The sequence below is a fragment of the Denticeps clupeoides genome, chromosome 18, assembly GCF_900700375.1.
Source record: "Denticeps clupeoides chromosome 18, fDenClu1.1, whole genome shotgun sequence".
Lineage (NCBI taxonomy): Eukaryota > Metazoa > Chordata > Actinopteri > Clupeiformes > Denticipitidae > Denticeps > Denticeps clupeoides.
Window position 1 is genome coordinate 8,861,769 of NC_041724.1, and position 118,701 is coordinate 8,980,469.

The 118,701-nt window shown below is 43.5% G+C and overlaps 6 protein-coding genes across 12 annotated transcripts; 3 read left to right on the forward strand and 3 right to left on the reverse strand.

Annotated features, from left to right (window-relative positions):
- Positions 1-12,377: 12,377 nt before the first annotated feature.
- Positions 12,378-16,993, reverse strand: thoc3 (THO complex 3). The gene is made up of 6 exons (XM_028960400.1): positions 16,778-16,993; positions 15,714-15,870; positions 15,391-15,595; positions 13,708-13,869; positions 13,376-13,476; positions 12,378-13,001 (listed from the first exon to the last, which is right to left on the reverse strand). The coding sequence occupies exons 1-6, from the start codon at positions 16,955-16,957 to the stop codon at positions 12,838-12,840; spliced, it is 969 nt and encodes a 322-aa protein (XP_028816233.1). The 5' UTR covers positions 16,958-16,993; the 3' UTR covers positions 12,378-12,837.
- A 4,446-nt stretch (positions 16,994-21,439) lies between these two features.
- Positions 21,440-27,882, reverse strand: npy7r (neuropeptide Y receptor Y7). Of its 4 annotated transcripts, none has more exons than XM_028960326.1 (2): positions 27,770-27,882; positions 21,440-23,173 (listed from the first exon to the last, which is right to left on the reverse strand). In XM_028960326.1, the coding sequence occupies exon 2, from the start codon at positions 23,159-23,161 to the stop codon at positions 22,031-22,033; it is 1,131 nt and encodes a 376-aa protein (XP_028816159.1). In that variant the 5' UTR covers positions 23,162-23,173; positions 27,770-27,882; the 3' UTR covers positions 21,440-22,030. The 4 variants fall into 4 exon arrangements, 3 of the variants coding, with proteins under 3 accessions (XP_028816159.1, XP_028816160.1, XP_028816161.1); XM_028960327.1 differs by having other exon boundaries at positions 27,716-27,864; XM_028960328.1 differs by having other exon boundaries at positions 26,256-27,864.
- Positions 27,883-29,232: 1,350 nt separating this feature from the next.
- On the forward strand, positions 29,233-35,984 carry trim105 (tripartite motif containing 105). 2 transcript variants are annotated; one of them, XM_028960188.1, is made up of 6 exons: positions 29,233-29,656; positions 31,858-31,947; positions 32,127-32,360; positions 33,143-33,165; positions 34,841-34,956; positions 35,085-35,984. In XM_028960188.1, the coding sequence occupies exons 1-6, from the start codon at positions 29,384-29,386 to the stop codon at positions 35,624-35,626; spliced, it is 1,278 nt and encodes a 425-aa protein (XP_028816021.1). In that variant the 5' UTR covers positions 29,233-29,383; the 3' UTR covers positions 35,627-35,984. The 2 variants fall into 2 exon arrangements, with proteins under 2 accessions (XP_028816021.1, XP_028816020.1); XM_028960187.1 differs by having other exon boundaries at positions 29,235-29,656; positions 31,852-31,947.
- Positions 35,985-39,847: 3,863 nt separating this feature from the next.
- On the forward strand, positions 39,848-74,208 carry flt4 (fms related receptor tyrosine kinase 4). 3 transcript variants are annotated; one of them, XM_028959915.1, is made up of 30 exons: positions 39,848-40,026; positions 53,346-53,442; positions 54,229-54,503; positions 57,290-57,417; positions 57,541-57,718; positions 59,055-59,194; positions 59,307-59,478; positions 59,856-59,973; positions 60,209-60,384; positions 62,816-62,984; positions 64,760-64,883; positions 65,337-65,445; positions 65,986-66,327; positions 67,495-67,641; positions 68,421-68,552; positions 68,794-68,897; positions 68,989-69,124; positions 69,209-69,313; positions 69,401-69,514; positions 69,713-69,801; positions 69,894-70,029; positions 70,249-70,343; positions 70,447-70,569; positions 70,656-70,767; positions 70,960-71,059; positions 71,150-71,255; positions 71,792-71,895; positions 72,670-72,790; positions 72,879-72,967; positions 73,724-74,208. In XM_028959915.1, exons 1-30 carry the CDS (start codon positions 39,969-39,971, stop codon positions 73,935-73,937), a joined length of 4,113 nt encoding a protein of 1,370 aa, XP_028815748.1. In that variant the 5' UTR covers positions 39,848-39,968; the 3' UTR covers positions 73,938-74,208. The 3 variants fall into 3 exon arrangements, with proteins under 3 accessions (XP_028815748.1, XP_028815749.1, XP_028815750.1); XM_028959916.1 differs by having other exon boundaries at positions 73,727-74,208; XM_028959917.1 differs by lacking the exon at positions 68,421-68,552.
- Positions 74,209-76,681: 2,473 nt separating this feature from the next.
- On the reverse strand, positions 76,682-94,192 carry ergic1 (endoplasmic reticulum-golgi intermediate compartment 1). Its single transcript, XM_028960677.1, has 10 exons — positions 94,039-94,192; positions 87,849-87,910; positions 85,516-85,588; positions 85,030-85,124; positions 82,742-82,866; positions 81,991-82,095; positions 81,820-81,880; positions 81,582-81,682; positions 80,216-80,338; positions 76,682-77,700 (listed from the first exon to the last, which is right to left on the reverse strand). Exons 1-10 carry the CDS (start codon positions 94,056-94,058, stop codon positions 77,593-77,595), a joined length of 873 nt encoding a protein of 290 aa, XP_028816510.1. The 5' UTR covers positions 94,059-94,192; the 3' UTR covers positions 76,682-77,592.
- A 2,887-nt stretch (positions 94,193-97,079) lies between these two features.
- On the forward strand, positions 97,080-100,044 carry dusp1 (dual specificity phosphatase 1). The gene is made up of 4 exons (XM_028960226.1): positions 97,080-97,689; positions 97,775-97,920; positions 98,008-98,227; positions 98,933-100,044. The coding sequence occupies exons 1-4, from the start codon at positions 97,281-97,283 to the stop codon at positions 99,286-99,288; spliced, it is 1,131 nt and encodes a 376-aa protein (XP_028816059.1). The 5' UTR covers positions 97,080-97,280; the 3' UTR covers positions 99,289-100,044.
- The last annotated feature ends 18,657 nt before the right edge of the window (positions 100,045-118,701 follow it).

The following is a 118,701-nucleotide window of genomic DNA, read 5'->3' on the forward strand; positions in this document are numbered from 1 at the left end:
TAGTTGTATGAATATTTTCTATATTTGGAACTATTTGATGGAAATGTCATGGAATGAATGTATTTTTAAGGCCCAAAAATGTGGTACCATAATACATAAAAAAGCACAAAAGAAAAGCTTTAACAAATAGAAAGATCCTGACATGGTCTACATCCACTTGTGTGTGGTACAAAGCACCACCATCATCAAACTCTAATTATGGAACATATTATGGAAGAGTAGTGTCCATTCCTTTAGTAGCAAAAGGAACATGGAGGTGCTAAATAACCTAATACTGCTGCAATGCTGGGTTCAGACCATGCAGTTTCAGTCTGAGCTGGACTCAGTGTTGTCATGCCCAAAATGTGAACCATGAGTGGGTCTTGTAGGACAGCTGGGATGCTCCATGAAGTGCCCAACAGAAATGTGCAACAATGCAATTGATAATCAATGTAATAATTTCTGGCATTGTGACATGCCAACTAACGTTAAAGGAGCTTTCAATGAACTCTCCTTCCACCCTTTACCTTGGAGGTGTCCTCCTGTCTTATGCACACATGAAACCATCATCACCTCAGTTTTTTCACATTGGACACATCCCTCTCTCCTCATTTGGACTTCTCATCTCTGAACAATCGCCTCGCAGCGCATGTCTGTAATTAGACAGTCCTGCTCTATAATTTAATATTTAGCTCCCTGTGTTCCTAAAGCACTGTTTAAGCCCCTTTAATAAAAAGCATGGAGACTAAGACACTTGAACACTCACAAATCCAATAAACAAGGCGCGTTGCATTCTTCACCCTTTGAAATCGGACATGAGGGAATGGGGCTAGAAACGCTGTGTCAGGCTTCAAACAGTTCCAGTTTAAAATAACATGTTTGTTGTGACTGCAGGGCAAAACCAAAAAAAAAATCTTAAATAATACAGAAACCCATATGATGTTTGACTAAAGACATAAAAGACATTGCCTTTTGAAATAATTTAAGCTAAACATCAAAACTCAGGAGAAAAACACATAAACACTCCTCACTATCCTGAAGCTTAGTTGGAAAGAAAATGTACACGTCACAAATGCGAAAATGTGTTCTGATATATTACTGCATATAATGCATAAATTGCTGAAGTGTGTCAGACAATAGGTACCTTTCATAAAAAAAAAAAGGACTGTGGAAATCACATCAAAAGCAAAAATGGTCCCTGAATTCAATCAACTGCGGATTATGATTGGGCGATGGCTCTAACTGGAAGAAAATGCAAAATCCTCTCGGAGTCTCCACTCATGTGGAGCTACAGGCCAGATAATCCTGGTGGGCCAGAGAAACACTTTGCACTTGTCATCCGCAGCGTCGGGTGAATGACGGGCGGATGTAAGTGGCTTAACAACTGCCTGCCAGCTAATAGAGGTGCATTTGCATAGCGATTGTCGTGCACCTCGCTTCCACGCACCTCACAGCATGGCAGGTGCTCTGCAGCAAGCAGTGCCAGGCAAACGCCTTTCATTTCACCCAGCCACGCGGGATGTGTCCTGAGAACGTTTCGTCCAGTGAGGCTGTAAAAAAAATAATGCACGGATTTCAAAAGCTGTGCCTGTATGGCCGCCGCACTGCCAGCTCATGAGCATCTAATTAAAATGCACATATAATATGTTGTCACGGCGACAGCAGGACAGGAGAAAAGGACGCATTGGCACATCTTTACATTTACATTTACAGCATTTATCAGACAACTTTATCTAGAAGGACTTACAATCAGTAGTTACAGGGACAGCCCCCCCCTGGAGACACTTAGGGTTAAGTGTCTTTCTCAGGGACACAATGGTAGTAAGTGGAGTTTGAACCTGGGTCTTCTGGTTCATAGAATACTGAGAATCTTTACAGAGTTATAGAATACACTCTGTGTATTCATGAAAATTTACTAGAAAAAAAACACATCATAACTGTATTTGTACATGGAATATTAGGTGCAGTAAATCAGGAAACTTGGTGAGCAGTGGGCAGCCATGAGTCGCGTGGCGAGACGGTACTTCGCTCAGTGGCAAGTTGGCGGATCGAGATTCAACCTGACAACCGTCTGATTAGCGGGTCACTTCCTTAACCGCTAAGCCACCACTGCCCCTGAATACAGGGAGTGCAGAATTATTAGGCAAGTTGTATTTTTGAGGAATAATTTTATTATTGAACAACAACCATGTTCTCAATGAACCCAAAAAACTCATTTTTGGAAGTAGTTTTTAGTTTGTTTTTATTTTTAGCTATTTTAGGGGGATATCTGTGTGTGCAGGTGACTATTACTGTGCATAATTATTAGGCAACTTAACAAAAAACAAATATATACCATTTCAATTATTTATTTTTACCAGTGAAACCAATATAACATCTCCACATTCACAAATATACATTTCTGACATTCGAAAACAAAACAAAAACAAATCAGCGACCAATATAGCCACCTTTCTTTGCAGGACACTCAAAAGCCTGCCATCCATGGATTCTGTCAGTGTTTTGATCTGTTCACCATCAACATTGTGTGCAGCAGCAACCACAGCCTCCCAGACACTGTTCAGAGAGGTGTACTGTTTTCCCTCCTTGTAAATCTCACATTTGATGATGGACCATCAAATGGGTTCAGATCAGGTGAACAAGGAGGCCATGTCATTAGTTTTTCTTCTTTTATACCTTTTCTTGCCAGCCACGCTGTGGAGTACTTGGACGCGTGTGATGGAGCATTGTCCATCACACTTCCTGTACCACTGCTTGAAGAAGGTGTCTTCCAGAAACTGGCAGTAGGACTGGGAGTTGAGCTTGACTCCATCCTCAACCCGAAAAGGCCCCACAAGCTCATCTTTGATGATACCAGCCCAAACCAGTACTCCACCTCCACCTTGCTGGCGTCTGAGTCGGACTGGAGCTCTCTGCCCTTTACCAATCCAGCCACGGGCCCATCCATCTGGCCCATCAAGACTCACTCTCATTTCATCAGTCCATAAAACCTTAGAAAAATCAGTCTTGAGATATTTCTTGGCCCAGTCTTGACGTTTCAGCTTGTGTGTCTTGTTCAGTGGTGGTCGTCTTTCAGCCTTTCTTACCTTAGCCATGTCTCTGAGTATTGCACACCTTGTGCTTTTGGGCACTCCAGTGATGTTGCAGCTGTGAAATATGGCCAAACTGGTGGCAAGTGGCATCTTGGCAGCTGCACGCTTGACTTTTCTCAGTTCATGGGCAGTTATTTTGCGCCTTGGTTTTTCCACACGCTTCTTGCGACCCTGTTGACTATTTTGAATCAAACGCTTGATTGTTCGATGATCACGCTTCAGAAGCTTTGCAATTTTAAGAGTGCTGCATCCCTCTGCAAGATATCTCACTATATTTGACTTTTCTGAGCCTGTCAAGTCCTTCTTTTGACCCATTTTGCCAAAGGAAAGGAAGTTGCCTAATAATTATGCACACCTGATATAGGGTGTTGATGTCATTAGACCACACCCCTTCTCATTACAGAGATGCACATCACCTAATATGCTTAATTGGTAGTAGGCTTTCGAGCCTATACAGCTTGGAGTAAGACAACATGCATGAAGAGGAGGATGTGGGCAAAATACTAATTTGCCTAATAATTCTGCACTCCCTGTATAAATATGCACACTATGTGCACATCTGTAGATGTTGTGTGAATTCTGCAAAACCTTGTGAATCGTTGGTTATGACCATTGTAAGGATGCATTCTGGAACCAGAACGCAGGGTTGCTGACGTCTCTGCCAATTTTGTGCACCGGGATTGTAGCAATTTCACACTTGCGTCACCTCCTCAGCAGGGCTCAAACTTTACTCCAGCTTGAAGCTTTTAGAAGGTTTTCTCCAGGATTGGGGTCAAGGCCCTGAATGAAGCCCTTCCTGCCTCCTTTTCTTAAGCTGCTTCTTGGGTGAGCTGGCGCTGCATTTGTGTTAGAAGGTGCTAATGCTTCCTGCAGCAGAGGGCAGCAGGTTTCCAGCCAGTTATACATCACATGGCTTCAGCTTGTAGGCGATATATACTATACAGTGCATGCACCGAAGACACACTATAAACACACAAACAACCAATATCTTCTGAACATATTTATCCAGGTCAGGGGGAGGCGGGACGTGGAGTCGATCCCAGCAAACCTCCGGTGCAAGGCAGCGACAGCTCCTGCTCAAGGCACCGGTCCAATCAACATTCCCAGCACATCATTCATTCTCTCTTTGCCATTCTCCTCATCATCACCGTCACAAAAAAACAAACAGTTTCTTTACATTCCAGGATCTATTATCCCCATAAAGAGTTCGTGAGCCAATCCCCTTTTCTCACAGTGTCCAGATACGAAATTCACCTTGAAAAATGCACGAGGGAAATGTGGGGCAATTAGCCAACACCATCTTTCCTCTGGTTCTTGCCAGCTGAGGGAAGGCAGCGCTACAACATTACTCACGGTGATGCTTCTCATTTATCACCTCTCACTCTTCCCTCTGCTGGGGCGCCACAATGCCCATATCTCTTCATTTATTTAAGCTGTCGCGGTGCAGTGGCTTGTCGGACTGTCTGAGGGCCACTGGGAAGCTGAGGTCTGGACAGACAAACAATTACAGGTCGCATATATAGAGAATAAATACCAAAAAAAATGTAATAGTGTACTGGTGTGAATTTGGCCAGTTTTCAGTGAAGCTGTTTTTAGCTGGACTAAGAAAAGATTTTTTCAATAATGAATGTTTAAAGTGACAGACCTGGGTTAAGAAATACTGCATGTTGTTGCTGATGAAGTTCCTCTCTGCATGCAGATATTCGATTTCCAGCTATCAGAGTAATTTACATCATGAACGATATCTGGACTGGAGTTGTGACCCATTTGATGTCTTTATAATGCACCAAGCATTAATGAGGACATTTTTGTTCTCTGTGTGTCCAGATACAGATGCATTGCGGACACACTGCAAAGTGCCTTATTCCCGTCTTTCTCATCTGTGTGTCTCCATTTGAAAGATGCATCATCAGAATTGCTCCTGAAAGTCCTTTACTGTCCATCCCCATATTTATGTGCCGATTGTCTTTGTGTTGCGTTCATTTATTGTAACACATTAAATATTTAAAATTAAAACATTACTAGTTAATATTACTGTATAATAAATGTTATATTAAGTATTGTATATTGTAATATAGTACATATTCATAAAACTACAAAAATCAGTGTTAATGTTGCAAGAAATGCATGATCAATATTTTAAGTAATTCATTTCTGAGTTTGAACAAATGGTGTCTGATGATGTAATGAACGTAATTACACTGATGTATTACCCATCATCGTCCACAGCTCTTTGTTTAATGATGACATTTTTCAAGTAACTACAGGTTGGAAAGGGAACACATGGGCTGCCGTCAGAAAGAGAACAGACATCCATAATGCATGCTACAGTGGCTGCTGCAGGACAAAGCAGGAGACGTCATCCCATGAATCAGCGTCATGTCTTGCCAGACACTTGAAAGCAATAGAGGTCATCAGATGGGATTATTAATAAATTGTATGTCTGAAGTGTTTTGTCTCAAACGGGAGAAAATCAGGGAGGGAACACCAACACAAGCTGTAGGGGCTGTAGAATGCCTGCACCGCCAATTGAGCACGGGTGGATGCAGAAAGACCTGTGGGACCTGTTGCAAAAGACAGTGGAAAACATTAACCCTTCGGTGATGAGGGCTTCGTAATGACATGGGGAATGGAAGTGGGCTGTTTCAAATCGGGGAAAAAAATGAGACGGAGGATGGATAGGAAATGGCACCTTGCATTCAGATCATGTCTGCCGATTCATAGCAGCCTTCCTCATTGAAATGCAGTTGCGATGCAGACTGGATGCATGACAGCAGAAAAATAATAGGAGGGGCCGGACCCGGAGTGACCACTCAGTGCCTGAAAGTGGTGCAAACAAATTTCTCTAACATCCACCCTGATAGGAGGCCTGCAGCTGACATGGCTTAGATGTGGCCCTGATGCAGGTTCACTGGTTTTTCTTCCTTGGCCATTTAGCCATCACAGTGTGGTCCTTGTTCAAGGACTTTGCCTGTTTGCGAGCTGCCTTTTATAACACACATGCTGTCATGTGCTACTACAGCAAGATAATCCATGTTACTCCAGATTGGTGTATATATTTTGCATAAAGATCAATCAAAAAAAGTATTTTGCAGCCACCAATTGTGCAAGTTGTCTTAAAAAGATGAGAGAGGTCTGTTATTTTCATCATAAGTTCACTTTAACTGTGAGTGGCAAAAAATACAGGAAATCACATTGCATGGTTTTTAAAATAATTTAATTGTATATACTGCAGACAATTTAGCACCTACAAACAAGCAAGAACTCTGGCCCTCACACTTCTCTAAGAAGCTCTTCTATCCTTTACTTGTTACCTGTATTAATGGTGCCTGTTTGAACTGGTTATCTGTATAAAAGACGCCTGTTCACACCTTTAAACAGTCAGACTTCAACCTCCATGATGGCCAAGACCAGAAAGCTGTCTAAGGACACCAGAGACAAGATTGTACTCCTGCACGAGATTGGGATCAGCCAATCTACAATAGGCAAGCAGCTTGGTGAGAAGAGATCAATTATTAGAAAATGGAATCCCTGACCATCTCCCTCGACCATCTCCCTCGACCATGCAAGTTCTCACCTCGTGGGGCACAAATGATCTTGAGACCGTTGAGGAAACAGCCCAGAAACTGGTCAATGACCTGAAGAGAGCACAGCAACAAAGGTTACTATTAGTAATCTACATCATCATGTATTAAAATACTGCAGCGTTGGTAAGGTCCCCCTGCTTAAGCCAGCACATGTCCTGGCCCATCTAAAGTTTGCCAGAGACCATCTAGATGATGCAGAGGAGGATTGGGATGAATGTCAGATGAGAGCAAAATCGAACTCTTTGGTATAATTGCCACTTGCCGTGTTTGGAGTTGGAAGAACAATATCACCATAACCACTGTGTAGCATGGGGTGGATAATTATTCTCTTTTTTTTGTGTTATACTTTATTAATCCTGAAGGAAATTGTTTCTCTGCCTTTAACTCATCATTCTTGGGAAGCAGTGTGTGGGGACGGTGCTTTGCTCAGTGGCACCTCAGCAGCACCTTCTGATTACGGGGCCACTTTCTTAACTGCTAGACCTCTGTCATCATTATACAAATACATTCAAATACATTTCCCGGATTTTTTTTTTTACATTCTGTCCCTCACAGTTGAAATGCAACTATGATGAAAATTACAGACCTCTCTCATCTTTTTAAGTGGGACAACTTGCATCGATGGCTGCCAGATACTTTTTTGCCCCACTGTACATTTTCAAAATGTGATTTGGTTACAGACTTGGTCATGCCACAATTTGTTCATCTTTTCAAATCCAATCAGCTCTGCAACTGCAAATATTACAATCAGCTGTCATAAGGGCTCAAGCATAATGACAGCAGCAGTGGTGAAATTACAAGATGTTAATTGGCTTGGCTGGAGAAACGTAATAAACATGTAGTCAAATACGCCACATGATGTGAACAAACTCTTCCAGACATTCTATGACCTCTCAGATGTTCACAGCATCACCTTCAGCGTCATCATAATGAGCTGTGTCGCTCCATGGGCTGGTTTTATTCAATCCACCCTCACAAAATGGATATTAAGCTAGTGGGACTCATAAACACCCTAATGGCTCATTACAGGTTCACTAAATGTGAGGAAAACAAATAATCGGGGTTATCTGTGGTTGCAAAGGAGTCGGAGGGAAAAAAATATTTCTGTTGCACCAATGGATTTCAAAGACCACCAAATTTTACTTTCATATGGGTTTCAGAGTAAAAAGACATAAAATAAAGTTGAATAAAGCATAATACAACAACATAGCAAATGAAACTAAGAACAGAGTGAACTAAAGGCTAATGAGATGACATAAAAAATGCTTAATCATTTTAGTTCATATTGATTACATGCTCTGATGAGATGCTGAACCAAAATGTTCACCCACTTCTGGAGAATAGGCCCCAGCATAAAGATAATGGAACACAACACACGGGCCAATCAGAGCAGCACACACCAAAACTGGCCAGTACGTCACGTTACAATGATTCTGTTGTGCCGAGTTCAATGACGGCGCATCCCGCTATTGACGTATCGAGCACAGCGGAACCCTAAACACAATCAAGATCTCCTCCAGCTCACTGAGCCTCCTGGTCTAGAATGCACAAGCACCCAGAGAACGACAACAGAATCACAATAAAGCCATAAACCTGCAATTAACTGTGTGCACGGCGGAGCAGTTCATTTCTTTTTACAAAACGCCCCCTCCCCACAATATCCCCAAAACCGCCTCCGTCAGCGGGAGTGTGAGTGTGTGTGATTTGTGCTTCGTCTCACGAGGCTCCAGTCTGGAGAATAGACATTGTGTGTGGATTTGCATCCCTGCCTGTTGTAAATTCGACCGTCCCCAGCAGGATCAGGGTTTGGAAAGCACGACAACGTCTCAAGACAAATCGTTGGCTTCTCCACCCGAGCCTCAGATTCCATTTAGATTATCTCTATTATCCCACACTGCTCACCAGAACCAGATTACTGGATCTTATTATGAGGATATTAAACCAGCATGCACTGGTTTGCCAATGGCACTGATGAAAATCAAAGCCTGGGCATATCATTAAAAAAAATGAATAAATACAGCATATATGCATGAAACCCAATTTAACTAATGGAACATATTATCCATAATAATTAATTATGTGACGAAAGGCCAACTAACTAACTAAGCTGAGTGCGGTCAAACTATCTGTATGCAACAATAAGAACAGCTCACACATTATCGTACCATCAAGCACACGATATCACTGGCCACAGGAGCCGAGGTGGAGGTGGAGGATCTCTATTAGATCTCGGCTGGTCCTCACGTCCTCCCAGAGCGCTGAGACGAGGTGAACAGCCAGAATTGGAGCAGAATTACATCTCCGCTCACAGCACTCTGCAGATGACTAAGGACCTATTTTCAGCAAAAGAGGAGAAAAGAACGGAGTTTTTGCAAATTGCACGTCTTAATCTGTTCACTTAATAACAGTGTGGCATGCATGCATTCTCACACAAACACACACACACACACAGTTAAAAAAAAACGATCTATTTTTAAAGCATCTTAACAGCTAATACGGCATTCCGGGAACTGCTTATTTTCCTTCACTCCCTGAATCGCAAATCAAACACAGCTTGGGATGTAAAGGTCCCTTGAAGACGTCTTCCCGCAGCGAGGAGGTTGATAATGAGTGGCAGGTATTTTTGGCTTCCCTCGAAGTCTCACATTTTTCTTTTAAACACACCACGGTGCTCAGAAGCGCCTTTTTTTTTTCCTTTACTTTTGAATAAACAAAGAAGATAAAGTCAATAATATATTTGCTAAGAGACCCTGAGCGCGGCAGATAGGGCTGATTAAATTGGTCGTAGCGTCAGAAAAACTCATTTCACACTTGAACCTTTTGTGATTGTTTGGTTGCAGGTATAAAATTGCTTTGTTACAGATATAACCTTGTGCTCTCCCTAGGAGAGCAGGAGCTGAAGAACTGAAAAAAACGACAAGAGAGGGAGATAAGAAATAAATACAAAAAAAAACACGCACAGCCAAAAGAGTGAACAAAGGAGCAACGAAGAGATTATCCAGCAGGATCAACAATAACGACAATCTGACATAATCTCCGAAATTTCTAAATCTAATGTCTCTGCAGAGATGCGATTTGTATAGTGAAAGTGTCATTGTGAAACACCTCAGCACAGCACATGGTGACACGACAAAATGTGTCCTCTGCTTTTAACCATCGCCCTTAGTGAGCAGTGGGCAGCCATGAGTGTGTGGGGACGGTGCTTTGCTCAGTGGTACCTTGGCAGATCAGGATTCGAACCGGCAACCTTCTGATTTACGGGGTCGCTTCCTTAACCGCTAGGCCACCACCGCCCCTAAATGTTTAGCCAATAGTTAAAGTTTGGTATTCCCAGGCAGCCTCCCATCCAAGTACTAACCAGGCCCAAGCCTCCTTAGCTTACGAGATCAGACGAGATCGGGCGTTCTTCGTAATTCTCCGTATTAGAGCACTTTACGATTTACCACATTCTTATCTTTATTAGAAAGGAAAAACTATAAACACAGTTTATAGCTATGCTGCAGCATCTCAAAATTATCATTTTTAAAAAGGCAAACACTCCACAGCTAAAGTGAAGAAAATCTAAAATAGGATTCACAACTTCTGAAAAGGAACATTAATTTACAGTAACGGCCTGGCGGTGAACTCACGACAGAATCATTAGCTATTCCTCAAACCGATCCGTCACTGCAGCCAGAAGGAGCTTTAAGGTCACGGCAGTTTGTTTTGTCCCCGGCTGGGAAAACACGGTGGCGTCGCCTCAGTGACACCGGCGGCTTGGGGACCGGCCGTAATTGTCTGCCGGCGGCCTTTCGCAGGCTCGCGGCCTAATGCGTCTTGGCTGCGGAAAATGGAAAGGGACGAGGGCCCTAACGACCTTTCACCTGTAACCCCCCACCGCTTCCCCCGGCTGGCTCGGTGAGAAGAGGGGAGGCGGGGTGGAGTGGGGGTTTGTTGCAGTGCTTCTCTGACCTTGACAGAACAAACATTTGGCGCGCAGCAGCCGGCGAGAACCGTATATGCAAATGGTTCCACCAGGCGCTAAAGAGCGCAGCGTTTCTTGCGAAAGCTGACAGCCGACAGCCGTAAAATGGAAGTCTGTGCGTCGATATTTTTTTTTTTTTCCATGAAAGAGGGACAGGTTTATTCTGACGCCACCCTGTCCCTCCAGCAGGGCGCCATCACAAGGAAATGCTGTGAACCTCAGTGAACGCGGTGAATCGTGGTTGCTGGGCACCACCCACGAGGTTTACTGAGTGAATAACATGCATGATGGTGATCTGCACAAACCGCATCGATTCCGAATATAAGGAGGGGGGTTTATCCAGGTCATCATCTTTCATCATCTTTCCTAAAATGAAACCTTTATTCATTCATATTCATGTTTATGATTACGGCTGACAGCTCATGAAAATCATAAATCCAGCATCTCAAATTGTTGGAATGTTACATAAAAGCATGAAGACACAATTTAACTGTTGGAACCAGCGCTCACTCTCTCTCTCTCTCTCTCTCTCTATATATATATATATATATACACACATACACACAGTTTCACATTTTTTTTTGTAGTTATGAAATGTACTTTATTTATGGTCAATATGTTTTTACAAAACCTTTATTTTTTTTTTTTATTAAATAGTATGTATTACAACCCTTCTGCATGAATATGATGCCACAAAAGCAGGACCTCCATGCCTAAACCTGTATTACCTACATTCTCTGATGGTTATTACTTAATGTATATTGTCTGTAAAGTAAGATCATAATTGTGTAATGTGTTTTTTTTTTTCCCAAGACACCTACAACCCAAATCCTAACATCCTATGTGTGGACACACACACGGTGCTGATTGTGACCTACGCAGGAGTGGCACAAAGGAACAGATTTGCCACCCTGCCGTCACTTGGCCCACGGTGGAGGAACAGGCTTTACTAAATTAAATGAAACTAAGGGCGAATCTGGGGGAACGTGTAGCCCCCCTGCTGGATTGGAGGAAGTTATGTGGAGAGCCATCCTGCAGCCCACGGTGCCAGAGTGGCAGGGAGAGAGGCGAGGACAGCTGCCACCAGCCAGGCCCGCGCCTCTCGGCTCGGGGCCGCAGGTACGCTCACGCTGCGCCAAGATTATCGGCACCGGCCAAGGAGGACCTCGGCCAGGCCCAAATCAGCTCTCCATCAGGGCCCACTGCTGTTTTTTTCTGACTTCGTCCCTTCGTGGCCCCCCCGCCACGGACCACGCCACCTCCGTTTTACACCAGCGTTTAGCACAAGGCGCACTTCAATCCGACCACTGTTGACACCGGCATGTGCCCTGCAGACAAGGGTGGCAATACCACTTCACCACAAGTGCTTTCCTCTGCCAGGGAACACGGCTGAGTTCTCCTCCAGAGAGAAGCCACAACGATGCGGCCTATGAGAGAGCAGCTTTGTCGGAGTCCCCCGAGGACGGAGAGGAGCAGGGAGGGGAGGAGAGGAGAGGAGGCTGTGCTCGGCTGTGACACCGGAACAGATAAAACATGACAAGAAAGGTGGCGAGGGAGCGGCGGCGTGAGAGAAGCCATTTGCAGCGACCTTCCCGGGTTAAATAAATAAATAAAGTCACTTTACGTGAAGAGACAGTAGACAAATCAGCATGAACATCTTTAATGACAAAAGCTCGACTTTGGTAAGCCTGGCATCGTGCAGAAGAACCAGACTTTGAAATCTTGTTTAAAAAAAATGTCAATACTTCAAAGAAATCAACACAAATAAGAATTTATTGTCTTCTTATTTTAATATAAAAAAAATTGGTCAAGATACTGTACAATTCAAACCTACTCAAAAAGAGAGCAACAGCGCCCCCTGGTGCGTAGCAAAATATGCACTTTATTTTCTGATGTAATTTTAACAAAATAACCATGGTGATAATAAAAACCGTCAGACACAGAAGAAAAAACACAAAGCAGAGACATGGAGCTGCCTCGTACACTTGTGCTTTTTCATCAGCACTTTTTTATTCCCCCGTCCAGCTTTTCCGCTCATTTATAGAACCTCAAATGTGTTCTTCTTGGTCCCACTTGATGTAATGTATAAATTTTCTGGAAGCTCCCTTTTGCTTTTCTGTACCAACTTCTTTCAGCAGGAAATGAGCAGCGGGACACCACACAAGCTGCCGAAATGACACTGAGGCTGTGTCTGCGCGTTTTCTCCCCGCTTCGTTCAAGAGTCATTAGGCAGGCCGAAGAGCTTGACGGTGCCAGCCTCCCGGTTGCTGTCATACTTGCCCTCTTTGTCGTCGCAGGCGTACGCCAGCAGCGGCCGCTTGGGGTGCCAGGCCACAGTGAATGTGGGCGATTCGCACTGCACCTCCCACAGTTTCTCCCCTGTGTGTGGCAGAGGGCAATTAAAGACTCATTAACCATTTTTAGATCTCCTGTTTTGAGCAAAATGCCTATTCAGAACATTCATTTGAATAAACACATACACTAAATCGTTTATGGATTCCATGCATACACGTACAATCAAAATTCTCACATCAGTATCTGGATCACATGTCATTTTACAGTGTGTCTGTAAATGGTAAGTAGAACATATTGTAAATATGTATGTAAAATAATGGTATATTACAAACGTTATAAATAAAAGGCGTATTTTAGTTGTGTTCCTGTTCCCAGCATGCAAACTGGCAGCAAATTGCAATAAGGACATTGCATATAATGCAATAATAAGGATAAAATGTAATCCATCGTCCTCTTACCTGTCTCCACCTCAGCGATATCGATGAAATGATCCTCAGACGCTGACGCCAGCATTTTCCCATCGTGACTGAAACTCAGTGTGCGTACAGGCCAGTCCAACCTTAAGGGGAAATAAATTAAATAATAGTACCACAACATTAGCAGCGTCTTGTTATGGTTATATTTGTAACAGAATGTGAATAATGCGCTTCACAACATGGTTGATTTGGAGCAAGCAGACGCATTAGACGTTGCAGCATTTTCATTTTGGGTAATAATAATAATTATATATTGTGATTCCATCTCTAGGCTATTCTAAGCCCAGCGCAGAACTGAGACAGGCTGTACTTACCGAGAGAAGCAGCGGACACACACCAACTCCTCCACGTCCCACAGGCTCACCAGAGCGTCTGCGCTGCCTGTGGCAAAATATTTCCCCGTGGGGTCGAACTTAATGCAGATGCAATTGGATGGGTGGGCATTGATGGACTGGATGGGCTTCAGCTCTGGATAACTGGAGATAAAAGTTCAACACAACAATTCAGCACTTCAAAAAAAATTAAAATAAATTAATAATGACAGGGCCAAAAACGGGGCAAAGCACCGTCCCCACACACTGCTCCTCGGGCACCTGTCATGGCTGCCCACCGCTCACTAAGAGTGGTGGGTTAAAAGCAGAGGACACATTTCGTTGTGTCACTTGTGCTGTGCTGCAGTGTTTCACAGTAACAATCACTTCACTTTCACTTGACTTCGAATGATCTTTTATGCTTTCTGTACAGTCCGTTGCAGTCTGTTCCGGTCCTTTTTGGTGGCTGCGCCATACCAGACTGCAGTGCAGAACTGGATCAGTAGCTCCTGTGGTGGACTTTCATTCCTCAGTTGCCACAAGAAGCACATCCTCTGCTGGGTCGCCTTGAAGATGGAGGAGATGTTGGTCTTCCACTTTAGGTTCAAGACACTAGGCCTTCTGATATGGCGAGTGTTGAGGGACGTCTCCTAAAGTCCAAAATCAACTTCTTCAGCTCCAGGTTCTGGTGATGCAAGAGGGTACTAGTCGCTCGACTTCCTGTCTGTATCCAGATTTATCACCATCCTGAACAAGTCCAACAATGATGGTGTCATCTGCAAACTTCGGTTTAACATCAGAGTTCCTGGAAGTGCTGTGGAGGTCGCAGAGCAGTGGTGACAGGACACATCCTTGATGGACACTGTGTTCCAGAAGGGGTCTCCCCCAGCCTTACTTGCTGCTTCCTGTCTGCCACTGAGAAGCAGCAGGTGACACGTTGAGCTGGGAGAGTTGTGGTAAGCACACGTAATGCTTTATAAGCATATAAAACATCTAAAAGTCCTGGAATTTTTTAACCAAACAGGAACCGATTGACTGTGTTTTCATTGCTGTATGACCGATGTTTGATATAGAGTAAAATCCAGAGCAGCTCTGCTTTTAAAGCCTCTAGCTTCCGCCAGAACTCACTTAACATGCATGTAAAAATGAACTAAAAGTACCTCGGAACAACGGAAGTGGCGTTAAATAAAACACTGACATTGAGGACCTGGTACATCATAAGGCTTTAAACTCTGATCTAAGACTTTGAAACTTTGAAATTACTACCTGTACTTTTTGCACCACTGAACCAACTAACTGTGCGCTTGTCTTTATGGTGAGGAGGGGTCACGCACTGCAATGCTACCATAATTACTGTGTAATTGTTTACGGGCTGTTTGTGCAGACAGCCTGATGGCGTCCTGTATTTTTAGTCACCTGAGGAAGAGCGGCTCCAGCGCGCTCCACTGGTGCAAGAGAGCCGCGTTTAACCACGTCCCGACCTCACATGTAGACATTTAAACACATTAAACTGTAATGGAGGGTCTTTGTGACTGTCGCACCTGCCATTCGTTCCTCTTGACACCGTTTAATTACCAGGCAACCGAGCAGCACCGGGCGTTAACAGATTAACTGTGTCGTGCATTAAAGCTTTATATAACCGCGCTTTCAGACGTTCAACGTGCCACATCTGAAATGAGGATATACCTCAGGATGTTGATGCAGCCGTGGCCGTTGGTCAAGAAGAACATGTCATTGTCATTGTTCCAGGAGATCTCGTTAACCTCAAACTTGAACTGCTCCTCTGCTTTGGACCGGTGTGTCTTAGCATCAATGAAAGTGACAACGTCGTCCTTGTTGCCAACGGCTATCGTCTGTCCATCCGGGCTCCAACAAATATTGATGTTTTCACCTTAAAAAAAAAAAAAAAAAAAAGTACACTGAAAATATAAATACCAATACTTTTATAAAAAACAAAAAAAAAGAAAGAAACTTCATGGAATTCATGTAGGAATGGATATGAATGGCACCTTTTGTGCTGACTGTCGCTATACACTTTGTGGTTCTAACATCCCAAATGCGGATGGTCTTGTCTCCGGAGGCCGTGACAAATAGATCTGGGTTAGTTGGGTGCCAGCATAACTGGTCCACACTGTCCCCGTGACCTCGATAATTATTTTCCTTCACCTGCAAGCAAAAAAAACCACACACACACACACACACACACACACAGCAACAGGATTACTTATATTGTTAATGCAGAGAACTAGAGGAAGTGTTCAAATTACAGACGACAGTCCACCAATCTGTTCACCGCTCACGTTTGCTGTTGATCGCTGGACCAGATGAGAGAATATTAGTTCTTAAGGAACAGGATAAAAAAATTATTAAATAAAAAAAAAAAAAAAAAAAAAAACGCTGTGAGCATGTACGCATATGCAACCCATAATGACGAGATGTCGCAATTTGAAAACCTCATTCCAGCCATGGCAACCCTAATCAAGCATCTTGATGGGGGCAATGGTGGCCTGCCTGGTAAGGAAACAGACCCCTAATCATAAGGTTGCTGGTTGGGATCCCGAGATTCCACATACTGCTCGCCGGGTGCCTTTCATGGGTGTTCACTGTTCACCAAGGGTAATGGGTTAAGATGCAGTCACCTTCTAGATCTTCTAGCTCTTGATTTTCAAGCCAAGAGTGGCTGCACATAAATGTGTCATTTTAAAATATATACGGCAATGACTTTAATCATATATTTATCTATCTCTAGTCTGTTCTTTTGAAGGCAAAAAGCTCCAAAGTGAAGATCCCGCTTCTTTACAAATACGGTGCACTACTTTGCTTGACGGATGAAATTCTGATATTTGCGATGAGGGCTAATGACAAAAAAAAAGAAAGCAGCAATGCTATTATTTATTAATTCCGTGAATCCGTACACGGCGCTTCTTCCTAAGTACAGTTTTTAGGCTGGCGAGCCCGTGTGTTTATGTGGTTTTATCCCTCCTTCCTAAGGTGTGCGACGGCGCGCCGTATCGCCACGATCGTATCACTGCGCCGAGTTGTCGGCTCTACTTCGGAACTCGGACAGACTCACCAGGCGGTCTTTCTCCAGGACGAACACACTCGCCGTCTTGTCGAATGAGCCCGACGCAAGTCTCTTGCCGTCGCAACTCCACGCCACAGAATGCACTTTGGCGCTGTGCGCCGGGAACTCGCGGCTCTTGTTGTTGTTTTTGAAATTGTCTTGCATCGCCTGGTAGTACTGCGACGCCATGCTGCTGCTGCTGCTGCTGTCGCCGCTTCTGTGGTCCTTTTTCGGTCTGCGTGACTCTGATAAAGGTTTATGCTGACACCTACTGTCACGGAGCGGTACTGCTCATCTACTCCCAAGCGGTTAAGGTTTAAAAAGTTCAAACAAACGACTTCAGTATGAAAGATTTTAGTTCTGTAATATAGACTTTAGGTCAGGTAATCATGGTAGGATCCTTTAAATTAGACCAAGTGACTATTCCAGGATCTAGGATCTTGAAAGTGAAGCGATTGTCATTGTGAAACACTGCAGCACAGCACACGGTGACACAACGAAATGTGTCCTCCGCTTTTAACCCTTGGTGAGCAGTGGGCAGGCATGACAGGCACCCGGGCAGCAGTGTGTGGGGACGGTGCTTTGCTCAGTGGCACCTTTGGCGGACCGGGATTCGAACCGGCAACCTTCTGATAACTGCTAGGCCACCACTGCCCCTAATCCTAACATGAACTACATACTTTTTATTGTCTGTGTGCATGTATGAGGGCAGGACCTCCCTCCTGCACACTTCCCCGACGGAGGCTTGCCCCTGAAGGGCTGGAAAAAAAACAAGTGATTGTTGCAATCACAGATCAGTGTTTTTTTATTTTAAATATTGTATGAACAATAGTGAGTCATTCATGGGTAAATAGCACATTTATATTGTTAAAGATCATTTCCAAATAATCAACCCTGCTGATTGTGACCTAGGTGTTCTACACTGTGTAACAGTTGTAGGCAGTAGTGAAACTAAATTAAAGCCAATTCAAGCACTCCTCCAGGCTTGGTCTGATGGGGCAGCCCCGCCCATCAGGTCCCTCAACCTTCACCTCTTCACTCGCAGGGTTCTTCTGAGCCCATGTGAGTACCCATGTGCATGAGTTTGGAGCTTCGACTTAACGGTCCACAAACGTGAGCCGAACGCATCTAGACTGGACAGGAGATCTTTCCTGATTGCATGGAGGATCTCATCAGATTCTGTAGCAGGCCACGCACAGCGCACAACCCCAGTCTACGCTTTCATGTCAATGGACTTCAAGGAAGTGGAAGTGAATGGACTACAAACACCACTTACTACCAGCGTGTCCCTTAACCCTAAATTGCTTAACCCTAAATTGCTCCAGGGGGGAAGCGGTTAAGGAAGCGGCCCCGTAATCAGAAGGTTGCCGGTTCAAATCCCAGTCCACCAAGGTACCACTGAGGTGCCACTGAGCAAAGCACCGTCCCCACATACTTCTCCCTGGGCACCTGTCATGTCAGCCCACTGCTCACCAAGGGTGATGGTTAAAAGCAGAAGACACATTTCACAGTGTCACCATGTTCTACATAAACAATCACTTCACTTTCAGAAGACCCAGGTGCAAATCCCACTTACTTCCATTGTGTCCGGGAGCAAGGGACTTAACCCTGAGTATCTCCGGGGGGGGGGGGGGTCGCTCTGGATAAGGGCGTCTGGTAAATGCCGTAAATGTAAATGTCCTGGGCACACGTCTCACCAGAATGCCCCACTTGCATTCCATGAGGAAGAGCTGTTTATTGGAATGATGGATCAGATGGGCGCGGCGGGGCGGGATCCCGACACTCGATCCGGCAAGACCTGAAGCTGTGATTGAATTGAGCTTCAGTGAATAGCCACACAAGCGCCGTGAGAAGTCTTTCTCATGTCCCTTAGATAACTGGGGTTACACCCGTAACTTTTCATTTTTTATTTTACCAACAGTAAGTTCGAAAAGGGTAAAAACACAAAAATAATAATGCAAAAAAAAAAACCTGTTGATATCTAGAGATGTACAACGAGACCTGGGGATTGGTTTCTCCCAATTTAATAATCTCCTACAAGCAAAAGTCTACAGGCAGAGAACAATGTTGTATTGGTGCTTGGAGAACAATAGGACAACAGAGTCTCTTTCTCTACATACGTAATGTCATTGTTTCATGAAAATGTGGAAATTCTTCAATAAAGAATACAATAAGGTAAATCAATATTTTATCAACGCTCGCAGTTTGCCACAGTAGCCAAAAGATGGCGCTAGATGTCCCCTCTTGAACGTGGAACAGTAGCCATATCCATATTTTAAGCAGTCCTCCTTCAAAATAATGCCCAGAATGAATAATAAAAAAAACAATAATTAGTATTAATAATTAGTAATAATAATTTTATTTCAGAATGTAAAAAATGTTAACTTGGGGAATGAGCTTCAGGTCAGCGTACTGTAAATGCATTGTGGGCATGTACTGTAATCCTCAGCAATGAAGACTGTTGTAACATGGTTGTACAGTAGACTTGGCTGTTCAAACGACGTGTTGTCATCTTTTTATCATAAACTGGAAAGGACTTGTAATGCAGTTGGATGCATTATAATGAAGGAATTGCACTGTTTCCAATCAACATCTCTAAAGGACCTTCCTGATGAGAATGTCGAATGTTCAACATTCTCATGAATTCCACTGGTGATCACAGTTGATATAAACCTGGCATTCTATTTCCTGGGAGTCATCATAGTAATAATATCTCAGGACCCTCATCTCATCACCTCAATACCATTCCTCTTCGCGTTGCAACATCATGCGGCAAGCAGCTGATGATTGATGACGGATCAGATATTTATTTTTTTTAATCCTGTTTAATCTGACCAGGCTGCATTGGTCCCATGCTGCGTTCAGATGTGAAACATCCCAGAATACATCCCGCTACACCACCAGATGACAGCCGGCTGAAAGTTCCAAAGGTTAAGATGACACCGAGGAGACAGCCTTCTGCTGTTATGCACCCAATCTGTCCCAGAGTACTTCAGCACCCAGAATGAGAAACACAGTTTATTTCTGTTTAAGTTTTTTTGTTTTTCATTATTAAACCTTGTTTTAATTCCTCTTGACATGCAAAAGTACTTAATATATCTAAAAACAAAAAATTCTCAACTTGTATACTTCTGATTTCAGTATATTTACCCAGCTTTAATATTAATGTTTAAAAAAAGAGATTAAAATGACTTGTTTCTTAGAACCAAGGGACATCAATGGTAGAGTTCCAGCCTCATATCCTGTCAGCCAACCAGTGATGGAGACTTAGCTCAAGGACCAGACACCTCAGAAATTCCTTTGGGTAAGATTGCTTCCTTAATCATTAGTAGGACTGGGACTGGGCACTTCCCCGGCAAAGGCTCATTGCACAAGGCCATTAAGCGGGCAAACAGTGTGAGTTGTGAGGGCCGTCTCTAACGCTCCACGCTTTTACCATGCTCCACGCAGAGGGTGTTATATTTCTTTGACACCCCCCAGACCCCCTTAATAAAGAAGGGAAGAGACAGGAAAGACACCCGAGGTAAGGCGGAGATGTGCTTTTACTGCTTTCCTTGGTGTACCTACCCAAGCGCATGGGACAAAAGTGCAGACGCTTTGAAAGCGAGTGGCTGGACTGCTTAGACGCGTGCGTGTATATTCATTGTGATGAGTCACATTTCTAAGAAATCCTGAGTACAAAAGCAGCAGTTCTGCGTCGGTGCGTCAAAAGCAAAACAAAAAAATCATAATCCATCCAAATATGCACATTTTTAGGGCTTTTAGGGCCGAGCATAAACATTTGTCCCTAATTTATACAAATAATGCATTCTGTCAGTCCTGAAAGGCTGGACAAGCCTCTGATCACACACACACACACACACACACACACACACACAATAAAGTTTGCCCGTGGGGCAGTGGTGGCCTAAGGAAGCGGACCCATAATCGGAAGGTTGCCGGATCTAATCCCCGAACCCGCACACCGTTTCATGTCTGCCCCCTGCTCACCAAGTGTGCTGTGCTCGCCGCGCATCGCAACGCCAATCGCTTCACTTTAAACCGTGGAAGCGACAGGGAGTGTTCAGCGCTCCTATTCCCGCAGCACTCGGCAAAGCCATCGTGCTCGTGGAAACTGGCCGGTGCGCGCGTTCTGGAAAAGGCCCCGACGAGCAGAATTGTGGCTCATGACTTATTCAGAGCACGTGAACGAGCCGTCGCTGCAACAATGCCCGTGAGAGCGCTTTGCATGCGACCAACTAAACTGCCGAATCCTGGTGCGGCCAACGTGTCGTACGTTCCACCGAGTGTCGTGCAATATGCTGCACAGCTCATTATTTGGCAAAGCACTTAGGAGCTGCTGCTTCTTATTCATACTGTGCACTTCAGCCAAGCGTGGGCCGACAAAAATAGCCGCATGCATAATATTGTTATTGTGATTTGTGCACTCGCATTTTGAAGACACGAGCGAAACGCGGCGGAAGGAGAAACCTGCGGTAGACATGAGGGTAAAGGTCCTTCATTTCCTTGACTTTATTATGACCACGTTCACAAATGGAATAAACATGAAGAGCGAGTTCTGCTCCACGGGCAGAGGCACTAAGCACGAGCATTGCTGTTTGGCCGTGAGCCCTGCGATCACTAAGCACTTGATGACATTCAAAATGAATAAATATCAATTTTTGTACATTCGCTGCAGTAATGAGAACCACAAGGAGCGAAACATGACGAAACAACACGTGCAGACTTAGGACAGCCGTTTTTTTTTGAAAAGCAATTACGAAGAAGGGCTCATCGCCGAACGCTTCGTTTCAGGTCGAGCTGCAGATTTTCAGTTCCAGGGATTAAGCACCCCCATCCCCCCCAATCACCTTTTTAAATACACCCCGGGAGCCTCGAGTTCAACTTCAAGCCGAAACAACCTGCTTCGCATTTGCCATTCATGACTTGATGGCGGCTCGGGGCGAACTCGCCACTTCCCTTTAGCCGTAATGGCTGAAATTAGGACAAGGGGACGGTGAAATCTGTCACCCGTCACCGCACTTGGGGCCGGAATGTGATTGCACGCTTTTCTCTTTCTCCAGCCTCGTCCATGGGTCTTTAAACAGACATTGGTACGACATTCAGTGTTTCCATATTTAAATAAACGCCATCGCGCAAGAAGTCACACATTCACCTGTTGTCGGTGTACAGCAAGCGATGAACGCGTGGAAGCCTCCCCGCAGCAGAGTAGAGAACATCATGCGCTAAAAGTGATATGAAGGACAGGTAAACACCGAGTGGTCACACAGGGGTGGGCTGCTGGCCGGTGTTGTGCCCGTTCGCGATCAGGCCTCGCAGGGAGCGCGTCCTGAAGGACCCTTCGGGGTGGATGGTGTCCGGTTTGTGCTCGCACCGGAAGAACATGAGGAACCCGTTCCTGTAGTTCTGGTTCATCCATCCGTACAGCAGGGGGTTGGTGAACGTGGAGCACATGGCGACGATGTGGAAAACGGTGTAGAGCAGCTTGTACTCTTTGAAGTTGAGCACCAGGTCCAGGTCGCTGGCCAGCTGGAACATATGGAAGGGCAGCCAGCAGACCGCAAAGACCAGCACCACCAAAGCCAGCATTTTGGTGGTGTTCCTGCGCCGGTAGACACTGTCGCTGCGGCTGGAAGGGCTCACGTGGTTCTTGAGTTTCATCCAGATGCACACGTAGGCGTAGGTGATGATGCTCAGCGGCAGAACGTATTGGAGCAACAGCATGGACAGGCTGTAAATGATGGCGTCGCGGTTGGTGCCGTGGGGCCATTTCTCGGAGCACACAGCGATGCGCAGGTTGATGTAGGCGATGTCCTCGTACCTGTACTCCCGGAAAATAGCCAAGGGCACCGCCAAGATGGCCCCAGACGCCCACGTCAACCCAATGACTGTGAAACTGGCGCAGGTCGTGAGCCGCTGTCCCAGATGGAACACTATGCACCTGTAACGTTCGAGGGCGATCACCGTCAGGGTCAGGATGGAGACATGGACACTGAGGGCCTGGGCGTATGGCAGCATGTGGCACAGAACGGCACCAAACTTCCACTCGTCCAGCAGCGTGTATGCCAGGGTGAAGGGCAGGCACATGGTGTCCACCATCAAGTCCGCCAGAGCGAGGTTGGCGATGAAATAGTTGGTGACGGTGCGCATGTTCCTATAGAGAACAATCATGTAAATCACCAACGCGTTGCCCAACAGACCCAGCAAGATAATGAGCGAGTAGGCGGTGATCAACATGATCTGGACAGTTCGATGTTTCGTAATGTCCTCCCCGAAAGTGGGCCTTGAAGAGGCGGTACTGTTGACGGCCTCTTGGTGCCTGGAGGTGTAATTCCACGACCCAGGGGGCATTTCGGTTGCATTTGACAGACCTGAGGGGCTCATGTTGAACATTCAGTCAGGTACCTGTTTGAAAGACAATAGAAAGACAAAAAAGACATGGGGACATTACTGACATACTCTTCTTATTCATTTAATTGAATTAATATATCCAATTGTAACTCGTTCTCCAGAACAAATTTAATTTAACCAGACTCCATTTAGGATATTGGATCTTTGACTGTGCTCACAGCCAACATTGACAAACCAGACGCTGATGATGGTAGACAGGTCTGCTTGAACTTAGAATGTGTTATTGCTTTATTGATTGTTTTTTTTTTTTTTTTGGGAGCAAAACAGAATGCAATTAGATACGGGTTGAAATTGGGGAAAAAAAAGATGCCCGTCATTGGACAATTAACAGGAGAAGTGGGAACAGATGGAGCAGTATGTAGGGAGTGTAGATGATTGGTGAGTTACTCGTTTAGAAGATGGATGGCTCCAGGAAAGTAGCTGTACGGCCTAGGAGATGATGGACCGGAAATGTCTCTGTGATGAGCATATGGTTGCTTGGGCGTGCGGCGACGGCTACGGTGCCTACCACGTCTGTGTTTCTTTAACTCTGGCTGTTGTTATTCACCGCAGCCTGGTGGCGAGTTTGGAACCAGTTAGTAGAACAACAGTATCATTAGCATTAATGCTCAATATGTTGACCAACATATGTTGTGAACAAAATGAAATTGAACACCAATAAATAACCGCGTGGACATGATTACTGATACACATTCGGCCATGACACATAATAATCATATGTAGATGACCCTTCCTGGTCTTTTCACGGCTTAGAAAACATCATACAGAGCACTATTGCAATTCAGCGGTGATGGTTGTCCTTTCGCTGATTATTTTCACACCATTTAGTATAGATGGATGGAGCGATGAATAAGGATGTATAATATTCATCCTTTTTTCAACCTAATTCTCTTTGTTCCAACACAAAACTTGGTATAACCATTAAGAACATTGGTAAATTCCTAAGATATGTTCAGTGCATGTGTAACAAGAGCTACCATAGCTACCACTGTGTATAGAACAGAAATATTTATACACCTTCCATATCCATAATTCCCTTTTTAGACCAGAACATTGTGGTTTATACAAAGTGAAATTACATCCATTTGTTTTGGGCTCCACGTTGTCTTCAGTGTCACAATTGTCTGATTAACTCATGTTTAGTTCAGTTCCACGTCTGGACGTTTGCTGCCTGCTGTTTTGTCCAGAGGCATCATCTATTGTGAGTGAGGCCACGTCTGCCTTTGGATTTTTGCAAATGACCGTCTTGCGCTCGCAACAGATTACACGTGACGAGACATGATTTAAATTCACAAAAGACCTCTTCAGTGTGGGATTGTGTTGGACTGAACGTTGCAAGAGAAGGTTAATGAGCTCATTCAACAACCAAGAAAGACCCTGAATCAATTCAAATCTGATTCAATAGCAGGTCCAAGGAACAGCATTTACTGATGCATTTGTTGAAGAGAGGCTGGTCACAACAAAAGCTATGAGTTCAATGCTATTTAAGTTGATTATATGACATGAAATACGAGGATTGCACCCCTCAGAGTCACCAGCTGCCTAGGGAGAGTGCAGTTTCCAATAATGCTTGATGTCCTCAAGACACTCATCAACAGGCACAAAGAACCTCTACGCTCTTATGTAAGATCTATTTCTACACATAATAGTCCTAATCTGGGCAATGAGACATGGTCTTTCTTTTTATCTCCTACATTTCACATTACAGTTTATTGAAATTACCTGAATTAAATACAATTAATTTCAAACGACTGCATTCAGTACTCAACAAAAAGCTTGAACTGAAGCTGAATATCATTTGCAAAAGAAAAAAATAGAGGAAATAAGGAAAGAACAGCAACTTGACCTCTACAGTGTACATTGTGGTTTGTTATTGAAGGACCAGGAGCGTGGAGCTGATAATGACCAAAGGTGGGAGCCAGCAGATGACTATCTGTAGGACGGGAGTCTTGACATTCATTAGTTTATAGAAAAGGAACCGATAAGGGTCACAATCCTGAATCCGAGTCTCCCCGAGCTGCCTGCTGAGCATCAGTGTTGGGTTAATAATGATGCACTGATGCAAAAAAATAAAATAATAATATTTCATTTTGAATTATGAAATTATTGGAAATAAATGGATTTGTCATTTCATTTTCCCACAAAAATAAAATCAAAGCACACTTAGTTTTTGGCTGGAACCATTTCGATCAACACTGAGAAATTGTACCCCACTGACCTGTGAGAATGCTCAATATTCAAAAACGCCTAATGTTCACCACATCTTCATGATGTCTTCATGACATCTCCATGGTCACATCAGAAGGCTGAGCCACACCAGTCGGGATCTTGTCCCCGATTAAACTGGAACTGCCAGTGGTTTGTATAATTGATAGCGTCCAGTTCAGTCAAGCCCTTCCCTCAAGGTTGATGAGGGCTTTCCTCAACCCTCCTCCCACCATTTTATGGGTGAAAGTGTCAACATCGCCTTTATAGCCAACAAGGGATCACCTGCTGTACCCGTCCTTCCCCCCACATTCCTCATTTTGAGATCAGGGGCACATTTGACAGCAGTGACAACAGATCATCTTGCAGTAAAACCTGCATCCCATCACACGGCAGTTGAGTGAGGACCAGCCTATTCCATCAGCCAAGCAAAAACCAGGAAGGCTTGGTTCTATTCACCCCTATTCATGCTGAAATACCTGTTTGAACTCAACACTTGATAAAAACAATTAATAAAGGCATAATTATTAAAGTTCAATAAGATGAGAACAAATCCCCCGACCTCAGCACAAACGTATATGCAAACAAGGAGACTCTATAGTACAATTTGCTCATTTGTCTTCTCAAATGAGAACAAAAAGAGCAAAAAGAACAAAAATGAGAAAAAAGAACAAAAATCACTGCCCTTCCTCGTAAAAACAAAAGTAAAAAGATGCGGCACAATGCACCTTTATGGCACATAATGGCGGTGATTACGCTGCCAGAACCTCCTGGTTGATTCATTTGCTTTGGAGCGAGCGCTGCCTCCAGAACGCTTTGAAAGACAGGAGAAACTGCCCTGTCAAATTACAAATACTATTTTTAGGCTTACCAGAAGTAGTCCCATCCCCGTCCATCCACGCAGACAGGTGGCGAAAGATGCAGGACGGTCCGCAGCGGCGCGTCAAAATGGGCTCAGGTTCTGCCTCCAGACAGGACAATTCCATTATCTGAGAGTTTTAGTTTTAATTTCCGAGCTTGTTTCACAACATAACAGTGGCAGGAGCTGCTTCATGGGAGAGAAGCCCTCCTCACAAGGCTTAAGGGGGTGGGGGTTGCTATAATATGCTTTATATTGCTTGCTGGGGGCAAACTGTGTACGTGTGTGGGGGTTGTAATGTCATGTTTATATAAAAAAAAAATCACTTTTTCAAAATTTTCTGCTCAGAGGCAGCATTTCCCGAAAGGTCATCTCCCCGGTGACAAAAATCATTTAAACTAAGTGACCTTCTATCCTGAGATCTTTCTGATAAATACCGTGAAATACTAATTAATAAAAAAAAGTTTGAAATTTGATTTTCACCCCCATCAGCCATCTTGTAAGAATTGGTGCCTGCTCAGAATCTTTTGGTCGCGGAATAAATAATAGATCAAAGCCACTCTGGGGTCACCATTTTGCATGACCCCGCCCCCTCATTGCGATTACAGCTAGATTACATTAGCAGCAGTCTGTATGTTTCCATGCACGGGTTAGTTCCGCTAGCTTTTCTTGGCCGTTCTTCTCGGAATGCCGTCATTGTCACAATATTGACTTATTGACTGAGGTCCGACTCGCTGCGATAGGTGGTGATTTCGGCCTGTTAGTATTTCCAGGTGACCGGTTACATCGGACAGCCAGTGGAGCTGTTAGCTAGACAGCTTGCTGTACGCCATACTTCATTAACAAATGCATGCCATACCCTGTGGTTACGGTGTAATCAGATGGCAGAGGGAATTGAGGGACAATTTCAGTCGGACTTGTTAACATGTTTACGTGGCCAAAACAGTAGTTACAATTTGTGACAATTTACGCCATGTACAAGTTCTTCATTTTTTTTTTCTGGTCCTGGGGGTCCATAACCTGTATAGCTGTACCTGTCCAACGAAGCTTCTGGAAGGAGAATTCCTTTATCAGGCTTACAGATGCAGTGAAAAGTGATGAGAGGCGTGGTCTTCCCCAGACACGCCCCCAGAGCAGAGAATACTGCTTTTTTTAATGATTTGCAGATCATTACTTCATGCAAATACTTTTTTTTTTTAATACAATACAATTTGGCTGAAAGAGAGTGTAATGGCCAGCTGTGACTCGATTTAATATTTGATGTGCCCCTTTGCAGGGACTTCAATCACACCTCTACGTGCATCGCATCCGTACATTTAACTCTTTATAAGGACCGAATCCCGGAGTCGGATATAAAATATATATCTTATACAATAAAATTAAAAGCAGCGACGTCGGTTCTGCACAAAACTTTCACAAATCCTCACCAGCGCTCAAGTCCGCTCATTTTACCCCTAAAGACGTTTACTGACCGTCTACACTTGCATTAGGAGCAAAACGACGGCAGCCAGTCCGACTTCACCCACCTCGCCTTCTCCGCTACTCTGCAGCCGAGGACGGTGGAGACGCTCGGAGACGCGGGGGACGCGCGCACACAGCTCCTCCGGTACCGGCGCGCGCGGAGCCGGGTTCGCGCGTCTCCGCAGCTAGAAGGAGCGGGCGCGTGAAGCTCGTGGGCGTGGCGTGGCGTGGCGGGGCGGGGCCGGGCGGTGGCGTCGGCGGTGAAGCGGACCTGGCATCCCTGCGGAAATAATTGCTGGGGCCTGAGAGAAAAAAAAATTAAATTTACATTTGGGGAGAGACACAGTGGACATAAAAAGTTTGCAACGCCATTTAAAAAAAGGCAGGTTTTTGCAATGTAAATCATTGTATCGTATCGTATTGCAGAAGTGTGCACACCTTGAGAGATTTTACAGAAAACAAGTCTGATCCGTGATGACGCCACCTTGCCACCTCCATTCCTTCAGAGAACTAGTGGAAAGTTAGCAAAAAAATTATGAATGCTGCCTGTACATGTAAGAGGAGTGTCTGAAGACACAGTAGCCACAGTGGACCGTCCTGCTCCTAATGCCTGACATGCTCCTACAGAACAGATGGATGGCTGGGCGACCATGCCTCGTTCTACCAGGGGGAGAGGTGGCAAGACGATTCAACATGGAGCCAGTGTTGTTGCATTTGAAATAATGATTAGCTGATGCACCATATACTGCACTGGTGTGAATGTGACCTGTTTTGTTGCTTCTTGTCTGTGCAACTGTTTTTCAACTGAATTAAGATCGCTGCAATGTTTTTAAAGGTTCCTCTCTATGTGTACATGATAAGTTGGGGAGAGTATGTGTGTCATTAATTGATACAATGCTCTTTGCATTTTTTAATTACATGGAGACACAAGTAATGTTTAAAATGAATGTAACTGACTCGTTGTAGTAGAAGTGTAATGCATCATATACTTATATCTTTGCAGCATAATAATTAAGGACATAAAATATTTAAAATAAAGAATTTGTAAGTATACTAAGAAAAGTAAAGTATGTGGAAATGTCAGACACATATGTTGGTTTTATACAAAAGAGACTGAACGATTAGATATACAATAATATACTATTGTAAGTGCACAGTAATGTGAATGAATCTGGCTGGAACTGCTTTCTAGTCTTTTGCTCTTTGCCCTGAGTGTCCTGTAGCGTCTTCCAGAGAGCGCCAATACTGCGTCTCCTCGATTACTCTCTTTTCTCAGTATTACTTATTTTTGTATCGTATTTACTTATTCACATAAAATTGTTTCGTGTGGTCTTGTCTGTTTTTTTTTTTTTTTTTGCCTTTTGACGTCAAAAAAAAGAGGAGTTCGGAAGCTTCGCCGTCGGCCGCGTCTGTCACGCGCCGCTGTTACGCAACGCGCAGCCAATCAGAGGCCGAGTTTCATATTTTTTTATTTACTAACTTGCCCCGCCCACCCGCGGAAGAAGACGCGACACGTGAGCGAGACGCGGCCCTTTTTTACGGTTTTGTAGGGCGGAGTAAACAAGCGCAGCTCGTTCGTGTTACATTAGCCTAGAAAGCTAAAAAAAAAAAAAAAAGGGACGCTCTCTCGTGACTCTTTCGACAGACTCCTTGCGGGACGAGGGAAGTGAAAGTGAAGCATGGCGTCCGGCGGCCGCCCCGCCAGCCTCCGCGAGGACCTGACCTGCGCCATCTGCTGCGACCTGTTCAGGGACCCCGTCATGCTGGCCTGCATGCACCACTTCTGCAGAGCCTGCATCGACACGTACTGGCGCAGCATCCGGGGCCCCGTGCCCTGTCCCCAGTGTCGCCAAGAGTTCCCCTCCAGACACTTCCAGGCCAACTACCTGGTGGCCGGCCTGGTGGAGAAGGTGCGGGCCAACTCTTCTGACGGATACGTGAAGAACGTTGAGGTCAGTGTGTGAGGGATGTTACTACTACTGGTCACCACAACTTCAGCCATGTGGTGAACGTTGGCGTGAGGTCGTAGTACTAGTGGTTAACACTCGTGGCGAATGTTGGCCTGAGGTCGTAGTACTAGTGGTTAACACTCGTGGCGAACGTTGGCGTGAGGTCGTAGTACTAGTGGTTAACACTCATGAACGTTGGCCTGAGGTCGTAGTACTAGTGGTTAACACTCGTGGCGAATGTTGGCCTGAGGTCGTAGTACTAGTGGTTAACACTCATGAACGTTGGCCTGAGGTCGTAGTACTAGTGGTTAACACTCGTGGCGAATGTTGGCCTGAGGTCGTAGTACTAGTGGTTAATACTCATGAACGTTGGCGTGAGGTCGTAGTACTAGTGGTTAACACTCATGAACGTTGGCGTGAGGTCGTAGTACTAGTGGTTAATACTCATGAACGTTGGCGTGAGGTCGTAGTACTAGTGGTTAACACTCATGAACGTTGGCGTGAGGTCGTAGTACTAGTGGTTAACACTCGTGGCGAACGTTGGCGTGAGGTCGTAGTACTAGTGGTTAACACTCATGAACGTTGGCCTGAGGTCGTAGTACTAGTGGTTAACACTCGTGGCGAACGTTGGCGTGAGGTCGTAGTACTAGTGGTTAACACTCGTGGCGAACGTTGGCGTGAGGTCGTAGTACTAATGGTTAACACTCATGAACGTTGGCGTGAGGTCGTAGTACTAGTGGTTAACCCTCATGAACGTTGGCGTGAGGTCGTAGTACTAGTGGTTAACACTCATGAACGTTGGCGTGAGGTCGTAGTACTAGTGGTTAACCCTCATGAACGTTGGCGTGAGGTCGTAGTACTAGTGGTTAACACTCGTGGCGAACGTTGGCCTGAGGTCGTAGTACTAGTGGTTAACACTCGTGGCGAACGTTGGCGTGAGGTCGTAGTACTAGTGGTTAACACTCATGAACGTTGGCGTGAGGTCGTAGTACTAGTGGTTAACCCTCATGAACGTTGGCGTGAGGTCGTAGTACTAGTGGTTAACACTCATGAACGTTGGCGTGAGGTCGTAGTACTAGTGGTTAACCCTCATGAACGTTGGCGTGAGGTCGTAGTACTAGTGGTTAACACTCGTGGCGAACGTTGGCGTGAGGTCGTAGTACTAGTGGTTAACACTCATGAACGTTGGCGTGAGGTCGTAGTACTAGTGGTTAACACTCATGAACGTTGGCCTCAAAACCACAAAGTCCCAGGTTCAAACTCCGCTTACTGCCATTCCGTTCCCTGTCACTACTGACTGTAAGTGGCTCTGGATAAGGGCCATAATTGTAAATGTGTATCACCAGGCAGGCACCACTCCATTTTAAATGATCCCTGGCCCAGTGAAAACGCCTGAGCTTGTGGATCATGCTTAGAAATGGCTTCTTCTTGGCACTGTAGAGTTTCAGATGGCAACGGCGGATGGCACAGGGTTCACTGACAATGGTTTCTGGAAGTATTCCTGAGCCCATTCTGTGATTTCCTTTACAGTACCATTCCTGGTTGTGCTCAAATGTACTTTTTCCAGCCTCTTATTGCTACTTGTCCCAATTTTTTCGGGATTTGTTAACACCGTGAAATTTTGAACATATTGAACATATTTTCAACATATTTTTCCTTTAAAATGATACATTTACTCAGATTAAACTTTTGATCTGTCATCTACATTCTATTACAAATTAAATATTGACATTTGCCATCTCCACATCGTTGCATTAAGTTTTTATTCACAATTTGTTTAGTGTCCCAACTTTTTTGGAATCCGGTTTGTATCAACATGGATATAATCTGTCTTCTGCATCTGATGGATTATCTCATTCTTTTTAAAGAATTAACTGTTTTCTAAATACTTTCCTGTTAAATGTAACCAGGAGCGAATGCAGATACTTTGTTGTTGTATTTTGAAGTATTACCATTAAGTCCCTACATTCATTATCTCACATCGTCAATCCCACTTATAGTGCAGAAATACACCCATCCAGCAGGGGGTGACATCACCTTCCTGAAGGTCACAAAAAAAAGAGCTGGACAATCTACTGGGTGTTTAGTCAGAGCCAACCACAACATGTGTCTCTTTTAACTCCTCCAAAATATCTAATGTTAACTAAAGCCAGTATTATTAGGTAAATGTGAGCAGACTGATTGTTCTTTTGCTCCAGAAACAGGTGAAAGATTCCTTGGAGTCTCACCGTTCAAAGGTCATGGATTACGTCCAGATGATCCATAGGGACAAAGAGCAGGTTGAAAGTTTGAAGGTAATTTCATGGATTCATGATCTCTCACAGCGTCAGAATGTCTTTTGTGAAAATGTTTGTTTCCTTTCACAAATCACTTCTTTTGAACGTCAGTGGAAGATTTAATTAGGCTTTCACTGTGCTTGGCTGCATTGTTTGACTATTGGATTATAATTAAGGTCTCATTAATTCCTATTCAGAGGGTAGGGGCAGAGCTACAGGAACGTATCCACGGCGACTTCCAGGCTCTGCACAGCTTTCTGCAAGATGAGGAAGAGTCCATACTGGAGGAGCTGAGGAGGGAGCAGGAGGAAAACGTGGAGGAGTTCCAGCTACATGTGGTGACACTTGAGAATGCTGTCAAGCAGCTGGAGCAGGACATGCATGTCCTGCAGCAGCAAGTCAACATCATGGACAGCAGCGTCTTAGCTGAGGTAGCATTTTCTTTATTAATCTGGGATCCTCAATAACTACTGAATCTGGAGGACACTACACTGCACAGATGGTTAGAATCTTTAGAACCTCTAAAGTACAATAACCAGTGATATCAGTTATTGCTAATTTAACAATACTAATGTTAATACAAAAATAAAATAAGTAATCACACTACTTCAGATAAATGAATGCAGAAACACAAGCATTGATCTATGGTGCCATGCATACCTGAACAGAAGATGATTGTTACAATTTTATTTTTTTAAGGGGAACAGGAACACTGTGCACCCCAAAACATTTAAGTTCTTAGGCAATGTCTACCAAGGTTACAGATCTTATTCAGCTATGGCAAACTCACAGTAATCATTAGCAAAGCTCCGCAAAAATCAGCTTAGGGAAGAGGTTGCCTAATCAAATGCATGCAAATAATCGAATCCAGTACCTTTCCTGAATGGCGTTTCACAACTTGATCGTTGTCTTTTCTGTTGTTTTCTGGGTTTCCTGCAGCTGCAAACTTGCTGATAGATACAGTTTCTATCCTCTTTGTTCTTAGTTTGCTAGAAGATGTAAGAATTTGGGGGTTAATTGTCGGTAAGAAGGACTGCTTCATTTAAAAACATGAAGGTCAGCTGAATTAATTTCATATTGCATTAATACATGGCTTCATGAACCACAGACTGCCCTGACAGATGGAGAGGGGCAATCAATTATCTTAATATGCACTAATTTAACTTTTATCTCAATAACATCCTGTCTCTGTCTCTCTCTGTTTATTATTTAGCTTCCAGAAGTGATTTCCAGAAGGTGAGTGTTTCAGTGTAAAAAACCAAACAAACATTAAAATAAAATCATTTCAGTAAAAAATATAAAACCAGTTTGGGTTTGTAATATTTAAAAGTAACGTAGATAAATGGCTGTTATTTAAAAATGCACTGCTCAAATAAGACATCCTAGATCTGAATGAATGAAATATTTTTATTAAATATTTTGTTCTTTACATAATTGGTTGTGCTGACAACAAAATCACACAAAAAGTATCGATGGAAATTTATCAACCCATGGAGGTCTGGATTTGGAGTCACTTATACATCACTTGTAATGATGTAATGTCCTTAAAACAAGTTAAAATGAGGCTCAGTAGTGGGTGTGGCCTGTATGACCTCCCTATAACGCCTGGGCATGCTCTTGATGAGGTGGCGGATGGTCTCCTGAGGGATCTCCTCCCAGACCTGGAATAAAGCATCAGCCAACACCTGGACAGTCTGTGGTGCAACGTGGCGTTGGTGGATGGAGCGAGACATGATGTCCCAGATGTGCTCAATTGGATTCAGGTCTGGGGAATGATCGGGCCAGTCTATAGCATCAATGCCTTCGTCTTGCAGGAACTGCTGACACACTCCAGCCACATGAGGTCTAGCATTAGGAGGAACCCAGGGCCAACCACACCAGCATATGGTCTTACAAGGGGTTTGAGGATCTCATCTCTGTACCTAATGGCAGTCAGACCATCCCTTGTAAGCACATGGAGGGCTGTGCAGCCCCTTCCCTGTCTCCAGACGTCTTCAGATGTCTGTCACGTGTGCTCAGTGTGAACTGAGTCTTTTTCTGAGCATTTTAGCAGACGCATGCACATTTGTGGCCTGGTGGAGGTCCTTTTGCAGGGCTTTAGCCTGTCTCCTGGTAGCGCCTACATGCTCTGGACACAACACTGACAGACTCAGCAATCCTTCTTGCCACAGTGATGTTCCATTCTGGATGAGCTGCACTACCTGAGCCACTCTGTCTCATGCTAACACTAGAGTTAAAGCACTGCCAGTATTCAGTAGTGACCAAAACATCAGCCAGAAGGCATAGGAACTGAGAAGTGGTCTGTGGTCACCACCAGCAGAACCACGCCTTTATTGGGGATGTTGTGCTAATTCCCTATAATTTCCACCACTTGTCTATTCCATTTAAACAACAGCACGTGGAATTGATTGTCAATCAGTGTTGCTTCCTAAGTGGACCGTTTGATTTCACAGAAGTGAGATTGACTTGTGCTGTATTTTTTTTTTGAGAAGTGTATATATATTTTGTGTTATTTCAGTTAATCTGGCAACAATGGTGACCAGCTCACTTCAAACCCTTGTTATTAAATACCGTGTTTGATTCCAGGACAAAACTTGCTCACTAGTTTACTCAGAAGAAATTCTTTGATGTGGTTACACCCCCTGAAAAGTTTACCTCCCCTGCTTTCGCCTTCTGGGTGATTTTGACCATATATCATGCATCTCCTCTATCTGTTTCTGTTATTTATCAGCCCACTATCACATTACATATTTAATGGAAAAACTGCACATGATGTATTACAGTAGTGCATATGTTTATCAATCATGGGCACCAAACTTCCCCAGCTTTCCACAAAATATAGTTTTATTTTGCTAGGAGCCAGAGAGCTTTCACAGAAAACCATTTACTTATGTCTTTCCTCTCCATACAGACCATCTCTTCAAGTCAGCAAAGGGCCGCAGTTTGACATGAAGGATTTCTGCAGTAAATATATTTCTCCACTGCAGTACACCACCTGGAGAAAAATGTTTTTCGTTTTGAAACCAGGTAACATTTCTTTTTACTGCTGAGCAGAATTATTTGATTCAGAATATTATCAGAACGTAGGAATTTAGGAGTCCTGTGTTTTTTTTGAGACATTGAGAAACACTAATCACTCGATGGTGCCTCTGCAGGCCCTGCTTCATTCACTTTGGATGAGGACACAGCCCACCCGAGCCTGAGCCTTTCCCAGGACAAGACCACAGTCACCGAACACCCCAAGAGGTTCCCTTACCCACCGAACCCCAGACGTTTCATCCAGTGCGTCAACGTGTTGGGGGCTCAGGGCTTCCAGTCAGGCCGGCACTACTGGGAGGTGGAGGTGGGCAGCAAGCTCAAGTGGGACGTGAGCGTAGCTTTGGAGACGGTGGACCGCCGGGCCCGGGTTAAGCTCTGCCCGGAGAACGGCTACTGGACCCTCCGCCTACGGAACGGAAGCCAGTGTTCGGCTGGGACCCAGCCCTGGACGCCTCTTCGAACGGTGTCCGTCCCACGCAGGATTGGAGTCTTTGTAGACTTTGAGGACAGGAGGGTGTCCTTCTACAATGCAGACAGCATGTCTCTGCTCTGGTCCTTTTCTAACGGGCCAAGAGGGAAGACGTTCCCCTTCATTAGCACCTGCATCAGTGCACTGGGTGAGAAACCCCAGCCTATACGCTTCCTGCACCACAGTTGAATAGTTGGAGAATAGCATTAGGTTGCTATGGTTACAGAGGATGCTCTGCTCTGTTCTATTCTGTCTACACTTTAAATCAACTTGATTAGAGTTACCTGTGCATTAGATAGATTAACGGGTATATAGTGTATATACATCCCTAATCATTCAGTAGAGCAAAAAAAAAAAAGGAAAGCATTTTGTGTACCGTTTTATTATTGGTACTTGGCCTCTTTTATATATATTCTGTTTCTTTTTCTTCCATTTTACTTCAATCTTGTGCTTTATTAAATATTTTCCTGACGGTTCATTTATATCTGGGAAAAAGTATGATGTTCACATCAAATCAATACAATAAACCAAAGACATTCATTAATGAGTTTGTGTGATTGTGCAAGGTTTTATTAGTTGTGTACATTGACATCCGGCCCTGACAAGTGTGGCGCACCCATCACTCAGGAACTGGACTCTTCAGATCACAGGACCCTTTTCCAGTTTTTTTTTTAAGCCTCACTAACAAGCAGTTTATTCACTACCCATTTTCTACAGCCATTCATTTTTTTATAATGTAAATAATATTATTAATAATAAGTTTTGTCATTTTTAACTACTAATAATTTCAGTGAGTTGTTTTATTTGCTTGATTCAAGCTCACAGGGTTGTTTGAGGCATGCACTGCATCAGTTAAGATTAATTAACTTGTTGCCCGCTGCAGAAATTAACTTAATTCATCAAAGGCACTTGCCTATTTGATTATTTATAACCAAGTGGAGCATTTTTTGGCAGAGCAGCGTGTGTTTGTAGTCTTTTGTAACATTCTGAAATGACAACTTTATATTTAAATGGACTGCGTCAGTTAAACACATCCTGCCTTTTCAGCCACTAAAGGCCCTCATTCACCGGAAAATTATCGGACTCGCAACTGAATTGCCAACCACAATTTTGGGCTGTGTCACAAGAAAAATGTTCTTGTTGACATGTAACACGTCACTCATCCACGCACAGAACACGCTTTCACATCGCTGCTAACATTTGTCCTACGCCACATCAGACTAAACCGCGTCCTCCGAAAGCCACCAAGGTGGGCTAGCGAGCGAAGACGAACCCCATCTTATCTATAAAGCCCAGTACAGCAGCAGCATCCTACTTCCCCTGTCCCCTGCGTGAGGTCAAACAAACACTGTGACAGCTCCGGCGGCCCCAGACGGCTTTAGCGTCCTCGGAGGGGCCTGCTGGACAGGATGCCCTCTAACCCCACAGCTTGGCCAGTCTGACCACCGCTGAAACAGGAACCTGCGCTCCTCTCCCCAGGGTCACGTTATGAACCTTTTTCAAAAATTCGGCAAAAAATAAAAGCAATTATTCAAATCACTACAGATGCAGCCTGAGAGAGACGTGGAAAACAGACACCAACATCTACGGTGACAACAACAGTCCGAGCCGTGGAGGAGAGGAGGCGCGTCTCCACGCCCCTGCCAGGCATGGCTGTGTGGGGGAATCGGCGATCCTGCAGCGAGGAGCGAATCGGGGGAGGAAAAAAAAAAAACTCCTGGCTGACCCCACGGCGACGGTTCGACATGTCACACATCCTTCCGATCACAGCCAGTGAAGGCAGGATGTGGCAGATGGAGCCACTACTCTTCAAGGCCTGGGCCTTGAGCCCCCCCCCATCCCAAGGGGGGAGGACTGGGAAATCACGCCTTTTTTAATGAGCGATAACAAAACACAACACCAACAGCAACAACGACAATTACACTGGAAAAAAAAGAAGGTCTTCTGCAATTCTCATGGTGAGGACATATACAAGCAAAAAGTAATATACTTCCCCGTTTTTCATCCTGCTGTTTCCTGAAGATGTTGGTTGGCTCGGGTTTTTGTTGCCCTCTCATCAGGGGCATCTTTGAACAAGAGGATCAAAGTGTGTGTGGAACGTAGGGGCACTAGTGAAATCATGAAAAACACTGACGCATACAAATCCATGTTTCATACGGCCTTCATTTCATGTACAAGTAGAGCAATTAATAGCGCGATAATTATTAGTTAGATTAGATCTTCATTTCAGGATCTAATTTCTGTCTGAGTGGCTTTCGGGGGATTCTTTGAAACTAAAAGATCAAGACAGGGCAAATAGTGGATGGTGATGCATTTTACTACTGCGGCAAATTCGTCTCATCTCACAAAATATTTCCATATGCAAAACTGAGAAGGACAATGGAAGTCCTCCTAATAAAATTACATTACGTATTTAGCAATCTAACATTGTGTGGGGAAGATATGCTGTCTGTAATCAATAATACACAGTGTTTATCAAGTTATTGAATTTTAGCATCTGTTTTTATTTGACACAGGCAGGGATTAATGCTCATTAAAAAAATTATAATATTCATATCCACTTACGAGCATCCTACATGATGTTGTCCAGTTATGTCCTGTCCATTGTACAGAAAAGTTTTACTTTTACTTTTACTAGAGATCTGTATAATATGTAAGTTTTAGTTTTAGTTAGTACAGTTTAGTGTGTCTATGCATATATTCTTTTATGATTGCACTATGGGGGGGGGGGGTCTGTGTGAAACATAATTTCAATACACGGTATACTCTGTACACTGTTGTACTGACAATAAACCTATCTTGAATCTAATATTCTTACATTCCCCAATATTTCATGTTTTTTTTTTTTTTTCATTTCTTTCTGTGTGCAAGAGATGTGTTTTGATTCAGATTCTGAAGCTGCTGTCTGGGGGTCAGGCGGGGCCGATGGAGAAACACTTATCACAACATTGAAAGATGCTTCACATGTTATTCCTCACAGCTTTGGTCCAGATAATAATTTTAGAGAAGATCGCGGACAAACACTGCAAGCGTGGGGAAAGGCTTGGCCCTTACACAAAATCAATAGTTATGGCAGCAGAAACCAGCTTTGTCCACTGGATCTGATTTCTTTTGGTCTACTCTGCTATTTCACGTTCATGCGTTTTCGACCATCCACCAAATGCAACTATTAAAGCTTCTTACATGTAGACAGGTTTTAGATGCACCCATCACAGCTTATTGAGGCTTTCAGGTATGTCTGGGTATAGTAGAAGCCTCGCAGGTTACACACTTGCCTATCAACCAGAAGATCACAAAGTCATAGGTTCAAACCCTGGAGCAAGATGAACACATGTGGAATTATATACTTAACAAAAAGTGGAGACCTGACCTCCACAGTCACCGGACCTGAACCCAATCGAGATCGTTTGGGGTGAGCTGGACCTCAGAGTGTAGGCAAAGGGGCCAACAAGTGCTAAACACCTCTGGGAACTCCTTCAAGACTGTTGGAAAACCATTTCAGGTGACGACCTCTTGAAGCTCATCGAGAGAATGCCAAGAGTGAGCAAAGCGGTAATCAGAGCAAAGAAACTAGAATATAAAACATGTTTTCAGTTATTTTATACATTATTTTGTAAAGTACATAACTCCACATGTGTTCATTCATAGTTTTGATGCCTTCAGTGAGAATCTACCATAGTAAATGGTCATGAAAATAAAGAAAACACATTGATTGAGAAGGTGTGTCCAAACTTTTGGCCTGTACTGTATACACATGTTATTATATTATACTATACCAACTATACTACTATACTTATACTATACTAATTATACTATACTAACTAAACTATTGCATGGGTGTTGGAGCTATAACCCTATGCCTTTTAGACCCCTGCAACAATTTACAGTACTGCAGAGGAAACAAAGAAGGGGAAAATTAGGGTCTCAACAAGTGTGTTGTCAGGGTGGAAGATCGCGTCCATCCTGACGTCTGGATCACGCTGTTCATTGTGAAACACTTCAGCGCAGCACACGGTGACACAACGAAATGTGTCCTCTGCGTTTAACCATCACCCTTGGTGAGCAGTGGGCAGCCATGAGAGGCGGCCAGGGAGCAGTGTGGGAGGTTCGAACCTGCAACCTTCCGATTACAGGTCCACCACTGCCTTTATCCATCCGATATTCTTCCAAAGAATGAGTATTTCTGGATAAAGCTGATCCGAGACGTAAATTGCGCATCACCGTGCAAATGACACGCAATATGTTTCGTAAAGTAAAAAAAAGTTCTCTGGTGTAATTAAACACCGTCACGCGTGTAGTAAAGTAGAAGGAACTCGGAGGAGGAACTCGGACCTCGGGCACGGAGACCATCGCACCCCGCCGCGCCCCGCCCCGCCCCGCCCCGGGCAGGAAAAGCGCGGACGAGCGAGCGGCGGCGCGCAGAGCTGCTGGTCCCACCTGAGCGTACGAGAACCCGGCACCGGCACCGGCGGCGGCGGCAGCAGCAGCCCACTGACCTGATCTGAAGCCCCCGAGGACCGGAGCTCTGGAAATGAAGAGAGATCTCACGCTGCTCGGCCACATTTGGATTGGGATCGCGTGCGCCTCAGGTGAGTCAATTAGTTTCTAAGCCGGCTCAGATTTTTTTTTTTTTTAAATTAATCATTTTAGACGTGCCAAACGTCACCGCAGTCACACGACGCCAAAAGAAACAGAACTTTTCCAATGCGATTAAGACAACTACATCACTGAGTAAAATATTATATACAGTATTAAAGTGATCCATACAATTATAGTTACAATAAAACTCTTACATACGATTCGATCATTTAATTTATGTCTAAGGAAGCGTAATAGTAACAGTTATGAAGTGTTTGTAATGATTTGACATTTGCTGTAAAGATATTGGTTTAATATTGATGCTCCTGTCCTGTCCTCCAACGATAAATATATTATTGGAACTTATAATGTTCCTCCTGCACACCTTTGGCCATGGTTTTGGCAAAACCATGTAAAATCTTTGAAGCCAAGTGCCAATCACTGTAACGTATTTCCTGCTCTGCGGTGGACAGAATATGGAGCTCATAAACATTTATGATTGCCGTTCAGCATGTTTGGTTTTGATGGCAAAGCTGTGTTTTTTTGGTGCCCGGAACTGGTTATACTGTGATGCAGTGTGTTAAGCTTGGCTCTAAGCGGTTCTTTTGTACTACATCGTTGTTGCTTTTGTTAAAATACACAATGGTGCTTGTGGTTGCGAATTTGCCGAATTGTGTCCAGATTCCATTTAGAAATTTGAAATGGGCCAAGAGCTGTTCTGACGACCACATGGACAGGCTGTAATTTGACAGAATTCTATTTCATGGCTTTTGTGCGCTTGCTTGGTTGCATCTGAAACCGGATTCGCAGCTGGGAGAGTGACGTAGACCGCAGGCTGCTGAAACCGAGAGTGTTCAACTGAGGCCAGCAAAGGCCCCCACTGTCGCTGCGGACCTGCAGACCTGACCGCAGCTCAGCCAACGGGCATCTGAATCTCCGGAGAAGTTGTGAAATCCAACGTCCATTTGGGATCATGGCCGCATCCAAGGCCCAAGCAGAGGACACTAGGAAGTGCAAACCCTTGTTTTTACTGTAGAGGCTAGTTTGTAAGGATGAGAGATTTTTTTCTTCGTGCAGGGAGGGTACACAGGGGTGGGCTCCTTCAACACAGACATATCTGCAGCCGCAAAACACTGAAATATGCGTCTGCATGAGATTTCTGTCCTAATGAGAACCATATGGCACACCAATGACCTAATGCTTCTCGCCTACTTGGTCATAACCTATAGGAATAAAGAGGTTTTGTTACAGATATGATAAGATGTTGGAAATCTGTGTGGCAACGTGCATTTTGACTTGTGACTTGTTGGACACATCGAACGCTCCTCATATATTCGTCTTTGGGTCAAGCATGGCAGTATTTTGCCTTGTGATTATCATTTTAAAGAGAAGAATTCGCACATCAGATGTTTCTCGGTGTGAAAGATAAGATCCCAGACGCTTTCACTGATGTGCTTCCTGCTGCAATAATCCCATTGGGGGGAGTGTGGGTAGGTAAGGTATATCTCAGATGGGAAGTGCAGATAGGACCAAAATCCAAATCCTAAAAAAAAAAACCCTATCGATCCCTCACCCAGTGAGGGCCGCTGAAACGGATTCCGTGGCTTGTTGTGAATGTTGTACTCTTCGTCTGTTATCAGGAGCGAGAGTGTGTGTGGTGCGGTTAGATCCCTCCTGTCTGAGGCTCAGGTGCTCTCCCTCAGTCAGTTGGATGGGCGGCACCTGACCTTGTAGTTTATTAAAACACACCGAGTGAAATATTATTACAAGTGGTCTGTTAAGAATGTATTTCGTTAAAGCTTGATAGGTGGAATCATGTGATTTGCGGACTAGGATATAAGTGGCTCTAGTGGAGCATGTAATCTATGAAATGTTGGTACTGTTTTGTTGTTTTCAGCTTTTTGAAGTTGTAGTCTGGGGGTCAGGCGGATACTTGTGGGGGAGATGATGGAGAAACGCTTATCACAATATTGAAAGATATGCTTCACGTGTTATTCCTCACAGCTTTGGTCCAGGGAAACATTTTAGAGAAGAACACACACAAACACAGCAAGCGTGGGGAAAGGCTTGGCCCTTACACAAAGTCAAAACACACACACACACATATACACATTTCTTTTACAATTGATCAATTATGACAGCATCAACAAACATCTTCCATCATATCTGATTTCTAATGGACTATTCTGCTCTTTCACATGGAGCAGTTTTCTATTTCCCATCCACCAAAACGGGACATTTTAAGCTTTTCATTCATTCATTCAATCATTTTTGTGTTGGTGTGTTGTGTGTAAGATGTCAAAAGCATCTGGATGTCCTTTAAATAAGTTTGATAGGTTTGTTCCTCAGTTGATATAATTTATGATTCCATATAAGAGGGACCCATACCTTGTGTCTTACGTTAAGCTGGTTTCAAAATGCAGCCATTTGTGTTTTTACATTTACAGCATTTATCAGACGCCCTTATCCAGAGCAACTTACAATCAGTAGTTACAGGGACAGTCTCCCTGGAGCAACTTAGGGTTAAGTGTCTTGCTCAGGGACAAAATGGTAGTAAGTGGGATTTGAACCTGGGTCTTCTGGTTCATAGGCGAGTGTGTTACCCACTAGGCTGATTAGGGTTGAACTTTAACCTGCAGGATGGTGGATCAGGAGGCACGAAGATCACATCCATCCTGATGCTGTTAAACAGTGTTTACTTATAGTCTTAAACATTTAAAGTGTGATGATTTGTGGATGGATTTTGACTAAGACGAGGGGGGTGGGTGGGTAATGTTAGTTTTCTTATTATTATTAGTATTCTTATTATTATTATTAAGAAGTATTGTTATATGTTTCAAAGTAATTAAAAGTAAAGTCAAACAAAATGTTAAGGTTTCTGTTAAATTATACAAATGATATAATTAAGCAGAGTCCCAGAGCAGGGAATATCTTCAGCCATAAAACACTGAAATATGTTTCTGTATTAGATTTTTGTACTAATGAGAACCATATGACACACCAATGTCCTAATGCTTCTTGCCTACTTGGCCATGACCTATAGGAATATAGAGACCCTCGCATATTCCACAAAGTTACATTACTTAATCATACAAAAAATACGATGTTGGAAGGCTGAGCAACAACTTCTCTTTGCGTCCAGTAAGGCAATATTTTGCATAGTGATTAGCATTTTGAAAGGGATATCTGAAAAATCATCCTTTATGCAATTCTGAATATTAAGAATTTTATTGAACTTTTCTACAACAACTTTTCACACACAAAACAGACATTAATCTGCTGTTTTGTAGTTCACATACTGTAAATTCAGTGTCTTTATACAGTCCTTCCTCCTGCATAGATTCATTGGGATGAGTGTGGGTAGGTGTTAAAATCTATTCCTCTTCACTAAGGACCTTTGGAAAATCTGAAGAATTCATAAGCCAGACCCTCTTGTACACTTACCAGCAGTTAAGCTATAGCAGGAGCAATCCTTCGCCCAGACAGCACTGTTGCCATGAAGCACCTCATAGGATTTCATGACTTGTTGTGAATGTTGCAGTGGGGGCCGCTGAAGGTACAGAAAAAAAAAAAAAAAAAAAAAAAAAAAAAAAAAAAAAAAAAAATATATATATATATATATATATATATATATATATATATATATATATATATATATGTGTGTGTGTGTATATATATATATATATATATAAATAAATTTCATTCTATTTTAATTTCATTCATTAACACATATTTAAATTAAGCACTGTGCATTGAGTTATGTAGTGCAAATAAGTGTGTAAGAACTGGGCAAAGTGTGTAAAGTGTGGGCACTAGTGTGGTTTAGACGGTGTTAGATTTCTATAGTCAGTGTGCCCTGTCACCCAAGGTCAGGGTGAGTTCATGGGAAAGAGTGTGCTGGCACGGTCAGGGGTATTGTCGTTTTTCATTAACCCCCCCATGACCTTATCTGACCATTCCCTTGACCAGCCTCACCCCAACTTTGCTTTAGTGCTGGGCCATATATCATTATATATTTCAAGGCAATAAAATATAAGCTACATTTTATAATTTATTTATATGAACAAAGAAACCAAAAAAATAAAGCAATTAAACTATAAACAACCAAGCCAGTCAATCCATCAATTGAATCCATTGGACAGGAGAAAGGAAAGATTAGCAACACCCTTGTGCTAATGAAATTGTCATTAGCATCCCGCTCACGTTAATAAATGTAATGCTAGTAACCCGCTCGCGCCTTTGAAAGTATCAATAGCAACACCCTTGCGCCAAGGGTAAATTGTCAAGGAAATTGTCATTAGCAACCCGCTCACTTTAATAAACGTATCGATAGAAACCCATTTGCACAAATGAAAGTATTGCTAGCAACCTGCTCGCACTAATGGAAGTATCGTTAGCAACCCGCTCGTGCTAATGAAAGTATTGCTAGCAACGCGCTAATGAAATTATCATTAGCTACCACCTCGGACTAGTGAAAGTTTTGTTAGCAACCCACTCGCATTAATGAAAGTATTGCTAGCAAACCCCTCTCGTACTAATGAAAAAAATTGTTAGCAAACTACACGTGCTAATGAAAATATTGCTGGCAACCCACTCACGCTAAAGAAAGTATCGCTAGCAACCTGCTCGCATGACTAAATTTATCACTAGCAAATCTCGCACACTAATAAAAGTATCGCTAGCAACTTGCTCATGCTAATTAAAGTATCGCTAGCAACCCGCTCGCATTAATGGAAGTATTGTTAGCAACCCGCTCGCGCTAATTGAAGTATCGTTAGCATCCCGCTCATGCTAATTGAAGTATCGTTGGCAACCCGCTTGCACTAATGGAAGTATCGTTAGCAACTTGCTTGCGCTAATGGAAGTATCGTTGCAACCTGCTTGCACTACTGAAAGTATCTTTAGCAACCTACTCGCATTAATGAAAGTATCGTTAGCAACCCGCTTGCGCTAATGGAAGTATTACAATTGGCCATCAGCAAGTTTAGCTATGCTAATCAGCCAGTTTATTTTGCATTATCATCCCATTGCATCCAAGATGCATGCTTTTACACATTAGCATGTGTCAAATTTACTTTTCCTTCTCTCCCAACTTTTTTTTTCCTTTGTACCTGATGGTGCAAGAATAGAGGAGGAATTAGCCATGTGTGACAAATTGTGTAATGAATTGCATAGCTTTAAAATTTCTATGTTTATTTCAAACATAAGTGTGATGCTTCTATCTTGCATTTCATTGTATAATATGTGCAAATTACAGAATGTAAATATTTTTAGAAAATGCGGATCATAACCCTCAATTTAGTTTAATCGCTTACGATTCTGTGCACATAGAAGTATATTATTGGCACCCTAGGCACCAGATGTTTGCAGAGTGATCTTTTGACATGTTTTTACATTCGATGTTGATTCGAGATGTTACTGCAGGGCACTCCCCCCCACCACTATATTCAACTGTCAGCAACAGCAGCACAAGAACAGCACAGACTGCTTCGTGCCAGAGGGCAATTATTCTTGAATGAATCTGATGACATCGAGAAAAAAAAGCTAAAACAGAACAAATCAGAGGAAGACAATAAGTGTCCGGTGGCCCTGTCGTGCCAGGTACAGGAAGATTTAGTCAGGGACAGGGACATGGAAGAGGAAACTTGCCACAAACACATACACACACACATAAAACATCCTCACTTCACACCAAATCCAAAGACAGGAAATAGGAAGAGTGTCACAAGGAAGTCAAGCTTTCACAAAGACACACAACCACTTTCAGGGGTTCATCTTCCTTTGAATGAAAGAAAAATCAAAGTGAGTCTCTCTGGCCTTGTAACCAGAGGGAAGGGGAATTGGATTTTTTTTTTCTTAGCCTTTTTTTCTTCTCTTTCTGTTGTTTTGATGTCCGACCGAAGTGCACATCCTCGTCTGCCTGTTGACGAACGCCGTCCGCAGGGAGAGAGCGCCATGCTGACTCCACAAACCAGGGAGGAGGTCTGCTGCCTGGCCTGGCTGCCCTCCAGCGCCAGGCCGGACGCGGTGCTATTTCAGAGCGCGCCAGTGCCGCCTTTGAGCATTGTGTGATTAAGATGATAGAGAACGGCCTTGTCACAGCGTGCCCTACCTTTATACACCATTTTTTTGTGTGGAAATACCACAAACTGACACATCTGTAATACCAAAATACATCCATAGGATCAGCATATGACCTTTGAACTAGTTTATGAAGCGTATTTTTATATGGCGAGCAATAGTGCTGTTAATTGGAAATTCCACTTTTGGAATTTAATAATCCAGAGTGTGTGTGTGTGTGTCGGTGTGTGTGGTGTACTTTTCACACAGGGAAACTGCAGCAATGTTTACACAATTTTTACACCCGGTGTTATTTGCATCTTGGCCCCACAGAGCTACTTACTTGCTTTTCCTTGATAGCAACTGTACATGACATGAACATCAGTTCTGCTGGGGAGGAAGCTATGAAAATGACTTGTCCTTGTAGTTCAGTCTATCATCATTTCTAAAGGAAAATAAGTAGTTTTAGTTTAGTAGTTTGCTGTGTCACCCCATAAAAAGATGACACCCGGGTTGTGCCCCTGGCAAACAGTCTTCCAGTGGAATGCAGTCCCTGATAGGCCAGCACTCTTGTGTTTGTTTTCTTTTTTTTTTTTATGTAATTGGTGCAAATTGCCTCGCTGTGTGGTCAGGGCCATATACCCAGGTGCCAACAGACACTTCCTTGTTCGGAACTGTGCAAACCCACCATGTGTTGAAGACATAGATACATGCATCTAGTTGCTTTTATGTTGCGCTCTGTTAATAATGCTTTGCAGCTTTGACTCCCAAGTCGTTTTCAAAAGGATTTGCCCTCTTTAGCTATACAAAAAAAAAAAAAATCAGTGACAGATCTCTTTCCCAGAGCCCCTTTTGGTTCCGCAAAGACCTGGGTTGACTTGTTAAATTAGTTCTGCTTTGTCACATGCGCTCCCAGCAACATTCAGATGTTGGCATAGAGGGTGGCACTCCAGGGGTGGGTTTCAATCAAACTCGTGCAAATAAACACCGGACTGTGCAGTTAGAACGCGCCGGTGGTGCTTCTGAAAACACACGGCCGCGGAGTGTGTGAGAGTCCCTGATAAGTTGAATTACGGCCAAGGAACACATTCCACATGCTGCGAGAAGTGGTCCTGGGTGAGGCAGACAAGCAAAGGTCGAGTGTCAATGGATGGCGGCTGAATACCGGCGCAGAGTTCATTTTGGTCAGTATAGAGCGGTCAGCGTAGTTCTTCCTGTAGCACTAGGTCCAGTGTCAATACTCTTAAAGTGTATCCTCCTCTTTCCTTCTTTCCTTCCCAGCAACCTCAAAGGGCAGGAGGAACCATATTTTCTACACACCCAACTGGTGTCTCCATGAAATGAAAGAAATTTGAAAAGTATTATAGCAATAATCTTCATATTTAAAAAAAAAACAATACTACTGTAGTCAACATTTGATGATATTCATTAAAAAGCTTCACTTGATTGTATAAGTGCTGCTTCAGTGGTACAAAACAGCTTCGTGTGGCGTGAAAGTTCACATCAGGTTGTGTGTGTTTCTTCATTAACTGTGTTTCGTACAGAATGCTCTATGTGCTGGTTTTTATACTACATCTTGTGCAAGAATTCAAGATGTGTAATTAGTGCTGTAATCTGATTAGTTTTTTATTAGTACCTTGGAGCCAGATAGAGAAATATTGCTGAGGATATTGCAGAGATAGTGCTCTGCGATTGGCTTATTAACCTTGACAGTATGGTTTTAGTTGAAAACTTGTCATTTTAAGATGTTTTGCTGTTAGACGCGTGGTGGGAAGCAGTTCCTTTAAATTTCTCATGAATTAGCACAGCAATAAACCAAAAAAAAAACCAGGTTCATGGAACATTTCACAGCTTCTCAAATAAGGGAAGCGATGAGGAGTAATCGGCAGAGCAGGAAAACAGGAAATTTACTGGGGTGGGGGGGTGGGAAAAATATCCGTTTCTGTCAAAGGTTCCGTACCCCCCCTCCCATCCAAAGCCAAAAGAATAAGGCTTTCACCTTGTAATTGCCTTTTTAGGTCCCCGGGCCTACAGCATATGTTCTACAGAGATAAATAAAGCACGGCATGTCGGGCTCAGGGAAGAAAAATGGTATGGGCCGGCTCACCCCACCCACACCCGAGCTCACGCATGATTTATCTTTAGTCTGCGGGGGTCCTGCGTGGCAAAATACACAAGACAGCTTGACTTCTGCTTTTCCTTGCCTATGACGAATCGATGTTGCGAGTCTTTAGGTTTGACTCGGCAAGGAGAGTTCCGCCGCAACCGCGGGCGAGTGGTGATGACGATGAGAAATGTCAACTATTTCCGCAGTTGTTTTAAACATTTGGGAACAGTGGGGGGGTGGGGGGGCGTCTTCCATATTTCTATCCGTGATTTCCCTGTTGCCAAAATGTATGAGTTACAGCTTAATTATAACGTCATTGTTGGTGATGTCTTGAGCTCTGATTGGCACAACCTTAACCAGAAGAGAAACGTAAGTCTTGTTTTTCACTTTTCTCCGTTAACCATTAACTCTTCGTTAAGTCTCCTTGTAAGCGTGGTGTGAATCACGGTGCTGTTTCCAGACCTTTTAAGCTGGACGATTATTAATTTATATAAGTGCCCATATTTGACAGCTCTGGCTATGGTGCAGTGCACATTTTCCTGACAGTTTTGCTGTAATGCAAATTGTGTATTGTGTTTTATGGAAATTGAATGAAGTTAGCATGCTAACCAGCTAACCTCGCAATAACGCTTTGCGCCCCAGTGTCATGTCTGTGTCAGTCCAGCCTCAGAGGTCAAAGATCAGATGCCAGTCATATTCTAACATCCAGTCAATCACATTGAAGTCAGGTTGGTGATTTTTAAAGAAAAAAATAATTGAATTGTTTAATAAGTTGAATGAAAATATCACACGTTTATTAAGACGGTTAAGATGAATCAAATATTTCAATGAAAAAACCTCAGCCTCTGTAAGACACATAGAAAATTAGAAAATTTTCGACTGCATAAGCAAGTCTGTTCTGGGCTACTCTGAAGGATGCCTCAGCGCAAGCTGGCATAAAACACGCTCATCTGAGTGACAACGGGAAAGGCATTGCAGTCTCCCACCAAGTAAAAACAAATAAATGAAGTACATGTTATAAATAAGCATGTGGAGACAGAGTCTAAGGACAGCTTAGAGTTGTTTACCTTAATCTTCCAAGAAACATGTAAATGCCAGGTCTGAACGGCCTTATAAAGTTATTATTAAGGTCACGTCGTGCACATTTACGGCATTTATCAGACACCTTTATCCAGAGCTACTTACAATCAGTAGTTACAGGGACAGTCCCCCCCAGAGACACTCAGGGTTAAATGTCTTGCTCAGGGACACAATGGCAGTAAGTGGGGCTTGAACCTGTGAGTTCCAGTGACTGAGCAGTACGTTGCCCAATATGTTTTCTGGATTTACTGAAATGCATGGTAGTTATCTGTAAAATGGTGAGGAGGAACTAAAGCCTTTTTGTTTGAATGGCTTTATTTCGGTCACCCAAAGGACGAGTAATAATGATGTGTTTTAAAAGAGGTCGGAGCTAATAACAATCATTGTCAGCTCTCAGGCACCCAACTCCCTCATCCATGGTTTATTCAATACGCTCTGATAGGCAAACGTCGGGCTAATAGTAGTCAATGTGACAATTATGCACACCTGAAATGCACTATAACTATAATAACTATAATATAATGCATAAAAAATATTCCCCTGAAGTACATCAAACAGCACTGCCTGTTGCAGGTTCTCTTGGGTTGTGTGTGCTATGGTAGCACCTGTAGAGTTCATTTAGAATAATTCATTTAAATGTTTTCTTTGGCATTATACTGGGTAAGACAACAAAGACAGGAAACACATTATTAAACACTCCATAATCCTCTGTAGAAATATGAAATCGGTATTTAATACAGAAAAAAAGCATGGTTTAAGATTTGTTGTTCTTTCATATTTATATACTGTTAATGATGGTGTAATATAGTTTTATAGGCCAGGTGCAGCATTTATTAAAAACAGATTATCTCCCATGCTCTGCGTTAAAAGAATGTTCCTTCTATGGTCCACAAGGAATGTTTGAAGAATTGGCCATTTCAGCAGCTTATGTTGTCATATCCTGAGAAATGTGTAGCTTCGATTGCCTCTCACCAGGAGTGAACTCACTGCAGTTGGTGATGCATTAGTCAATGTTACACACTGACAGACTAACGCTGTATGTCTTCCAGACCACTTCCATAACAGTGCGCCTTTGTCAGACAAAAATGTATATCCATATGGAAGAGATTGACATCTGGCACACAGCAGCACTGCAGCTATCGAGAGCCAAATGTGGAATGAAGAGGAAACTAATCTATGCTCCAAAAAAATTGATAATAAAATAAATAACTTGACCCAGTGGACCCCGTTATATCTGATCCATTAATTAGAGGATGGGACCGCGGCACCGCCGCCTAACTACTGAACGGCACAAGGGCTGCGGGCTTAAAGTCCCGTCCCATATCCTACCCACCACTGTCATCCCGGCAAGTGAGAAGCACAACCGAGAAACATTCGAGACAAGATCTGATGCCTCACGCTGAGGCCGTCGTAGAATGGGCCATAAATCAGCTCCGGCCCCCTGGGAAGGAACATGGGGGGGGGGGGGGGGGGGGGGGGGGGGGGTATCCATCACGCCACTGCGGACGGCCCCACGAAAGCGAGACGGGGCTATTTGAGATATGCGTGGCGGGATGCCCGCGCTGCGATTTTTCAGTCAGGCGATTAACGTATGTTTAAAATCTATAGAGACGTGTTGCAACGGTCGGGCGTGCAGAAACCCAGCCTCGTCCCTCCTGCTGCATAAATAACGGTATCAAATGGAGCAAGAGAAGTATGAAATCTCGTAGACCTTTGGAATCTTTCCCCCGATGTAAGCCCTTGAAGTCGCCTGAATTTATGCAAGCGAACCAGCGGGGCTTCTATTTCCGAATTCCAATCCCCCACTTGAGAAATTAATCACATTTTGTTTATTTCTTCCGAACCTAATGCTTTATTAGTTCTTCCTCCAACGGACGCTTTCACACGTCTGTTTGAGTGAAGACAACTATGCCCTGGCAGTGTGAACGTCCTCAGAGTGACTCCTTTTGGATAATCCGTAAGATTGGCTACAATTAACCCAAAGCTTCAGGCCACAGAATTTCATTTTGTGTTTTATTAGGGAGTTATGGCATACCAGGCCTCCCTGAAGAGCACTGCGTATAGGATCATGATTCATTTTTTGCCAGTATCTATTCAAGGGGAAGTTTGGAAAGGTTCGGGGGTCAAGGCGGGTGAACAGGGGTGTGCTTCTCAAAAGTGCATTTTAGCAACCTACCCTAGCATTTAAAAGGGGTCATTTAGAATTGCTCTGTTTACCAGGACAAACCGAAATAAGTTCCAATAGTAAACAGTGCACAAAGTTTTTAACAATGATGTAGTCAAACCCACATTTGCTGATGCATCAAATACTCAAACAGTTTGAACTTGGTCAGTTTAATTGCTCTTTTTAATCGGTGCAACTATGTTTTTGGTTGTGCTACGATTTTTTGTAATAATCCATGAAGCTTTTAAAATGACAAACTTGCACGAGTAACCACATCTTCATCCCATTGGAACTAAAATGATTTGTTGCTCTCTATATGTATGCAGATATTCCATCATTAACAGACATTTCCAGTTATCAGAGTCATTTGCAGTGTCTGGAATGAATCTAGTGTTATTTTAATGGAAAATGAACCTGAACTTTAGTACATTCAGTTGCATGGCTCTAACTATGTTGAAATGTGTTTAGTATCCATGTTTATGGGAAATAGAGAAGGTATGTGGCATCATACATTTATATTCTCCCTGCATATGTTATAAACAAGTTCATTTTCATCTGAGATTAAAAAAAAAAATCTATCCTGGAACCAACAAGAATAATCACCTTAGACATAATGGTAGCAATGGAAATTGTGACTAAAAAAAAAAAAAATGTTTAGTTAAAAAAAAAATCTCTATATTAAATACATGCTATACTATTAATACTACTACTACAAATAATAATATTTGTAATATTTGTAATAAAAAACTTTTTTTTAAGAATACATTGAAACTGCATCCCCTGCTAGAAGTGCAGCTGGGAAAATTCAGTTGGGTTGTTCGTGTCCCTGCCACGCTTAGATGTTGTCAAGTATGGAAAGTCACGACCCAATCGCACGCAGTCTGGCGCTTTGTTGCTTTTGTCGTTGCTGGTATGTTCGGCATATTCACGTGTCTCCGGTCAGACTCTTGTGTTTATTGGATTTTTTTTCTGGACAATATCCTTTTATCAAATGCAGACTTCAAAGCTGCTGTGCATTGTTTGGAAAGAGGGAAGAATAGCGTGATTGTAAGACGGAGCCGGAAGCAGCTAATTCTGACATTTACTAAGTCGTGTCCGGGTTGCAGTTGTGCCTCTGAAGCATCAGCATTGTGAACATGAGGCGTTTGGGCCTTTCACACTTACGTCTGTCATCTGTCTGCAGCAGGCATCAAAACTGAAAACGAATGCATCTCCAGGGGGCTTTCCAGCCCCCAGGGTGCCAACAAGTAAAGTGCAAATGCTTATTTTCTGCATAATGAATACAGTGAACGTCTCGTGTTGCATTGCGTACGGAGCTTATGTGACCAGGAACAGTGGTTTTTGGAGTTCCACCCCCCTCTTCTTTACAGGTTTGTCCAAGTTTGTCCCCGGACCCGCCTGACCTCTTACACGACACCTTTCAATTTCCACCACTTTGCAGGGCATTGCCTGTTCTTCTGTAACCACGTCCAGCTGCTGTGTAAGTCATGGTGGCATTTTTACACCCCATGCGCCCTGAGCAAGGGGCCAGCGAGGGGCTAACAGCCCTCAGACGGGGTATAAGGTGTTTAATGCTAACTCTTTGTGACTTGCGCCGAGCGATAATGTGCGCCGCCGAAGCGGTGCAATAACCCGAGGTCGAACCAAAAAAAATGGCTGTTCATGTGCCCACTGTCAGGAGGGCACGGCGCGAATGAATTAGCCGAGCGGGGTTCCTCAGGTAATCCAGGGATTTACCCAACGGCCTAAAAGAAAATCCGTGTACCAAATAACATTTGAGAGCTTTTATCCGAGCCGCCGTCATGCTCGGTTGGAAACGATCGTGATCCTGAGGGGTTCTGACAGGTCTCGTCTGGCGTTCACGTGGTGGCGGGAGCGCGATCATCACGCCTCTCTCCTTCTGGCTTCTCTCTTTTCAGGTCTGGTGGCTGGTTACTCTATGACCCCGCCCACCCTTGACATCCCCGGAGACGATCTTGCGATTCAGTCTGGCGAAGCGCTGACAATTACATGCAGGTACAGAACACTGCGAGATACAGGGAATGTTGGAATTTCTTTACATGACAGATCAAAGCTTGAAATGTGGAGAGTGAAAGTGGAGAGAATATTTATTGCGAATTCCTGTGAAATCTCTGCAGCCGCCCCTGCCAAAAAAAAAGAAAAAGATATCCAGTGGATAAATTGTTTTCTCGCCAGTAGCTGAGCATGCCTCTTGAAGACAAATAATATCTTTGGCCACGTTCCCTGCATATTCACGAAAGTGTTATGTGCTCTGGTAACTTAGCAAGGAAACAAGAGTAGTCTCATTTGTAAGGTATTTAAAGATTATAACTACTCTGTAATACGGCTGATGTCTGTGGGACTGATTCCCGATCCCTCTAACCTGGTCAAGTCTGTTAGTTTAGCTTAGCGTAACATAGCATTTTATTGCATTGCGTTTAAATGAAAGTGTTAGAGTAACTAAAGCAGCAAGGGCTTAAAAAAATAGTTGAAAATGCCAAATGTAAATGGGAAACTTGTAAAAAGCCTGAAAATTGAGCCTCAAACACAGCAAACACGACTGCCAGAATGCAGAGGGGACCTAAACGCGCGGTTGGGGTCATGAACTGGGTACGTTATTCCAATGAATATGCAAATGTAAGGGATTCAGGTTACTGGTGAGCTATTTGCACCCATTTGCTATAGCTATTTGCTATTTTTTATGTGACTTGTTCTAACAGAATGCGGGTGAAAGATATTTCTTGCGTAATTGGAAGGTGCTAGACGGCCTTCACAATGCCAGCGACCTTTCTCTGACCTCAGGGGACAGCACACCCTGGACTGGGCCTGGCCTGATCAGAGTCTGACTAAGTTCGAGGTGACAGACCGGCAGAAGCAGCAGCGGCCGGCCGACGTGCTCGACCGCAGAGGCGTGCGCGTCGGGGAGTGCGAGGGGCAACCGGGCAAACCGTACTGCAAGACCCTGGTGCTGACAGGAACCTACGGAAATGACACTGGCTACTACCGCTGCTTCTACAAGGACATCAAAGCCATCATTGATGGCACCACCGCCGCCAGCGTGTACGTCTTCATCAAAGGTCAGTTTTCTTTGCGGTCCCTTCATAATCCAGATGCACTTCTGTCAATGTTTTCCCTGCAAACTACCATCATTTATGATTCCATAGAATTGAATTTGTACTTTTTCCATTGTATTCTGGTCCAGCCTGAAGTATATTCAAGAGATTCACGAGAGATTTATTGTCATCACCACAGTATACACAAGTGCAATCGTAAAATATATATATATATATATGTGTGTGTGTGTGTGTGTGTGTGTGTGTGTGTGTGTGTGTGTATATATATATATACACAGAAGTTTTGCACATTACACATATATTTTACAAAATATATATATTTTTATATAACATTTTTTTTTTTTTTTTACAAAAAAAGTAGCATAATATTCTTTGTAATGTGAAATTCCTGTTACACATTTTGTACCGAATTCTATGGCAACTTGGTTCTCGTTTTTGGAGGAATTTTCCAGATTTGTGCAATTTTCCCTATTGTGCAATTAACATTTGTAGTGGCTACAGACAGGCGCTCCAAACATTTTCTTTTTGCTCAGCAGTGCTGTTTTATGCCTATGTTTCTCTTTTCCTTGGAAGTGTATGCTGGTACTGCTGTTATGGTTCATTAAAAATATATTCCCTCGCCTGTCCTACATCAAAGGCCGTAGTGCAACACTAGGATTCGGGCTTATTTTTTCCTTCTGCCAAGAGCCGCTGAGCCATTACAACAAGTTGTAATTTCAAATAGGACTGGATAAAAAATGTAATGAAAAAAAAGCAGCTTAAACACTTTACTGAGAGTAATAAAGGCCGTTGGGTCGTTAATTCCGGCTCTTCTGTGTTTGGGAATAATGAGACTTTCATCCTGTTTTTCCGACCTCAGACATATTTGTCATTCCAGGCCATTTACATGGATTTCAGTGTTGCCTTTCTGTTCTAATCACATAAGGACAGGTTTTAGACTTTGGGCTCCGTCTCAGTAACTGTAATAAAGAGAACATACAAGCTAATTAGTAAAGGGAAGAGTTGGCACTGGAGCATCTTAAGAGATCCTTGTTAGAAATTTATATTTACAGCATTTATCAGACGCCTTTATCCAGAGCAACTTACAACCAGCAGGGACAGGGACAGTCCCCCAGGGTACACTATGGTAGTAAGTTGAATTTGAACCTGGGTCTCTGTGGTTTTCTGGTTCATAGGCAGGTATGTTACCACCCCACATGCTCCAAAAACGTCTTCTAGGTGTTGAATAATGCTGGGATTGTGTGATTTACACCATGTCCATAGCCACTATTCACTATTTAGTGAAGATCTTGTCCTGTGAATGTGGCCATCATCATCGTCAAGTTGATGTTTTTTTTTATGAATGTTTTATTGAAGCTTGTAGTTTAAAGGTGATAACAATCATTTTCTGTTGATCTACAGTGACCCATAACTCCAAGGTGAAACTTGAGTTATTCAGGCTTTTACTTTCATTTGTCTTTGACTCCTTTGACAATTTAAAGACCAGAATCTTAGCCCAGGGCTTCTCTTTGATTAGGTTGTCTGGGAAAACGTCTTCAACATCTGAAGCCAAATGATTTGTGACCATTTGATCAAAGGCTTCCTCTAAATTTACCAGACCTGTCCACCAGACCTGAGTTCCCCACCCCTCTGCATTGAAGAGCATCTGGGCCATGTGGGTTTCGGTTGGAGGGGTGCGTGGCGTTCGCGCACCGACACCATGCTGACTCAACCACTCAAGTGAAATGCGCTGTGATTTCTTCTGACAAGGTGGCGAAACCGTTTCCATAGATCTTACTAGGGGTCTGATCAGGAGCAGCTGAAATCACAGCTATAAATTAGGGCGAGCGTAAAGTGGGACGAGACGGGCCGCATGTGGCTTCAGTTAGCAGGGCTCTCCCGTTCTCTCTCGCCGCCCTTTCTGGCGTGTCCTCCACTTGTCAAGGTAAAAAAAACACACACACACACAGAAAGTGCACCTTTTCCACCCAGCTCCTGTGATTTATTGTGCACTAGAGCAGCTTTTTGGGGGATCTGTATATTTTTGCTAACATTTGTGTATTTAGACCACTGCAGGGGAGAAGTATAAGCCTCCAGATGAAGCGGCTTTTCGCTTGGACTCCCCGCAGTTTGAAGTGATTTCCTTGTGTGATTTGAACGTGGAAAGAATCTCTGGTGTTAGAATAAGGAATTGTAGAAACATAATAGGTACCATCCAGAGACCATCTTCCCTTTAACTGCTTGGCCTCCTGACTCAAGATGTAAGTTTGAGCTGCAAAGTAGAAGAGGGGACAATAGTTTGGCAGAAAATAAAAGTTTCTTGAAATTCTGCACATCATAGTATTTCAGTGTTGTGAATGAGGGTCCAGACTCTCATTTCATGCTGATTCCTGAAGGTTCAGAGGTTGATATTAAAATGGGAGTAGGGATTCATTTCATTTAATAAGGAGGGCGGTAGGGACATGATGAGGTTAAGCAGTACAAGTATCAGAGACCAGTACACGTATGACTAGGGGTGGGTAAAATAATGGATGAATGAAATTTTATTCATACAATTTGAAATGTTTAACCCTAGTTTGGTGTACTCACATATCATTTGTTGACATATTTGATCATTATTTCTGATACTTGACATTTTTATTGTGTCGTAATATAACATTTATTACTGAAGTAGTACATTATGATGGACTGCAAAACTTGGGAGAGGATTATGTTGCCAATTCATCACGTGACATTGCGCTGCCTGTCATGTCGCTTTTTGCAAGCATTGAACCTTTTTTTACAGCACTAACAAGTTCATGCCTCTGCAGACTTTCAGCATCCGTTTGTCAAATCGTATGGAAAGAACAACTTGGAGACAATCTTCTACACTGAATCTACTGAGGTGGTGGTGCCGTGCTTGGTGTCCATCCCAGACCTGAATGTTTCCCTCTATTTGGTGAGCACAGTGTTTTGTCAGTGCTTTTTAAGAGAAGTCAGCATATCGCACAACATTACAGATGTGATAAATGTTCTCTGTACTTCTGTGATGTGCTTCTATGATGCATGCATTCTACTGCAGGCAGCAGAGCCTCGAACGCTCCTCGAGGACAGCGGAATCACCTGGAACAACAAGCAGGGCTGGACCATCCCTCGAGCAACTCTGGACAACATCAGCATCTCTTTTTTGTTTTTCGTTTGCACCGCCACACTATCGAGCATAACATATGACTCCACGTACTACTTGATACACTCTACAGGTGAGAGTATTAAAGTTATACTGTGCATTAGAAAATGTGAAAATTATTGTTCTTTCATTGTGATGAAAAGCCCACGGTACACACAACAAAATGTGTCTTCCGGATTTAGCCAGTCAGCCTTAGTGAGCAGTGGGGAGCCATGAAAGGCCCTGGGGAGCAGTGTGTGGGGACGATTCCTTGCTCAAGGGAATCGTCGCTTACTTACTTGCTAGGCCACCACTGCCATAAATTACTTTTTGTCATTTGGGGCAGTGGTGGAATTGAAACCCGGTTTCCTACTTGACAAACGGGGATACTCAATACTATACTAACAATGTAAAGGCTTGAATCATTTAATCTAATTGGAGATTGGTGTTGAAATGAACACTTGCATGCATAAGATCAGATGGGATAGGAGCCTCAGCCCAACTGGCCCTTCTCCCCAGCCATATAATGTTTTACATTTACATTTACACTTACGGCATTTATCCAGTGTGACTTACAATCAGTAGTTGCAGGGACATTCCCCCCTGGAGACATTCAGGTCTTCTAGTTCATAGGTGAGTGTGTTACCCACTAGGCTACTACCACGTTTTTGTGGGTGGAAGTCAGTGTCGGTGCATTTGTGCATGCCTGTGCATGTCAGTGCATTTGTGACACTGACATAGAAAAGGAACGTACAGAACATACAGCTACAAAAGTCTCATTCAAGCTGTAAAATCTGATTATTCATAACGATCCAGAGTGAATATTGTCTCACAAAACCACCTTAATAGGATTAGTGCTATAGGGATATAGGGATAAAATATCATAATTATTAGATCTGTGCACCACACCACATAAATGGCCAAAATAGTACAAGAGGTGCTGCTTTATGAAGGTGAGATAAATGGCAGTCTTTTTGCGTCGCCATGGCAGACCCTTTTAGTTCATTTGGGTAGATGTCCATTAGCGAGGAGAGACAGGCGTGGAGCACGCCGGTAGGATCCCTCCCTCCCACTGCAGCTGAACTCTGAGGGACCCCCTGTCCGTGTTGTTGAATGAGGTCATTTCTCACTTTCTTACAAGCCACACACATAAGAGCCAAAAACAACAGTCCGATCACTCTTAGGCGAGTGAGAGACCCCTCCTCAACCATGACCACAGAGTAAACATCGACTCTCGCCCGTGCATATATCAGGTTTGTCTATCTGGGCGATGTCTGCCGTCTTCGTTTCTCCCCTAATGACATGCAAGGGCCAGATTGAGTTACTCAGCGAATTAGAACGGCGGGCAGAGTGTGTGAGTGTGCACGGCGTGGACGGCCCGGTCCGAGAATTCTGCTGACGGTCACGCCGATCCCTGTCACGGCCCACAGGAAGCAAGGTTTACGATCTCAAGCTGTTTCCTGAGGAGTCGGTGGAGCTGATGCTGGGGGACACGCTGATTCTGAACTGCACGGCGCTGGTAGAATTCGACACTGCGGTGGACTTTCAGTGGCAATACCCCGGCAAACCAGTAGGCAATTAAAGCAAAGGGTTATTACACATGGGGCCTAGAAGATGAGTGGAGTCCACCTTCAATTCTTCAGCATTATGAAACAGAGCTCTGTCTGTGAAAATGTCCACAGGTCAACGAATCCGTGAGCCGGCAGTTCGTCCGAACGCCCCTGTCCCAAGCCACGGAGGCCACCAACATCCTCACCATTCGCAATGTGAACAAGTCTGACACCGGGTCGTATACCTGCACTGCTAAGAGCGTGAAGGAGGAGGTGAAGAAGTCCATCATGGTGATAGTTCATGGTGAGGAAGACCTGTGGACCTTACATTGTATAAAATATTTAAAAATAAATATTTAAAAAATACTGCAGACTCTTCTCTTTCCAGATACATTTTTGGGATTAATGTCTAAGTCAAAAATGAATACTTTCAATTACAGAGACAAAATTGAATACCATTTTCAAGTTCAGAATGAGCTTGTTTGTTTTTCAGTATTTAATGATGCATTAAGCTTTAATAATAATTATGCCTGGTTAACATTTAGAGCGCAGATTACATTCTGAGATGAGCAATGAACACCCCACAAATGGAATTTCTATTAGACAAAACCTAATTGGTTGAATTAAAGAGTATTGTGTAGGATAAGTCGTTTACAAACGGTTACGCTAAATATGTTTCAGAAAAGCCATTCATCAGCATTGACTACAAGGATGGGCCAGTGGTGGAAACCACTGCTGGGGACAAATCCTTCAAGCTGTTGGTCAGGATGTCTGCCTATCCCCAGCCTGTGACTGAATGGTGAGGGGCTTGTTTGGAAGCATAAAACCAGATTAAAGCATTCTGAAGACAAAGCATCCGATTATTGCCTTAACAAATATTCCAGTCCTTCACTTCCATTATTTCAGTGCTACTTGACAGGAATATGACTGACATCCGCTAATTACAGTGTTCTGTCAGCACAAAATGATTGCCATGTAAATTGTGGAGTCTGGGAGCAGAAGAAATGCCAATTTATCACTGTTTTTCTATGCAGGTTTAAGGACGGCAAGCTGATCAACAGACGTCCAGAGTTTAAAAGGATGAGAGCACATCACCATATGCTGGAGATCAGGGATGTGTGTGAACAGGACTCTGGAAATTACACAGTGGTCATGAAGAACGTGGCTGCTTCTCTGGAAAAACAACTCAGTCTGACCTTTGTCGTCAATGGTAAATAGTGCAGCAGCTCGTCATAAACCATTTGGCTTTAAAATCAGTGGCATCTGCCAATCAAATCTCCTTATCTTCTAAACCACCAATGTCTTTCAACATTTTTTACAATATGCCAAAAAGAAGATTGAGACACTTAAGACAGAAAGGTGCACTGAATGGGAAAACCAGGGTTTAGAATCAGAGGTGGAAACTAATTAATTACACAAGCATTTTACTTCGCTACACTGAAAAAACCCTTGTTACTGAGTAAAACATTAAATGCAGAAGAAGGCATATTTCTCTGACTGCGGACAGGAGGGTTGCACAATTAATTGAATTTTAATCACAATTGTAATTTGCCACAGTGATATTTACATTTAAATAACCAACCACCAGGCGGTGAATGAAAGCATAGACTGAGCAGCAACCTGAAATTGTGACGTAGTGAGACGTGCATGGCTGCGTGCGCACCTGCAAGAAAGTGTGCAACATTTGCAGCTGAAACACTTGGCAACCTTAACAGATATATAAACCACAGATATATACACCTGACGGTAAAAGCGAAAATGCCAGACTTTTGCGCCATGTACACCTGTAACAACAATCGAACGAAGAATCAGTGCATAGCATTGCATAAGTACAATTTTGTTATATCATCTTATAAGTAACGAAATTTTGTGTTTGACAAGTAACGTTATGTTACAGACCAGAGCATCTGTCTTCCCACCCCCACCCCAAAGGAAAGGCACAGCTTCTGTTCTGACACCTCCATATATGTTGCATAGTTACTTTATTGTCTACAGTTCTTGACAAATCTATACAAAATAGTTGTCTATAGTTACTTCTATAGCAGGTAAATGGATGTTCTATAGCAGGTAAATGGCTGTGTGTTTAGGTTTGTTGTCCTACTGAAAGATGAACCTTCGCCCAAGTTCAAGCATTCAAGAGCGTACATTGATGCAGTCATCTTCTCCTCTATCCTGACTAGTCTCCCGGGTTCCTGCAGCTGAAAAACATCCCCACAGCATGATGCTGCCACCACCATGCTTCACTGTAGGGATGGTATTGGCCTGGTGATGAGCAGTGCCTGGATTCCTTCAAACGTGACCCTTGGCATGCACACCAAAGACCAGAGTGTTATGTTTCTCATGGTCTGAGAGTCCTTCAGGTGGCTTTTCGCAAACTCCAGGCTGGCTGCCATGCGCCTTTTACTAAGGAGTGGCTTTCGTCTGGACACCCTACCATACATGATTGGTGGATTACTGCAGAGATGGTTGTCTTTCTAGAAGTTTGACCTATGGAGCTCTGACAGAGTGACAATCGGGTTCTTAGACACCTCCCTAACTAAGGTCCTTTTCCCCTGATTGCTCCATTTAGGTGGCCACTGCCGCTGACTCTTGGTAGAGTCCTGGTGGTTTTGAACTTCTTCCACTTACGAATGATGGAGACCACTGTGCTCATTGGGTACTGCTTCAAAGTAGCAGAATGTTTTCTGTAACCTTCCCCAGATTTGTGCCTCGAGACAATCCAGTCTCAGAGGTCTACAGACAATTCCTTTGACTTCATGCTTGGTTTGTGCTCTGACATGAACTGTGGGACCTTATATATAGAGGTGTGTGCCTTTCCAAATCATGTCCAGTCAACTGTTTTTTTCACACGTGGCCTCCAACTAAGCTGCGGAAACATCTCAAGGATGATCAGGGGAAAGAAGGGACAATTTTAAGTTTCATGGCAAAGGCTGTGAGGCAGAGTGCATTTTTTCATTTCTTATAGCTGCTGTCAGTGAGCTTATTTGTCAGTAGTCAAATATATCAAGTTGCCAAGACAACTGATATATTCATGTTTGCTCATGAATAATTTTTTAACATTTTGAACAACAATGTTTTGGATACTTTGATTTTGGCTTTATTTTCTCTTTTTTATTCTAATGTTTGAGTTGCACTATACAATTCAGAATTCTGGTACTTTTGTGGCCAGCTGTGCTTAAAGGTTTTATGGGGCTGTCTGAGCATAGTTTGTACATTTATACTGCCTAAACGTTGAATAACAGCTAGTGCTGTTTTGGATTTATGACTGCTTTAGTCCTTGTAGTCCCTTTTTACATCAAATAATTGAGAGTAACTAAGTAACTTTTACTCAAAGTACATTTTAAATTATGTTTTTTTTTGCATAGAATTTAAGCAAAGCAAGATACTTTTACTTAATCACCTTTTTTCAGTACTTTTTTCTGTTTGGAACATATGATTTTTGTTAGTGTGAAATAAATCGTGCTCTTATATCATGGACCCCACATAACAGTTTCTCCAACATTGAAGAAAAATGTTGTGTAACACATGACAAATGGAGGCATAAGACATTCTAAGGGATGCCCTCAGCACTGAGTTTGATTGAAATTGTCTTCCCACTCTTCAGCTCTATTTTTCAATCTTCAATCTTTCTGCTTCTGAAGTGCCCCCTCAGATCTGCGAGAAGAAGGTAGTTGCGCCCACAAACCCATACCCCAGGGGCACCCGGCAGACACTTACCTGCACGGCATATGGGGTGCCCACCCCGACAACCATCACCTGGAAATGGAGGCCATGGAGCCCCTGCGGCCTCAACAGCAGCCGTCACAATACGTAAGACAAACAACACACACAAATGCCCATTTGTCATATTTTCAGCTGCACGTCCACACAGACAAATATAAAATAGAACATCTTTCATAACTTCATAATACATGCCATATTATACAAATCACCATAAATCAGGTGGTTTCATATTATGATGGTGGAGAACAGCCTGAAGTCACCACCCCTTCCACCCCGTAGGGGTTGGTTAGAAATAGCAAACATTACGTTGCCTGTGGCTATTTATTTATGATATAAATTATTATAATTATTGTAAACATTTACGTAGTTCTCCCTTTTTCTCTAAAGAGACCATGGTTAGTTTAATTCTTTAAGCTATTAGACACCTTTGCCAGGGCGACTGTGTGTTTTCTCGAGCGAATGGCATCTTCTGCATGGTTCACCACGAGTTCAGAGTGGTTTGTTATTGTCCTTCTTGGCATGAGTCCTACTGTCCCATGTTTTTCTCCATAAGGAGAAAAGCTCTTCCTTGTTTTCTGAGGGGGGGGCCTTCTTTGTCCTCTGTTGGGTAAAGTGATGTCTGGGCCACAGCTCAGGGGCCACGGTTCTTAAATCCAACAAGGAGGCAACAGACTAACGGGTGGATGGATTATTCTGGGAGTGTGGAGGAGAGGCGGGATATTTATAGGCAATCCCACCAAAATTGGGGCTGTGTCATGAGAGGAGTGAAGCGACGCACGAACAACAGGAAGCTAAAGGCGGCTGCAAAGGGCACAGCAGCATCCTCTGACCATGGAGATGGAAGACGAGGAAGGAGGGTGGGCGGGTGTAGAGAATGAGTGAGGGAGGGAGGAGGGTCTGACGGGACCACCCTTCTGCTCTGCTGACGGTTTCCGCATCCTAGTCTGTTTCCTGTGCTGGGCGGCCGGGGCGTGCTCATTGCTTCCTCCAGTCTGGGCAGGAACCTGGGTCTGTTTTGGAGAAAGTGCGATGCCGCCGCTGTGGTGTTGTAGTGAAACTCGCCTTCACAGACACAGCCTGGGGCGTCCGCTCAGACACATCTGCCATCCTCGCCTACATGCAGCTGAGTCCTGAGTAACCTGCCCACACACACACACACACACACACACACACACAGCTGAGACCCGAGTAACCCATCCATTTGCCCACACATATACAGACACAATAGCTCGGGGAGGTTTTCACCATCCCAATTCACCAGACAGCATCTCTCCACTGGGCTAAACATATTTTTATCTGACTCTTAATCTGCTTTGGTGGCAGATGCTGTTCATCATGGTGAATGCTTTTGGGTTATGGTTTTGTCTGGAACAACCTGGTCCTAAAGCAGAGTTGTAAATTTTTTTTCTTGTCTGTATTGTGTTCTATTTCTGGGTGTAGTGGACAGGGGACTGGCCTTCATGTGTCTTTAGCTTAGGTTCTGGCTGCACACAGGAAAAGAAAAAAGGTATCTGAAAGCACTTCCTGTTGAGGGAACAGTCAATCTGGACATCCTGACAGAGACAGACAATGGCTGAAAAAGGATGCAAAGGTTCATCCCTAACAAATCCTTCCTATTACTGCAATGCAATAGTGGACTGTTCCCAAAAGTCTGAAAATGTTTCTAGAATGTAATTTTCTCAAGAAGCACTGTTCATAAATCATATCTGATTGAGCAGTTGTGCATATTTGATTAAATTACAAGTTTTCTTTTGGCTATGCATGGTAGAACTACTGGTGTGTTCTATCAAAACCAACATCGATTCATTTTCAGCTCTCAACACCACCTATTTTTCTAATTCAGTATTTTCGTTTTTCTTCAGAATACGAAGGGGGCCAAGAGATAAGATCCCAAACTGTCAAAACTGGCAGGACATGAACACAGAGGATGCAATGAACGCTTTCGATATCAATACTTGGACTGAAATAGTGGATGAGAAAAATAAGGTCTGTGTAACTTTTTACGTTACTCTGAAATGTCACTGATAATTTTGCAACATACATTGCTACAAAAAGTAATATACAATGTGTATCAAAATTGCCTAAATATTATAGAAGTGTCCTGTAAGATGAACTTTTCAGCCTGCCCCACCCCTGTTGCATTAAATGAGACAGCATTTGTCAATCAAGCGTGTGGAAGGGATCAGCGTGTGCTGCCATTTCCCCATCAGAAATATTTAAAACCTTCTTCCTCCACACACATCCTGAAGGGAGTGGGGATAAACACACTTCCTGTTTTCTGTCACACCTGTGAGGTCATTTCCTGCGTATGTGGGTGGGAATGGGAGTGGAATCGGTTGGGGACAAGTGTCATGCACCGGTGGGGCTTTAAGAAGCTGACGAGGGGAAAAGCGTGGACAAATAGCATAACCATGATCATGGTTCTGGTCACTCTTTCAGACGGTGAGCACGCTGGTGATTCACAAGGCCAACGTGTCAGTCATGTACAAGTGCTCAGCAGAAAACAAGGTTGGGAAGGACGAGAGACTCATTTACTTCTATGTGACAAGTAAGTTTGCCTAAGGCTGTGGTATGTTTCAGGGGGTGGCCTGTGATCATTTATATTTGTTTAAAAAAAAAAAAAAAAAGTCATCAACCTCATACATGATGTTTGATGCTTGGCACCCAGTGACCTTGGTGCATGGCATCCACAGTTTCGATGAGTAAAATTTTGCCACATGGAGTATTTAAACCCCATCAAATCGGGGGCAGTATTTCACCAGAAAGCTGTAAGAAACAAGGAACTGCACAGAGCACCTCTTCTGCAGAATCCTAAAAACATCTCATGTTTGGTAAAAACGGTCCCAGGTCTCAAACCTCCACAACACCATCACAAAAACAGTAAATAATGTGATGCTTTGTCATTTTGTTTGAATAGTTTAACTTATTTTTTTAATGGTTTAAACTAAAGGTCATACACATTGCACCTTTAAATTACTAATCTGTATGAAAACCACCAAGTAGACTTCTGAAGGAAGTAGTCAAACTAATCATATGTACATCACTGTATGTAAAAGCGAACCTTTAACTAAAGATCTTTTTAATCTAGCCATCCCAGAGGGTTTTGGAATCGAGCTCCAACCAACGGAGGAACCTTTAGAGCAAGAGCTGCTGCGACTCAAGTGCAATGCAGACAACTACACCTATGAAAATCTGCAGTGGTACCGACTGGACCCCCACGCCGTGCCCCCTGAGCTGGACTGCAAGAGTTTGCACCAGTACGCCAAGCCGCTGGGAGGAGAGCTGTCATTTGAGGCATCCAGCAATAACTGGGTGCTGGAGATGACCATAACCAGTATCCAGCCAAGCGATGAGGGGAACTATGTGTGTGAAGTGCAGAACAGGCGCAGCGGGGAGAAGCACTGCCATCGCAAGTACATCCCCGTCAGAGGTGAAAGGATGGGGGTGATGCAATTTAGCTCTAAGCCACTAATAGTCTCTCTCTCACTCACTCACTTTAGTTGATTAAATTGGTCACAAAATATATTACTAATAATAATACCTAGGCATGAAAATTCATATCATGATTTCAAATGTTGTGATATAAACCAATTTACCATACACCACACCAAACCTGTTGTCTAATTACGTCATTTGCTCTAAAGTTATTTTAACATAGTAATTTAACTTAAGGACAGCAACAGAGGCACAGTGGTTAATGTTGTTGCCTCACACCTCCAATGTCGTTTGCAGAGTTTCCATGGATGTCCTCTGTTGCCATGGGTTTCCATCAGGGTATACTAGTTTCCAAATACATGCAGACTTAAGTGCGTTGACTGCACTAAACTGTCTGTACATGTGATTGTGTGACTTGGTGGTGTGTGCCTTGCAGTGCCACACTCAGGGTGGGCTCCTGTCTTGCACCCAATGATCAAAGATCACAGTTATAGCAATAAAGAAATGTATTTCATTTCAATGTAGGACCCAGCTGCTGATGTTATATAACGAAATATTATAACTATTGTTTTATAATTATTGACTGCACCAGAGGTTGTGTTAATTGCTTATTTGATTCTAAAAGGGACAATTATTCATACCTCATTCATGCTGAAGAGAGTAAAAATGGCTATCATGTACGCTCAAGTATATTATATAGGGTGCATGTTCATTTGATTGACAAGTAAAGCACAAGTAATGTGTATTGTTGTGCATTCCTGTGCAATCCCTTATTATAAGCGCATCCATTTGAAATGATGCTTTGGTTATGTCAGTCAGTGTCATGCTGCCCTTTGTCAGGCTCTTTCACCAGAAATAATTTTCGATTCAGAGCAGTTTTCACGACCCTGAAGCCCCATGGGTCTCCTGAAAAACGTGTCATTGGAAAGTGCACTGAGGCTGCCACAGAATACTCAGCGGTGTCTTAACTGAGTTATTGCCTCAATGGCAGGACCTTTACCTCCTTCTCTTACTTTAACATCTCACATATTTTCAGTTTTGTGCAATGAATAAATATTTATCTATTAGATGTATTCATAATGTTATTTATGGGTGTCAAATACACATGGTTTCCTATGTATTGTTACATTATTAAAGACATTTTCTGTTTTAACTCCCTTAGCTCTGGAAGCTCCTCATTACAGACATTACCCCACCAATCAGACGGTGAATGTTAGCGAGTCGCTGCAGATCGAGTGCGATGTGGAAGGCACTCCTGCGCCCCAACTCTCCTGGTTAAAAAACAGCCAGCCCCTCTACCACATGTCCGGTGAGTTTCCCTGGATGCAGTGCTTCCCCTGAAACAAAAGCACTCTGTTCTCTCAGTGTTCAATAGCCATAGAGCTGGGTACACAATGTTGGCACATTGCGGAGAATAAATTTGTAAGCACGCTGTAACCTCCTTTTTACCTTCATCATCCGACCGCATGCATAACTCACGCATCATTCCAAAAAATTAACACCAGCCGACCGATATCGGCCGACTGCTACCATGCACTAATGCAATCCCCGAGCAGGCATAGAACATAACATTTCAGATGGTCTCAACTGTCCCTTTCACGTTCATGGTCATACGTTCATGCATGCTGTGTACGGTGGGCTCCGTCAGAACAGCTGCCCTGCACCACATCTGGACCGATGCATTGTGTTTTTACACAAAAAAGAAATAAATATTTGTTTGGGCGGGTATGCGTGTCTTTGTGTTTGAAAGTAAATGGAGCCAGGAAGGGAGAGAGGAAGAGAGAGGTTTGAGAGTGAGAACGAGGTCATGCATTCAGTGCATCATAATTTACATCAGTTAAAAATGTAAACACCGTAGAGGACACAGGAAGATGAAAATAACCTTTCAGCTTTAACACTCCTTTTTTCAGAGACAGCTGTCTCAGTTTTTCTGTGTTCTATTGATGGTGATTGAATCAACACGCCTGCTGCTGCTGGTGTGGCTCCAGTTGGCCGCCTGGGATCAGAACCGTCGGGTTCGAGAGCAGATGTTTTTTTTTTTTTTGGCGGGGTGGGTGTGGTTATTGATGGTTGTCTGGATGTGCACAGGGATTTCGCTGCAGGACTCCAACCGGACACTGAGCATCCAGCGCGTACGCGAGGAGGATGCCGGCGTGTACACTTGCACCGCCTGTAACCAGAAGGGCTGCGTTCAAGCCTCCGCATCCGTTGCCGTCATCGGTGAGCGCTTTAATTCCGACGCTTGAGGGGAGGGTACAGATGAGTGCACGTGCATCGGACTCTTAAAAACCCTAACCCTCCCAAGTTTCTGCTAAACTAATTTCTTAACCTCTGTCCCTTGCTTCCTGTTGTTGCTACCCATCAGCATCTTCCATTTCGTTACAAAGCATATGAAGCAGGGATCGGCCTCCCTGGTTTTACCACGAAGTATAGATTGTGATTCTGTATCTTGGTACTGCAGCGCCCCCTAAAGAAATGGTGGAGGTGGTGATTCTCATTGGGACAGGAGTCATTGCCATCTTCTTCTGGGCCCTTCTCATCCTCATATTCTGTAATGCCAAACGGGTGAGATTTTTACGTGTGTAAAAAGAACGTAGGAAAGAAACAAAGAAAGAAGGGAACCCTTCATCTGGTTTTTTTTTTGTTCTTTGGTCAGGTGAACCCTGCTGACATAAAGACCGGATATCTCTCTATCATTATGGATCCGGGGGAGGTGCCTCTGGAGGACCAGTGCGAATATTTGCCTTATGATTCCAGTCAGTGGGAGATTCCCCGCGACCGCCTCCGCCTCGGTACTCCTGCATGCATTTGCACGCATGCATTACACTGTGCGACTTGTATACCATGTGATTGTCCTAATTGAGATTATTTTATAGGCAAGGTGCTGGGACACGGTGCTTTTGGGAAGGTTATAGAGGCCTCCATTTTTAACAGTGATAAGAAGAGCAGCCTCAACACTGTGGCAGTGAAAATGCTGAAAGGTGAGCTGCTCGAGAAAGCACTGCCACCAGTGTCCCTGCTAATGCTATGCGAATAACAGTGTGTATGTGTGTGTGTGGGATACACAGAGGGAGCCACAGCAAGTGAACATAAAGCGCTCATGTCAGAGCTGAAGATCCTCATTCATATTGGGAACCACCTGAACGTGGTGAACCTTCTAGGGGCGTGTACCAAACCCAATGGTTAGTCATGGATCATTTTCAGATTAAAATAATTGTCAATATCTGCAATAACTTTTTATATGGAACACAGTTTGCTCCATGTCATTATACTTGATAAAAGAAGGCATAACACAGTCACCCTATTTTTTTCTTAATGAAACATGCAAGGGAGTATTCATAATGCTCATATTTTTTGTCGCATTTGTCATGTTCGTCCAGGACCTCTGATGGTGGTGGTGGAGTACTGTAAATATGGAAACCTGTCAAATTACCTGCGTGCCAAAAGGGAATTCTTCCTTCCCTACAGGGTGAGCGTTCTGTTTCTTACTCTGCCCGGCGCTTTTATAACACTGACATTGCATAACGTCATTATAAAGACACGTTCGGTCCGCCTCAACAGGACCGCTCACCAAAGACTCAGAGTCAGGTGCGGAAGATGATCGAAGCGGGCCAGGTGGACCACCGGGGGCATCTGCCCTCCTCTGTGCCCTCACCGTCCCAAGCCAGTCATAATAGCCCTGCCACCACGGAGAAAAGTGAGTCAGGTGTAATCTGCAGAACCCGGTGCAGAAGTCGACCCTACCTAATAGCATAGGAGTACTCTGAACCCCTAGACACATTCTCCATGTGTTTAGTCCATGTAGTATCCATGACAACAGTAAAGAGGAATGTCTATGGTGCGGATTTCTAGAGTTTTAAGGGGTTAATACATCTTAATACTGGTACATAAATTGAAAAAATGGGCTCTGTTTTAGTGGAGGACCTGTGGAAGACTCCCCTTACAGTCGAGGATCTGATATGCTACAGTTTCCAAGTAGCGAGAGGCATGGAGTTCCTGGCATCTCGAAAGGTACTACACTTCAAAAAAGGAGCAACATCTTCCGCGTAATGAAAAAGACCTGTGTTGTCTTTCGAACCAATCAAATGTTCCTCTTTTTACGTTGCCACTGCAGTGCATTCATCGAGATCTGGCTGCCAGGAACATCCTGCTGTCCGAGAGCAACGTGGTGAAGATCTGCGACTTCGGCCTGGCCCGCGACATTTACAAGGACCCGGACTACGTGCGGAAAGGCAACGTATGAGAAAGCGGAAGGCACACAGGGGCGCAGGTAATCCCCAGCTCACGAGTTCACGGCTCTCCTGGTCTCTTTACGTGTCTCAGGCCAGGCTGCCTCTGAAGTGGATGGCACCGGAGAGCATTTTCGACAAAGTGTACACCAGCCAGAGCGACGTCTGGTCATTTGGAGTGCTGCTGTGGGAGATATTCTCTCTGGGTGAGGAGCTGGATCCTACTGTATGTTTGTTTTTTGTTAATTCATAGATTTTTTAGCTTCAGTTATGGCAAACTTTAGTCAGGACTATAGAGCAAAGGACTATAGAGCATAGAGCATTGTTACGTAATGACAATTTTAATATCTTAACTCCATAGAATCTCAAGATTCATGTTTTGGTACCAATTTGCACAGGTGCATCCCCTTACCCAGGAGTTCAAATCGACGAAGACTTCTGCAAACGGCTGAAGGATGGTACCAGGATGCGGGCACCGGAATATGCCTCCCCCGAAATGTGAGCCTTTTCTTCACATTACATTTATAACTGAGGGACCAAGGTCAGAATGTGGCAAGCGAGTAACACTGTGGCATCCCCTGGTGGCAGATACGGGATAATGCTGGCCTGCTGGCAGGGCGAGCCCAGGGAGAGGCCAACATTCCCGGCGCTTGTTGAGATCCTGGGGGACCTCCTGCAGGACAACAGCCTTCCGGTGAGCAAATGACCTGAACTTCGTGTAAATCTGCTTCTGCACTGTAGAGGTTTTGGTTGCTCTTGGCAATAGCTTGAAACCATAACACCCAACAATATATTGACCAAGGTCAAAAGTTTCGGTAAGTAATAAAAAAAAACATTAAATGAGTTTGAATAGAAAATATGACGTTAATAATAAGAAATAGGGATATTCCATTACTGTAATTAACAGCCATTTCCCTTTAGAATAGTCATTAACAACATCTTTTCATCAATCTAATATTCTTTCAAAGGAAAAATCGATGGCTTTCAAAAAAGAGGACATTTATTAAAGAGCATAAGCTTTGGAACAGTACTGTAGATGGGTTTCATTTACTTGTTTATTGTGGATATGGATATAATGATGGCTATTGGGATTGGCATTTTTCAAACAGCATCCATAATTTCATTATGATTATTGTGAATAATCTGAGTCACATGTATCTCAAATGACCCCTCAATTTCGCTGCTGTCACCACTGTGTCTGACACCACACTTGATTTGTTTCTGTGGCAGGACATCCCGCTGAATATGTCACAGAGCTCGGAGGACGACGGCTTCTCCCAGGCGTCCTCCAGACCACCATCACATGAAGAGCTGGCGCTGACCCTCCCCAACAGGTGGGGCCACAGCCGGACACTTTTCGCTCTTGATGAAGTCAGTGTGGTCTTGTTGGTAAAATAAATAAATTACATAACTGCTGCATGGCAACAATCGCCTCAGTACCCCCCACTTGGTTTTAAGGCTTCAGTGCCGGATGTCAGGGTAAAATACATTACCAATAGATGGCATATTGCAGTAATAATTTTCTTCTTTCAGTCACTTTCATTTTTACTGTTCGTAAAAGTGTACATATTCTGAAATGGACATGCACACTCCTGAATTTGTGTGATTACACTAAATTGTTTTTTGCTCAAAGAGAGAAAAAAAAATAGATAGATGATGTTTAAAATGTTTTTGGATAACCTCCGCCCATCGATTATCATAAATGGAGAATGAATGAAACGTGTCCTCTGCACCACCTTGATGAGCAGTGAGCAGCCATGAAAGGGCACCTTGGTGGATCGGGATCCGAACCAGCAACCCTTTGAGTACAGGGCCGCTCATTTAACCGCTAGGCCACCACTGCCCCTAAGAATTTATGAATGCATGCTTTTATTGGAAATCCAAGGGCTGGAAATTTCTCTCATTTTCCATGAACACGGATATTATTCTTCCGGAGCCTGTTCACACAGTACGGGGGATTCCTTCTCCACACCCATGAATCCGGAAAGGAAGGGGAATCTTTCCTTATCTGAGTCGCGCCGGGTCTCAGTTGACATTCATCAGAAGTGAAAATGAACACCGGTGCTTATCTCACCTGAACTCACGCACTGGGGGTTCTGTTATAACAGGTATTACAACTGCGTGCCTTTCGCCGGGTGCATGCTGGTGGCGCCCTCCAAGCTTTGCCATTCCAGAGTGAAGACCTTTGAAGAAGGTAGTCTAGAGATGACGTCCCATAAAGCACACCACGTAAGATCCCTGTGCCTGTCGCTTTTATTTTTAACGCTCGTATTAACAGATTAAATTAACATGAAAATTGTGCATTTGTGTTTTAAAGGACAGCAGCCAGTCAGACAGTGGCATGGTTTTGGCATCAGAGGAATTTGAAAGAATTGAACACAAGCACAGAGGGCCCATCTCAAAAAGGTAAAAATACAAAACAAAACAAAAAAAAAATTGGCAATAGACTTCCTGGCGCTGAGGTCACCACATCTGTTCCGTGGCCTTTTGTTCCAGTTGATGTGTCACTTCCTTGTTTCACTTTCGAGTCGCGTCTGAACCAGTCAGCGATTTGGTAAAATAAACACGCCTCATATTCGGGGATTTCTGTCATCAGTGACTATATCGGGTCACGTTTGCCGAAGCGAGTTTGGTACTTTTTTAGTTTTCCAGCTCGTTGTGAAGAAATAGGATGACCAGCGTACTTTCAGAACTGCTTATGTTTGCTGGTTAGCTTCAAATACCTTGAAATGATTGATTTGCATTGCCCAGATACATTATATAATATGGAAAAATACAATAAAAACAGAGAGAGAAAAGGATTCTCAAAAGAATCTTAAAAGATATAAAGAAATAAATCTTTTTTTTTTTTTAAATCTTTGGATCACATACTGTAGTATGCTGTCTCTCTCTAGACAGCAGAGACATGTCCATTTTCATTTGATTTTAGTTTGGAATAATAATTTTTCAGATTCTTTTTTTTAATCACATATTCAAATGTGTCTGGTTACACATTACTCCTGCATTTCAAAATATACTTTCTAAAAGATTTCAGAGTGCATTACTTTTTATGTTCTGTAAAGGCAGTGTTATCCGTATTCACACACTGTTCGTAACACTGGTCAATTTTTCTCAAAATTGGATTCGGTATGTTTCTGATTGCTTTCTATAACTTTCTTCCAGCAGCTATCAGATGGGCAGGAGTACGGAGCATCTAATTGGCCCGGTGGACCGGAGCAGCACACACTGGTCGCCATTCATCTCGCATCTCTCCGGCCAGACCTTCTACAACAACGAGTATGGGCAGCTGTCGGAGGAAGGCATGGTGGTTGACTTCTTCTCCACGCCAGACCAGGTTCTCTCCGACAGGGCCTGTCCTGCCTCCTCCAACCTGTAAACTGCGGCCTGGTTGGCTGCTGTGAAGTGACAATCATATTCATCCCTGCCTTGCCCTCCACGCACCCAGACCCCAATGACCTGGCCCAGTACACAGCGCTGAACTCTGCTCTCTTGGCATAAAGTCTTATCTGCAGCCACTGGGTGGCGCCAATACACTAAAACAAAACATAGTTTAACATTTAGTTACATTTATCTTTTTTATTTTGTAAAAATGTAAAACAAAACAAATAATCTTGGTCGGAGATAAATAAACAAATATATCTTCTTTAGTCCAGCCTGAACCATGATTCTCTGCATATGATGAGTGTGTTCATGTTCATGCGCTTGCGGCTCAGTTTATACTATCTGTGAAGAAGAAGACCACTGCATACACACAAAGTGTAAAATGACATACACACTCACCGTATTCATACATATATATATATATATATATACACACACATATACACACACACACACACATACACATACACACACAAATAAAAATTTTTTAAAAAAGTGGAAAAACACACTACAGGCTCAGTAGTGGGTGTGGCCTCCACGTACCTGTATGACATCCCTACAATGCCTGGGCATGCTCCTGATAAGGTGGCGGATGGTCTCCTGAGGGATCTCCTCCCAGACCTGGACTAAAGCATCAGCCAACACCTGGACAGTCTGTGGTGCAACGTGGCGTTGGTGGATGGAGCGGGACATGATGTCCTCAATTGGATTCAGGTCTGAGGAACGGGCGGGTCAGTCCATAGCATCAACACCTTCATCTTGCAGGAACTGCTGACACACTCCAGCCACATGAGGTCGCAAAACATCAGCCAGAAAGCATAGGAACTGAGAAGTGGTCTGTGGTATCCACCTGCAGAACCACGCCTTTATTAGGGATATCTTGCTAATTGGCTATAATATAGACCACTTATATATAGACCATTTGCACAACAGCATGAGGAATTCATTGTCAATCAGAGTTGCTTCTTAAGTGGACAGTTTGATTTCACAGATTGACTTGGAGTTACATTGTGCTGTTTAAGTGTTTGTTAATTTTTTGAGGAGTATGTATGTATGTGTATACACACACACACACACACACATTTACATTTACAGCATTTATCAGACGCCCTTATCCAGAGCGACTTACAATCAGTAGTTACAGGGACAGTCCCCCTGGAGCAATTTAGGGTTAAGTGTCTTGCTCAGGGACACAATGGTAGTAAGTGGGATTCGAACCCGGGTCTTCTGGTTCATAGGCGAGTGTCTAACCCACTAGGCCACTACCACATAAATACATATACATATATAAAGTTATACAGTGTATGTTTTTTTTTTTTTTTATCTTCCCAACAGTAACAAATTATCTGTAATTATCTGTAGCTGAACCAGGCGTTTTTCTGCCGTTTGTGGCATCAGGGTGGTAGTAGCCTAGTGGGTAAGACTCTCTCGCCTGTGAACCAGAAGACCCGGGTTCAAATCCCACTTACTACCATTGTGTCCCTGAGCAAGACACTTAACCCCAAGTTGCTCCAGGGAGACTGTCCTTGTAACTACTGATTGTAAGTCGCTCTGGGTAAGGGCGTCTGATAAATGCTGTAAATGTAAATGTAGGTAATTTCTGCTGACAAGAATGTTCAGGGGTGGTAGTAGCCTAGTGGGTAACACACTCGCCTATGAACCAGAAGACCCGGGTTCGAATCCCACTTACTACCATTGTGTCCCTGAGCAAGACACTTAACCCTAAGTTGCTCCAGGGAGACTGTCCCTGTAACTACTGATTGTAAGTCGCTCTGGATAAGGGCGTCTGATAAATGCTGTAAAAAGATGCAGTCAAATAAACGCTGCATGTAGCGTTTTCTCTGCTCAATTTCTGCAGCAATCCAGATGACCGGTAAACAGTGTCATTTATATTTATGAAATTTGGCAGACGCCCTTATCCAGAGCGCCCTACAGAAGGCATAGGGAAGTATGGAGTCAAGGGAACGCAGATACGAAACACAGCAAAACCGCTTATGCCGTTCATTTCAAATGTCTTGTGGATTCAGGTGATCCAAATCTACATATGGAGAACAATAGGATGTTGTTATAAACCGTTTGCTGCTATAAACAGTTTAGGCAATTTAATACTTGATCAGTGTTTGATATGGGGGCTTTTTGTTACGTTAATGAAAGTGAAGTGATTGTCACATGTGATACACAGCAGCACAGCACACAGTGAAATTTGTCCTCTGTATTTAGCAGTGTGTGGGGATGGTGCTTTGCTCAGTGGCACCTTGGCGGATCGGGATTCGAACTGGCAACCTTCTGGTTATGGGGCCGCTTCCTTAACCGCTAGGCCACCACTGCCCCCATAGCAAATTAGCAAATAATTAGCAAATTTGTTAATATCATTAAAACTGGCAGATCAGCTAAACAGTGGTGAATGAAAAAAATGATACAGTATGTTATGTATATACACAAATCCAATTTACTTTTCTGTTTATGGCTGACTATCTGTGTTATGTGCGTAAAATTCACTCCACAAACTCACAGTGTCTCCTCCATGGGTATTTGCTGTAATACGCTGGGTCAAAAGATTAAGTTGCTGCATCTATCTTTCAGTGTATAAAACTTTTATAATTACCAATATTACCAAGTATATTAAATATACTTAAAGCTGAGTCAAAAAAGCCTGGTGAATGTATGTTAGAAATTGGGTCTGTATGTTAAAATTGAATCTATTTTCACACGGGGAATCAAAACACTATGAAACGGAGACAGGGCCAGACGCTTTGTCCTACGTCATTTTTTTAATCAGACCATACATAATACAGACCAACCAAATTATAGAGCAACAGTATGTTTTGTCCCATAATGAGTGCACCTCTGCAGCCTTTAATTAGCAGTAACATGTATTATTATGCTGCCTGTAGTTATGAGAGGTTTCCGTGTTTAAGGGAACAGAGCTGAGTCACCGACTGAGTAAAACTGAAAGTACAGAAACCCTTTTTATTTTTTAACATTTGCAGGCTTGACTGTAAACGGATCTCAGCTCTGATCTGGGTGTAGCGTTGACTAACGCCGCAATAATCTGTTCCATCCATGGGAAAAAGAAAAACCTTGCACCTTCGTGGCCGTTAAGCACATAAAAAAAACCCCACAAAGATGCACACAGAAAAAGTAACAACATAACTCTAAAATCATATCAACACTTTGGCTGGCAAATAGCTGGACTTTCTGGATTCTTCGTTTTCTTGCATTGGTGTTAATATACTGAGTCTAAATTGTAGGTTGTTTTTGTGTAGTTATGCATTTGTGTCTACTTGTCTGTATATGAACTAACTGAATTTCCTAATCAATGAGTAGCTGATCCAAAAAGGGGAAGAAAAATGTCCTGACCAATCTGATGCTGAACCTGGACTGGATACCATATTCTGATGTAACAGAATAAGTCTGAAGACACCCCACAACCCAAAACAGGGAGAAAACTGGTCTGGTAGCAAAGGAGACGAGATTCTCTGGTTTCTGTACAAAAGCCATATTAAAAAGACTGTAGACTGCTCTTGAAAGTAAATGGATCATCAACTGGGGGGGCACCAGACTGTATGGTCCTCTGTCGAGGGGCGTGGCAGTAGGGTGGGCAGAGTCTGAATGATATACCTAAGCAGTGAAGGCAGCTCGATGGCCCATCATGAAAGCTTGCCCAGCTGGATCTTCTTCCAGGCTTCCGAGGCGGTGAATATGCAGGAGTCGATGATGCCAGCGACCGTGAAGGTGCCCCCGATGATGGCGCAAATCTGCGAGCACAGGAAGAAGAAGAAATGTGAACATCATCTGGCAAAGAGATGGGAACAGCTCATGCTGGGCTTTGGCAGGGAGGTCACGAACATTCGGTGAGCACGGCCCGTCCGTTGCTCCAAAACAACACGGAGCGGCACAAGTTTACATTCCATGCATTTTTATCAAAGAAAAGTTTCCTTGGAGAAGTTTTCTTCTTTTTCCAGAATAACAAATACAGAAAGTGGTTGTCGGGGAACGTAAACTAAATGAAATGAATTTTGTAGACATAGCACCATGGCAAATTCCTGATTAAACGTGCTGACCATCTATATACATGTTCTGTGAACAAATTGTGCTAGGAGCAAAGAAGAGGGAGGAACAAAATGGAGGAAGAGGAGACCTCACATGCAAGGTTGACCGATTGTGAATGTTTCTTCAGAAAAAAAAAAAAAATCCTCGTCAAAAAGAGGAACCCATTTTTCCTTTAGGCATATTAACATACAGTACAGGCCAAAAGTTTGGACATAACCTTCTAATTCAATGTGTTTTCATGACCATTTTCATTGGTAGATTCTCACTGAAGGCATCAAAACTATGAATGAACACATGTGGAGTTATGTACTTATGTACAAAAAAAGGTGAAATAACTGAAAACATGTTTTATATTCTAGTTTCTTTGCTCTGATTACTTCTTTGAACACTCTTGGCATTCTCTCGATGAGCTTCAAGAGGTCGTCACCTGAAATGGTTTTCCAACAGTCTTGACGGAGTTCCCAGAGGTGTTTAGCACTTGTTGGCCCCTTTGCCTTCACTCTGCAGTCCAGATCACCCCAAACCATCTCGACTGGGTTCAGGTCCGGTGACTGTGGAGACCAGGTCTCCACTTTTTGTTAAGTACATAACTCAACATGTGTTCATTCATAGTTTTGATGCCTTCAGTGAGAATCTACCAACGTAAATGGTCATGAAAATAAAGAAAACACATTGAATGAGAAGGTGTCCAAACTTTTGGCCTGTACTCTAGTTCCAGCAGTTAAATAGTTATCAGACAGTTCAGGCAGTTTTGGGTGTGTATTTTGTATTTTTGCACTGTGGGCTGAAACTATCATGTATCTGGCATTTATCAGACGCTCTTATCCAGAGCGACTTACAACCAGTAGTGACAGGGACAGCCCCCCCTGGAGACACTCAGGGTTAAGTGTCTTGCTTGGGGACACAATGGTATTAAGTGGGATTTGAACCTGGGTCTTCTGCCACCCTTGAATGCACTGACAGTATCTTTAAACGATAATCCTTCAGAATGAAGAAGTATGGTGTGTTATGGAATTAAGTGAAAGTTATGGTAATTGTAAAACACAGTGCAGCACTCGGTGCACACATCAAAATGTGTCCTCTGGTTTTAACTATTATTTTTAACTATTGAATATTTTTGTATTCGAGTACTGTCAGTTTTTTCACTGAGTACTCTGATAAAATCATACTTTTGTGTATTTAAACAACTATATCAATAGTGTTATGCAATATGGAAGGCCTCTTAAATTTGCTGTTATTCTTCTCAAGAAATCAAATTTATTAAAACTCAAAACTTTCATTAGATCAAATGTTAAAACCTGTGGCTTATTGTCTCCAAACTAAGTCCATTTAAATCAACCTTTCTGTGAAACATTTATGATGTACATGAAAATAAAAATATATGAAAATATAAAAATAAATATAACTTCACAAACATAGGTTAATTTGTCCTTAGTTTTGTGCCTTGCGACTGGGTAGTTTAATATAAAGTTATGACAAAAGCCATACAAGCAGTTTGAAAACTTGTCATGATGCTTGTTATGATTAAAATTCGCTTTAAATTAGTTGAAATTCGTAGAGATTTTACATCGCGACAGGTAACCATATTTCAAATGTCTGTAAAACCTTAATTAAAAAAATAATTAAATGACATTATATATTATCTGAGTACCAATCCTAAACATTAGAGCAAGTAAAAGTGCAAATATTGCAGTTTTTTTTTTTTTTTTTTAGCATTTTGGTTAAATTTTCCAAAGAATTGCACAATAATAAACATCAATATGTGGTAGATTCCAGGAACTTCCAGCTGACTTGGCATATCTGGTAGCCACGTGTCTCCGTTTAAAAAAAACGTAAAGACACACACAAAAGAGACTGTTTTCTGCCATTTTATCGATCGTGACAAAAAAAAAAATAAGATTCCTTGTAGAGCGTAAAATAAATTGCGCCGCCTTGAAACTTTGAAACGTGCTTCAGTTAAAACAGTCCATGTAAAACCTGCTGCTGCGTAGTGGTCTATAAAGCGGGAGTGATGTGATAATAGATGGACTTTGGTGACTAATTAAACGAAGCCTCAAGGCAAAGAAATTAGCTCGAATTTGAGCTAGAAATATGCTCAGTGGCACCTCGCCGTTTCGGGATTCGAAGCAGCAACCTTCCGATTACGGGTCCTTACCCACTAGGCCAACCTTAAACATCTGAGGGAATATACGACGAGGTTCAGAAAAGCAGGACACTCACACTGGTGATGAAGCGGTAGAGTGGCTGTCGCCTCTCGGTGTACTTGACTGTGATGGGACTGAGGTCGTAGCGGAACCAGATGGCCGGGATGATCCTGCCCGTGTGGCTGTAGGCCACATATTCCTAAGGAACATGGAGGAGAAGAACAATGCATGAGTGATGGCCACATCTGAAGAATGTATATCAAGGTTTAGATTATGTTCTTATATCCATTTGACCCTTGTAGGTACAGGATTACAACAGTTAATAAATGATAAGGGGGGGTTTCCTTCTCTTGGATGAAAAAAAAAGTCTACAGTTGAAGTCAGCTGGATATTTATTCAAAAGGCATGAAAATAGAGCTGTAATGAATTTACATGTATTCATCACACTGGGCCAAGTACCAAAGCCATGGAAGCCAAGGCTTGTCTTTCTGATGGTGCCAGCAGAGTTCAGCGAATTCCACAGTCAAAAGAATCTGACAGGCCCAGGAAGATCAGACATCCAGGAAAGTGCTGAGACTGACTGGTGAAGCTCTGAGATGGCACCAGGGAAGTGTAGACGGCTTGTGATGTGACAGGTCTCTGGCTGGGGACAAGGATGAGTTCATGTGTGTCTGACATGAAGTCAGTGTTGGTGGAAGTGATAAGAGGGAATGGGAACCAGACGAGGAGAGTCATCCCAGCGGAAAGGTGGAGAAGATTAAAGACCTTCGACTCTTTTGATAGAGAAAAAGCAGAAAGAGAATTGGCAGTGACACACGTGGATACTTTTTATTACAGAGAAGATTTAGCACAGTAATTAGAAGCTGATTAATGCTGGAGTAAGAGAAGGACTGACAAAAGGCGCAGAGGCTGTAGTTGGATTCAGAATATTTACGGTGGATATATTTTAAATAAATAAAGCCATGCAAAGCCATGTTAATGCAGGGATTCTCACAATATGTCATTTCAAAACTTTTGCTGACCTATAACCTATAGTATTCAATTCTTTATATTTTATATATACACATATACATATTTATTATATAAAGATTTTATATGTCTGGGCTTTTTATTTTCTTCCAGTGAAGCCATTCTTTTGTTGATTCCTTGTACGGCAAAATACTCCGGTGATAAGAGTCGGATCGTTATGTTGTGAAGTCAGTTGTGAGGATGCCATGTTGGGAGGTTGTTGAGCTCCTGCCTTCCACAGACAGGTTGGCTCTACCCTCAACATGTAACGTGCAATTCCACAAAGTCCCGAGTGGGTGGTTCTGAGTGAGAAGACCGGTGGGGGACGTTTCCGTAGTAACACACACATTGGAAGGCAGGAGCTCAACAGCGCCACAAAGCTCCAGTGAAATTCAGCTGTGATCGCAAACAAACAAATAAATACACAGTCCTACCTTATTTGCAACTGTGTACTGATACGAGAACTTCTGCCTTCCAGCCAAGTCTTCATAAACCGTTGGGACAATTTTCAGTATGTAGTCATGGGAGGCTAGCGCTGTAGGAAATATTGAAATATTTTAGTTCTTCAGAAAATGCGCCACTAGGTGTCTCCGCGTCACTCTGCGGTAAAGCGAAGGTCACATCCAAGCAAACCAAAGGCTCCGATGTATAGAAACACACAGAAAGACATACCGTTTGACTCAAGCCTGTTGGCCCCGCCCAAGGCGTTAAAGGCCCCCTGGACCGTGTGCACCTGCGAAAGTGAAAGACCTTTTAGACGGACACAGCGGTTTCACTTCAAGCGAAGCAGACGTTTGCCGGTGTGGGTGACACTGGAATGGTTCAAGAGGAACTCGAGAGAACCTGAAGCTTTTCGCCGAAGGCCAGTTTGTGTATGAGGTGGGTCATGTCAGGGTTCTGCGGCTGGGCTGTTGCACTGTGTGTTGACACATGGAAGTTTCCAGGCACCTGGGAGAAATGAAACATGCTTGGTGTTTTGGCCGAGGCACTGTACTGTACAGTTTGTACAGACGTCATAACAGAAGGTTCATATCAAGAGGTAACAAGCATAAAGGCATAAGTGCCATTGTGTTTGGCACTGTTTATCGGTATTTTGTATACGTATTCTGAGGGAAATATACAGTACGGGCCAAAAGTTTGGACACAAATTTTCTCATTCAGTGTGTTTTCTTTATTTTCATGACTATTTTCATTGGTAGATTCTCACTGAAGGCATCAAAACTATGAAAAGTACATAACTCCACATGTGTTCATTCATAGTTTTGATGCCTTCAGTGAGAATTTACCAATGAAAATAGTCATGAAAATAAAGAAAACACACTGAATGAGAAAATTTGTGTCCAAACTTTTGGCCTGTAATGTATATTATACATATTACACACACATACACATACACATACACACACACACACACACACTATGGCCAATACTGAACTTTTTTAAAACAGGAAATTTCCTTGAATGTAAAACCTCCTACTTTAATGTCAGGTTCACATTATGTCATGACATTTCCATCTGCTTTAGGGCTGTTATGATATAATGGTATTGCACAATCTGGCTGCTTGTGTATCTCTGCCCCAGAGCCAAGCCTTACTTTATTGATGCTGAACTCGCCCTCAAAGCGGCAGCCCTGGCCATTATTCAGCGCTATCTTCATGGAGTTGTCTATGTGGCCCACCTCATGTCGGCCCATCTCATCCTGTATGTCCAGTCCGACCACTAAACAGGGTTCATGAGGGGGGAAAAAAAAAAAAAAAAAAAGAGAGAGAGAGAGAGAGAGAGAAAGAAGCCACTCGTTCAGATTATTTCCCAGCAGCTTGAGAAAAGGTTGGTCTGCTGAAGTACACGTGGCAGGACGGGGCCAGAACAAACATCCAGAGAACAGGGCCAGAGCCCACTGAGCCAAGGCCGGCCAGACAATGCGTGATTGTGAGGAGCCGACACTGGGCTCCTCGTCCTGTGGGTCACAGATCAGTGTTACACAAGTGACCCAGGAGAGCCGCTCCTATGTGATGACTCGACTCACACAAAGGTTACAAAAACATTCATATCACTCACATGCATTCGGTTAATATACTACACATTCAAAGAAATCACATTTGCAAACAAGCAATAAAAGACAGGATTGCAATCAAGTGCTTAATTAATGGTATTGGGGCGCGAGTGTACAGTGGCGGAATTATTCACACCCCTGCATTTAATATGCCAATAATTACAGACGGTTCTGTATGTCGGCTGTACACATTTCATAATAGAATACAAAGCCCGACTCCGGCCAAGTAATGTGTTTGCGGCACATGGTCCTGGCCGCGCCAGGGGTCTCTATTTAAAACTCTTTCCAGAGGCTTCAGCGACAGACTGACACTTGGCCGCTCGATGACAACTTCCACCCGCCAGAAATAACGACGTCCATGCTCTTTTTCAAAAGGGAGCGGAGCTCCTTTTAAACTCCCAAAGGGCAGGTTTCATTTTCCGCTGCCTGCCAGCGATTCCACCGGATCAGGTCAGATGTAAACAGCGCAAGAAAGGAACGGATACGGAGAATCTCGTATAAAAATAGATCAAATAAAATTTAAACCGCTGACGTGCGTGGGCCATGGGGTCTATCAGGTTATTTCTGATTTATGGGTGGAAAAATGAAAAGAAGGAGGCCTAGAAACATCTTTACTCTTAAATTTGTTAGAAGGAAAGCACTGTTCTAGCAACATTAAAACCAAATATATATATATATATAGATTAATGGCAATATAAAGATCAGTTAATAGTTAACAGAATGACTATATATGATGAACAAATACAATAATTACTACAAATATACACTTAAAATGTGAACTAATTCAATATTTCTCATAATCAAAAGTAAACTAAAGGTGACGGTAACGGTAACCAATTTGCTGTTGAGGTGCTGGTATTACTGGGCCTTGTTTAAATTCTAGGCAAGACTGTCCTGTCACTATGATCTCAGACTTTTAGGGTCAATGACCAGGCCTATCAGGAGTGTCACTGTACTCTTGCGTTATCTAGTTCACGTCGAGCTCAATAAGGAAGTGTTGCGCACCGGGCAGCAAGCCGGCCTCGCTGCGCCCACGTTTCCCTTTACTCGGCGGACACACGGCCGCTGTCATGAACTTTAGAACGAGTGACGTAGGTGAGCTAACTCATCTTCTCCCTCCATCATGTGAACATCACAAAAGAGCAGCCATCAGGCCTTAGGGGTCACTTGGGTTTACAAAGGCCCGTTTTTCAACACATGACCCTAGCGGAGCTAAACATGGATCCCCTCCCGTTCCTAAAGGGAGCGTTCTTTTTCCGGTTCGTTTCTAATAACATATAATGAGGGGGAAATAAAGTGTCTCATTTTCCTGCTTTGCTCATCCTGGGCGTGCTGAGCAGTCATCGCTAAGATGGGCATTTTTTCAGCATGCGTCATGAGGGGGCAGTGCACATGTTTGCCTACTTTGCCATCCTCTGACGTCGCACGCTCTTTTCCAACAGCAGAAACATCGAGCTGTTTCAAGATGAGAATTTAAAACAACGTCAAAGTTTTTTTTGTTTTTTTTTCTTCATTTGTGAAACCATTTCAAACTGGGTCATCTAGAACGTGTGGCTTCTCATGGCGAGCTCTTCTAATCTTGAAACCAAAAGATTCTTGGTGGGTTTTCGAACGAGCCAGCAGACAGAAATCGTAGGCATATGCCCACGTGTTTCGGACGTGACACAAACGTAACATTCAGTGGCGGTCTTTCGTAGAAAACATTCGGCCAGGTCTGCAATGAACATTAGTCTGACAGGGCATAGCAACAGAGCACAAGCTGGAAAGAATATTGCAACATAAAGTGACAAAAGGGGTAACAAGAGATGTATATTTATGTAAATACTCACAATCACAGTGCAAGTTTGGCAAACTGATGTTTAAACTCACATCAATCTTCCCACCACTGTCCTTATCTGGGTCATCCACATACAGTTCATTTACTCTGTAAACACAAGACAGACATGTTATCGGGAGAAACTCGACAGATAAGGTTCTATCTATACGTTATAAAAAAAAAAAAAAAAAAAAAAAAAAAAACACACACACACACACACACATCAGTGAAAATGGGAAATGCAGAACTTCAGCACTTATGACTGATGGAAGCCAAAAAAAAAAAAAACATTCCGCAATTCAGTACATTTCCTTCCTCGGTCCAGAGCATTTTGGCCAATAATCTGTCACCATAGTTAGAAGAGCACAACAGACACATCAACCATTAAGAGGTGCAACTAAAGTCATGGAATCTTCCCTCCTGGGTGGTGCACAGAACTTTTAATTCTCGGGCCACAGTGGGCCACCGGGGTCTGGTGAGGACCAGGAGATGGACGTACATTTCTGTGGCAATGAATCCCGTCAGTTCGGACAGGAACAGGAAGAGCATGAAGACACAGCAGCAGATGGAGACTGTGGGGAGAGAAGAGGTCGGAGTTTACTCTTCTTTGGCATTTCAAGTCGCGCTGTTCAAGCTCAAAGCTCAAAGAAAGGTACAATGTTGAAGATCTGTTGTTCTCACAACTGAACACAAAGAACAGGCGAAGCAAATATGGATTTGATTCAGATCACTGCTTTTTGATCATTCTTATCTTATTGCACAGTACTGTAATTTTATATTTATATATGCTTTTTTTTTTTTTTTTTTAACCTGTACAAGAAGTATAAACAAGAACCCAAAGCCACAGCAGGTATGTGACCAGCTTGGGCTGGATTGTCACCAAGGTAACTGTGGTGAGCCTCGAGTGAGTCAGTGACGCTGCACGCGTTTACATAGTGACGGCTTCTGGTCACATGACGCGGCGACACGTCATCCGGCAGCCTGTGGTTTGTTCCAGTTTACACAGGCTAATGTTTAGCTACAACACAAACATCAAGGGAGTGTTGTTATGACGCGTTGGTTACCAATTGCGGTTTGATTAGAGGCCGTATAATTTAACCCTTCCTTTCCAATTTAAGGATGGTGCATGGAGGGCCTTATGCCACAGGGGCAGTCGGTAACAGTCCTCGCACATCCAATCACATTACAGCATTTATCAGATGCTCAGTAGTTACAGGGACAGTCCCCCCCTGGAGCAACTTAGGGTTAAGTGTCTTGCTCGGGGACACAACGGTAGTAAGTGGGATTTGAACCTGTGACTTCTGTTTCAAAGGTGAGTGTGTTACCCACTAGGCTACTACCACCTGTGTACGACCACATGTGGGTGAAGGGGGAGGAAAAAGCATTATTTTACATATCATGTATATATAATTTGTTTCTTTCTTGTGTATTATGCATTGGAGATCTGTCCTGATGCTCTGATGGTCATTACTATCATTTACATTTACATTTATGTATTATGTACATGGGGGGCTGTCCCCGTAACTACTGATTGTAAGTTGCTCTGGGTGTGATAAATGCTGTACATGTAAATGTAAATGCAGTTGGGTGGTGTGTGAGAGTTTGGGAAGGTTGAAAACCAGTCATGCTGCGGCCTTCTGTATTAGTTTGTAGAGGCCGGATTGTGTTCAGAGGTAGATCTTCTAGAAGAGAAGTTACAGTAATCCAGTCCTGAGATTGCTGAACAAGTATCTGGGTGGCCTGTGTTGATAGATAACGGCGGATCCGTCTGATTTTGTAAAGAAGGAATCTTCATGAGCAGGAAAGGTTGGTGAATTGAGTCAATTGAGTCAAGTAACTTTCTACAGTTACTGGCTATCAGAACATAGTTTCAATTCATGGTGGATGACTTTAAATCTATATATAGTACAGGAGATTTGGATAATTACATAAAAGCTCAAATTCTGAAATGTTTTAGAACAAGGTGTGTCTTTTGAAATGACATTGACTTTGCATATTTGAAAAGCTGGTTTGAGACGCATATTATTTCCAGAAATTGCTGGAAATGAAGCTGTTGTGTGGGCTGGGCATTTGATGAAACTTTCACATCCAATAAATTGCATTTTATACTTTGTAAAGTATTTATTTTACTAAGATTCTGAAAGAGAAGGGGATGATTTAGTTATTTATGTTTGTGTGTGTGTATATACAGTATATATTTAACCCTATGGTGGTCCCAAACTTCTGACGTGTAATATATATAAGAACTGAAGACAGTCAATATACAAAACTTTTATCAATTTAGGGGTCCACAGCCCACCATTAGCTTTACATGTAAACTGTTCATATAGCGTAAAGGGGATCTCACAACTGATATAGAACATTTATACATAAATATGCCAGCACTACTCCCAACTCAGATCATTTACCTGAGTTCTTCTAACGGGAAGACAGTCATAAGAACATGATCCCCTGTTTTTCGGCCCTCACTCGTGTAAAAATATTTCAACTTAATCTGGGTGTGTGCAATTCCATGACTCAACACAATCCTGGTAAAAACCACATCAGGAGAGGAGCCCTGAGGAATGACTCCGGAGTGACATCACACTGGGAACGCCGTGAGAACGACGTTGGTCAACGAGAATCGGCCCTTTCTCAACACTGAGCAACAAGGCTTCTTCTCTGTCACTTGCTCAAGGGAAGTGCAACATGACAAGTCGTCACCGTGTCACTCGGTTGGTGAGACGGCGTGGACGCAAATACAAAGTCAACAGTCATAAAGGGCATTTGGCAAACAATGGTACCGTGGAGCAGAAAAGAATTTAGGAAGCTGCTGCCCAGTTGCGTACTCACTGAAGGCTCCTGTGTATGTGGGCTGGGTAAGGTCCTTGGGCACCTTCCTGTAGATATCCAACCTAAGAGGAAGAGAAAGGAGGAAGGGAAGGAAAAGAAAAAGTAAACAAGGCGCTGCATTGCGGTGTGAAGGTTACGTGTGAAGGCACAGACTGTTCCCAGAGAGGGAAAAGCATTACAAGGGCCCTGAGGAATGTTAGTCGTGGCGCCAGGCCATGACTGTCGGCCAGGATGCGGTAAAGGCAACGCGCTTTTTTGCAGCATTCCAAGTCTTGGGGGAGTGGTTTTTTTTAAAAAAAAAAAAAAAGTAAAGATACCTGCAAAGCTTCTTCCCAGTGAGCTATGGGTGTATTTATTATACCCTCTGGAATGGAAGTCAATAGGGCCAAAGAGTCCGATCACTCAAGGAAGCTGAATGTGGAAAAGTGAACAATAAAAGCTGCCTTATCTAAGCACTGCATCAGGAAAACATCAACTTTTTTTGTTGCTCTAGGTTCATAAGGAAACCTAGACAGAAGTTACTTTCAGTGCTGAAAGCTGATTGGCTGACAGGTGTTATATAGGGTAAAAGGGTACATATGGGGCAGTGGTGGCCTAGCGGTTAAGGAAGTGGCCCCGTAATCAGAAGGTTGCCGGTTCGAATCTCGATCAGTCAAGGTGCACTGAGGTAGCAAATCACCGTCCCCACACACTGCTCCCCGGGTACCTGTCATGGCTGCCCACTGCTCACTCAGGGTGATGGGTTAAATGCAGAAGACACATTTCACTGTGTGCACCATGCGCTGCTGTGTATCACAATGACAATCACTTCACTTTATCTCTTTATATTAAAATCACAGGGCAGGTTGTGAAATTGACAGACAGAGTTGAAGTGGACATCTGATGCATCCTTCGTAGTCTGACATCCCATTATTTATTGCATGTACTTTTTTCTGAACATTTGTCAGGGAAATATTCAACAAATATTGTAAAAGAGAGGAATAAAAATGCTGTCCATGCAGGCCAGACCCTCATCAATTACATCCATTGCAGAATTCACACTAAGGGTGATTGGTTAAATGCAGAGGACATGTTTCGATCCATCGATGTGCGCTGTGCTTGCTGTGTATCACAATGACAAAAATAATCACTTCCAATTCATTATACCACCCAGTTCACATTTATAAATTTATGATGTGACAATAAAAACATTTTTAATCTTGTTGAGAATCATTTATCTAAACATTCATCCAATCTGATATTTAATGCATTAAACGCATAGCCAATCCAAATGCCAGGACAGAGCTGACTTCTCACTGTGTGATTAAGAAATACCAACATTCCAACTGATGGGAATAATAACTTGGCTACATCTGCAGCAGAGAGGCTCTGACGTGTACCTGACAACACTTTTAAAAGGTCCACTATTATGATTATGATTTTTCTTTTCTCTTGGCTTTTATGTAGGTCATAGTAGTCCCCTAATACTGTATCTTTTTCCGCCATGGTGCAGAATTACAGAAGCTTTTAGCCAGTCACAAAATGTGATTTAATCAGGGCGTGCCATTTCGGTGTTAAAAGCATGAGAAATGGTAGGTAACCTTTCAAGGAGTGACAAATTCCAGATCCGGCCGCCTGAGCTGCCGCTCTCTGAACAGCAAAGCAGAATGACCATAGCCCTCGTTATACAGCCAAAAAGTTTGGACACACCTTCTCATTCAATGCGTTTTCTTTATTTTCATGACCATTTACGTTGGTAGATTCTCACTGAAGGCATCAAAACTATGAATGAACACATGTGGGGTTATGTACGTAACAAAAAGTGGAGACCTGACCTCCACAGTCACCGGACCTGAACCCAATCCAGATGGTTTGAGGTGAGCTGGACCCCAACAAGTGCTAAACACCTCTGGGAACCTTCAAGACTGTTGGAAAACCATTTCAGGTGACGACCTCTTCAAGCGAGAGAATGCCAAGAGTGTGCAAAGCAGTAAACATGTTTTCAGTTATTTCACCTTCTTTTGTTACATATGAATGTGTTCATTCATAGTTTTGATTCCTTCAGTGAGAATCTACCAACGTAAATAGTCATGAAAATAAAGAAAACACATTGAATGAGAAGGTGTCCCAACGTTTGGCCTGTACTGTACATATCACTATTTCTAGCCATGCAGGACCATAGACAGGCTAGGGGAACTCGTATTAATGTTAAATAATCTCACAAAGTGACATTTTCATGAAAGGGGACCTTTGACAAAGCACAAACTAATTCAAAGGAATTTTTTTGTTTTAAGTTACATCACGGACTCACATGCTTTGCATCTTCAAGACATATAATATATACATCCAGTGTTGTTCAAATTCCAAAGCCTTAAGATAGTGATGGGTACCCATCACTTTCTTTCGCAATTTTTACCTGAAGGGAAGACCACAATAACATTCCAAAGTTCCTAACTTTTCTAACTTGACCCTACAGTGGAGTATGATTAAGGCAGACTTGGTTGCCCTTTAGGCCATTTTGACTGAAAATAGATGATATCAGAAAGAAAAATAGGGTTTCTGGAGGATCCAAACCAGCTGTTTTGCCAGATGTGTCCTGTATTGCCTTTTTTGGCGCTTTAGAAAAAAAAAAAAAAAACTCCCGCTACTAAACAATGAAACTATTCTGGCTGACGGGCTCGTCTGGGCTGCTGTTGCTGCTTCTTCCCTTTTTCGGCATGAATCCCTTTCTCCGCTGCTCTCTTTACAGGCCGGATTTACGCCCGGCCCTCTACGGCGGCCCCTTCCTCCTCCCCAAACATCCACATCTGTACAAACTTCTTCCACCCGGCCCTGCCAGTTCAGTCGTCAAAGCTGACGCAATGCTGAGAGGGGTGCTGGGGTGTTGGCGACAAGGAGCGGATTTTTTCGGGCTTCTCGACTCCCCCTCCTCCGGTCCGGTAACCGGATCGGCGTGTTCTAGCATCACAGCAGTCAGGAGGAAGTCATTTTCTAAAGCTAAATAAGCGATAAGTGACCAATCGCATTTATGATTAAATGCCTTCTGACCGCAGTAAACATTAAGCGATTAAACTACTGATTCAAGCAAAATACATTGTCCTGTTTAAAACAGTATACGGTGGAATGATAACATAACCTCTCGGAAAAGTACTTCTGCACCATTCAATACAAATTTAAGAAGTATTAAACAAAATATCACTCTCACACTTTTGTTCTTGAAAATGCTCAAAGTCAGATTCCCACGCACTTAGTTAATTAACCAATTACAATTCCAAATCAGAACAAGGCTGCGACGACCACTTAATACACTATAGTGAGATTAGGGTTCCTCACTAGCTGTTCTACACAAGCCAAATTTCCGCATCTCAATGCAAAACTGCCCAATCTGGCAACACTGAGAACAAGATCCTGTCTCCTCCCTCCTCCTCTGTTTACCGCCAGTTTGCATCCTCATAATAAAACTCATTTGTGCCGCCATCAGCAGATATTCCAATAGTAACCTCTGCTACGGTCCCCTTCGAACCGTCACCTGACAGGGAGTTGTAGAAGCCTGGTGGGTGCCACGCTTGACTATGAACCAGAGGACCGATTCTCCGGTTCAAACCCCACTTACCATTGTGTCCCTGAGCAAGGCACTTAACCCTGAGTGTCTCTGGGGGGGGGGCTAACCCTGTAACTACTGATTGTAAGTTGCTCTAGATAAGGACGTTAATGCCTAATAAACGCCGTAAATGTAAATGTACGAAGTCTGGTCATCAAGAATTACAGCACTAACTAATATACCCGTTCAAGTGTTTACAATAAAAAAAAAAAAAAAACTGGTCAAGGTGCGTCTGTGTGCTACTTTTTTCCCCACGAAAACCTTCTTTTCACTCCTATTGTGCTACAAACAGTAGACATTCCAATAATTGTGTAGTTTGTGTCGACTCAACACCGCCACCGCAACTCAGCAGGGAATTGCTACAACGTAACCAGGTCTGCTCAGGTTCTGTGCACAGTCGGTTCCTTGGCCTTTTGCGCTGGGATCGTGACCTTTGGAAATGAAGCAAGCGCCGATGATGTGGAGGGCTGCGTCATTGCTCTACTACCGGTCCTGGTGACGCCGTGTTCTTTTTGCTCTTTTCGCGCATTCTGGCAGCAGCGAGAGCGGCGCAGCCTGATGAGTTTGGGTAAGCCGACGAACCGGCACTATTACTGTAAGTGAGCCACTTCCTCCAAACATCCCAGCAGACGTTAATTGCAGCAAGACTGGTATTTGTGTCCAAAAGCATTCACAAAGCATGGTGGTCAATAGGTGTTATGATGACAAAAATGAACTCATTCCTGAAATTTGACGAGAAGCTAGTACATCTGGTCATCCAGAGTATTCACAGCACATCACATCACATCACTTTTCCACTTCACATATTTTTGTTATGTTACAGCCTTATTTCAAAATGGATAAAAATTCACACAACACCCCCATAATGACAAGATGGTGAAAAAAAAGTTCCCTTGAGGCAAATTTATTAAAAAAAAAAAAAACAGAGAAATCATATGTATATAAGTATTAGCAGCCTTTGCTCAATACATTTACATTTACAGCATTTATCAGACGCCCTTATCCAGAGCGACTTACAATCAGTAGTTACAGGGACAGTCTCCCTGGAGCAATTTAGGGTTAAGTGTCTTGCTCAGGGACACAATGGTAGTAAGTGGGATTCGAACCTGGGTCTTCTGGTTCATAGGCGAGTGTGTTACCCACTACGCTACTACCACCCTATACTACCTATACTACCACTACCACCTCAATATTTTGTTGTTGCACCTTTGGTGGCAATTACAGCCTCAAGTCTTTTTGAATATGATGCTACAAGCTTGGCACATATATCCTTGGACAGTTTGGCTCATTGGCTCTTTGCAGCACCTCTCAAGCTCCATCAGGTTAGATGGGAAGCATCTAATATGTTGTCCTGAAGCTACTCCTTTGATATCTTGGCTCTTTGCTTAGGGTCATTGTCCTGCTGAAAGATGAACCGTCGCCCCAGCCTGAGTTTTTCATTGCTGCATTTGTCCCTCTATCCTGACTAGTCTACCCGGTTCCTGCAGCTGAAAAACATCCCCACAGCATGATGCTGCCTCCACCATGCTTCACTGTAAGGATGGTATTGGCCTGGTGATGAGCAGTGCCTGGTTTCCTGTGGGACTTTACATAGACAAATGTGCGTCTTTCTAAATTATGTCCGATCAGCTCTTTATTCCACAGGTGGATTCCAATTAAGCTGCAGAAACATCTCAAGGATGATCAGGGGCCACAGGATGCAAAGGCTGTGAATACTTATGTACATTTGCTTTCTCGTTTTTTTAATAAATTTGCCAAAACCTCTAGTAAACTTTTTTCATGTTGTCATTAATGGCTGTTGGTTGTAAACTTCTGAGGAAAAATGAATTTGATCAATTTTGGAATGAGGTGGAACATAACAAAATGAGGAAAAGGTGACGCGCTGTGAATGCCCTGCACTGTAGATTTTTTATAGAATTACGCATGTAGGAAAATGCCTCTGCAGCTATTCATACAGACCCAAAGGTAAACTGACCCAATAATCCCAGCCCAAATAAGGGCTCATAACGCATCATAACCGGTCTGTTCGTTGACCAGACGGTTGTGAACTTTCCCCTCCTCTTGTGCACCAAGATGCAAAGCAGGCAACAGACGAACGCACCACATACAGCAACGGAACAGTTGGTGTGGTGTACGTTATTCAGCTCCTGCATGCAAATGTCATGCAGCTGTGACAAAACCGGTGGCCCAGGTGTGCGTCCAGCGCAAGCAGTCATCCCTGTACCAGATCCTGCTCCTTCGTTTACTTACCAGGGCGTAACGTGTCACACACACCCACGCCAAAGTGAGATCTAGCCCACAGGCAAAAGGTGAAACACAAGCAGCTTAAATGACCACATTACATTTTTAAAAAGACTGTGATTGCATGCAGCCAAAAAAAATGCATTTCGTTTCTAACCAAAGTTTAAATGAACCTAACCACGTGTGTGTAAGGAGTTAGGAGGTAAAGATGCAGATGTCCGACGTGGTGGTGGGAAGTAGGACGGACGCTGAAGTTTCGGGCAGTTTTAGCTCGACGAGTCGCCTGCTGGTAACAGTCCGACGCGGCTCATTCATGCAACAAATGGAGGAGCGGGCGCGACGAACGGGGGGAGGGAGGTTCCTACTCACCTCCTCAAGTCGAAAGGCATGGCGCTTTCGCGTTAAAAAAATAATAGCAACAAAATGGGGAAAAAAAGGAAATATTTCAGCGATTCAGGACAGGACAGAGGTGGACAATTCCAAACTACCGGCTGCGCGCACCGGGGATGACGTAGGCTTAGTACGCTTTGCAAAACCTGATTGGTTGACGGAGTACGGGGGGACTGTGATTCTACTTCCGGTAGAACGTCCATTGATTATTGCTTTCTTTTTACTTCTCATTGCGACGATACTTTAATTCTAAAACACATACACACACACACACACAAGACAATATTGCAGAACTTTTTTTCCTGATTTGGCCTCAGTTTAAAACTAGATTAATTTTGCTCAGTGAGCCCCCTTTCTCGTTCTGTTAATGAACTAAATGTGTTTCTGTTATTACTGAATGCCATTAAATGTTTGTACATTACACTCGAACGTTTGTGTTATTATAAATTAGACCCGTGTCACTTTGTTTTGTTGATGCATTTTTATACATTTTCGGCATTTATCAGACGCCCTCATCCAGAGCGAGCTAAAGTCGGTGGTTACAGGGACAGTCACCCCCTGGAGACACTCAGGGTTCAGTGTCTTTTTCGGGGACACAATGGTAGTAAGTGGGGTTTGACCATGGGACCTCTGGTTCCAAGGCGAGTGTGTTACCCGCTACGCTTGTACCACCCCCTTTGGTGTTAGATACAAATTCAAATCTGTACATAATTCTGAAATATTAGTCAACGTTAACCACTAGAAACGATGGTAAAAAGGCCCCTGACGCTCATGACAGAGAAACAGAAATCACAACAAGATGTAATCACACATTCGCTACACTGGGAAAACGTGTGTGTGTGTGTGTGTGTGTGTGTGTGTGTGTGTGTGTGTATGAGCCAGTGTGTTTTCCCAGGACTCACGGCTGCTAGGCCGGCAGATGAAATAACAGTAAATGGCTTGGTATTGCAGCAACCAGTGCAGAGCACGCGGGTTACCCTTCTTTCACTTCCTGAAAAGCTGCATCTATAAAAACCGGTTGCCACCAAAAGAGACTTTGCTGCGCTTCCCGTACACACCATGACTCACCGCGTTACATGCCTCGCTTCATATACATGCCGGTCACACGCCCTCCCCTCCCCGTCCAGTAAAATGGAGCGAGCCCTCAAAGGAGGCACAGGAACAACAAAATGGCAAAATGTACTCCCACGTGTACCAAATGACAATGTTTCTGTCAGTCGAATGAAAAGTAAATGTTTGCACGTTCATCACGACCCTTATCTCGGTGCGGTGAAACTGGTTATGAACAGTGTCATGTGGTGTGATGACTAGTCCCCATGGTCTGGTTAAATAAAAAAAAAAACATATGTTATTTAGTGAAAAAAATATTTATTCTATATAAATATAAATCGTGGCTTTGGGTTTGGGTTGTAACTCCCCTGACGCCCTGATAACCTGTTTGTTATGGTAAGATACAGGAAGTGGACAGAGTGTACCGAATGAGCTGAGTACAGGCAATTCTTACAAAACTCCTTCACCCCCCTCCTCACACACAAACACACACACACACAAGTCATCAGCCCTCTTCTATGGGGATGGTGGCATTTCTGTGTTGATGGTGTTACAGTAAGGCCCCGATCCAAGTTTACAGCGCTTACTCACGCTTGGTATTTTTCGCTACTCCTTATCCCGCACCACAACCTCTGTTTTTCTTTCTGTTCTTGCCAAGTGACAGCAGAAGCAGAACCTCCCTGAAACAAGCATGCTAAACCCAACCCTGACATCACAGCAGTGAAATGGTTCATTTAGGCAGGGCGACCTGGTAAAAACCAAACACTCACATCCTTCCGGAAAAACCACAGAATATAGTTTTACATATACGACATTCACCATCATATCACTGGATGACAGATGCTGAGCATAAAAACATCTTTTATCATTCTGACTTCGCAAAAAAAAAAAAGGAAAGAAACCTTATCAGAAATGGATCTTGACCTGGCAGGACGTCAACACTGGGTGTGACGGCGCGAAGCACAGCAAAGAAATAAAACAAAACGTGTCGGGGTGGTTTTGGGGTTTGACTGACACCATATCCTCCCACATAACAAGGGTGTAAACAGCACGACCCATGGGGCCATGACAACACGGCGTATTTGCATCAAGTGCTGCAAATCACATCATTCTTGAATTATTGTAAACTATTTAAAATCATAAGAATAATAATCAACTGTCATAGATAGACGTACAAATAGATGGGTGTATTGATCTCGAGGGTCATTTAGGGCAGTTTTTTTTTCTGCTCGTGGAAATCTACCAGACTCAGTTTTCTATAGAGTGATTAACTTTTATGGTCAGCCTTTGCTCCAAGGGAGTCAGACACTATGTACTGCTGTTCGGTGAAAACAAAAGTATAAACTTTTATGAGCGGCCTGACTTTTTTTTCTGCATTTTGCGAAATTAGGCAGAGCTGTGTTAATCAAAACAGCAACACAATTTTTATTCTGTTTGAATGGGACTTTAATGAACAAGAAAATAAAGTAGAATACGTAGCACAATATGTCCCCATTAATTCAAACCATGACTTCCAGCATCACTCTTTTGTTCTTTTCAAGTTAGAGGCGCACAGTGATATTTCTTATCCACCATATAACACACTGTGTGGCCCAGCAAAAATACAGTTTACTTACTTATTAATATTTTGTATTATCTTTTAACTTTCTGCTTGATTTCATAAACCTCAGAAATGGTTGACCTTTAAAACTCGATAACATATTCATATTAAATAATGAACAGATCATGTATTTAGTTATTATTCTTACTGTTGATCTTGTTATTATGAGCTGTTGTCGTTACAGCGTTTAATCAAAAACCCTCCCTTGGCCACGTCCGGACTTTTCTCGACTGGGTTTGGCCTGTTTGGCCGGGACGCGCATGACGTGGGCGTACGTGCAGGGTGGCCGAGCGGCGCTCGGGACGGGAGGGGGCGGGGCCAGGCGTGACGCAGGCACCCCTATAAAAGCGGCGCGGCGCGGCTCTGTGCTCCAGCGAGCCGGAGAAGTTTGCCGAATTGGCGAGGTTTCGTCAGACGAACTCGCGCTGAGAAGAAGTGGATTTTATTTATTTATTTTTATTGTACACCGAGGTCCGATTTACTTCGTCAACTTTTCGAAAAGACGTTTCTTTCAGTCAAGAAGAACAAAGGAACCGGACAGGGCGCGAGGGGACAAAGAAATACCCGGTTAATGTATTTGGAGCCGTCGCTTTTCTCGCGCCTCACTAATATGGTCGTTATGGAAGTCCCGAGCGTCGACTGTGCCACCCTGCGGCTGCTCCTGGACGGCCACGACCCGGACTGCCTGGTGCTGGACTGCCGCTCCTTCTTCTCCTTCAACAGCTCGCACATCCCGGGCTCCAGCAACGTGCGCTTCAGCACCATCGTGCGGCGCCGCGCCCGCGGGGGGCTCGGCCTGGAGCACATCGTGCCCAACGAGGAGACGCGCGGCCGCCTGATGTCCGGCGAGTACCAGTCGGTGGTGCTGCTGGACGAGCGCAGCGCCGAGCTCGGCCACGTCAAGAAGGACGCGACCCTGATGCTGGCGCTCGCCGCCCTGCGTCGCAGCCCCTGCGGCGCCACCGTCTTCTTCCTCAAAGGTAACTGCCGTGACCTCCGGGTCGTTACCGTAATGGCGGGGACCGTGTTCGCGACAGCGCTAACTTTTTTTGTTGTTGTTGTTAGGCGGCTTCGATGGCTTCTCCTCCGAGTTCCCGGACATGTGCACGAAGCCGGCGGCTCCGCAGGGCCTGTCGCTGCCGCTGAGCGCGACCCTCCAGCCGGGCGCGGAGGCGGACTGCGGCTCCTGCAGCACGCCCCTGTACGACCAGGTGAGGGCCGGAGCAGCGACGAGGACGGCCGCGGGGACCGGGGGACCTTTTTATTTATTTATTTTGTTGTCCTCTTCTCCTCTCCAGGGCGGCCCGGTCGAGATCCTGCCTTTCCTCTACCTCGGGAGTGCTTACCACGCCTCCAGGAAGGACATGCTGGACATGCTGGGGATCACGGCCCTGATCAATGTCTCCGCCAACTGTCCCAACCACTTCGAGGACCACTTTCAGTACAAGAGCATACCTGTTGAGGACAACCACAAAGCCGACATCAGCTCGTGGTTCAACGAAGCCATAGAATTTATTGGTAAGCGTCACGCGAGAAATTAAATGTAGTATTTGGAAATGCACTGAACAACAGCGGTGGTTGCACTGGAGCCAAAGCGCTCCCCCCCCCCCCCCCCCCCCCCCCCCCCCCCTCCTCCTCCGGCTAGAATTTGAATTTGGAAGTTTCCCTCCAAATCGACCAGCTGGAGTGGCCAGGCTGTGTCTCTTACATCATCCTGTTTTAATGGTTAAATTGGCCACGCCCCCTTTTTTGTTGTGTGTGCATCAGGCCAAAGCCTGATCCTGCATTTTTAAAATGGCCCCCCCACCTACCCCCCTTTGTGCTGCCGGGGACAAAAGGCTGTTTTTCCCCCTGACGCGCCGCCGGCCTTCCTCTCAGATCAATGGTCCCAGCAGGACTGCGGCCAGACCACCTATTGTTAGTTTTTATCGCCCTTTTTTTGGAGAAGGGGGTTGCCCCCTTCACTCGCACCCCAACGCACGCCTCTTCCTCCTCATTAGCAATGCACCGTTTGTGTTTACAACGGAAGGTGGCAGACGTGGGGGAGGGGCGCTGCCATTTCCAGTTGGACCAGAGCGGCCTTCCGGCTTCTTGGAAAGGGTTATTCCGCAGAGGATTATTTTGCTGTATAAGAACCCGCCCTGCTAGTCCTTGTCAGGTCTGTAGATAAGTGTTTATGCTCTATAATAATTTTATTTATTTTTATTTTTTTCCCCCGAACAGACTCTGTAAGGAATAATGGCGGCCGTGTCTTTGTTCACTGCCAAGCTGGCATTTCCCGCTCGGCCACCATCTGCCTGGCGTACCTGATGCGCACCAACCGAGTGAAGCTGGATGAGGCGTTCGAGTTCGTCAAGCAGCGCCGCAGCATCATCTCGCCCAACTTCAGCTTCATGGGCCAGCTGCTGCAGTTCGAGTCCCAAGTCCTGGCCTCCTCCACCTGCTCTTCGGAGGCCGCCAGCCCTGCCATCGGCAAGAGCGCCACCGTCTTCAACTTCCCCGTGTCCATTCCCGTCCGCCCGGCGTCCAGCCCGCTCTCCTTCCTGCACAGTCCCATCACCACGTCGCCCAGCTGCTGACTCCCCCGTCACAGCTCCTGGTTCGTCAGGAGCTCTCTTGCGTGGTTGAGCATCGACGTGAAAGACTTTACTTTGAACCCTGAACTCAAGGGTTTGCCCAATTAGTGTGACCCCATTCACACAAGGACTTTAATACAGAATCTGTAACTGGGTTGCAGGTCACTGGTCTAACTGGGCTGAACAGTAGAGCTGTCAGTCTGCCGGTGTTGCCTTAACAGTATTTTATATAAATGCTTTCTTCGTTTTACTTTGTAGTGACATGGACTTCTTGATAATCAGATTCGCTTTACATTTGTTCTATAGAGGTCACTGTCATGTCTGTTTTTAACTCAGGAGCGTGTATGTGTGTGTAATTTATTCCGAGGACCATGCAGAGACCAGAGTGCGTCAACCTGCTCAACCCCTCTGACTGATCGTATGATTTAGAATAATTGGTCTGGCATTTGAGAAACTGAAGTTGATGGTCACCCATCTGAGCCAATGGTTGCCTTTCCGAAATCAAGCCTCCCTCAATATTGTTGAGAAACAGTATTGATTTTTTTTTTTTTTTTTTTTTTTTTATAAAACACAAATACCTCAGTACTGTTCCTCTTGGAGCGCACTCGAAAAAGCACTACTAATGAGGGCTTTTATTTGTTTTGCCGAGTTTTGATTCTACATGTGCTATTTATTTAACTTATTATATTTGGATTCTATATTTTATACCTATTTGTAATATGCCATTTTGTACTACGGAATTAAACCTTTTTAAAGTTCCTTTATTGAGTCTCTGTAGTTTTTATCTGGTCTAGATTCAAAATATCAATATCTGAAATATGGTAGGTGCTTATAAAGTCAACTAGGCTACCAAATCGCCGTGGACTCCGCTAGACGTCTGGGTCTGTGCTGTTTTATCTGTTGATTGTAAGATCCTAAGTCCTGTACATTGCTGGAGGGTCCCTGCTTGCATTGGACTCCTCCCACTTACCTCGAACCATGTCATCCAATCAGGGAATCATTTTTTATTATTTATTTATTTATTTATTTTGGAAGGTGTTTTTTGTCAGCATCTTAGTTTAGGAACAGTCTGGGGGGAAAAATATATTTTAGCTTCTGATTTTATTTGCCCACTAAAAAAAAAAGAAATGACCGGTCTATAATTTCAATGGTAGGTTTATTTAAACATTGAGAGAACGATGACTATAAAAAGTTCCAAAAATATTTAGTATTTGATTCCTTTGCAAGATATCCTTTAGTGCTTGGTGTCAAAAACTTTGCAATAATAGTGGTCAGATATCTCAGTGGAGACTTTGTCCATCTCCTCTTTGCATTTCCTCTCCGAGTCATTAAAGGTTTTTTATTTTTTCTATAGGTTTCAGTGGTCCCCTAATAATATATATGAAGGCTTTTAATGAAAAGTTGGCATTCTCGGAAATTACGTCATCGACAACATTCACCAAACACAATGTTTGCCGCTGACAGGAAGTCGTGTCGGTGGGAAAACTTCCCCTTATGACTACATAAGGGAACAAATTCCAAATCTGACCGCGTGAGCTGCCGCTCTCTGAGCGGTGAAGCAGAATGGACAAAGCACCTCTCTTTACACCTACCGCCATTTCTAGCCACTGCAGGACCATATTAATGTTAGATAATGTTCATGGGGACATATTTTCTATGGGATTAAGGTCTGGAGACTGACAAGGCCACTCCAAGACCTTAATGTGCTTCTTCCTGAGCCAATCCTCTGTTGCCTTGGCCGTGTGTTTCATTTTCAGTGCCCTAGTTGAGGGAAGGAGGTTTTTACCCAACATTTCAAGGTATATGACCCATCCATGATGCAGCAAAGTTGTCCCCTTGGCAGAAAAACAAACCCAAAGCATAATGTTTCCCCTTCCATGTTTAACTGTGGGGACAGTGAATCTTGAAATCATGGGCAACAATCCTTCTGCTCCAAACATGCCAGTTGAGTTCATGCCAAAGAGCAGGGGGACCTTGCAGGCTGCAGATAAACTTACCATTGAATTATAGACTGATCATTACTTTGTTATTTGCCAAACTTACAAACATCAAGAGGGGTTCACATAACATCCAGGCTTAAGGGTCTTTACAGAGACACAACGGTAGTAAGTGGGGTTTGAACCTGGGACTTTGTGGTCCGATTTATGGGTGAGAGTGTTACCCACTAGACTACTACCACCAATAGTACGTCCAGGTGTTTTCCCCAAGTAACGTACACACACACAATCCCATCCACATAAAAGAAAGCATGATTCTTCGGACCATGACATGTTCTTCTATTTATTCAGTTCGAATGCTCACTTGTCCAGTGGTGGACATGTGTCATCACGGGGAGCCTGTACCACCCCACACAACAAACTGTGATTCACCTTTCTGTCAAAATCAGCATTAACTTAATGTAATTCTCAACAGTTTGTGTGTGTGTGTGTGTGTGTGTGTGTGTATATACATACAGTCACTGGACCTGAACCCAATCAAGATGGTTTGGGCTGAGCTGGACCAACAAGTGCTAAACACCTCTGGGAACTCCTTCAAGACTGTTGGAAAAGCATTTCAGGTGACGACCTCTTGAAGCTCATCGAGAGAATGCCAAGAGTGTGCAAAGCAGTAATCAGAGCAAAGGGCGGCTATTTTGAAGAAACTAGAATATAAAACACGTCTTCAGTTATTTCACCTTTTTTTGTTAAGTACATAACTCCACATGTGTTCATTTATAGTTGTGATGTCTTCAGTGAGAATCTACCAATGTAAATGGTCATGAAAATAAAGAAAACACATTCAATGAGAAGGTGTCCAAACTTTTGGCCTGTACTGTACATACAAAAAACAGTATAATGACTGTACATAAATTCTACTGCATTTGCAACCTGTCATTACATTTCAATACAGTGTCATTCCTAAACTATAGGATTGTTGGAGCTATGAACTACAGTCGTGGCCATAGAATTGTGAATGAGAAGGACACAAATACTGCTTTTTTTTTAAAGTTTGCTGCTTCAGTGATTTAAGATCTTTTGTCAATTGTTTCTGTGGTGTATTGAAGTATAATTACAAGCATTTTATACCTTTCAAAGGCTTTTATTGACAATTACATTAAGTTTATGCTGAGTCAATATTTAAAGTGAAGTGATTGTCACATGTGATAAACAGCAGCACAGTGAAATTTGTCCTCTGCATTTAACCCATCTCCCTTGGTTAGCAGTGGGCAGCCATGACAGGCGCCCGGGGAGCAGCGTGTGGGGACGATGCTTTGCTCAGTGACACCTCAGTGGCAACTTGGCAGATGGGGATTCGAACCTGCCGTTTATGGGGCCACTTCCTTAACCGCTAGGCCACCACTGCCCCATATTTGCAGTGTTGGCCATTTTTTTAAGACCTCTGCAATTCACCCTGGCATGCTGTCCATCATTGTCAAATGCATTTCCACTGCATGTGTTATGGGGGATTATATTCATTTTCATAGCAAAGAGGTACTTTACTATTCAGCTGACCTTTCTTCATAGCATTCTGGAGTAGATGCAAATTGCCATAGAAAAAAAACCAGAAGCAGCAAACTTTCTGAAAACCAGTATTTGTGTCACACTCAAAACTTTTGGCCATTTTGAACTTTCATAACACTCAAAAACAGGAACACACAAAAAATGGCATAAAATGACCCACTTATTTGTTGAGTTGATCCAGAAAGACTCACCTACTGACATACAACTATTTCGGTACTGATAGTAAATCTTCAGAGGATTTACCTTTGACACACTGAGTCTGAAGACCGGTCTGACCTCCTCTGTATCCTGTGTGTATAATATAAAGCTAGTATAACTTATGCACTTATTCACGACAGTGGTGGACTAGCAGTTAAGGAAGCGGCCCCGTAATCAGAAGGTTGCCAAGGTGCAACTGAGGTGCCACTGAGCAAAGCACCGTCCCCACACACTGCTCCCCGGTGCCTTTCATGTCTGCCCACTGCTCACCAAGGGCGATGGTTAAAAGCTGAGGACACATCGTTGTGTCACAGTGTGCTGTGCTGCAGTGTTTCACAATGACCTTCACTACTTAGCCTTTTAAATACAGTGCAATACTTTTAAACTGCTTTTGGCCTCAATATACTAACTTATTCTCCAACGACTAGCTTTTAGGTATAATATTTAGCTCATCTCTTCAAACCTAGGCCCAACGACTTTAACTCATATTAATCCAACTAGGGAGCTGCAGTGAACACACATCTGCTCTTCCTGGATACGACTGGATACCACTCCACCATATGCCCACATCCACTCAGCTGCCGCGATGAACCTGTGTGAAGGAATCTTGGGAAGTCATGTCCAGGGATTTCCCCATGCAAAATGCATATTCATGCGTCTCATTGTTCATGGCCTGCAGTGTGTGTGAAACCATCTGAAACTGGGCAAGCAGCGTGAGGGGTCACCAGAACAGAGGAGGGAGCCAAAGCCAGTCCCTTCCAATGGAACAATAGGAGCAGCTGCTAGGCGTTTGGGAAGAGTGTGACGACCAAAGGCCACTGAGTGTTTGGTCAAGCAGCGGCATTTTATTCCTGGGTTCAGGCACGGTGAAGGATTGTATACTAATGCATACCAAGAGGTTCTCTATGTGTTTGGCTTACAAATTAGGACAATTAAATGTCTCTCTTGCAGTTTAGGTCACTTCCAGAAATCAGATAAAGATTTATGGATGAGGTTTGGTTTCTTGAGGCTACAACATTGCACATGTGACACATACATGTAGTTTTCAATGTAGCCTTCTCTTCCCTGAACAAAGAGGCTCCTTTCTTCGCCCGCCTCCGAATGACGTCTTTGTGTGCTGCCAGCAGCTTGCCGCTTGGCTTGAAGAGACACTAACAGGCACGCAGTTGTGATTTCCGTGGCATATGCTCTCCAAACTCCCCACCCCCGTCTCCCATGTCCTGCTCTTTTGTAGAGAAGCAAATCCCTCCTGTTGCGGCAAGAGGCCTTCAGCTAAAGGAAAGTGGGGGGCAGGGCAGAAGGGCAAGACCCCCCAGCTGGCATTACCGCCCTCTCACTCGCGTGGCGGCATCAGTACACGCAACCCATTTTCATTTCCATTTGCATGTCCATATTTTATCACTCTGGATTATGATTATGGATTAATCAATAGAATTAATTAGTTTATTGAAGTCAGTGTAAATAACTTTTCAATGCCCAAACTGCACTTTCCCGGTTACAGTTTCAGGTCAGCATGTCATAACATATCAGTTGGCTTTATGTTTTATGAAGTCTGAAGTGATGGTTCCACAGGTCACAGTAGGGAGATAAAAAATCTTTTGGCCTTAAATATTACCTCACTGCCGTATAGTTTTGACTCTGAATATTGATAAATCCACTGAAAACTTAGAGTTTGGATAATTGTATTTATTTATGATTTCAGGACAATACAGACACTTCATTCGCTGTATGAAGACGGGATCCACTGGAACAACTGGGAAGTTCTACAGAGTCTACAGTACCTTCACAGTCACAAATAAATATCTTTTGCTCCTGAAAGATTTAGACACTCTGGATAGTGGCCAGTCCTTTGGATGCCCTTGTCCAATCCTTGACCTTGCATCTATTTGAACAGGGTCTCTGAACAATAGTGGACCGATTGTGCTGCGCCAATCCAACAGGAAGAACAATCTCACGCCACTTGTGTGAAATTGATATATTATAACATTGCAAAATAATCTCAAACAATAACTTGAAGTAAACATGGCTAGAAATCTCACCAATGTCAAGACGGCTTCCCATCAGTGAGACACAATTTTAAAATAATCTCATTTTTATGTGGTATATTGATTGACATGTTGTTAATATGATCTGACATTATTTGGACAGATTCAAGGAAATTCGGCCCGCTGTGTTGCTCAGGGGAAATGTAATAGACGTCTACACTTCTGCATTCTGTTGTAACCTCGTTTGCTGTCCACTCATTTCAAAGCAGGTCACACCTTATCTCTCCCTAATGCCGCTCTAAATCCCCACGCCATCCAAGATAATGCGGCGCTAAGACCGCACTCTGATGTCATGGGAGGTTCTAACTTGCAGAGATTCCAGGAGACGATTATGAAGTGCGCACAGGTCTGTAAGTCGTCTCAGCTCAGACTTGGCTTCTGTGCATTGAAAATGGAACTCGTTTACAAATAAACTATTAATTATGCTTTTATTTCTTTTTTTTTTTTTTAAACCATAATCTTTTACTGTAGATCTGAAAATTGTAATAAAACTAATTAAAAATTATAAATGGCAGAACACATTTTAACCAGACTGTAAGATTATGAAACCAAATGTAATGTCAGAGAATATTTCTTTTATAATGTGTGGGCTAATGTTTTTTTTTTTTTTTTTAAGTTTGAAGCAGATGGGAGGGGAAAAAAAAAAAAAAAAAAAAAAAAAAAAAATTCCCCCTCTAGCTCAGGTGATAAATTGAGGACGCAGGTTGAAATGAGAAATTAATATTTTATTGAAATGAAATAACTGAAATGTCCTTGATCGTAGTGCCACGCCTCTCCTCTATAGGTCGTGTTGCGGGATCTTCAGCGAGGCCCTCAGCGTGAGAGCCGAAGATCGCCTTTGTCTTGCACAGGCCTTGAACCGGCGTCTCCGCGTTCCTTGCCTTAGCTTAAACCCGTACACAGCGTGAGTGTCTTCTCTTGTTACTTCGCCTGGGATAACCAGCATATGGGAATTCTGCACAGAGACTGCAGGATACAAACACAAGGGGAGACCCGGGAGCTTCGGCGTGGCGGAGCTGTAGCGAGCCCAGAGGGGAGAGTAGAGTTCCAGGCCTACCATAGGGTTCACTGTTGTTGCCTTTAAGGACAGCATGCGGTGCAGCAACAAACTCAAGTTGCATGAGGGAGACCAAATGCAGGACTAAAGGGACCGGCTGGTTATAAAGAGGAGTGGACAGACCCATTACCGCTAAACTAACCAATCACCGATCAGAAGTCATTATCCCGCTAAGCACCCGTGATTACCACCACTTACCTGTGATGAAGAACATGTGGGAATAATCAGGGTGCTGGTGAGCCCCGGAAGAACACACACTAATACATGGGAGAGGTCGACCGCTGGGGGCGTGGCAGAGGTGGCGCGAATGTTACAGTAGAATGATCCATGAGAAGAGTTATATAATAAAGATGATAGATCGTCATTCCTTTTTCTTTATGTATCTCAAGTTCAGATCTGGATTTATTGCCAGAACTCCAGCTGTATTGCGGAACCATTTCTTGCATGATGTGATATACTGTAGAAAATCCAAGTTTTTCTAAATTTGACTGTATAAATAATGGGCTACACCATATGGTCTATATATTTACATTTATTTACAGTATATTGCAGCAATGTTAGTTGTTATGAATTTAAAGCAGCGTTATCAAAGAGATGAAAGGAGGGACTGGAAGACAAAAATATATAAAAAATGACGTATTCATAAGTGACATACAGTGGGTTGCAAAAGTATTCAGCCCCTGTGAACTTTTCCCCATTTTGTCACATTACAACCACAAACATGAATCTATTTAATTGGAATTCCATGTGAAAGACCAATACAAAGTGGTGTACACTTGAGAAGTGGAATAAAAATCATTCATGATTGCAAACATTTTTTTTACAAATAAATAACTGAAAAGTGGGGTGTGCATATTTATTCAGCCCCCTGAGTCAAAACTTTGAAAAACCACCTTTTGCTGCAATTACAGCTGCCAGTCTTTTAGGGTATGTCTCTACCAGCTTTGCACATCTAGAGACTGAAATTTTTGCCCATTCTTCTTTGCAAAACAGCTCCAGCTTAGTCAGATTAGATGGACAGCGTTTGAAAATAGCAGTTTTCAGATCATGCCAAATATTCACGATTGGATTTAGATCTGGACTTTGACTGGGCCATTATAACACAAGGATATGTTTTGTTTTAAACCATTCCATTGTTGCTTTATGTTTAGGGTCATTGTCCTGCTGGAAGGTGAACCTCCGCCCCAGTCTCAAGTCTTTTGCAGACTCCAAGAGGTTTTCTTCCAAGATTGCCCTGTATTTTGCTCCATCCATCTTCCCATCAACTCTGACCAGCGTCCGTGTCCCTGCTGAAGAGAAGCATCTCCAGAGCATGATGCTGCCACCACCATATTTGACAGTGGGGAGGTTGTGTTCAGAGTGATGTGCGGTGTTAGTTTTCTGCCACACATAGCGTTTTGAATTTGGCCAAAAAGTTCCATTTTGGTATCATCTGACCAGAGCACCTTCTTCCACATGTTTTCTGTGTCCCCCACATGGCTTGTGGCAAACTGCAAATGGGACTTCTTATGGTTTTCTTTTAACAACGGCTTTCTTCGAGCCACTCTTCTATAAAGGCCAACTTTATGCAGTGCACGACTAATAGTTGTCCTATGGACCGATTCCCCCACCTGAGCTGTAGATCTCTGCAGCTTGAGTCTCCATGGGCCTCTTGGCTGCGTTTCTGATCAGCGCTGTCCTTGTTCGGCCTGTGAGTTTAGGTGGACGGCCTTGTCTTGGTAGATTTACAGTTGTGCCATACTCCTTCCATTTCTGAATGATCGCTTGAACAGTGCTCCGTGGGCTGTTCAAGGCTTGGGAATTCTTTTTGTAGCCCAAGCCTGCTTTAAATTTCTCAATAACTTTATCCCTGACCTGTCTGGTGTGTTCTACATTTACATTTACATTTAAGGCATTTGGCAGACGCCCTTATCCAGAGCGACTTACAACGTACTTTCGTGTTACCATCAATGAAGTTGTTCTTTGGACTTCATGGTGTTGCTGCTCCCAATATTCTCTTAAACAACCTCTGAGGCCGTCACAGAGCAGCTGTATTTGTACTGACATTAGATTACGCACAGGTGCACTCATCAGGCAATGTCTATGGGCAACGGACTGCACTCAGACCAAAGGGGGCTGAATAATTATGCACACCCCACTTTTTAGTAATTTATTTGTAAAAAATGTTTGATTGTATGATTGTATGATGTATGATTTTCGTTCCACTTCTCAAGCTGTACACCACTCTGTATTGTTCTTTCATGTGGAATTCCAATGAAATAGATTCATGTTTGTGGCTGTAATGTGACAAAATGTGGTTCAAGGGGGCTGAATACTTTTGCAACCCACTGTATTCATTACAATAGGTATTTTTTAAAATAACTTTCAAATAATAATTGATTCATATACGGATTACAAAAAAATGGTGTATAATTATTCACTAGGCCAATGTGAAAATGTTTTGACTCAGAGGCATTGAGTCTGAATCACGTATGAAACTAGAGCGTCCCCTGCTGAGCACTATGGGAATTTTAATTTTATCATCAGCACACTGCTTTAACAGCACAAACAGAACACACATCAACAGATGTGATATTTTAAAAATACATTTATCAAATTAATTTTATTATTTATGTGAAAGTGAAAGTGAAGTGATTGTCATTGTGAAACACAGCACACGGTGACACAACAAAATGTGTCCTCTGCTTTAACCATCATCTTTTTGAGCAGTGGGCAGCCATGACAGACGCCCGGGGAGCAGTGTGTGGGTACGGTGCTTTGCTCAGTGGCACCTTGTCGGATCAGGATTCGAACCGACAAACTTCTGATCATGGGGCCACTTTATAATTTATTTATTTACACTGCATAATAATGATGGGCTAGCGGTTAAGGAAGTGGCCCCGTAAACAGAAGGTTGCCAGTTCGAATCCCGATCCGCCAAGGTGCCACTGAGGTGCCACTGAGCAAAGCACCGTCCCCACACACTGCTCCCCGGGTACCTGTCATGGCTGCCCTCTGCTCATTCAGGGTGATGGGATAAATGCAGAGGACAAATTTCAGGGTGATGGGATAAATGCAGAGGACAAATTTTGCTGCTGTGTATCACATGTGACAATCACTTCACTTCACTTCATGTAGTCAAAAATCATGCTGATGCACTAGATAACTGTACTAGTTTTATTGCTTGTTCAATCAGTGCAACTTGAATGTAATTAGTGTTACACTGATTAAAGCTGTATTGTACTGTACTAAGATCACTGAAAAGGGTTTTCCACACATGGGTCTAACAAACACAGCAAGACAAAAGTTCCTCTATACATGTATGCAGATATGCTACCATTAATAGACACTTGCGGCCACCAGAGACATTTACGGCATGAACAATGTCTGGACTGTAGTTTCCACTTATTTTTTATTTCACTTATATTTCATATCCAAAAAAGACATGTCTAAATTACCCTAAACTTTAGGGGGACTGTCCCTGTAACTACTGACTGTAAGTCGCTCTGGATAAGGGCATCTGATAAATGATGTAAATGTTCATAAATACACATTAGGCAAAATGTCTACAGGAAGTGAAAATTGTGAGGATTATGAAACTTTAGAAAAAATCCAAAACAAAAAGCAAAAAATGTAATTTTTTCTTTTATACAATTCACTGCCGTACCAAAAAAGACATACTCTAATCTTGGATTACAGCCTGCATTTGCCTTACCATAGTTTCATAAAACATGGGCAATGTGACATCACATATTTCAGTCCGGAGCTGTAATAAAATTTCCACTGATGAGTGAGTCGAAACAGCTCACGCCAATGATTTGCATCCTGTGGTGGCCAATCCATGTCTGAAAATGCCGGAGAGTTGTGGTCAGATTTTAGTGCCACAAAATGTTTCTGAATCCATATTCAACCAGAGAACCCAGAGTTCACAACACTGCCTCCTCTGGCTAATGAAGGCAGTTCAGTAGTCTCTTCTTAGTTCTTACCAAAAGTCAGTGTGATCACAGGATTATTTTACTCAATCTTTATCAGTCTTTCGAACCCTACTGTGGGTGTAAAAATTTCTTCTCCACTATCCTTCAGATGCATTGTTAACCCATCTTAAATTATTTCAGAGATCTCCTTAGTTCTTTTATTTGCTTGATGCGGGCCAATGATTGGACTCTTCTCACATACAGTGACATATTTTATGTGGTCATGGGATGTGCCAGATGAAACATATTAATCATTGCTGGGGGGTGTACCCCTAAGGGCACATGAAAGCCGTTCTGTGCTCATTTTCATGGAACCATGTGGCTGTTGACATGCTTATGTGACAAGAAGCTGGAATGGAATCCACACAAGCTTTAAATATTTCTACTCACTCACTTTCCATAACCGCTTAGTCCTGTTACTCGGGGTTGCAGCTGCCGGAGTCCGTCCCAGGACACTGGGTTTGCCAATTCACCTAGTCTGACTTTGGACAGCAGGAGGAAACCGGAGAACCCAGAAGAAACCCACGCCAACAGACGCCGCACACACGAGGAGCCGAGCCGAGATTGAAATCATGACCTTGGAGGTATGAGGCCGCATTGCTAACCGTCACACCACAGTGCGGCCCAATTACTCGTTCGCTTTCAGCAACCGCTTAATCCACACTAGGGTCCGGGGTGCTGGACCCTATCCCAGGTCACTGGGCATGAGGCAGGGATTCCGAGGCACACCGAGTGTGCATGCTTGTGCATGGTGGGAGAAAAAAGCAGCGCACCGAGTGGAAGGCCATGCCAACAGGGGGTGAGCAAGGGAAGTAAACACACACGAGGCCAGGACCTGGAGTCAAACCCCAACCTTTGATGTGTGAGACCCATTGTGCCACCGGGACACAGCGCCACTTCGCAGTCACTGCCAACTAAATGGTTTCTGCCCATGTTTCTGGGCAGCGAAATGTGCTACAGCTGGACCCATTTTTCTTTTGGTTGTGTTATGGCCAGCATTTGCGTGTTAATACAAAGATGCAGCCCGGATTTAACAATTCCACTGAAAACGTTATTATATTCACATATATGGACGTCCCTGGAGAAATATGGTCAGGAATGGCTGCTTTCAATTGCATTAAAATGCATTTGTAGTGAGGTCTTGCCCTCTTTCTTTTCTTATGTTTTCTCATTGTGAGCAGCTGACCTGCCTGAGATTGCTTTCGATTCTGCTTCATCTCATTTTCCCTAGTCTTCATCTCCATTCTCCTTTAAGCTCACCTTCCACGATTTATGTGTTGTAGAGCTCTTTCTTCCCCTCTGCCTTATTTGTTCACCTCTTTTTTTCCATTCATCTTGCTGAAACTGATGGGACAAGGTGACCAGAAATAAAGAGGTCTTGGTGGTCGAATGTGGGCTACAGAAAGTATGAATGTTTGACCCGCAACCCCATTGGATCTCCATTGTGAGAACATTCTAATGAATGCCACACTTTTATAGCTTGGCCGTGTACCCACGCTCCCCTCCTTATCTGAAGCCAAAACTCTCAGTCCTCAACCACTAGATGGCGTTAGCACAATCCGATGCTGCATGCCCATGTGGCTGAAGATCAGCATGGTCCAGTCTGTCCAGAGCTGACAGTACAGACTGGGACATTTTTTGTGACGCGATTCCTTTAACACGCTTGAGAATGAATGCGATTCCCCAGCAAAGAATGAGCAGCAAAGATGCAAAGTTGAATTAGGCTGGTACCTCCAGCACTAGAACAGAGTTTGGGTGCCATACTGGTTTACCCTGACGTCAGCAGCCCAGGGGTGGCATTACACGGCTCGGTCAAACATTTAAAGCCGTCTCAATTATTCACGACTGAGGCTCGGCTGGCCCATGTGTCCCCTCTGCTCAGGAGCGAGACATGCATTTCTCTGCAACTTTGCAAACAACAGTTGAGAGCCAGCTTTGGTCATGGCACGTTTAGGGCAGCGGTGTTCTTTTTTTCCCAGATAATTTATTGAATGAAAATGCAGCCATGATGAGTCGGGACAATCAGCAGCCTGGCAGCAAGGTGCATTCTGATGTGATGTGCATGAGGGAGTGGCATAAATTATTCATTCCTGCTGAAATTAAATGCATGATGTTGAGCTGACAATGCGTTCCTGATGAACTCGAGTAAAGGCTCGACGCCGAAATGGCCCCCTTGCAACTGTCCTGTAACGCACATTCACAATAAAACAATAAAAAAAGACAACAACGTCAACAACAGGATGTGTTTCAGCACAACCAATAATGACCGGTATCCCATGATGCCGCAGTGAAACACTGAGCGGAAGCCTCCCAGGGCTCTCTTTACTCATCCCGTCATGAACTTCCTCCTCTAAATAAGCTCAACCTTCAAAATCATCCCAGCCAATCTTCTTTCAAGTTCCAAGTGGAGCAAAAGCCTGGGAGGAACTCAGAAGAGGAAGCCCCCTCCATCGACGACCAGAGACATGGAAACCACCCGAAAAGGCCATTAGAGAAGGAGAGGTGAAATTCACTCTTTATGTCGAACATTTATATAACTATGTTGCCCAGTTCAGTTTCATATGTCCTATAAAAACACGTTCAGCGTTAGATTAATAAGTGAGTCGTGTGAACAATATTCATGTCAGTGTTAAAAAATGATTTGCGAAGCCTGATGTTGTCCTGACAGGATGTGAAAATGATCTGAAGAAAGAGGCGATGTCACTGGATACTTGGGAACTTAACCTTTTCTACAAAGGTCAGACACAGTCAGTGCAACAAGACTGTTTGTATGTGATTGGTGAGCAAGCAATAGAGCAGAATATATATCTTCTATGTATATAGAATATGTACATTCCACATATATTAGTAGACTATGCGTTGCCTACAAATTGCCAAAAAAGTACAAATTATGACATGACAGGAATTATTTATAGAAACTAAATATAACAGGGTGGTAGTGGCCTAGTGTGAAAACACACTCGCCTGTGAACCAGAAGACCCAGGTTCAAATCCCACTTAATTGTGTCCCTGAGCAAGACACTTAACCCTGAGTGTCTCCAGGGGGTACTGTCCCTGTAACTACTGACTGTAAGTCGCCATGGATAAGGCCATCTGATAAATGCTGTAAATGTGAATGTATATGTACATGATCTTCCTCATGTCATGTCCAAGTTCTATATTGAAGTATATGCAAATGATATGACCATTTTGCGTTGTGACCTCTGTACATTGAGAGGTGTCAGTCACTGCATTTCACTTCCAACACTTGAGTCTCCTATTCACTCAGCCACAGGAGTAAATAAGCTCCGAAGAATCCTGCAGTGTGGGGCGGCTTGTTGTTAATAATGTAAAAAGATCCTGTGGGATATTAGATCCACTTTCGTGGAGGAAGTTCCCATATTTACAGGCCCTTTAAATAGCCTGTTCACACACCACCGTACAGATATCAGTGTCCCGCTTGGAAGGCCGAGCAAAGTTTCCCACACGTGTCACATGCTGATGGAACCATGAGGAGGAGGGAAACAGGGTGAAGTAGGGCTCAGAATGAGGAAACAGGCGCCAGGCAGAGGGGCATTTTCCTTCTGTGCCTTATGTAATGCTTCACAATTGCTTAACTAAGCAAACTTTCTTTGGCACTTTCTTTTAGGAAGCACAATTACCCTGCCATTACCTACAGTGGAACAGCGCAAGGAAAAGCCATTTGTGTTCCTTCTGACACATTTAAAGGATTGGGCTGATTCAAGGGATAGGAATTTTTACATGATCAATAAAGCAAGCATACACACGTGTCGAGTTATATCACGGCGTGCTGTACTCAGCGGTAGACACTCACAGCAAACTCAGTCTCGTGATATAGCACAACATCAATTTTTCTATGTTAAAACGAAGGAAATGTTTTTTCTTTTATGCATAACCCAGCAACATCATTCAGACATCAGCTTGTCACCTAAGGTGGATTAGTGTACAGAGTTTCTCCTTTCAGCCAGTCAAAATGATGATTAATTAAGATTCACAAGCAAAAAAGTCGATAAATTGAGCATTTGTATTGTGTTGTCCAAGTTTTATCTGGGTGTCCACAACTTAATATGCTGTGTAGGTGGCCATATTACACCATTGTATGAATGCAATGCCAATGAAATCCACCTGACTCAGACTCCCCATCCCTATTAATGCTATGGCTGTTCAGTGTCCAGTTCCACTAAAGACCACATTATAAATGGACATACTTCGGATGCAATGCTTTTGGGAAATAGACCTTCACCTCCATGGACTCGAGCAGAGCCACATTAAGAGAAACAATAAGGTATGCATTCCTTGACTATGTTATTTGCCTGAGTCCCGTTACTTAATGGGGTGGAGTGCTGAGAAACGGAGCCAAAGTAAGCAGATTTAATCCAAAGTCAACAGAAAAGGTCGCCGTGGAACTAAATTGCTGAGGCCAATCTGCTTCCTGTTGCATCTGTTGCTGTGTGGAACACAGAGTGCGTTGTACCTGAGACACAAGGCAAAGAGGGTCAGCTATTGTTCAGGCCTCATCAATCTCCTTGAGATTCCATAAAAGAAAGGATAAAATGATAATAACAGCAAAAGGTTGCAGACTATACCATTTTCTCCTTGATAGAACAGATAAAAGGTTCTTGAGATTCTTTGATTGTGTTACAATGTCGAGATGTCTGTGGAGGGAATATGTTTTATGACAGCACAATTAGATTATGTCTTCATTTTGAAAGTCAAGCATGACTCATGAGAATGCAAAAGACTTTGTGTCAAAGGGGATATTTTTACATGCTGCATGTAATCCCAGAGAGAACAGGATCTTCTGAAACACCCCTCAGGCACTGTTTTTCTCTTCTTTCTTTTGTGAAGTCTCATGACTTCTCAATTCTCATGACTTCTAATGTCCTCTCTGTGTTATGAATAAAAATATATAATAATAGATGCCATTAAAGCCAGTTGTAAAGCCAGGTCGGTTTTGTTTCCTTGCCACCGAGTTGGAGGGGTCAATGAGAAATCAGCGTTAAAATGAGGACACTTGCCCAAAGGGAGCTGTGACTGTGGATGCAGGGCCACTCTGTTGAGTGTCCGGTTGTCCTCCCCGCTGTGCGTCTCTCAGGCTGCTGTTGGCCTTGTGTGGACGAGCTGTCACCAGACTGATGAGCCAATCCGGAATGAGTTCAAAGGGCATTGCAGTCGAAGGCCACGGACGGTGGGGAGAACTGGATCTTCTTTGACAGCCAACATCATTATTTATCCCCCCGGACCCCTATGGTGACGTACGTACAGAGGCGTACAGACCCCGGTCAAAATGCCAGTTTTTAATTTGAGACCGCAATAAACCATTTTAAACTTTAATCATCTAAAACGCTAAAGTGACCTGTACAATTGATATTCTCATCCCCTCGTGTTATATTAACTATAGAACAATGAATTTTATAATTGCCTATAGTCCATGTCTGTTTTTGCCCAAGTCGTTGGGAATTGTAGGCTGAAATATCCTTCAGGGGAATTGCAGACACACTTGTTATTATGGGCTTAATTTAAGATTACTTCTCGTTTGCCTGGAAATCATATGGCTCCCATTAAATCTTATGGTGTGTAAGCCTTGTCTACAGCACATGGCCATTTGCTGCTGGAATGGTACCATGATCCCATTATCAAGGGACGTCAGCACGGCCATATTAGACGATTTAGAACAGTGGCGGTGGACCATTGTTCTACACGGACACCATCGTGAAGTACAAAGTACAACGGACATCCTGTTGTTCTTTGACACAGAAGAACTGGTCCCGATACCAGAACTATAGCAACAGTAATGGAAATTCCATGAAGCAACCTTTCGTCCCGTTCATATGAAGAATTTACCGTTGCCGCATTGAAGCAGAAGTAAACACATCCACATCGTTGCAGATGTGAACAAGACACGGGACGTGCTTCTCCAAATCTGCGATCACAGTTGACAGTTCCTGTGAAACCACGTTGTCTCACAGCTTGCTCAAAATTAGGGGGCGTATCATGTGAAGAAGGACGGCTTCCTTATCACAGTGACTCCGCTCATCCCTTTGTGATCGACAATATAGACAGAAACCGTGTGGATGTTCGTTCAGCGCATTTCTCAAATCAGACAGCAAGGTTCCCCCGACCCGTGGACGTGGTGTTTACTTTTAATAGCTAATTTAAGTACTGATACCGGAACTGCATTTGTCTTTGACTTTAAGCATCATGGCAGGTTTTTTTGCTGAGAAGTGTGCCACCTGTTGAGTCTAAAAAGGAAACCCGGCATGTTCCTTTGTACGTTTGACAGTGTTTAGAGCCCCGGTCCAGTTTAGGGTGGTCATCTCATGTGTCTGAAGTTCTTTGAACCCAACGGGGGGCCGAGCTGGTTGTGGGACAGCGCCAAAAATGATGTAACTGCCAACCCCTATTGTGTTGTAGGGCTATTGTAAGACTAAAGCAGGCTGCAAGCAAATTAGTCCAAAAGAGCCGTTTGGCTCTTATCTTTGTGCTACACTAACAAGAAGACAATTTTTAAAAATATTTATATATATTTTGCTCTCTGGTATTTCACAGACAGGGAATTCCTGACGGCGCTGACATTGTAAAGCAACTTAATCTGTGTGGTCAAGGTTTGCACCCAAGTGGCCTGTGTAATGTCTCCGATTACACAGAGCATGTCTCAGGTTGATCCTGGGGTGGATTTGTGGGACCTTAAAATTGTTCTTTGTCTCTTTATACAAACCAGTATAGAACATTACGTCATACATAGTGCAGAAGTCACATTCACTCCCACCGACGTATCGTACGTGGCTCCAATTAAAACGTACATAGCTGCCCCTTCTCGCAGATCTTAGAGCCCAGCTCTTCTGCCACTGGGCGTTCTCCCCATCCTACAGATATGAGCCGGTCTGTCGCCATCTCCGCTTTCAAAAACAACGTTAAAACCTGCTTGTTCGGTCACGTCCATGAGCCACCTTATCCAGCATTCTTCATGTTCACCCGCCCGTCCTGCAGTTGTTCAAGTTTGCATGTGTTCTCCCTGTTCGGTTCGGTGGTTCCTTTGTAGTTACACCACAGTTTCACTCTACATGCCACACATTAATACACGTGATTCCTATGTTAATTATGGTGCCACGGATTTTATTCTTTAATATTCTGACGCATGAAAAACTTTATCATTAACTTTCGAAATATCGACATTAACATGTTTCGCAGGTCAGGTAGTGAGGACTGGCGATGCCCAAGGTCCAAAAAAAACAAGCAACACACCGCACGTCTGAACCGGCATCTGTTACCGTTGTTTTCCGTGTATACAGCATGTAAGGAAGGACAGTCGATACGCTGCAGTCACTCTCGATAAACATCATCTTCTCCGGCCGTGAGCTGGCTCCAGTTCGCTGTGCATGGAGCGCAGTCTCCTAGCTCACTGGGTTAACCTTCGCTGTCGGAGAAAATTACCCAAATCCGACGTTTGCGGCGGGCGGCAACGTTCCATTTCAACAAACAAAATGGCATGTTGAACAAAAGTCCTCTGCATGTAGCCATAATGATGACACAGTTTCTGCTTTTGATTTGCAGACTGTCATTTGGAGGACGGATATAAACGAGGACCACTAACTGTTTTTTCTGTCTTTTGCTGAAGGGGTGGGGCTTGTTAAATACAAAGTGGTTGAAGGGGGCATGGAAGGTAAAAAAAAAAGAAAAGAAAAACGCTAGTAGCTGAAAACGGCAGACCGCAGAGCTATTCAGCATTTCTCCCCCCAAACCGCTCACGTTACCCTCCACCGGCTTCACCCGTTATCTGGTGAGCTGCTCAGGGGTCACGGTTTAGGAGGCACATGTTATTATTCCCGCGAATGCTTGAGGAACCATTTCCCAAATTGTGTCATAAATTTTAATGATGCTAAGTGGGTGAAAGTAGCTTTTCCTTAAGATTCCTCGTTTAATATTTACCACAAAAATCCATGTCTGCTCGTTTCGGCCTATTAATTACAGGCCTGATGACTGTATCTGCGACGCTTTTCCGACACCATAGGCTTGCTTGGAACCAAGCAGGCCGGTTCCAGGAAAAATCACACAGGAACGGCTTGAAATCTTCTAAGGTCCTTTAACTTGTTTGCACGTGTTTAACATTTTGGTTCCTAATCTTTGTGTCAGGGGACCTGTTTTGGGTGCTTAGGCACCCTTTTGTAACTGTTCACTGTGCATTTGAACATTTTGTTCGGTTTGTGTATCGTTTTGGAGGTGGGTAGGCATGTTGGGGCAGGGGTTAACACTCCTGAAAGCTCATAAAATTGGTGATGCCATGTTGTTGGGAGTGTACGTGTGTGTTCACCTTGCATCAGGTTGGTACCTTGAATTTGATGCTTGCTGGTACTGTCTTCAATTCAATTCCCATATGGGTTTTAGAGAATGTATACCAATCAGCCACAACAGTAAAACCACCGGCAGCCAGAGGTATGATAAATTAGCCATAGGGCAAACAGAACCCAAGTGCCTACAATGGAAAAAAGGTGGCCACGCACTCTTCTTATTGCAAGGGAATTCCCTGATGACAGTGGCCTCTTTCAGCAGGATAATGTGCCCTGCACAATGTAAAAATATGAAAAGAAATGGATTTGGATTTGTTGGTGTTCACTTCTTGAGCTTAGATTTGCTTATTGTTAAGGTGCATTTCGCTTTAAATT

Bases quoted from the DNA above. Each gene is read 5' to 3' on its own strand.
- flt4 (XM_028959915.1), top strand. From the start codon at position 39,969: ATGAAGAGAGATCTCACGCTGCTCGGCCACATTTGGATTGGGATCGCG. The intron at 62,985-64,759 runs GTAAGACAAACA...GTTTTTCTTCAG, and splicing joins AACAGCAGCCGTCACAATAC to AATACGAAGGGGGCCAAGAG. The intron at 69,314-69,400 runs GTGAGCTGCTCG...TGGGATACACAG, and splicing joins GGCAGTGAAAATGCTGAAAG to AGGGAGCCACAGCAAGTGAA.
- npy7r (XM_028960326.1), bottom strand. From the start codon at position 23,161: ATGTTCAACATGAGCCCCTCAGGTCTGTCAAATGCAACCGAAATGCCC.
- trim105 (XM_028960187.1), top strand. From the start codon at position 29,384: ATGGCGTCCGGCGGCCGCCCCGCCAGCCTCCGCGAGGACCTGACCTGC. The intron at 31,948-32,126 runs GTAATTTCATGG...ATTCCTATTCAG, and splicing joins AGCAGGTTGAAAGTTTGAAG to AGGGTAGGGGCAGAGCTACA. The intron at 34,957-35,084 runs GTAACATTTCTT...GTGCCTCTGCAG, and splicing joins GTTTTTCGTTTTGAAACCAG to GCCCTGCTTCATTCACTTTG.
- ergic1 (XM_028960677.1), bottom strand. From the start codon at position 94,058: ATGCCTTTCGACTTGAGGAG. The intron at 85,589-87,848 runs GTGAGTACGCAA...CTCTCCCCACAG, and splicing joins CACATACACAGGAGCCTTCA to TCTCCATCTGCTGCTGTGTC. The intron at 81,881-81,990 runs GTTCTCTCGAGT...TCACTTTCGCAG, and splicing joins CCTTCGGCGAAAAGCTTCAG to GTGCACACGGTCCAGGGGGC.
- thoc3 (XM_028960400.1), bottom strand. From the start codon at position 16,957: ATGGCGTCGCAGTACTACCAGGCGATGCAAGACAATTTCAAAAACAAC. The intron at 15,596-15,713 runs GTGCCATTCATA...TTTTTTTTTAAG, and splicing joins AGCGACAGTCAGCACAAAAG to GTGAAAACATCAATATTTGT. The intron at 13,477-13,707 runs GTAAGTACAGCC...TTTCCCCTTAAG, and splicing joins TGTGTCCGCTGCTTCTCTCG to GTTGGACTGGCCTGTACGCA.
- dusp1 (XM_028960226.1), top strand. From the start codon at position 97,281: ATGTATTTGGAGCCGTCGCTTTTCTCGCGCCTCACTAATATGGTCGTT. The intron at 97,690-97,774 runs GTAACTGCCGTG...TGTTGTTGTTAG, and splicing joins CACCGTCTTCTTCCTCAAAG to GCGGCTTCGATGGCTTCTCC. The intron at 98,228-98,932 runs GTAAGCGTCACG...TCCCCCGAACAG, and splicing joins CGAAGCCATAGAATTTATTG to ACTCTGTAAGGAATAATGGC.